Raw genomic sequence first — 138164 nt, 5'->3', positions numbered from 1 at the left:
ATGCCACCAGCCGGACGTGGCCCAGAAGCGCTAATGACAGCTCTGGGTACGAGCTAGCAAGGAGTGCCTCCCCCATTTCTCTGGTTTTAAATGTGAAGAATTTCTTAGCAACCGAAAGGCACTTTGACTGTTTCTATCTACATTTAACCATTTCAGCATATAGTTATGCTGTAAGCAGTTCAAGTTACTTGGTCTTTTACCGCAGCCCCATGAGATGCAGAGGGTCAGTGGCAAGTCTCGACAACATGGATAATTCCGCCCATACAGAAAAAAATTTATTACACCAATGTGCAGAGCAAAATTGCCAAAAGATCAAACGAAAATTCTGGTTTCATGCCTTCTCACTGAAATGTCTGTCCCTGCCGGGAGGGTGATTTCACGTGTACAATTTTTGCTGTAGAGGGGCCCTGCAACACTTTTCCAAGTAACCATTGAATGGCTTCATTAAAGGAGCTTATTGCCTCACGAATCAACCACCGCAAAAGTTTTCAGAATTCGTCAAGTACGAGCGGAGTTGCAGAGATTTGTTGCTCGGTGTAATTGCTTTCTCTCCTCTCGTCTCAACGAGCACACTGTAAGCTAAGCAGGGAGGGATGAAAGGGGGAAAGAAGTTGCATCACACGCACGCCATGACCTTGAGCACTTTTTTTTTTCTTTGAACGTGCGGCTTGCTTTCAGTGTGATCGCGAGCGTGCATGCGGGCATGTGGCAGCCTCTCTCGGTGGCCACGGTAACCATGCAGCTCACGGTGCTCAAATCAACCAATGGCCATGAATTTGGGTATATGGCACAGTCATTTGGGTATGTGGCATCATTTCTAGAAAGAAGAGGGAACGATTTCTGGCTGACTTTGAGAATTAATTGTAAATTCCCGGCCGTGTGCTGTGCTATAATGTTTGGCTCGCGTGTTCTCAGGAGCCTCGACTACAGATCGGCAGCAATTTCTGAAAATGTTGAAGTGTTGCAGAGTCCCTATAAAAACGCCATGCATTGAGCACACTGATGAAATTTTGTGGGAGATTGGCAGTGATAGAAGTGCTGCTCCAATTGCTCCATAAGGCAAATGCTGCTACATGCTGCTCCAAACTGCATGTTTTGGTGGTAACTGCTCTGAACCTGCTCCGAAACGGTACTGAGAAGGTGAAGACGAGGCGTTTTAACCTGAAACTGAAAGCAATCTGCATGTTATCATCCTAGTATGCTACGAGTATGCAGCTTTATCGCCTCTGATCTCATTTGTGCAACAAGAACTGACATATCAAGAATATAGCTCTTTTAGCTGTTTTTTTTTTTTCAATTTGACACGCAGATTATTTTGGTAAAATGTGTAAATGTCCGAGATTACCTTGATCTCACACCGACTGTCAACTGCTATTTTGGCAACAGTTACATGTAACTGGTTGATTCTGTAATGTGGTGCAGAGCTTTACCGGTTCAATCTCATTTCTTCCACAAGTACTGGTATTTTAAACATATAAATGTCTCATTTCACGGCGCATTCAATAACCAGCCATCTTTTTAATGGATTGTTTCTTGCAATTTACATTGACGGTTCTCTGTAAAATATATTTTGCAATATTAATATTTATGGGATGGTTTGGCAATGCTCTGAACTCTAAGACTTATAGAGAACATTGATATTAGCAAGGGACAAAGGCAGGGATGTCCTTTGTCCCAGATGTTATTCATGCTGTGCACGGTGAGGATGGAAAAAGCACTAGAAGGTTAGCGACAGGTTTTAATCTGTCGCACAAACAGGCCAGCGTGATGATAGGTTTATTTTATGCTGACGATATTGTCTTATTTGTGGACGTCCAAGATGATATACAGTGGCTGGCAGATATATGCAGAAGGGAAGGTGTAGCTCCAGAGCTAAGATTCAGTGCAACAAAATGTGTATTGATGATATTCAATGATCGCAACGATCAGGTGGTGTCAATACAGGGCCATGAAATATTGAGGGTAAATGAATACAAGTATCTTGGAGCATGGGTAAATGAGGGTGATAGATACATGGACATACAGGAAAAAGCCTCGGAAGTAAAGGGAAAGAGGAATGCTGCAATAATGAAGCACAGAGCATTATGGGGATACAATAGGTACGAGGTGCTTCGAGGTCTGTGGAAAGGTGTAGTGGTTTCAGGGCTTACATTTGGGAACTCAGTGGTGTGCATGTACGCAATATCGCAACAAAGAGCGTTAAGCAAAAACTCGGAGAGGCGAAGAGGATTTATTTGATAGCAGCGATGAAAAAAAAAAGCCTGCTCTGAGTAACTACCAAAAGTGCAAAGACGAAATAAGGAGGGAGGCATTTTATGATGATTCAAGGGGAAGCGCTTTACTGTTTGAAGTGAGGTCGGGTAGCCTTAGAACGCGTAGCTATAAAGCGAGATTCAGTAAAGAAGAAGAAAGATGTATGTACATGCTGTGGGGAAGCTAAGAAAATGACGGGGCATGTTCTATAATTGGATGTGGAGACATCCACCCGGGTGTATGTTTGGGCACTAGCCTTGGATTTTAGGGACAATAATGGAAAGCTGAACACACCCGTGATTGAAATAAGTAAGAGACGGTTAGAGTATTGGTGGTGGAAAAGCAGATAGAAAGCATGAAACAAATAGTGGACAAAATAAGGTCATTTTGTTGCAAGGGGCCGAGAGCTGGACTGTGAAATTACGTTGATTTTTTTCCTATGGTAAGACCGATTTAGTCGGTGTAGGCAAGGCATTAGGCCAACTTAAAAAAAAGGTGTTTTTTCTTTTTCGTTGAGCCTGGTGATGAACATGTCACCGCCCCGTTATAAAGGGGACACTCACGGCATCCATCCATGTGCATGCCATATGGCAAGAAGGGTAGGTAGGACCATTAAAAATGGCGATGCGTGAGCTGTGGCGAAAACAACCCTTGGCTCCAGTAAGAAAGAAGGATTCACAGAGCTGAGTTTGGCCATATAGGCTGATGGGAGAGGCTACAGCCGTGCTCAGAGCCAATTGGGCTCAGTATTGTGAACTTGACAGTGTTTCAAATACACACTAGAAAATTTTACACCCTTTGGGGGTGTGTCCAGTCCCCAAATAATAATTGTTGCCCATCTTGCTTGTTTCCATTCTCGAGCAAAAAAAGAAAAAAACTGCTCTGCGCTTTCCAATTAGGTTGCCCCGCCATGCTGATAATGCCTGAGCTGTTTAAGCCCTAGTGTGGGGAACACCATATTAGAGCATGCAAGGTGGTGGCAGTTGTAGTCTGGAACTAGATAAGCCTGGGCGGTTGCCTCAAGGAATGTAGCATATCGTGGCACAAGAAACTGTGAGCAATGAAATATCTAATGATGGACACCATGCTATTGATTTTGGTATTCTCTATTGTGAGCCAGTGTCCCTTTATTGTGCATAACTTGCCTTTGGGCTGCCCAGCTACGTCGCACTTCAGTTTAGTGGCAGACACAACCTCCTCTTCAATGTACTCAATTGCCATTGTGTCGAATAGTTGAGACCCAGAACAGTTAGTTATACAGCTTATTCTAAACTCTATGCAGTATAGGAGGCAGGACTACAGACCACATTTCTATTAGATATTCCAGTATACGTTGTTGCAATAATTGTCCTAGTCTGATGAATACATACTTAAAATCATGCTGTTGACTTCATAGTGATAATAATTGATGGGGTTTAATCTAGAGCTGTGCGAATAGCAAAATTTTGGGTGCGAAGCGAATTCGAATATTGAAGCGTGAGTGCGAATCGAATATTTTTCGAATACTTCGAAGGGAAATTGCAGTGGACTCCTAAGCATATTCTTATGAGATCGCAACATGAAAGTGTTTATTTTCGCTAGGTTGATGAAGCACTGGAGGGGTGGTGTTTCATAGTTTTCTTATCAAGAATGAGGCAACGTAGAGGCCGAATTCTATTTATGTACATGATTTGGTGCAACCAAAGTGTTGCCAACAACACTTTACACGTGATAGGCATAGATGCCATTTCCTCAGCCTCTCCTCCTCTTTCAACTTCTGTGGAAGCCCAACTGATGTGGCAGACAAGGTGTGCTCCCTTCAAGTCCGGAGTTCCAAATCTGCCTCGTAGACGTCGATATATAAGAACATCTGAAATTTTGGATGCTAAAAAGCTTCGGCTTCCGATTTTTCAGACTTCCTGCCCAAGTTTCAGGTCCAAAACAGCATTAATTGAGCCCCCACCTCTGCCACATCTTTCTTCTCCATGTTGGAACCAGCGTTTTCTTGAGTTAATACATTTGCGACCATAGCAGAGCGTGAAAGGCTGCTTTGCCGCAATGCCGGGGTGTGATGAGGTAAAGCATATTGAAAATCTAGGGACCACTTCTAATTGGACGTTGACTGTGTATTGGCAAAGTTCGACCGTAACGGAGCTTGAAAGACAGCTTTGCCGCAATACCGGGGTGTGATGAGGTGAAGCATATCAAAAACCTAGGGACCACTTTCAATCTGACGCTGACTGTGTATCGGCAAAGTTCGACCGTAACGGAGCCTGAAAGGCAGCTTTGCCGTAATACAATGTAATGAGGTGAAGCATCCTAAAAATCTGAAGGGGTCACTTTCAATCAGACGTTGACTGTATTTGTTTTTGGGAAGTTCGAATAGTAAAATTCCAGTGCGAATCGAATCGAATAGCAAACACTATTCGAAAAATATTCGAAATTTCGAATATTCGCACACCCCTAGTTTAATGTCCCAGAACCATGATATAATTATGAGGAGAAGACTGGTGTTGTAACTCACTAAGGTAGCTGACTGTGCTAGTTGGTTGTTCGTACTTACAAAAGCGCAAAAAAACACATCTCCAGTGTGTACGCTTTTCGTCACCGTGTTTTTCCGAATGTTATCATCAGTACGAGTGTTGTGCTTGGCTGCATGACACTTGACCTCCATTTCTTTCTTTCACCAAGGGATACTGCCACTGCTTATTTTAACGACGCGACACACATTCAAGCTAAATAGTTGACGGACAGATCCAATCACCAGGAGAGAGAGAACACAGAGAAACCAGAGAAACCAAACTAAAGGAGTAACTCATATACCATGCACTCCAATTTACTTCCAGAGCACCGAGATTCAGCGCACAAAAACGATAAAATTTCTAGGAGTTCTATTCCAAGAACAACTTTCTTGGTCTCCACACATTGACGCGATAAAAAAACATCTTTCCAGGAGAATCGGCATTTTAAATAGACTGAGATACTACGTCCCAACAAATGTCAAGCTACAAATTTACTACGCTCTAGTACATTCACGACTAACATACTGCTCCTTGGTGTGGCTCACAACGACTGCCACAAACCTTAATTCTCTGTTGATATTACAAAAGCGTGCTATACGTGCAATATCTAACACTCCCCTTTGCGAAAGCGCTCGACCATATTTTAAAATGTACAAAGTATTGCCTATAAAACTGTTATACAGACATAAGCTTTGTCTAGAGATATTACACCAGTATAGACTAAGTACATCACTATTCTTGGATACATATTATGTGAAACAAACACCATACGAGCTGAGAAAGAGCTTAATATACAAATATAGATCACGAACGAACTACGGTGACCAACGATTAGCTTCACAAATTCCAGACATATTAAACAAACACCCAACTATACTACATTTACTGGAAGATAGAACTTCAGCTAGAGCATTTAAAAAAATAACAAAAGAGTTTCTAGTTGAACAAAGTGATGCTTTTCTTGATTTTTAAAATTTGTTATTCATTGATGTTTTGTACTCGATACACCTTGTTCATTATTGTCCCTTTGCCTGTTTGTTCGTTATACTCTAATTTGTCTTGTAGAGCAACTCGAAATCCTAGTCAAGAAGTTTCTTGTTAATTTATTTGATAAAAAACATGCATTAGTTTGTATTTGCCACCACTCGAATAAGGACTCTGTTTATATTTCTATGCTTTTAGTCACACTTCTGGTAGTTCTGTTCCACTATGGTACCCGTGTAAGATAACACGTGATGTTGTAATTTTCTGCGTACTGTACATACTGTATGTTTCTGCTTTGCTGCCAGGGTGGCACGACCCAGTCAGGCATTTACTTAGCCTTTAGTCGTGTCCCCCAAGGCAATCTTGTTCATTTTTGCCTTGAATAAAGCAAACCAAATAGATGATCTTTCTTGGAATCTCCTCCTTCTACTCAGCAGCCACTGCTGCAGCTCAGTTGTAGCAGTGTGTGGCTGCCAACGCGGAAGACAGGGGTTCAATCCCGGCAGCAGCAGTCACAACTTACAGCGGTGGAGCGAGCCGAAGAAGTCGCCGTCACGTACTGTCTGGCTTGCCCGAGGTGCCCATGAACACTTTGACAAATAAAATTCTCTTTCTCTCTCACATTTTGATAGAGGTGAAATGCTAAGAGGCCTGTGTGCTGTACGACATCAGATGGTGCACGTTAACGAACCACGGGTGGTTGACACTATCTGGAGCCCTCCATTACGGCGTCTCTCATAGCCTGTCACAACTCTGCTTTTATCATTCTCTTCCACACTTATTTTTCACGAAAGGCCATAATCTGAATTGGAGATATTGCCCATAATATATCATAGTAGCGTGCTCCGATTGACTGGTTGAGGAAACATCAGCAAGGAGTTGCTTCATTCATTGGACATGCGAGATTCTATGTAATGCAAAGCGACACCATGGAGACACTGTCGCCAAAAATGACTCGGAATATGGCCCCAATACTCTTTAACGGCCCCTTTTTTTTAGTATAGCACAGATTTGCCCTTATTACATGATGCTTGGTGTGTACTATGCATGTGCTAGAAGGCCTGTGTTGCACATGAACAGAGCAACCGCAACACTCCCATCTTCTACTGCAGGCTGGACTGCTTTGGAGCCATGAACAGCTACATAGCCATGACCCAACTATAATTATTAGATATACAACAGATGCCAAAAACACTACAAGTGTCTCTGACTGGAAACCACTAATGCTTCCACAAGCTTCGAATCCCAGCACCTCCAAAACGGTGGATGCCTTGTACGGGTCTTGATGAACGAAGAAGCCCAACTGTTTGTAGACTTATCGTAGCAGAGGCATGCCTCATCCCATCACAAATATTTGTGCTGTTACGTCTTTCAGGCAGACAGCTGGAGCCCCGAATAGCAAAGCACTGCACCTTTTTATTACGAGAGAGTTTCCTTGTTTTTTTTTTTTTTTACGCATTTAAATTTTAAATCTCCCCAATGTTTCAATCGTTCACATCCAGCAATTTAAATTCAATCGTAACTTTTTCATTTTCACAATTTGTGTGGTCTCCCAAAAGCAGAACACGTTACAATGGGAAAGCTAATGGAATGACTGCACGTGCGCAGCTGTGCAGATGAACAGCGCTTCATCCGTATGCAAAACAAGACATCGCACATAATGCCATCAACAGACCAAGTGTGCAGTCAGCCAAAGCTCTGGTACAGGTGGTGCAAAGAAACATCACGTTTCACTTGAATGACTTGCACAACACAAATTGTAAATTATATGTTTATTTATGTACATCACCGAAACCAGCCAGAACTCCAGTACAACCAGAAACCAGATGCAGTACATCCGCCGCTGCCGTTTTTTGGGAAATTTCCGACAGCAACTTCATTTAGGCAACCCAATTAATGGTCACAAAGAAGCCTTTCGCTGGGTGGTGAAAGTAGCAAAAAATAATGGACACTTGACAGTCAGCAGAACAAAACTAGTCTCAACAGCAGGAATGCAAAAATTGTGCTTGCAATACAACCTAGCAGTATAATTCGCAGTGGCTCCCTCACAGTTAAACGAGGCCCAGATTTGAATTTTTTCTTTTCCTTTCAACTGAGGAAGGATTTATGCCACTACAAGCAAATGGTGATCATTACTGCAATACCAGCGAAAATTAATTTTTAGGATACTTCACGCAAATTAGTCCTAAAGCACAATCTGCGAAGTGCAGATTGCTAAAGCAGTGCATTTATTGTAGCCAATAACCAAGAAAATGGCTAAGTGCAAATCTCTACAAGCGTATAGTATGAAACCGAATTCGTCGCGACAGTTTATACGTACACCCGTGGCAAGCACGGTAACAAGCCTTACCTTCACTTAATGAGATTTTCACTTTAATTGTACTTCCTATTCAATGCATATCCACCTCCCAATGTTTTGACAGCGTGAGAAAAATGCACGTTGCACTGAGTGGCTGTATAGCAGGCACAATGTGAATGGATGGTCGATTGCGCGTGTTGAGCTGTGCGTTCTGTGGTCGCGTCTAGAGCTCGCCCTTGATTCCAAGGTCCTCTTCCTCCTCCTCTTCTTCTGGCTCCTTCTCTTTCCTGACGAAGCCACGCTCTGTCAGCAGCTGATTGCACTCATCGCGGCTCCGCTGCTCCAGGCTCAGACGCTAAAAAAATGAACAAAATTCAGACCCCGAGCAAGCTACCACTTTTGCTGCAATCCTGGAGTCATAACCGTCCCCTCTAACTAAACTTCAGCTAAATTGTTCCACTATTTGCAATGCAAAGTGATAATAATAATAATAATAATAATAATAATAATAATAATAATAATAATAATAATAATAATAATAATTGTTGCGGTTTTACGTCCCAAAACCACGATATGATTATGAGGGATGCCGCAGTGGAGGGCTCCGGAAATTTTGACCACCTGGTGTTCTTTAACGTGAACCTCAATCTAAGTACACGGGCCTCTAATATTTCACCTCCATCGAAATGAGGCCACCGTGGCCGGAATTCGATTCCGCGACCTTTAGGTCCGCAGTCGAGTAGCATAACCACTAGACCACCGTGGCGGGTCAAATCGCAAAGTGATGCCACAGGCTATCAGAGTACCCCTAGCTACAAAAGAGGAAAAACAAAAGAGCTTGGATTTTTTGCACCAAAAGCATATGATTGGTGAGGCATGCCATACACTTAAAAAAAAAAAAAAAAAAAAACCCGAGTGAAAAGGGTGTCTTTTTGTCCCACAATAATCGTCATCTATCATGAGTGCCTATCCTTGCGTTATCGTCGCGTGCCTGGCACTTTTAGGTCACAAATGGCGTGAGCGTTATCAGTGTCACATAGCCTTCTTGAAAGGTAAGTGGCGAGAGCAGAGCTTTCAAGAAAGGAAATGCAATCAAGCCAGATGGTGCTTATGTTTCTCGGACAAAAACGCCCTTTTTACTCTATCTTTTCTTAGAGTGTAGTGCAGAAATGCCAATTAATTTTGACCATCTCTGGTTCTTTAACATCCACCTAAATCAAAGTACACAGGTTTCCTTGCATTTTGCCCGAGTCGAAATGCAGCCACTGGGGCTGTGAATTGAACCCACATCCTCAAAATTAGCAGGGCAACGCATCAGCCACTAAGTTACCCTTAGCTAGTAAAATTTCATCCGTACAAAGAAAACGATCCTACTATGGGAAAGTTATAGCATTTTGCGTCAGGTATCGTAACTACTTCTCCTTTCTTAGCAGCAGAAGCCTCTACCCATAAAAGGCATTAATTTAAGCTGAACGGTTTCCTAAATCAGCACATGGAGAGGCTTTGTTCTTTAATCCTTTGAGATGCTGCGTACACAATTGTGTACACCACTTGTTATTGCTATTTGTATCGGCTAGAGGCTACGAAAGAGCATGATACATTGAGCTTTGGATGAATTAAACCACCTGCATAATAAATTTGTCTTCATTTAGCTTCATTTTGCATTGTACTGCTGCATACGATTACTTTGCTGAAGGCACTACCGCATTTGACGAGTCGCTCGACGTGCTGCTTTCCGCAACCCACGTCAAAAGCATAATTTCTTTTTATTCAACATGGACATAACCGAAAACGAATTTGTGCTATATTTCAAGCTCGAGATTGCATTCTATTTATGCAAAAACAGAGCATGAATGGTTTAAGAATAAATAGATATTTAATTACAACGTAATTAGGAAAGATTACTATAACTCACATAAATGAACGTATTACAAAATTATTTTTGTTGCAATATAATATCGAGTGCCTTGAAATAACATTGTATCAAATTGATGCATTTACAGATAATTCTTCATAGGTGGCGTCTGAAAGGATCAATAACAATAGTGGCCCTCAAAGCTAGCAAACATCTCTTGCACGTGCGGGTCATTTGATTCTTAATGAATGTGGCTTTCTGTAAAAGGTCAGAATGAATTTATGGCAATAACATGAACTTTGATGTAGACTGTACTTAAAGGGGCCCTGCAACACTTTTCGAGCATGCTCAAAAAGCGCTGCCGATCGGTAGTCGAGGCTCCCGAGAACACGCGAGCCAAATATTATAGCGATGCGCACGGCCTGGAATTTACAATAAATTCTCAAAGTCAGCTGAAAATCGCTCCCTCTTCTCTCGACAAATGATGTATTAGTCCGCAAAATATGACGCGATTGTCGGCAGTTCCACCATTGGCTGATGTTATAATCACGATAACACCCTCATTATTACTTTCGTTGTTAATTTTGAGTTCAATAAGTAGATAATATGTATGTTTATATTCTGTTATCGCGTTAAAAACACCGAACAAACATTAATATTAGCACTTCCGGTCTCACCGACAGCTCGTCTGCTCGTAGTTGCGTGGTTCCGTTTTCTTCGCCATGCGCAGTGCCGAAAACGTGAATATTTCTGTGCTTTTGACCATCGCCGGTTGCCGTTGAGAGTGGCAGCCGTTCGAGTGTTGCCTCGTCAGCTGGGAACTGCATCGTCGGCACGTTCTCACGACCGACCGAGGCAGCCGTGCAGCATGTCTCCGATAACAGTGCTGGCGTCCGGTAATGGCGGCGCTTCGGGGTCGTCTGCCAGTGCCGTCTTACGAGGCGGTGTATCGGAGTATGGGCCGAAACCGATCTCAGCTGTCATTCGTTCCAAACGAGCGCGCAGGTTTGCTTCCATGGTTGGCAGAGCGATGAAAACACTACGGCGTTCGAGGTGCACACCCAACATTACCAAACCGACGCGCAGTTTTCAAGCACGCGCGATACACATCGGCTCCGCTCGACGAGAACGACGCAAGCCGACCGGAAGTGGCGGCACAGACCACGTGGTTGCGCCCAGACGTCAGAGAGAAAAAAATGAAGAAAAAAACTCCGCCGGCGCTCTTGGGCGGAGCCTCGCTTCTCTGCGCTCCCTTCGTCGACTCGCTGCCTTGCTTTCCGCGCGCCCGCGGCGTTGAGTTGAGGGAGAAAGCTGCGGAACGTGATCTCTATAATTTGGTAACACCACTTAGACTTGACGGATTCGAAAAATTTTTGCGGCATATGACTCGTGAAGAGCCATACGTCAATAATGAGACTATTCCAATATAACTAAGAAAGGTGTTGCAGGGCCCCTTTAACCCCTTAAGTGCTTTATTTTTTTGAAAATTTCCCAACCAAAAGTGCCTATTTTTTTTATTGCTGATTTCGAATCTGATTGTACTAAAAAGTACCTAGTCGATGTTGAAATAATATTTGTACCACATACTTAGTCAAATCAAAACCCGGAATAATGCAAAGGGGCCTGCTCCAGCTCCTGCACCAAAAGAGAGTTTCCTTTCTCAACTTTTTCCCGTTTTCTCCTCGCTTCTGCGAGCAAATGAAGCGCTTTTGAAGAAACTGCTGAATGTATTCCATAAGGCCATCTTGCGATGACAACTTGAAAGTCTTGCCTGGAACGGACAAGAATAGAAAGCGAGGAGGCTTCACAGGAGGATTGTCCGCATCAAGCAGGATCCACTGGCGAGCACTCGCAATGTTCGCTTCCGAGCTGTTTTCATCATCACCGGAGAAGATGCTCAATTCACCGCCATCGCTGTCTTCACTTCCGGACACAAGATAAACATCTGTATCCGAACCATCATCACTCGAAGAAGATCACGAAAATGAAAAGCTTCTTTTTCGTGTTGACGAGCCAGCTATGCATGGGTGGCTGCCACCGCAAGCCATCTTTTCATGCAAAAACCACGCTCTTTCCGCAGGAAAAAAATAAATTGTCAAGTAAATGCTGCCATCTGGTGGATTACATGCAATCTAAGCTGTAGAAGAGCGCCTCTTGTCCTGAACGCTAGAGGGGAGTACCTATTCCGCTAGGACTAGCTCTGCTCGTCCAAAGAAGTTTGGGGACAGTTTGGGCAGGACGAGCTCTGCTCGTCCAAAGCAGTTAAGGGGTTAAGTGCATCAATTACAAACCGCTATCTTGAAAGGACTCAAAGCATTACCCTTACACTTTGTAAGCTGTTTACAGCCTTGGAGGCATACCAAACATTATTTCAGAGTTTTTACACAGGAAATCTGTTGCAGGTATAGTTGTGCCTAGCCCCAAGATTTGCATCAATTCTAACACATACCACCTTACCCAATGTTAATATCAGATGATGCACAGGTACCTTTGACATGATCGAGTTATCTAAAACCAAACAGATTTTAAAAATAAGTCTTAAGTACCAGCGTATGCTGCATTTAATCGCAAAATTTTATCGCCCTGTGGCTGGTGTATCATAGCCTTTAGTCTCCTGTGCGCCATTAAACCAAACTTAAATTTTTCCACTCTGCTTGACCTTTACCAGTGGCTTGTTATTGCCACGTCCCCACTATCGCTGTGATTGGTCGCTTGGCATGACGCACAACCGCAAACACAGAACCTAAAGAAAGGGATCACTCGGCAAATGTGGTGCTTATATTTCCAAGTGCCAAGCTATAAATATGTCTAGAATCCTGAATGTACTGAAACGAACAAATGCAGGCAACAGCTGCAAAACCTTGGCATTACGGCTTCTGGACCATTGTGCGATTGTTTTTCTGCTTACCTACAAGTGGGACACCATGTTCAGCGACAAATGCAAAACCACACCTGTTTCAGCCGTTCTCTTTTTCTTTGCTCATTTTTCGTGACGTGTTATACATGGAAAATGGATATTACCTAGATTAGTGTTTTCGCTAAGGTTTCAAACGCACGTTAACAGGGCGACAAATATAATGGAGGATAGGTTCAGCACCACGGGGGTGCTTCCTGGTCCATACACCAGTCTATTACGTAGGCGCGTTAATTACGATTTAACCAAATTATACGTACCTCAACTTCCTCGCCTGCGGCGTTCAAAAAGAGTATCTCGGGCTTGGCTCCATGGATCACTTTGAACTCCGCGTTGGGACTAAATGTGGCGTCAAGGTTTATCAACTCTTTTTCTTTTTAATATGTAGATGCGCTAGTTGGTGAGCCATGATATTTGATGAAGCAGCGCACAAGGGCACAATCACGCACACACAGAATTGTGTTCGTGATTGTGTCCTTGTGCGCTGCTTCATCAAATATCAACGTTTTTTTTTTTCACAAGCTTTATTTAAAGCAAGAACTTACATCTAAAATACCAAAGCAAAGGATACTACTCGGGAATGTCCTCGTAGACAAACCGTTTCACCTCAGGATAGGCATTCAGTCGTCATCCGCCACAGCTCTGTAACGGAAAAAAGAAAATGTGACACGTAGACACATTTTTTTTTGCTTCCCACCATTAGGAATACTACGCATTCCGAACGCACATGCGGTGCACAGAACTGTGGAAAGGAGAGAAAACAACAAATGCAACAAATGCGTTACCTCGACGCGGACATGGGTGATCACGGTGTCCGTGGGCTTTTTCTGTTCATCGCCTAGCACAAGGCTGGCGCATAGAAGCACGGCTAAGAAGCCGCGAACCATCGTGACTGACGCCGCGGCACTACCTCCTCCACGAATGGGCCACGAAGCTCTGTTTGCAAAATCGCCGCAACGCCGGCGATAAAAAAACAAATTCCGGCTGGAGCTCGGCTTCAAGCTGGCTCAACTCGGCTAGGAAAGGCTGCTGGTTGGCCAGATTTTGGCGCCAAGTCAGCCAAGTTGCCAGCTGCGCGTGCGGCCACCAATCGCTCGCTGCCACCGCTACAAAACTTCGATAAATAACGCCCACACTTGATTATCTCGGGATACATGGAATTCTGCACGCCCATCCCCTCCATCTGTGCCCAAGTGTAGGCGATGAACCGGATGCCGCGGTCGCAAGCGCGTCAACAGGTGCAGACAGGTGTGGATTTGGGCAAGACATTGGGATTTGGCAACAACGCAGCCCGCGCCAAATTCAAACTACGCTTTCAACATAGCGTACAGCAGTGAACCAAGTGGAAACAGTGGTTGTTGTAGCTGTAATATCTAGTTGAGGGTTGCAGATAGATATTGAGATAAAAAAAAAAAAAACATTCAAGCCGCCATCTAAGGTCCACATGGTGTATTTCTAATGTGGTTCAACGTTCCACGTGGTGTACGTGGCACACGTGAAACGTTCCACAAGGCTATCAATTTTATTAAATCTTTCTTTGTCAATGCTGTCTGCTGGATCGGCCAGTGTCTCGGTATATGTATTTGTGGATGAATATGCACACATACAAAGGTTAATATGTATGCGCCGAATGCTACCTAGGTGAACAAAATTCTAACTGGTTCTAGCTGGAACCAATTAAACTGGGTTATGGACATAGGCCTGCGCACGGGGGGGGGGGGGGGGGGGGGGCGCAAAATCTGCCTCGTACATTGAGTTAGTGGGGGTGGGGGGCTAGCTGCGATGAACTTTCGCCCCTCCTGCGCACGCCTATGCGCACCCTACGCACGCCTGTGGTTATGGAGCTATTCCCAGCTGGAATCGATTGCCAGCCTGTCCCAGTCGGAGCTTGTACCTTCTGGTGCCAACTCGGACTAAAGCCGGCAGAAAACGCATGGTTGGGCTTTAACTCGGACCAGCGCCAACAATTACCAATGACACAGGGTACACACTACATAAGCATGAGCCAAATATTTTCAAAGCATATATGAATGTGTTGGTTTGAGGACACATGCGATGCAGTTATGGAGGCATACAGTTTGGTCTGCATCTTGCAGTACAAAAGCACACCTCAGTTCTTGTAATAAACAGACAAAAACCTGTACAGATAATGTTGGCTGACGGGTATATATCTAAAGCACACCGATGTGTTAATGAATAGCTTTGATTCGCTTTTCATTGATTTTAACTATGTGCCGTGTCTGCCCAGTTTTGACTCTCTTACATGTTTGAGCATGTAAACACTAGGGCTTGACACCCTAGAGATATATATATCTCATGCACATGGAAGTAGTTGCTAGTAATTACACCAATTATGGACTTATGTTTGTTTGGTCTTAATATATCAGAAAGTGATCAGGCTGACATATCTTACATTAATTTTAATTACCAGAAGTGAAGAATCACTGCCTTAATCTCATTTTGCATACAAACATTTCTTCAGTGGGTGGCTCAGGTTTCTGCACCTAATTGAAGTCATGCAAACATGTGGAAATAACATAAGCATTTGGATAATAATAATCCTAACAATTAAAAAGTACAAAATTGGACTTCATGTTTCCCCTCAAACAAATGCATTTATTTCATCACTTGAGCATGTACCTTCAAACACGGAAATGAATTATTATTGCTTCTTTGTCTAATTTATCTATAGGAACAAAAATGGACCTTTCAAACTATTAACCATAGACATTTGACATCTTTGGCCAAGGAAATTTAAAATGTGACAGTTATACGTAATACACGCATTTTTGAATATTTAAAGCAACAGGCTTTCACAAAAGTTATTTGAAATTAACCATTCTAAAAAGACAGGGCGTAAAGCACGGACACAAGAAAGAAGTCAGGGCACCACAAATGCCGACTAACAACTGAAGAGACGCACAGTGGCAGAAAAGAAAGAAGGCAGGAAAACTTATCTGCGCATGCCCATGCAATAGGTGAACATATCAATCCGGCATGCGTGGGGGCATGCGCAGATAAGTTTTCGTGCCTTCTTTCGTTTTCCACCGTTGTGCATCTCTTCAGTTGTTAGTCGGCGTTTGTGGTGTCCTGACTTCTTTCTTGTGTCCGTGTTTGCAGGCCCTGTCTTTTTAGAATGAATACTTACCAACTAGCTCAGCTCTCTGTAATTGAAATTACCACTGCACTCCACAGAGACATGACATGGCTTGTGTAAAGAAAGTGAATTTTATTTTGCAACATGTACAGAACAATGATCAACCACCACCATTCATAAAAGGCATGGATGGAGATACCAAATATAAATAAAAGATTACCATAAAACAGGCACGCCTTGAATGAGATAAGTGACAAATTGAGGATTATGTAAATAAAGGCAGCAATGTCGACTCGCTTCTGTAAAACAATGACCACGACTAGACAGAGAGCGAACTGCTCACATACCGCATAAAAACACAAACAGTAAAAAATTTTGACAATTTTCTCTATGAATTCATTCTCTTGACTACACACAACCATTACAAAATAATAGAAAAGAGATTTTAACTACAAACATAAGAAATTAAAACACATAGGTTCAGGCAAGCATATTTTCAGCATCGTCTTTTTAAAGGAGTAGTGGCACAGCATTTTCGACTCGTAATTTTTCTAGCGTGCATTGAATTCCATGCTCTCCAAACTCTGGAAAAAATGTTGGGAAGGATAGCAGCGGCCTAGAAAATTTTATAAAATACTTTTTTCTATGAACCCACTTAGGTTTCAGAAACCAGCAAATTTAATAGCTCTTGCTCCACTTCAGCAATTAATGCAGCTGCAACACGCAACCAAAGCAAGAAGAAAAACACTGAGCACTTCTATTTTTTTCACGAGTGACATCAAAATGCCTAGCTTCATCGCTACATAACATGAAAAATTTTACTTCGTGTATGTTAAGTGCCAATAACACCAGGGGTCTGGCATTTTGAGACTAGCTTTATTATCAAATGAATGTGTCCCCCATTTCACAAACTTCGTACTTGCACAATTTTTTTTTTTGCCAGATGCACGGGATACTGTTTTCACAACTTCGAAAATTCGTGTCACTACTCCTTTGTAATACTGGCTGCACTGCCTTCACATATATCACACATAGAACGAAGAAAAAGCAATATTTAGGGAGAAAAGGTTTCTAAACAAAAAGTTTAGGAGAAGTTGCCAGGAGCTTGACAGTCTAAAATCATGATTGCCACCCCTCCACCCCCCTGGCAGGTCAGGTATCACAGGTTACTGTTTTTTTGCCTTGAAAGTCAACAGCATAAAAAAAATTGGTTCAACATTTTTAGGACGATTTCCTCACCAAAATCCTCTTTACAAAAGACTTGGCGGAGAAAATTTAGCTCTGTGGGTGTGTTTCAAATATTTGCAACGTGGAGTAACAGTATAAAAACAAAAACGTTAGTCACACAAACAAAAGTCGAATGCATAAATATTCTATCATGTAATGAGCAAAAAATTCACCGAGAACAGTTTTTTCTCACAGCCTCTCTTTGAGTGTCCAGTAGTGTATGAGACGCCTATAATATACCTCAGCAACCAAACTTCTTTTAAGAAGCCACAAAAAATAGATTGAGGTTAAAGAGAAAGTATTAATAACAAACGGCCTAAACTTTGCAAAAAGAAAAAAAAAAGAGTGACAGAAGATCACTCACAATAGACCTTCCACTGCAACAACCAGCTTGTAAGCAAGATAACTTGCCCAATATATCATTCTGAGCAATCAAGTAGAGTAGATGTTAGGAAAAAAACTTTCCTACTATACAAGCATCCTCTTTTTCCTGCCCCTATAATAGGTGGGTTGTAACTATTCCTGTCGAAAAATATCCACGAGCTCCCCATCCAACAACCCCACATGAACACACAAAAACCGGCATGTTTCCATATGTCATACGAGACTTGCCCTATGTTACATATGCATGGGAATGTATAGGATTTCATACGAGATTCCTACATTCCCATGCACGTGTGAATATGCATACGGGAATGTAGGAACCTCATACATTCAACTGGTATGAGATTCCTAAGTGCTAATAAATGGGGATCATATGGAACTTGCTCCACACAATGTACAGAAACATTTGGGTTTTCGTATGGGAACTCCACGTGGTCACATGGAATTATTGGATGTGGCACATACATACTGCTTTCTTTTTTTCGATAGGGACGCTGTGAAAATGAACACACACATACAGACCTTAACATTTCAGAACCGAACCTGACAAAAATAAAAAAAGTAAAGCTCACCGGGATGTGAAAAGCTGAAATTGGATTTAAATAGCATGTGTGCTTCACAACCACGTATACATATGTGCAAGGGGATCCTATAAGGTCAACTTACTACAGTGAACTACTTTCAAACATCACTCGTAAAACAATCTTTTAGCACTAGTGATGATCAACACTGTATAGAGATACAAACTTTCTTTGTGTAATGTCATTAATGCTAAAGCATTCGAAAATGTGTCACATGCTAGTGCTGACTCAGCTACCTGATGCACAGAGTTTCCTGTAAAAATTACTAGAGAGAACTCTGGTCTGTGGGAGTTGTTAGAAAGTGCATGACGGATAATAACACGAACTTGCCCAGGCTTCATCCTTTCGGCATCGATTTGCTCTGTATGTAGCCTTGAAAATAAATCATACCGAACAAAATGTTGTATCCCAAATGCAACCATTTGCAGTCATTAACGCGTATGCAACGAAACTTGTGTTCACACGCTTAAAATAACATATGACTGCCTAAAAACTTGGAAAGATAATGCATAATATAGATTTTGCACGCACCATAAGATGCCATTTTTATGGTATAGTAACAAAGTAACAGCACCATAGTTCTCTCAGGTAATTTTTGTCAGGAACTCTCCAATCTGACCTGCAGCTAGGTTCAGGTCCAGAGGACAATTATTCTCGTCCATACTCACGGCAGCAGCTACATCGTCTAGGTGCAGTGGAAAGGATTACACACCATTTATATTCACACGACACCCAAAAAGATTGCACAACATTGAGAAGAATGAATGACGTTTCTGCCCTAAAATGATTGGCTGCCTTTGGCACGCATGCTTTGGATGGTTATAGTGCATAAAAATCGGTGAAAGACTCAGCAGGCAAGTAACATCGTCTGCCAGCTCACGTTGCATTAAACGTAAAACTTTTAAATATTCAAGCTTTTGATTCATTACATTACAGTGATGACGTTCGAGCTAACACTGGGAGGGAACAACATGATAGTCTATGTTTTTTTTTTCTTGAAGGGGTTCAACAGGCAGGTTTGTTTGGACATGTACATCAGAGAACTTGTTAACATGTTCCCCCAGCTTGTATTATCTCATCACTTATATATGCTTGTAAAGGAGTTCATAAAGCTCATAAAGGAAAGTAGACGTTCCGTTTTCCTTCCCATGCTTGACAAGCAGGCTGACTCAAGTATGTGCAACACAGAACTTGTCGATGCACACATGAATCACACTGTCCCCCTGTTCATAGCAGGGAACAGCAAGAATACTGCGGCTGAATCGCTCCGTGCAACACACATTTTCTTTTTTTTGTCCTTTTTGAAGTGTCACAAATGAGCTTCTTCTTTGTTCTCAAAAGGTCATTCCAGCAATGTACTTTCACTTCTGGGCAAACACACCCAGCAACATGGAACAGTGCCTTGCGGAAATGAAGCGCAAAACTGGACAATACAATGCTTCGAGTGTCCAATACAGCCGACACACCCAACGACAATGAGATGTTAAAACACTGCCGGCAATAAACCAGGCCACCAAGAACGTTCTCACAGGCTGTCAGCATCTGCTGGCAAAACCATTCGGCGTGCACTCAAAATGAGCTTCCACTGCGGTGCCCTTAGCTCACTATGTTACACAGCAAGGAAAGAGGTGAAGACATTCAGATATCTCACGGTATTGCTGAAAACTTATATACAATAAGTGCAATTACTAAAAAACACAAAGTAAAATAAAATGAATAGGGAGTGAACAGTGCTTGATGAATGGTACGTGAGTAAAAAGGGCCACACTCACTTTATGCCTGCTATGACAGTGGTCTCGTGCTATAGTAATTGTTCACGCTTCGGCAACGCTACAAATGGTAGCGTGATGCGAAGGAATCAAAACAAATGTGAAATTATCGGGGACATGGTACGCAGTGAACCCGATAGCTGCCGTGCTACGAGCTTAGGAAACAGCCCCTGGCAGCTAGCGAGCGAACCTTGAGCTACCAGTTTGGTGCATACCTACTCGGCAGAGACAAGTTGCGTGACAATGATGATGTGAGTGAAAACAAATGGCCACAACTCCAAGAATATATCGAAGCTAAGTGCATCAGAGGCAAAAGGAATCATCAATTATCTATTAGCTGCAGCATCATTTCCCACCGAACACAGAGCCGAAACAATAAATGTTTGTACAGCATAAAAGTCACCGGGAATGCCTAGAACACAATGTCAGGCTTTGATAAATGAAGGCGTGGAGAAACAAAAAAACACTTCCCCGAACTCTGGTTTTCAAATTGCGAGATCCCCGTCTCACCGTGTCTGAAATCATTCGTGAGCACGTCAAGTAGACAAACATGCAGTGCCTCAAGCCATAAGCATGAAAGAACAGACAACCCGCGCAGTCTGAGATCACAGCACAGTGAACCGGATTATCACTCACTAACACATAAAAATCTTGGTTAATAAAAAGAATACACACAAACACATAAGGTATACGCATACATTACATTAATGCTGGTGTAATGTGCATCTTCTTCTTTGTATTGATGAGACGGACTGTTACCCACAAACTTGCCAAACAGTTCGTTTCAGGCTGCCATAGAAATTCGTGCAAAGAGACCAACTTGCGAGCTCTGCAAGAGCAGAGAAATAAAACTACAGGTCAAAGAGGCATTCACTTTTTCAAGCGCTCTCATCCTCCCAGTCGCCGTATTTGTAGGTAGAGAATGACAAATTACATCGCTGTGATTTGACAGGTTGACCATACTCAGTTAAAAGAAACTGCAAAAGTACTCTGCCTCAAAACTACCCAAGCAGCTGCACATGCAAGAGCTTAAAAGGCATGGGAAGTCTATATTGTGGCCCTCATCATTTAATAGTCATTCCATATAGTCATTAATACAAACGAGTAATTGCAAAAAAAGTGCCACACAACCAGCTCCCTCTATGGTAAATGAAAACGGTGTCACAAGAGATAACATGAGGAACATAGTGTGACATTTACTTGACAATAAAGAATGTCCTAAGAACTTGCCGCTGGATCAACTGGCATTTTCTGGTTGTACGGTGAGGCCAACTATTAGGGAGAACACAAAAATGTTTCACTCAGATATCGACGGCCTCTCTAGCCTTGGGTAGCTGGCAGAAATAGCCTTGATGCTACTGATTGACAGGTTTAACAAAACACAGCACCATCTGCCTGCCACAAGCCGTTAGCTGCAACAGCTTCCAGACTTGTCATAGAAGAAAATTTCTTCATGACTTATGCCTGTGCGTGTCGACTCTAACAGTTGTCCACACTGTTGTAAGGCATACTAGAAGGTCAATTGTGGCTGCCCGTCTGTGCCAATGTTCATTATGTAACCAGGACACACCACCAGGTCCAGTGAAAAGTTTCTGAAGACATAAGTGTGTTGTGTGCCTCCAGAGTGCACGTCGTAACATCACTCACAAATTCAAAACGTAGTTTGCATATGCCTACGCTACTTTGCAAACTAAGGCAAAGGTTCTTTAAGAACCTCCAGACCACGCTTGGTTATGAGAAGAAAAAAAAAAATAAACCTTACCATAACACAGCATGGCAAAAAAATAGGAGATGCACAAGGCCGAATGCATACGGAAGCATGCATCCCATTTACCCTTCGGTTTCCTTAATTAAGTGAACCAAAGTAACACTCAAAACATAGTCGACTTTCTTTCATCAAATTATTGCCCATTCTATAACCTTTGGCATCACAGCGATTCAAAACATGTATCGCTTCCTTTTACTTGCAAGATGAATCGTAGAAATATGCATTGGTTAAGTGGTAAATTAACTCATGGTGGCACATGAAGTAATTAATATGATACAAATGTTGTACGGGCCCCTTTGGTCACGACTGAGGTAAAATTTCCTCACCACGAATGGCTGCCTCCTGCATCTCAAGCAACTAAGCCAATCGTGATAAAGAAACTCAATTGCGATCAGGCTCAATCACGATCAACAGTGCTCCGTGCGACACCCGCATAAGAATTCTTACAACTGAGTTCTCACCGGTATGGAGTGCTAATGCCCATGACTAACTTTTTTTTTACTTCCTGTGTATCACTTTCACTCTGCTTCAGTTTCGAAGAGTTCAGTTTTGAAGAACACATCTCTCAACTTTCTAATCTGGACAGCTAATAAAGACATTTTGTGACGTTCATGCATCAGTAAATCACGTCGCGTAACTAAAAATTCATGATTAAACGGTCACGAATAATAAAAGAAGTGTAAGACAAGCTCCTGAGTGATCCTCACAGCCAGTTATGTATGTAAGGTATGCATGTATTAGTGGGTATAACATTGCACAAAGGGACACAACACAAGAAGAAATGATGAAACACACAAGGTGCAAACATTATGCCCACTAATGGCATACCAACAGGCCCAAAGAGCCATCTTATGTGTGTGTGAATGTATATACACACTGCTTCAGGCAACTAGCACTATTTAAAGAAAAAAAATGCTAAACTAAAAAAAAAGCGATGAATGCAAGCAGGTAAGTGAAAAAATATATGTTGTGTGCAAGCTGCCAACATGAATAATGTGACTTAAAATTGATGGTGAAACAGATGGCTGTAAATGTTCATGCAATTGATTCAACGAAGAGCTTTTGAATGTTTACAGAAAATATGTGCTTTGCCAACTTTAAAGAATATTTGCAAAACTCCAAACTGTGTCAAATTAAAATGTCTCACCAACGACACCACACGGTTTTTTGTGAAGTTACGTATAAAATGACAAACTTTTTTTTTTTTGCAACAAAGCAAGAACTGCGGCTGCTTTTCCATGTCTTGCCCATATTAAACTTCATCGAAAGCTCGCTGGACGTCAGCATAGACTACCGTAAGCTCAAGCGAGTGACCAATAAAAATCACAAAGCAATATATACTTTGCATCCACATGCAGCACTTGAGCATGAATGTGTCCGCACGCTCCAATGGCAAGGTACATCGGTCGCCGTATTGCTGACCACGTGTATCACTCGTCTGTTATGCTTTAACCATAATCTAACTAATGTGATCCATCTCAAGAGGTACATTTTAATGAACAGGAGCAAATTAAAAGCAAACAAATACTTTAACAGCATGCTGGATGACACAGCTGATATGCTGGATAATGAGATAGGAACAGTCAAGGGCGTGTTTGAGATGTTATTTCATATCAGTGACCATGATAAAAGAAAGGCCTAAAGGAACGTTGCAGAGGAATGTTGGGTTAAGGGGAAACGTGGGTCTTGAAAAAAAATTTTTTTATAAGTTGGGTTAACTGAATGAAATTTAATACACTTATTCAGTTTTTTCTGCAGATTCCAAATCTTCAAGTAGATTTTTATTATCTGCATTAGTACAAACGTTATGCAATTTCTGAGAGCATATTTCTTACGATACTTTTTGGCAACTTTGCTTTGTCAAAGACAAAACAAAATATGTGGCAAGACTGCCAGAGAGCGTGTCTAGCCGATGATGCTAATTTGATTGTTTTCATCGAACTTCAAATGCAAAATAAACGGATGCAAATATGAGTGAAAAATTTTTGCTTCATACACTTCATGATTATCGAGAAGTATCATTTTGGTAAACAGCGTTATAAGAAAATAAATAGCATCATTGGCTAGAACAGCTTTCTGGCAGTCTTGCCGCATACCTTGCTTTTGTATTTGATGAAAAGAAGTTGCCAAAAATCCCCGTAAGAATTGTGCTAGAAAACGTTATAGAACTAGCACATATTTTGTTCCAATGCAGCTATTAAAAATCTACTCAGAGATTTGGAATCTGCAGAAAAAACTGAATAAGTGTATTAAATTTCGTTCCGTTCACCCAACTATTAAAAATACACTTTTCAAGACCCACGTCTCCCCTTAAGCTGGGTCAGCTGAATATCAGGAATACTGATTGTGAACAAAATGTGAGTAATGTCATCAATATTGTGAGTTGAAAATTGATAAGCCGAAAGGATGCGAAGGAATAAAAGCGGTCATACCATCTTGGAGTTACCACACCATCTTCCTGTAATGTCGACGACTTTGACAGTGCATTCTCCAGAGTATATACATGTAGTAAGCTCTGTCATTAGAGGAAGGTTGTGTCGCATTCTAAGTGAACCAAAGATACAACTCACTAAGTTTTGAGAACTTTCTTTTTTTGCACGATAACTGTGCAATTATGTGAAGATGTCCTGAAATTCACGAAGCCGCAGTGATGTACCAGCTTTTTAGTGTGGTCATGAAACTCGACAGAAGCAAGTCTAGTCTTCCATTTTTTTTTCTACCAGTAATAAACTCCTTCCCACGAAACAAATTAAAACAATGCTCTATAATAATAATATACAGGTTTAAACTACATCATAGCTGCCCTTTAGAATCCCTTAAGTACAGGAATGGCTCAGAATTTATGCAATGTGCAACACATGTGACTCGGGTGCCGGCAAAATTTTAAAATGCGAGCAGCAAATAAATTACAACTTTGGCATGTTAGACAGTACTCCTGCTCTTATGATGGCATTGAACAACAAAGCCGGCCAAAAGGATGACTGGATAAAACATGGTGCAATTAATTAACACTTAATTAAAAAAAGAAAATGACACTTCAGCTAGTGCAATGACTATACTCTGAGCATGAATTAATAACCTTAAAAGGTTAGGAAACTGTAGCAGCGTGTAACTGAATCTGCTACAATGCATGTGGGATGAAATGGAAGTATTCTCATCCAGCCGTTTGCAGCACAAAGCTTCAAACGGGCCATGTCTAATATCGTTTGCAGCAACATATTTTCTGCAATCTCTTACGCCACCGCACAAGTAAATAGTAAGGCAACATATCTTTAAATGCTATACAAATCAAACTTAAGAGATACCTTTTAGTCCTATACACAAGTTAATGATAATTCTCAACCACCAATCTGCAATGCAAGAAACGTAGTCAGCGCAAGGAACGTAAGGAATCTGAGAACTATAACTTTGGTTCATAACGTGAACAGCCTTGCAATACAGGTCAGTTCGTGCACGATAACTTAAGCTGTAATATACACGTGATGTTAAAGTGTGCTTGGATGGAGAGCAGCAATCACCGGGAGGGATGAAATGGACAGTATAGTGAACAATTGGGATTGCACCGGGCACCGTCGCTGCATCCGTTTAGAGCTCAGCAGTGTGCCAGCTGACAACGGCGCTGCTGAGAACGTTGGTGGCCGATCGGAGGGCGTTCACGACATAGGAGAGGCACTCGCGCACGCGGTTCCAGCTTGGGGAGTGGTTGTCCTGACGGGCGTTGGAGATGGCCGCCGTCAGGTGCGGGAACAGCACGCTGCGGTAACCGCTGTCCACGTCCGGCCCATAGATGACATGCCTGCCATCCCCAAACCCAAACCAGGGTCAGACAACATCCTCATGACGTGATTTCTACAATGTGATTCTGCGCGCAGTGCGAACTCCTAGTGAACTTACAGGCACCAAAGGATGACGATGACACAAACGAAGGTTGAGCTAGCAGCTATGTGCAAGCAACAGGTGCATTTCTTAGTGATATACAGCGAACTTGAAATGTATCAGTTCTTTAAAGCAAGGGTCGGCAACCTTTTGAGGGTGAAAACCAATTTGCAATTTGCATGAAGCCAGCACAGCGGGGACCGGACATCAAATCGAAGGGGGGGGGAGAGGGGGGAGGCCTTGCAGGCAAAGAGAAAAAAATTTGACGAACTGACAATAATGTACACAGCTACCTAAGTTCTGGCAAAATTTTGGCTAAATTCCGGCTAAGTGTGAAGATGGGGCATAATGGCAAATGGAGGCGATCTTTCTTTGTTCCTGTCTAACCCCATTTGAGGTCAAAAATGCCATGACGGCCTTCAGATACGAAGTGACAAGGGGAGGGGGAAAATTCTGACGTTGTGCCGGAGGCCGCATAGTAATGTCTCGCGGGCCGCAAATTGCCGATCCCTGCTTTAAAGGAACCCTCACCAGGCCCCATAGCAAGTTTTGTTTAGACACCAGAACTTATAAGGTGCCATCTAGATAACATTTTACTAAAATAATCTTTCAAGTGCAGAGAAGAAACTGTACTGCCCTGCAGTGGCGTAGCCAGAAATTTTTTTAGGGGAATTTTTTAACCAACCTTTCAGTATGTTCGTGCATGTATTTGTATGTGTATGGTGTATGTATACATGCAAAATTTAAACATTTGGGGGGGGGGGGGAGGGTTTGAAACCCCAATCCCCTTCTCCCCAGGCTAAGCTGATGCTGCCCTGTTACCGTGTCACCCCAAGAAGAGGGCCATCGTCAACAGAGACTGAGAACCCCCCCCCCCTTCGCTTCAGCTAGTGTCTGCAAGTGGAGTACTTTCCCTGACTTCTCTCATTTGCCGGAGCAGGGGCAGTGTGTTATGTTCCTTCATGAACCCTGCCTCCTTCTTAATTTCTTTCTTTTTATTTTTCCATTTTTCTTAGAGGGGCGTCTTCAGAGGTGGCACTGTGTGCTCCACATTGGACTATGGTCAGTGACGTCACAAGGAGTGCCTGTTGCATCCGGGCATTCGTGCAGGCGACTTTCACACCCCTCTCAAAGTGCAGCTCCCTCAAAAGAAAGGCTGCAATAATTAAATGTATGTTTAATATTTGGACCGTTTTCACACCACACAACTGTTTCATACTTTGCAGACACGACTTCCACCAAACAATCTATGTGCTCTGCTGGTTTGTTTGAGAGATTCCTAAACCAAGGTGCCTTAAGCACATTTAAGATGAAGCACCAGAGGAGATTGTTCCGAGCGAATGCTCCAGCAAGACAACAGCCAATGACACATGCTGCCTCTTTCACTAGTGTTTGCAGCATGTATTCAAATACATACTAGCATGATGATCTGCATACTCACAAAACATTTGTTGACCCTGCACCATGACCAATGTTATCCCGTAAACTATCGTGAACAAAAGTGTCCCCACCATTAACAGGGGGGCAAACTGTGTTATGAAATGCATAACAGAGTACCTTCATAACGTAAATGTCTTTAACAATACTGTCCACTGAACTTTGGTGTGGCACAAACGGAGACAAGTACTGGCTCTGTGTTGCCATGTAGAACAGCACTAGTATGAAATTTCAGTGTCACCGATGCATTTTTAAAGGTGGAATTTCCCACATAGTGAAACGATGACCTACACTTTCAATAAGTTATTCCAGTCAGCTGAAAAATCATCTAATCAGTTTTTGCCTGACTTGGACAACAACTTAGAGTGTGTGTTCACCTGTAGTGCGGGTGATGTGGATACGCCGCGGGCAAAAGGAACGCCCTCTCCAGCTGCATCAGCCGATCATTGTACTCTTGAAGAGCCAGTAGCAAGCTGTACACAGAAACAAAGGCAGCATTACAACATAATGTCCCTGAGACAGGTCAACGGCTGTAAAAGTGCATTGTGCAATTTTACGTACAACACACTTTAGTTAAACACCGTGACAGACGAAATGTGTAGAGATGGTAAGAAAATATGCCCAACTTTACTACCCGATGCACCAAATGGCTGTGAATATACTCACTGTACATCTACAGCTATTCATCATTTAATTTATGAAATTTACACACATGCAGAGCACACAATGGCGAATCTCATCAAAAATGAAGTACAGGCAGCACTAACACTACTACATCCAATGCAATAAGCAACTATACAGGCGTAATTTCCTTGCGCTGCATACAGTCTCATACAGCTTAGTAAGCATGGAGGCTTTCAACTATTCTGGGAATTACGGATGCACTCTGAGTGCACAGTTATACAAAGTTGGACTACTCAAAAATATATTGATTAAAATGAGCACCAAAATGACAGTTCGTCCACTTTGCTTTCGATACCTTTTGAAACCGCTTAGTCGTTCAAAGCAGTAAATTAACGACTTCGGTTAACTAAGCCTTTCCTTGCTTCACTTTCAAGAGAAACACGGCCTTTTCAAGGAGGCAATAATAGTTGAAAATGTGGCCAGGTTTGATGTTACAGCTTCTGCATATATTTGCAGATTGGTTGGTTAGTTGAAAAATTTTATTGGTATATATTTGCAGGTGCCCATATACAACGATTAAACTGACACCAATTGCCGTAAATGAGACTGATTTGCATGTGAATTTGTTTCAGCATGACTGGGTCTGTGTGTATAACTCCATTCTTGTAACGAGGCACTTGTTTTATACGTTGAGGTTTGGCTGTAAGCCTACTTCTGTTATTTAATTTATTCAAATAGTTCGAATTTAAAGTTGTGATATAATTGGAATACAAGTCTAAATTAACTGCACCTGTAATATTAACGAATAATATTACATGCAATGGAGCACTGCTCACACCTATGCCCTACAGAAGCAAATTAGGAAGTGGTAGAACAACCTCATCTTACATTTCTTTACTATGTTTTAGTAAAGAATGGACCCAGAATGGACCAAGAAAGGGATTTCAATTTAACTATTCAGTAGTGCATAAAAAGTTCCTCACTTGTTCTTGTTCATCTCCTCGTAGTTGTCGTGGAAGTTCAGCGCTGCCTGCTCGAACTGGATCAAGGACTTGGAAAGTGGCTCTGAAGAAAATATTCATATTTGTGCGACGGATTGATTGTGTGCCCTTTACACTGAATATCTATTCTGAAACTAATGAACTACTACTAAGGCAAGAAAATGTACACTGTTATATAATGAAAGCTTTCAAACTGGTTTAAATAAACCAATGTTTCAACTGATAAGAATATAACAAGATCCAGTGACGGGGTTTCACTTCTCAAGCCAAAACAGAGGCTTTTTTCAGTAATTTTTTCACTGCAGAAAGTGTGTAATTTATTATAACGTTTTAAACGTGCACGTCGCTACAGATTGCAGCACACAGTGCATGTCGAGTTTTCAGCCGCACCCCCTTTTTTTTGGGAAATGGTATTGTTTTGAAACATCACTCGTGAGACTTGTGAGTTTGTACCACAAGAGAAAACGTGAGTGGCCAGATATCTGGTGGCACCTGGTGGCACCGAGATAAACTCAACAATAAGCACTTGTGTAGTGTGTTTCTTCCTTGCTGTCCGTGTCTGTAGTTTTGCGCTTCCTACGAAGAAAAATAACAGAGAGTGTGGTTTCCATCATCTATGGCATGGTGGTAGACATTAACAGAAAGTGTTGCTTGGGCGAGACCGCTCAACAATGAATATATGAGGACACAAAGCATGGCTTAGGAGGAGAGTCAACGTTATTGGCCCATAGACTTCCCGATACAAGGTTTTTTGCTTAAATCATGATGTGAATGATTTTGTTTAGTTGCAGGCTAATTGCTTATATAAGTGCAAAAAACCATATCAGGGATCTATAGGTCAAAGGGCTTGAACAGTTTTGCATTCTGTCCCCAATGAAAAGCGAGGCTGCTAATGCTGCAACCTAGCAGTCACATTTCACACAAGATCACTAAGCCCAGCTTAGTGGTCAACAAATGAGTTTTAACAAGCACGATCATTCTCGGTACATTTCACCAAGATAATGCTAACTGCCACAGTTTCGAAACAGTGTGAGAGCCCATGCTAGCATTTGTTGCCTTTCATTGAGTCCTCACATTTCAATGAACTGGGTGAGAACAGTTTCGTGTTTCTGGGATAGCAGCCAGCTCCACTACTGACCGAGGTCGATGTTGTGATCCTTGAGCAGTGAGCTGTAGGTCTTCTCAAAGACAACGTAGTCGAGGCGTATCTGCTCGGCGTAGTCAGCCGCGTGCATGGGCAGCTGAAGCGAGTCCACCAGTTTCAGCAGGAGCACGCCAACCACCCGCACCAGGCTGGCCAGAGAGCGCAGGCCCGGATCGGTCTGGTTCACGACCATTTCGTACGTGTCGTACGCCGTGTGGTAAGGTGGGTAGTCCGATGCCTGTTTGTCACCCCACAAGAGTTAGAACAGTCTACAGATAGTTTCCAATTACTGTAAAAAATTGTTCGACAAAATGACATTTTGCTCCTCATGCGGCTTTTTCTTTTAAGTAGTATTTGTCTCCTCTTGACACACTGTCTTTTATTCCCGTGAGAACTGGAATTTCAGGTAATTATTTTTATCATACTCAAACAGGCTTCGATGACTTCAAGGAGATCACTATGGATAGAGCGAAAGAAAAACATGAACTAATAGAGCTTTAAAATTCAAACTCTGCAAGGATTACTACAAGAACATGAAGTTCCAAGTATGCATCTAAATCTTTGGCCCAGTGAACCCACTGGACCACTTATGTTCCCTCCCTTCAACCGAGTGCAAGTCTATGAAGAACACAAAACAAGGCGAAAGGAAATAATGATGACTAACAATGACTATGGTGTGACACAGAAACTAAAGACTGTTATCCACGTTGTCTGTATAACTACATAGCCACCCCCTCAGCAGTTTCCACTTAAGTGCTTCTTCTGCTGTAACGGTGAGTACATATTACTCACCGGATCTTTTCCCACAAACTGCAGGTGTGCAGAAGCCACTCCGAGGCTCAGCAGGAAGGAAGCGAAATCCGAGCCTGATGCAGGGGGCATTATGCTGAGAGAGACAAGAAAGAGCATTCATTATAACAAAATATATGAGAAATAAACGCAAAAAATATTGTTAAACCTTTCAACCAGCATTACCCAGCCTAAAGAAGCATTTGCTCCGTACTTGTCCGCCATTGTCGACAGGCCTCCAAAGCTGAATTTCTGTTACAGCGTACAGAGATAGCTCACTGCTCTCTCGTAGGTATATATGAAACATATCTCATGAACATTCATGCTGTGACCCGTCATTGAAGTTTGCCGTAGCTAAGGACTGGTGCTTTAGGTTTTCCAGTAAACGTAGAAAACTACCTAATGGTTACAATTTTTAGGACTGCAACATTAAACAGCGTGACACAGAAAAGAAAAAGACGACAAACATGCATGTGAGACAAGAGGGCGCATCTTTATCCGCCTTTGTTGTGCTGAACTTCTCGCTTAGCTTGTGCGGTGTGGCTCAATTCTCAAGTTGTGCAGGGAACGATCTAGATCTTGGACAGGGTGGATGCCACACACACCATTTCACTGGTCACTTTGCCTTTTACGTTGGTGCTCTAGATTTTTCCTAACACATTAACAAACCCGTTTTTGTTGGTCTAAATCTGAGACGGCAGTAAAGAACAAATGACAGAGAAGACACTCTTTGAATAAAGGTACATTGTGCTCACAGAGGTGGTGCATGCGAGTTGTTGGGCACACGGGGCTTGCGCATCCGCCACATGTCGTATACGCTCATCTCGGTGTGTGCGCCTTCGTGGCAGGGCACCAGCTCTGCGGCTTCCTTCAGCGCTTGACGCAACAGAGGGCTGGCCAGTGCGTACAGAGAGCTGTTTCCTGCGCGTGTCGAGAAAAACAGGAACCAAAAAAACGTGCTGGGCCTGCACTTGGCTTAATTCTCATACTGTGTCAACAAAATGAAAGGCAAATGTTAACCCTTTGTGCGACAGCGGGACACACATGTCCCTCTTTTTCTGCTGCAGAAAAACTCTTACCCCACATCAGCTGTCACAAGTGGATGTCACAACGCTAAGTGGCTGCTATCTCACCTAACTCTATGTAAGCTCGAGAACAATTGTTTTACCGCAGTTTCAGAAGGTGGCAGTAGTGCCATAATGTCTGAAATTTGTTCCATTAGTTACAGAAGTTTTCTAGAGAAGCGATTTCAGCTCCCAGTCATCATGTGTTTATGTAGCTTTGTGCAGTAACTTGACTGATAAATGCATAGAAACACAGTCCTCTGCGAAATTTTCACGCTCTTCGCTAAGCCGAATTGGAGATAACAGTGCATGGGAATAATTATCTTGATATCATATACCTCTCGAAAAGTGGGCAGATATTCAGGGACACCATCAGTACTCGACCATTTTGACAGCGGAAGAAGGGACAACAAACTGCCAAAAAATGGTTGGTGTGTGTGGTGAAGCAAACTTTACAAGAACGGACCACAGCCCAATAAAGGCTTGTAAGGCGAATGTGCCAGTGCTGTTCCACTGCTGGAAATGAGGTGCGCACAATGCTTCTCTGCAACAGATCAGAAGTGCTCCTCTGCACCACATGTTACGGCCGTTTCATCCCAATTACTCGGCGATGTGTTTGCATGATTGTACCTTCATGAGTCAGTGGGACATATGTGTCCCATATTTTTCCAGCAAAGTACTGGCTTGTTTTTGATAAAATTTGTTTTATGCTATTTTTTTCAGTTTATATGTATATACCACAGCTGGTTTTTATAACATCGTGTCAAAAGTATAGGCGAACCTACAAAGGGATAAAAGGCCCCTAATCCCCTCTGAGTTCAAAGACGAAAGAGTGTTTTTTTTCTTGCCTTCACTAGCCTTCCTACAGGCACTATTTCCTCCTCGTCAGTGATTTATTCATAAAACACATGAACAATGTCAGCACCTAGCGTTGAGCCTATCAGGAATTACGCTTTTCGGCAACACGCTGTTATCTCCGCTTGTGCAGTTGTAAACGCACAGGACGAAGTGAAATCAGTTGATTGCGCACAACAGTCATATGAGGCACAGAATAGGCATGCGACTGCACGGCAAAGCCAGAAGGACACATTCACACCTGAAATCCCTGTATGTGCACAGACTGCTGGCGCCCCGAATTGTGCCGAAAAGACACACCAGGAGAGAATAACATGCTCGTTCTTTGTATTTCCAGAAGTTATTTAGGGGCGCTTTAAAGGGCACAAGACAATGCATCAGCTAAAAAGAACACACACTTTGGCTTGGTAAAATTATACGGTTATGAAGACAATGTATCAGCTAAAAAGAACAGACACCTTGGCTTGGTAGAATTATACGGTTATGGACAATTGTAATATACAAGCAAGTTCAGTGCAACTAAAACACATTATTTTGTTTTTGTTTTCACCAATACACTTAGTGTGGAGTTTGAAAAATCTTTGGAACCGCATAATTACCAATGCAAGATTGTGCTCTCAAGTTATTGTTTGAGGAAGCTGTTTCACTTCGTAACTTCTTGTTTGCATTTCATTTGTCCATGACTGTACTTCAGCAGCGCAAGCAACATGGCAAAAAACAAACCCCTACATATTCCAGGACAACATTTCAAGTCATGTCAGTGTCGCATTGATTTTAAAAGACACCATGGTTTCTCCAAATACTAGCTGCAACTGTCGTGTGATAGGAGGCTATTGTATGAGACTTTTAGGAGATGGGTGCACTACCAAGCTTCTCTGCTTGACAAAGCATTATTGTTGCTAGGTAAGGGGTTGTAAAGGGGTATTCATATGGGGGAGAAATTCTCAGGGGAGAAGCAGGGATTACAGATCATGTGACAACGTCGTCACGGATTAGCGAGTGGGCTGCGCCCCCTCGCTAATCCATGACGTTGTCGTCTTGTGATCCGCAATTTTTGTTTCTCCCCTGTGTTAATACCCCTTAAACAACAGATTAACCTTTTTTAGCTGCAAGTTTTCATCTTGTTTATTAGTTAACTTGTGTTGATATCACTATTTACTTATGGTACTGATATGACAAATCCGACAGGATTTTCCACACATAAAGCAGTTTGCCAGCTCACAGATCCGTGATATCTTTTTCTTTGTGCAGCGATGCTTCTTTCATTGATAAAGTGTAATCTAAATGTAGAAATTAAGTTTGGAAAAATCTCAACATGCAAGCTTACTCTCTAGGAAATCTGCACAAATGGCATCCTATGTGTGGATCCACATACCTGTACCCACATGAAACATGCCCTCAAAGGTGCAAGACTGAACTGACGCATCTATGAGACTGAAAGTCCTCACCAGAGACTGCTTGGTCGAGGTTGATGTACGCCACTGTACGATGATAGAGCTCCTGCTCGTGTGCCTGTGAGTAACGTGGTTTCAAAAAAAGAAATTCAGTTTTCTGCCCAGAATGTGCAGACACTCACGAAAATGGGCAATGAAGAGTGGTAATGCAGGGAATGACGAAATTACCTGCACCCACTCGTTGGAGCCCACCATGCCAAACTCTTCAGCATCCCAACTGGCAAACACAAGTGTTCGTCCAGGAGTCCAACCTGCAGCAAAAAAAGATCAACCGTATGCATCAACCAGTCTACCTTTTCGCAGCAATGCTGTGACGAATCATAGACAATGAGGAGTAACAGAGGACAACTGCGTGAGTACCAAATGGTAGCAGAGTGGTACACACTTTTGTGACCAACATTTCAACGACGATGTGTAAAATTCAAGCTTCCTCACTCTTGCTCTGCCATTGTTTCTTTGTTCTGATATTGCCTCATGAAAGTGTGACGATATCATGGGCTGAAATAGTCATTCTAAAAAGGCAGGGCATGCAAACACGAACACAAGAAAGAAGTCAGGACACCACAAACGCCGAAATAGCAACTGGCAAAGAAATTCAATGGCGCAAAACTGTTTACCTGGTGAACCATGAAATAAACTACACAAGGCACTCATAGCAACAATGCAGGCAGTAACCTGAGAGAAAGATGCTGCTCGAGTTCAACAACTGTTAACACACGAATCACTTATTTCCAGAGCAGTCAGTGGTGCTAGCATAGATCTGACAGTGCACTTCAGAATTTTAAATGCATGCACGACCCCGTTAGGTGAGATGAATCTTACTGCCAAAGTGGTACCTACTACATGCGCCTTGAGAGGGAGAGAGGTAATAATGACATTCGGGGTTTTACGCGCCAAACCCACGATACTGCTACGTGTATTCACACTACATGCATCATTCATGTAACAATATGATTATGAGGTATGCCATAGTGGATGGCTATGGAAATTTCGACCATTCGGTGTTCTTTAATGTGCACTGGCATTGCACACTACATGGGCCTCTAGCATTTCGCCTCCATCGAAATGGGACCGTCGTGGCCGGGATTGAACCCGCAACCTTCGGGTCAGCAGCTGAGCGCCATAAACACTGTATCACTGAGGCTGACAAAGAGAAATAAACAGTGATGAGTTGATGAAAGCAATGAATGTCAAGAAGTAAAACGATGCGTGCATGATGACATCATGACAGCTGTGCACAATTGTGAAGCCAGTTAAGAAAGTAGGCACTGACCGTTCTTTCTAAGGCTCCCAAACAGTCGCACAAGTTCCATGAGGGCGGCCATCCCTGTGCCAGGGTCACCCGCACCTTTGGTCCATGAATCGTGGTGGCAGCCCACAATAATGTATCTGCCTGCATGATAGCATTACATACGCATGCCAATGTTTTGATGGAATCAAGGTAGAGATAATGGCATTTCCTGGCCACTAGGGGCACTTTGTGTGAATCCATTAGATATTTCAAGTGGCCTAACGAAAGAAAAATGACATCAACTTGATGCCTGCTATTTGAGAAACTCAAGTTCAACGCTGACAAGTTGAAAAGAATGCCTCAATACATCCCATACTTTACCCACACGAGGTGCACACTCAAGAGAATTTCACTTTTTAACCTATATAGTACTCCTAAGAAATTATTGCCTTATGACTTTTCTACATGTATGCGCTTTCAAAATGTTACTACTGTTTCCTTAAACCTACCAATCTTACCCATGTGTCTGCAATATCATGCTTCACAACATTTTCACCTTTTATGTGCCTATATGTACATTCTTTGACCAATAAAATTCAGCTAGTAGCCAGTGCCTGTGTTGGTACTCCTTTTCGTTAATGAAACTACTTTCTTTCTGCATTTTTGTGCACTTCACTGAATTCATGTAACAAACAAACATAGCATTACGGGAGAAGAAAGACATATAGTAGTTTTAACACGCAGCCTTAGCAACATTTTCTCGAACAAGAGTAGCGTGCAAGCCACAAAAAGAAATACTAAAAGGACAAGGACAGTGGACAAATAAAGGTAAGCACAATCTACAAGACAACTGACCAAGAGTACATCGCGATCAAGGAGGTCAAACAAAAAATCTGGAGTGGAAGCTCTCGGAATGCCTTCCCAGCAAAGGTGAAGCCAGCGTTTGCTCACCCTTTATCTCAGAAACATGCTCTTTTCAGGCGGTGCCCACTTAAACATCAAGTGGTTTTACTCTGTCAGTGTAAATGCTAGGTTAATTATGAAATAAAAGATCATTGCTCCCGACAAAAGTAACACATCGAGATGAATATTGATGACCAGAGCTCCAATAAAATTTGCCAAAGCTCAAAACTTGTAGGGCATTGCAGGAAAATGCTCCCATTTTCTTTGGTCGAACACTAATGTTGTATTGTGCCTCTACTAAGATGGCGGCTGCCATCTTTTGGGGGGGTGGTGCTTCACTCTTCAGGCATAATTTCCATTTCAGCAAATCTTTCTAAACCTCCTTGATCGTGATGAAGAGGAGAAAAACAAACCTGGCTCGAAGTTTCCCATCATGACACCAATGACGTTTTGGATGTTGGAGCGCTGTAAGATGTTGTGCACCGCCAACTCCACTTCACTGCACGTTCAAGAAAAAAAAAAAGCAAAATGCTGGAAGACACTTGGATTCTCAAGAGTGCAAGACAATATCCCCTACAGCGATGACATGTACAATTGTAACTGTCAGCTATTAAGGTGCGTCAGGAATTGCGTGTTACTTCAACCGGCTTGAAATGCAATGTTCGCATACACTCAAACCTCGTTATAACGAACACGGATATAACGAATTATCGGTTATAACGAAGTAAATGAAGAATAGTCTTGTCATAGCTACAGTGTTATAAATAAACGTTTATAACGAATTTTAGGATATAACGAAGTTATTTTCGTGGCAGATGCAACTTTGTTATAATGAGGTTTGAGTGTATGTACATGCTTCCCAAGTGGACAACTAGCTAACTTAATTTCGTTGTGCTGTGTATTACTGCAGAGGATCACTTAGCCAAAGACACTACAATGTTTGAAAAGTCACTCAATGTGCTGTGTTCCGGGACCACGCGAAAACTACCATTTTTGTTTGCTTGGAATGAATACAGATGATAGAAAGTTGCAGATGTATATCAAACCTGAGATTCGATTACTTTTAGACCAAAATATAACATGACTGACTTCAGAATAAATAGATAACTAGTGACACTCTAACTACAATTTGTGAAAGATGCACAGATGAACACATTACTACCTTCTATTTCTTACACTAGAATACAGATTGCCTAGGAATAAATTTGTGTTGATTTGACAGGTAACAGACAGTTTATCCTAATTTGCACCGGAAGGGGTTATGGTGATCATAAGAGTGCACACGAAGGGGGGGGGGGGGAGAGGGTATTAATACACATTACTGTGTATCCCATTCTGGCATTCCCTTAGGATATGTTCTAAAATAGCTCGTGCCTCACAATCTTTGCACTGATCGATCATGTATATATCTGGATACATACAGCATGTAGCAGCGCTGGATTCTTATAGGGCCTGGTTTGTAATTGTCACCATTGGACAGACTGCAACAATAGGGTTTAGGGTGAGGTGGTGGGTAAACGCACCTCTGCAGTTTATGTTTAGTTTTTTCACTGAATGTAGTCATTCTATCCTCCCACTCCCACACATCGGGAGACTCTCATGATATTAAGAAACATAAACACAATGCTTTTGTGTTTTGCTGTGTGGAAGATGCGCTTATTCAGGCACAAATTGCTCAGGCAATGATTAGCTTTCCACTGCCATCAGCCAAACGAGACTCACACGTTATCTCCAGTGCTGTAGCCAGGGCCCAAGTTGTACGTGATGTTCAACCTTCCCTGCCATTCGACCGGAGCCATGCTGCCAGACATGTTGCTGCAAGGCAAGGGGCAAAGGTACGTAAGACAGCAGTGAAAAAACAAAAACCGAGAAGCATTTGGCTATACTCGATTACAACCTAACATGTCAGCTTTGCCCACAGCCATTGCTGTCCCTCCGACGGACAGAATTTGCATAATTGCACCATTCAATAGCACTTACTCATTTTCGTGATTTCGGGCACTTCTCAGATGGTTGACTTTCCCATACAGACACATGTTTGTGTTGCTGCATAGAGTTTCTTACAATAATACCTAGAAGGGAATCTGGCAATAGTGTCTGTGCGGGCTCCTTGAGCAGCGCTTCAACCACCATGGGAATGATGGGAAGTACAGGCTTCGGATTTGCTTCGGATGGATTAGGTTCTTGAGATTCGCGATGCTTATTTGCCGAGCGTAAAACAAAGCGATATGAAGTTATTTACAACTAAAACTTGCTTCATTCTTTTGTACGTAAAACTTATTGCAAAAAGTTTGCGTGACTGTGAGATGGAACTGAAACCTGGACAAATTCAATCACCAGGGTATACATTGCTCTGCAATTGTGTTCCAGATTTGGCATCACAATAAAATGAATTATTTTCTTTACAACACTTAAAACAAGCGCGCTTGTCTTTCCCTCGAAAGTACGCATTTCTTATTTATGGAAATAACAGTACTGCATTGAGTGAGAAACACTTAACGTATCGTCTGCTGCGATGCCACGTGCGTCTGTCCAAGTGGTCCGCCTCCAACGCATCTCTCGTTCTGTTGTGAAGTCAAGTCAGAGAAGCGCGACGGTGCGTCTACTTAGCTTCGCCGTCGTTTTGCAGCCGATTTGAACGAGTTTTGGCAAGACGCGCTTATCAAAAGACGTGAACTTTATTCAATTTCCTGCACTGGCATGGGACGCTACATCTGTGCGCAGCGGTGAGTGCACGACGCTTTACTAAAACTGCCATATACAACTTGTAAAGATGCATTGAAACAGCAAATCAAGAGATCTAGTGGTCTTCAGCATCTTTGAACAACAAAGGCACTGCTTAAGTGCTTTGTAACGCACCACACTACCCACGCCTCGTCAAGAACGAAACTGAAACTCTAAAAAAAGATACGTAGACAGTTCGCTAGCTAACACAATCCATTTCGAAGCCTGTACTTCCTATCATTCCCATGGTGGTTGAACAATTGCAGCGCCAGTTTCCTCTCTAGGTTATTGTATGAAACTCTACGTGTTGCTGGCTTTAGGTCAGAAACTTGAACGTCAAATTTCGTCAGGGATCCTGACATCGCTGATCAGCCGAACGTTATGTTTTATGTAGTAACGACGAACCTTTAACTCTTCATATGCACAGTATTTACATTAGCTGAGAAAAAGTGCTTACTATTCGAACAGAAACCAGCTGGCACGACTGTCTTTCACAGGGGAAGGGGAGGCACTCCACAGTTCTGTGGGGGGAGCTTACATTTTTTCTTAGGTTGTAACCTAGTATAGAGGACCGTGAAAGTTTCAATTACTTGAGCAACTGGCGGGCATCGTTGTAGCTGACCGGCTGCACAGGAATTGAGGGAAGGTCTAGAGACTTGCGGTCACTCCTTGGGGGCATGTAGACATCATCTGAACAATGGAACGAAGTGTGCAAGAAAGTAAGATGAAGGCTGGTTTACCGACGCATAGATGTATGAATGCCCAGGTACCCAAAGTTGACTAATAACTTACTTAGGATGGCTTAATAAGAAAGCTCGTTATAGCTAAAACACTGCAATGACAGAGACATCTGTGGTGCAGCTTGTAATTTACGTCCTTTAAATTTATACCTTCAGTTACTGTATAGACATCTGCATGCATATTTCCAGTGTAGATAAATAACTTGTTTTATTTCATGAAGCTTTCTTAACCTTACATTAACTTTTCATTAAGGGTGTGAGAATATTCGAAATTTCGAATATTTTTCGAATAGTACTTGCTATTCGATTCGATTCGCACTGGAATTTTATTATTCGAACTTCCCAAAAACAAATACAGTCAACGTCCAACTGAAAGTGCCCCCTTCAAATTTTCAATATGCTTCACCTCATTACACTCTCGTATTGCGGCAAAGCTGCCTTTAAAGCTCCGTTACGGTCGAACATAGCGAAGCTACAGTCAACGTCCGATTAGAAGTGGTCCCTAGATTTTCAATATGCTTCACCTCATCATACCTCCGTTCTGCGGCAAAGCTGCCTTTCAAGCTCCGCTACGGTCGAACTTTGCCAAGAGACAGTCAACGTCCGATTGAAAATGACCCCTTCAGATTTTCAATATGCTTCACTTCATTACACTCTCGTATTGCGGCAAAGCTGCCTTTCAAGCTCCGTTACGGTCGAACTTAGCCAAGAGACTAAGTCCGATTAAAAGTGATCCCTAGATTTTTAATGTGCTTCACCTCATCACACCCCCGTATTGCGGCAAAGCTGCCTTACAAGCTCCGTTACAGTCGAACTTTGCCAAGACAGTCAACGTCCGATTGAAAGTGGTCCCTAGATTTTCAATATGCTTCTCCTCATCACACCCCGGTATTGCGGCAAAGCTGCCTTTCAAGGTCCGCTACGGTCGCAAATGTATTAACTCGAGAAAACGCTGGTTCCAACATGGAGATGAAAGATCTGGCAGAGTTGGGGGCTCAGTTAATGCTGTTTTGGGCCCGAAATTTGGGCAGGAAGTCTGAAAAATCGGACGCCGAAGCTTTTTAGCATCCAAAATTTCAGATGTTCTTATATATCGACGTCTGCGAGGCAGATTTAGAACTCCGGACTTGAAGGGAGCACACCCTTGTCCGTCACATCAGTTGGGCTTCCACAGAAATTGAAAGAGGAGAGGCTGAGGAAATGGCATCTTTGCCTATCACGTATAAAGTGTTGTCGGCAACACATTAGTTGCACCAAATCATGTACATAAATAGAATTCGGCCTCTACATTGCCTCATTCTTGATAAGACAACTATGAAACATTACCCCGCCAGTGCTTCATCAACCTAGCGAAAAGAAACACTTTCATGTTGCTATCTCATAAGAGTATGCTTAGGAATCCTAACTTTTTTTCTGCAATTTCGCTTCGAAGTATTCGAAAAATATTCTAGAAATATTCGAGAAATGGGAACCATCGTTAAAGGCGCAACACCACACAACACAAGAGAAGACCAGACGAGCACAGGCGCAAACTAACAACTGATTTATTGAAGGCAGATCTCCAGGCATATATACCAACAGGCTGCGCAGGCGCAACGTCACAACAATCCTCGGAAAACATCAAAAATATCGCGAAAGAAAATCAATTTCAGCTTTGTAAAGCGCAATGGAAGTGTCGCTGACACACGCCTCACCTGCTTTCCTGATTAGAAACGCTTCTAACGTTTCACGAGCCGTTTTTTGTCTGCTTCTACCTACAATTTTTGCGCATCGGAAACGTGGTTCACAATTCGGGCATGTCATGCAATGGTCGACAAGATGGCTTCGCTCTTTGTTAATTAGATTTCTTGCGTGTTCCCTGAGCCGGTCATTGAGGCAGCGCCCCGTCTGGCCGATATATACTTTGCCGCAGGTCAGGGGAATCTCGTACTCAGGGAACACGCAAGAAATCTAATTAACAAAGAGCGAAGCCATCTTGTCGACCATTGCATGACATGCCCGAATTGTGAACCACGTTTCCGATGCGCAAAAATTGTAGGTAGAAGCAGACAAAAAACGGCTCGTGAAACGTTAGAAGCGTTTCTAATCAGGAAAGCAGGTGAGGCGTGTGTCAGCGACACTTCCATTGCGCTTTACAAAGCTGAAATTGATTTTCTTTCGCGATATTTTTGATGTTTTCCGAGGATTGTTGTGACGTTGCGCCTGCGCAGCCTGTTGGTATATATGCCTGGAGATCTGCCTTCAATAAATCAGTTGTTAGTTTGCGCCTGTGCTCGTCTGGTCTTCTCTTGTGTTGTGTGGTGTTGCGCCTTTAACGATGGTTCCCATGTCTGAACACCAACTAGCCCAACAGTCAACTCTCTTAAAGTATATTCGAGAAATATTTGAAAAATATTCGATTCGATTCGCACTCACACTTCAATATTTGAATTCGCATCGCACCCAAAATTTTGCTATTCGCACAGCTCTACTTTTCCTATATAGTGTCCCCATTCTTCAAACTTTTTTTATTCCACAATCTGGTAGTCGCCTCTAGAGATCAAATGATAGAGCCACTTGCCTCGGCGAGGCGTTGCTTTTGGGTTCAATACCTGGACCATGACGCATGTTTCTTCAACTGCAAAGCTTTTCTTTCTTTTTTGGTAAACACATACAGATTTCCTTCATTGCTTCCCACTACTGAACAATTTTTTTCTTCTTTTTTGTTGCAACACTAACCCGTGGCTGGAAGGTACGGGGTTCCGGGGTCGCCAGGGTAGCTCTTGAGGTTCCCACGCTCCACGCCGTCCCCTTGCAGTCGCATTCCTCCTGACGGGTTTGACCGGTCAGTGGGACTGTCAAAAGGGTCACTGTAGAGCAGGACACCTGCTACACCGTTCTCTTCGGCCAGTTTCACCTGGGTGAGTTGAATAACCAGAAATACAGGGTTACTTTCTTCATTAAGGCAAAAGCCTTAGATGCCTCATCAAACACAAAAATTGACCGTCGGTGTCAACATGAGTGATGCAATAAATTATTATCCCATGATGTCGTCACAGATCGCCGAAATTTCTGATGTCAATGTGACGTCATCATGACATCACTATGACGTCACATGATAATGTCATCACATGACATCGTCACTTTGTCAAAGCTGGGCCAATCATGGAGGCAGTGCAAAACCAGGCGAGGTGCAAAAAGCTTGCAATGCCACCAATCCTGGAGGCAGTGAAAAACCACACTGGGTGCAGAAAGCTTTCAACGTGGGGTGGGAGAAATGCATCGATCGAGAGAAAAAGAAGAAGAAGATGGCTTTCTCCTTCCAGTCGTCATAGGCGAATGCATAAGCGACCCTGTGAGTTTTTACATACATCGCCACAAGGTATTGTGTGTTTGTGGAGGGCAGGGACATGGATCACAACATATCACAAATAGCAATATGTTGTTGTACATCATACATTTGGTCATACAAAAAGCACAAAAACACGCAAATTATATGGAATTATACAGAATATGCAAATACTACCACAAATGTGCATTCGAACAACGGAGACAATTTGGGAGAATAATTTAATTCACGTTGACATTATTGGTGTTGTTATCATATGGAACAGAAAAAGAGTTCGTTATTAGTTATGTTAACGATGTTGTCTGGGAGCCAGTTCCATTTTTGCATTGTTTTTACGAAGAATGAGCTACTAAAAGTGTGTTTTGGATGCATATTCTAATATATTTCGTTAATTATCTCGTCGTTATGTTTATTTACTCAAAAATTGTTTTATCCATCAGTACCTCATAAATGTGTGGTAAGGCAATAGGAGGACAAATGTCCCCACTTTTGTTAAACGCAGCCGCGCTACACCGCGCGAGTCCGGGTACTTACCTTGTAACCGCGGTGTATCTTTCCATATCTTATGATCGCGATGGTGTTGTTGAGGACAATGTTCTTGCTTCTGAGAAGGGCAAAGTCGGCTTCGGTTCCATAGTGCGCGTACACGGGCTTGCCCTGAATACGAACAAAGCACAATGCATGCATCGGTCACGCCATCAACTCGTGACTGCTTTATCGTTCATTTCTTTCGCAGAAATCAGTATTCTGAAACCGCGTTTGTGAAATGTCACGGGGCTATTTCTATAAGCACCGGATGATGTGCGTAACAGAAACTGTTAAAAAAAATTTGGCCCTCCCAAAAGTGAGGAAAAAAACAGGAGATAGCCTTTAATCAGTAAGGTTCCTTGTGCAGGTTAGACAATGCATCCGCCTTCTTTTCAGAATCTTATCATTTGTATTCAATACAAGCAAGAATGGAGATCTGATGGGCTCAATCATGTTTTTTATAACATAATTGTATGAGAAAATAGACAATGAAGTGAGATAGAAAAATATTAACTGTTATTTTTAAATGAAATTTACAAATAATAACTTAAAAGGAAATGAAAGTGGGCAAAAGGATAGCAAACTCATTGCAGATTGGAGTTGTGTGGACTCTTGTGTTCAAGGAACAAAGTTCACAAAAACATTATGTTGAGGATTTAAGAAAAGAACAGAACTGCCTTAGCTAGTGCCACCAAAGTATAACAAGCTAAAAGGACACAGTATGCAGCAGGGCAAACACACAAAGGAACGTTTATAGCACCTTTTATACAGTAAACCAGCTAGCTAAATTACACTTAATGTAGCATGCCAAGAAAACATTGCAGAATCGAAACTAGCCACAACAGAATATTGAGCATGTAATGTTCCCTCTGCTTGAAACCCACATCTACCTCGTTTGCGGTTACCGAACTCTCATGAACAGAGGTAAAATTGAGGGAACAGGAAGAGTCCATTGGATGGCCTTGTGAAGCTCTCCTTTGAGCACACAACACCATCCCCGAGCAAAAGAAGAGGGTTAAAGTTCCTCTTGCGCCCAAGTAACCATGCCGTCAGGCGATGCCAGTGTAGGACCACTTGCACCATCTCTTGCGCTACTGCACAGCTGTGCTGACCTTGACATGCCATGCATCATTCAGAGATGCCGTATTACAAGAGACGCGAGAGCCGTTCTAGCAAAGAGAGTTCAAGAGACGTGAGACAGTTAGTGCCCACACAGAATCAAATCCACATATTTCACATTAAGCGCAGATGCAAGACACGTGGGTTTGGCACCTGCTTTCAGCAAACTGTCTTGTATTCAATTTCCCATTACCTTATTACTTATACATAGCAACTTAATAAACAACCGTTATTGTTCCCAATGCTTTCCTGCCATCGTTTTCTTTATATTGTTGTTTCCACTGCATGTTTCGTAATAGTATTATCGTGAATGAGGCTCCCATAGGGAAGTGGGAAGATCGTTAAATTTACTAAACGTCTTGATTGGTACTCACTCTCACGCTTTTGTGAAATAAATCATAGCAAAGTAAGCGTAGCTTACTCTGACAGTTCCCGAAGGTGAATAGGCTGAAAATGGCTTCACCGCCATGGCCGCCTCAGGCCCAGTCTCAGAGGTGTTGAACAGTATGTTGTTTCCGTTCATTATTCGCACCTCATTTGGGTGTTCCCTGAATGCAGAGATGAAAATAAAAAGATATCACACAACATGACAGGTCTGCATTATACATCATCAATACAAGCTACCCCCCGTGGTAGCTTAACAAGTAAGGTGTCGCACTACCAAGCCTGAGGATGCGGGTTCGGCTCCAGTCCATGGCAGCCACATTTCGATGAAGGTGAAGAGCAAAGAACACCCATGTACTTAAATTTAAATGTGCATTAAATGAACCCAGGTGGTCAAAACTAATGCAGAGTTTCCTATTACAGCGTGCTTCATAATCTTATTGTGGTTTTCACACATAAAACAATAGGATAGAAGTTGTTACCGCGTTTATGACTTTTGAGCTACATGTTGTCATTGTTTATAGTGTACATGCTATTCACAACACACAGAACGTTTTCAACTGGAAAATTCTAAGGCACTGCAATGTACTCACAGAAAATCAGAAAATAAATATGAGTGGCTCTGTATATACGCATTGTCTTGTACCATGCATACAGCCCTGGCTAATCTCACAGCCTCCTCTATTCACCCATTCAAAACTAGTAGTACAAGACCCTGTTGTCACAGCTGTGGCTCTGTGAAAACTATCAGACATTATAATAAGTGCAAGAGTGCTTTTGCATTTTGTCCCATTTAAATTGTGGCTGCCATGGCTGGAAATTGAACACACAACCTCCTACTCAGTTGCGCAACACCAAAGACGTCAAAAGCCACCACAGTGGATATGAAGTGCTTGTTCCTAAATTGATGTTAATAGTTGTTCTGAGAAAAGGAGGCACATAATCTTTAATTTTCTGCACACGCGTTGCTAAAGACAAAACACTGAAACTGAAGAAGTAGGTGATACTGCAATACTAGAACACTGTAGATGCATTAACACTCCTGTATTGCTTTCAAAAAGTGAAATTGACTTCATTCACAAGTGCACAACGGAGCATGTGAGGCATGTGTGCAAATGCAAAAATCGTAAGGGTTACCCACTTTTGTTTGACTGTTGTGTTTGCCCTATTTTTGTCCTGCTCTATTCTATGCTGCTTGGAAATACTAGTGTCAGAACAAATAGCCGGTTGCTGCACTTAAAAAGCCTTCAGTACTTCCACATCCTCTGCAGTCTGTTTACAAGACACACCCTCGAAACACGCGATCATGTTGACGCATGATTCAAAAGCCATAGGCAATGGCCATATCGGATCTGCTGTCATGCGATGTGTGTGTATAGTAATCAACCTAGGATAATAAACAGTGTCTCTTTTCGTCACACAAGAATGATGTGTCTGGACTACTTTTCGGAACCTGCTCACTCATGCGTGGTGTGTACACCAACCCATAGGACACTTGCAAGCTGACATCTACTGTAGACTATTCTACCGATGCTTAAGTGCCTGTTTAAGTGCACTTCCATTTCCTTGGGCTTAACGCTACTGGTTTTTATTGGCAACAACTAAACAAACAGTACTACAGTAGACTCAGAGTCATGTAAACGGCCATATCAGTGAATTTCGTGTTTCATGACCTTGTTAATTTGAAGTCACAGCATATGAATCCCAGAGATCATTGCTATAAAAAGCTATGATGGCAGAGCCCATGAATTGAAAATAAAGTTGTCTATAGAGCTATCTGTGGCCTATCTGTTGCCACGTTTCCTTGTCTTGGGAAGGCTCACTTGTCTGGGAAGGACAGCAGAGGCTTGAAGACCTCGGTGCGCGTGTTGTCCACGCCGTATCCCTTCCAGGCCTGTTCAATCCGCATGGCCAGCTGTTGTCCCCTCTCTGTTCCGGCCATGTGGTAGTGCACGCTCATTACCCTGAAGGAGCAAGCAGGCACACACATGAAGTGGGATGGAAGTAAGGGTGTGCAAATATTTGAATACTATTAAAAAGTCTCTGAACAGTGACTGTTTGTCAGTACAAATATTTGCCAAATATTTTACCAATAGCACTAGGTACTTAACATGTCAACTGCACCAGAATAAATGCAAAATTTGTGCAAAGGTATGATAAAATTAAAATATGCATTATCCTAAAGAACAGCCCTAATTTTACGTGTGGACAAAAAAAGACACAGAGAGAAAGCAGAATGGTCAATGGAAACGGTGAGTGCACTGGAGACAGTGAAGCACTGACCGTAGCCAGCTGTCGAGGTTTTTCTTGTCGACGCCAGTGAGTAGCTGCTCTGCAAAGCGTTCCTTGAAGGAATAGATGCCCCTGGGCATGGGGCAGGCCGACTGTGGTGGCTGACCCAAATCACGCATGCTCTTGCGTGCCACATAACCACACATGAGCCCCACCAGGAAGATGACTCCCACTATCAGCACCTGCAGTGACATTAGCCAGCTCTACTGATACTGTCACATGGTTGTGGCAGTGAAAAATAAGGCAACACAAAGCGTAAGTTACGGAACAAATGATTAAATTAAACCTGCCATATGACTACACCTCATTAATCTCTTTTAGATCTGATACTGTAAAAAGTCGCAGTTATACGTATAACACAGTTTAGCTAACTTACAACTAAATCCTCCTATGCGCCTGCACCGACACTCTGAACACTGGTATGTTCTACAACCACGTACTAACTATCGTTTTGAAGCATTAAGTAATTGCTTTCCAAATGCACTAAATAATTTCAATACTACTTATGATAATGTGTGCACGCTCTCTAATACTTCTATTTTGAATATGTCCATAGTAATATTTCTCTCTTTGTATAACTTTTTGTTTTCAACGTATAGCATGTGTATTGCTCGTTTACATTGTCTTGAGATGTACTTCGCTTTTTCCGTCTTGTTGCCACAGTGAACCCGGGGATGTGGGGCTCAAACAAACTGGGCAAACATGTCCAAAGCAGAATAAAGAACGCTCACAGTACAATGAGAGCGGCAAGCACAGTCACTGGTTATCGAAACATGATCTCTGTCTCTGTACATGATCTCTGTCGCTGTCAACAAATTATAAACCAACGTGTTAAATGCAAAGTCACGAGAAATCTTGCAATAGTGATTGCATTCCCAAAAGTGATTTAGCAAGAATACTGCCCCAGAGCAGAATACTGCCAGCTTTGCGCATGATTGCTGAATACTCACACGAAGAACCCTCCCCTTGGTTCCCGAGAACCACCCGGGGCTGGTGGCCACTTGGACGTGTGGTGCCTCGGGTGACAGGTCCATGTCCACGTTGTCGGTGTCTGCGTCCCACTTGGTGTACGTCTTCTTGCCCCTGATGTAGTCGGCCATCGTGGTGACTCCCCCGTCCGCCTCGTCACCACTGCTCCCAACTGAATCCCTGCAGACAAACAGCACAAAGACGCCCGTGCAAGAGAGACCACAGTTTAGTTAACAAAAGTGCGCAATTGAAGGGACGCTAAAGAAAAAATATGACAACGCAACCAAATGCATGTTGCTTACGATTGTGTGGAGTAAGTCACACTATTTTTTCTGTCCTGGTTAACTGCTTAATTCGGAAAGCTTAATTAACTAACTTCTAAAGCAACGAAGCTGGGCAGAAAATTCCAATGAGAAAGTTGTAGACCAGTTTGTAAAATGTTCGATTAGACAGTTTCTAACTTTCTATCTATGAAGTATTAATGTTTTTCTACTTCCTGCAGATGCCCACAAAATACCAAAAAAAGTATACTACATGAAATGCCTGTTTGTGTGCTGTATAACTACAGAGCTCCCTAACGTTTCACGTACAAATGATATGCTTGCTTTGTGGCAGTTTACGACAGAGATAAGCAGAAGCAGCAGTTATTGCTTGTGAACAGGATGGATAGGTGGGCTAGTTGGTATTACACATTCATAGAAAATTTAGAAAACAAATAGAAGGACGCTGAACAGAGAAAGGCATACACACACCACATGTGTTCTACAGTGTGGACCAAGAAAGTGCTCAGTTCCGAGAGGAAATTCCATCTTTAGAGTTCACATATGCCCAGCGCAGTCCACGTCGCCCGCCCCTGTGTGAGGAGTTGTGACGTTGCATGCATCTTCACGCCCTCTGCTGCCCAACAGCCAGCACTCTGGTTTCTTGCATAAAGCACGAAAGCAAGGCCAGAAACTGCGTCGGGCATCACGTGGATGTGGCATTTTCTGTTACTTGTAGTTAAAGCGAATTTCAAGAGCGAGCAAAGCCTGCACAACAACAAAACTACTGAAGTGTGACTGCACGGGTGGCAAAAGCAGGGCAAAAGTCAAGCTATTTGACCACTGTCACCATAGTCAAAGGTATTGTTGAGTTAAGTTTTTCTAAAAATAAAATAGAAATGCACAGACGTTATTTTATCCTCTCCTTGCTCTGTTCTGCAATGATCTTTTTATGACAATGATTGTGTACTAAAATGACAGAATTATACCAAGGGTTCGTCATTGGGTTAGTAATAGAATGTCCTACAGGTATTGCAACTCTTGTCCTACATTCATACTAAGTTCTCTATCATGAAAGGACTGTTGTCAATAATGTTATGTTTTAAATCTCTAAGCATTTTTCTTTCACTATATCCTAAATTATTTTCCTTTAGCATCCTTTTGAAAGCAGCAGCATAAGGACATAAGTAGGACCTCTTGCACAGCATATTTGTTAATAATATCAGGTGCCCTGACAACCTCTTAAACGATCACATACCACAACAAAGGGAGGATCTGAGGAAACAAAATCTGTATAGCGATGATGGTATGAAAACTAAGAAAAATAAACAGTTATACAACCATAAACACAGACACATAATTTGGCATTGGCTTAAACTCTGAAAATTAAGGAAGAGCAACGATGTCAACCTGAATGAAACACAAGCAATTATTGGTAAGGCATTTTTAACACCATATAATCGTACACACCTCGTAGATAACTAGAGTTCTGTGTAAAGAGAACATAACATTTTATTGCTGGCATATATGCAATTATAACTGTTTTCAGCTGAAAGATATGACAGGTTTTAGAGCCTTTTTGTTTTTATAAAGATGGTTCTATTTTTAGGCACATAAATGACGCACCCCTATATGAGAAGCTTTTTCGTATGAATGTAGACTTCAGAATATGGCAGTTTGAACATAACAAACAGATGCATTACTTTCCACGCTTTTCAAGCTATGGAAGGTTTATGCTTTCTGACATGGTAACATTAAAGTTCTTCACCAAAACAAACAAACAAAAAGAAGTTCAGTATTGTACACTGCCCCGCACCCATGCTAAACAGTGAAATGTGTATGAAATGCTCAACCAGGCCATGACAACACCACATTCATGTTAGAAAGACCCCTAGAGTGTCTTGGTAATGGCATGCAGGTTACTTGCCAGATGACCATTACCCCACCAGTAGTTACGACAATACTATTGCCATACAATTACCGCCATTACTGCAATTACAATCAATACAGTTATTAGCTATTAGCTATGCTACTGCTTCGGCTGACTTGTGGTCGTCGATTCATTACCGTACTGACATAACCTACAAACATGGCTGTCTTTATTAAATGGTCCTTCACTGTTCCATGATAGCATTATGTAGTTATAGCTGCTTCTATGTGTCGTAGGCATTGCCACGTACTTTACTTGTGTACAGCATAAAAAAAAAAGCTACTGATAAAAAAAATCGTGCTACAACACTTCCTGTTAAGGACCTCAATGCTTCAATAGGGAACATAGGATAATGCTTGTTCTAACACATATTCTAAAATGTATTATAATTTATAGTATAACAAATACAAAGGAAACAAAAAAGTAACTTAAACAGAGTGACTTACATGCGGTACCTCAGTGCTTCGTTCCTACTCATTTTTGTGGAGGTGGGGTGGTTCAGTGCAATGTGGTGGGTGTGGAGATTCTACCTGTTGTAGTAGTTACCTCGTCTGTGTTACTTTTCTTTCAGCAGGGGTGAACGGCCTGTTTCGCAGCCTGCCTAGCGCACCTACAACAACAACAAGGAACCGAAGAGGTGATTCGAATCGATAACGCTTAACAGCAAAAGAAAACCCGGACATGCGGCGGCCGCACTAAATCGAAACGCAAAACCACGTACGGACGTGTGAGCACGTCGTAAAGCTGGCTTTCCTGCTCAGCTTCGGAGCCCGCAGGGCGGGCTTCCCTTTCAGGTGTACTTGGCGGGGCCGAGACGGGTTGAGTGCGTTCGTGCCCAAAACTCACGCTGTGCGATAAATCTAACGTCGGCCATGGTAAAAACATACGTGGCGACGATTTGTAAAGACGTAAGCGTAAAATAACGCTTGCAGAACATACAAATTAGTAATTAGCCAAATGAGAGTAATTAGCGAGTCTTACATATGCGTGAACGCGGCAACGCCTCGCATTTCCCTGTGGAACATTTCCCTGAACAAAAAGAAAGAAAGCTAGGCGATGCGCGAAAAGCGAATAAAAGCATGCATAAGCATTGTATGCGCTAGACACAAGCATTAATTAACAAAAAAAGAGAGGGCCGGATAAACATACGTGCACACATGCATGTATACATGCGAGCAAGCAAGAAAAGAAGATACAGCTATGATCATAACATGACGCAAGGAAAGTGAAAGTCTACACTAGTGGGGTGTCAGGGTTTTACAAATTGCTCATGAATCACAAGAATAAAAGGAAGATAGCGGTTTCGGCACGGAGTACACGCAGTGATAGTGCGAAATCCGCTGCAGCGAAGACAGTTCCATCAGAACAGCGCCGCTGACATTTATCCTCGTCGACTTCATAATCGTCCGCGCAAAAAAACTCGTCCCATTAACCCAGTCGACAAGTTGGCGGGTAATTACGTCGAGGCGCGGTCTCGCGTACGTATATTCCTATATCAACGTATGCATGTTCCCCGAGGCGAAACCAGTAACCGGCGTTTAAGGTTTCAGTGGCTTCCTGCGCGTCATGATACTCGCTCAAGGGTATGGAGTTCTCTTCCTTTAGCTCTGAGAGCTCTATTTTTATCGCCGAGTGCGTTTGTAAGTTACAAAATACGAATGAATCGATCGGAAATTCACAAACAAAATGTAAACACGCGCCCCAGCAACGAGCGCAAAGCGAGCGCATAACCCCGGCCGATGTGCCGTGCATTTTGCATAATTGAATACGAGGCCTTATGTGTCTTCGAATTGTTTAACGGTGTGCTTAGACTGAGACGGTCGTCGCGTTAGAAAACGACAGTTCGATTCGTGCGATCGGCAAACATGAAACGTGAGAACAGTGCATTCAAACGCGCACTGCCGGAAGACGTAATGCGATCGCGTACGCCGCTGGTTGGAGCGAAGAGTAGCCTAGCGAGTCACTGATTAGCACTGGTTGTGCGTAGGAGGAGGGCAACGGTACCTTTATCAAGCTGTCTTGATAAGCGACAGCCAGAGAGGGGGGGCTTATCGCTCCGACCGCAGATTTCGGACGAAGCTACGAAGCTGCTGCAACTGCTGACCGACCGCCTCTAACCTTCCGTCATTCACGCGTAGAAAGTCACTGGCCCAACGATGCAACGAGCCTAACGTCACGTGACGTCAATTTGTGCAGATTAAACAGAATTCCCAGAAAACAAGAGGGTTTCTTTTGAAAGCTCAGTCTTCATTTTATAAAGCGAAATCTTATGGCTTAGCCCACAACTGAATAACAGTACGCAAATACACGGCTTTCGTATTTGGTCGCGCACGGCGAATTACGGCTAGGAGGTTAGCAACAACGCCCAGCAAAGATGGCGGCCTGCAGATGGCTTTTATTTTTCGGTTTCGCAGTTTTGTTGACGTATCCACCGTTGCCGTAGAACGAGTGAGCGTACTACGAGCGACGCCGGTAGCGCTGCTCAGTCGCGATCGATTTTACGATGCTATCTCGCGAGTGCGATAAAGCTCACGATAACAGTTGGCTGCCGGGCAAGCACTGTACGTAGCCGTGAAATCGTGAAGCGATTCTCGCATGCACGGGGGTGTGTGGTATACGTCATCGGCATAAATATGTGTATTGCCTTGAAGCGGCCCCGACGTTGATCCAGTAGCGCTCTTTCTATTTTAGTTTGTTCTTTGCGTATACCACTCTGTACGCTTAACAAGGGGCGCAGGTGTCAACTCGCATGGAACAAAGGCGTTTATGAAACATATACGTTGTATATTCCACGTGCGTAAACGTGGATCAGGGTCTGTAGAAGTTCACTAGTAATCGACGCCTGACGAAACTCGCGGGCACTGCGTGGCATATTTTTCTACGTAGAATGAATGGAGCTGCAACATGTCATCAGGGTACGCTATGTGATTTTGGTCGATACTTTCGTTGTATGTCAGACCGGGGAAGTTTCGGGAAATTTATGTATGTATATAGCCAAGATTAAGTTTGTGTAGGCATGTTTTAACGTATTAACGACACGGATTAACGTGCCTGTATCATTTTTACTTGCTGTAGCTTATTTTCCCCGAGCAAATGTAAATCGTTTGTACTGTACCTATTCCGATTGTGGTCTAACTCGTGATTGCACGCCGAGTCATTTGTGCTCTTTCAGTAATTGTGGAATCTTCAGCGGTTAGCGCAAGATCCGTAAGCCACGATTCAATAATTGTCTAAGATAATGTGTGGAAAACGAATAGGAAAATAATATATTAACTCATTCTGAACGCATGGAAGTCCTTGCAGCAACCTGATGCTACGACAAAAAGCACACTCTAACAAGTCAATCTACGAGAAGATTAGTATATATTATAAAGTTTTACGTTGAATAATTAACCATTTCGCTCATTAGCAGGAAGGAGCACTGACAGTCTGCATTTAGCAACAAAATTTAATGTACCTATGCTGAGGCATACAAATTGCTTTCAGGATCTCTCTGGCCTTAATTAGAATGAGAGTGTCACAAGCTTATATTCTTTAAATTTGTTTCTGAATATTCTGCACTAAGCAAAAATTATATGAAAACGATACCGAAATGCAATGCTTGTTGAGATAGGGAAGTTTTTTGTTCATCTTCTTCAAACCAAGAAAAATGATGTAATGAAAGAACGCCTTAATTTTGTGTTTCTATTTTAGTGTCGCTTTAACTACAGCATTAACACAGATTAACTTTAACACAGATGGGAGCGAGGAGATGAGACATCACTGCACAAGTGTCCACTCTCCGATCTGCAAGTGTGCACTACGGTGGAAGATGCAGTCATATACATGAATTAAACTTAATTAATGTTTTTATGTGCTAACATCACTGTATGATTATAAGGTGTGCCATAGTGGGGGATTCTGTAATAATTCTGATCACTTGTGGCCTTTAATTGTCCCCTAAATCCAAGTGCACGGGCACTTTCGCATTTTTCCTGAATTGGAATGCAGAATCCACAGCTGGAAAATTGAACCTGTGGCCACATGCTTAGCACCAGAACAGTATGACCTTTAAGCCACCATGGCAAGTTGTGCGCAGTCATTGAGCATAAAAAAAAATAATTTATGTGTAGAACAATGCAATGTTGAGCCATCGGGTAAAGATTCGTCGTTGAAGAAAGTAAGGCGTGCAGATGTGGATACAAGAGAAGAGAAACAGACAATGCAAACACCCACTACCGATGCGATAAGTTCTTTGTGCCTTCTGCCAGATCAATCAGACACGTGCACCCAAGACACGTTCTCCGGGTCCCACTTAAAATATTTAAAAGTTTCTTCAAATTATAGACCATTTCATAGATGGCTTCCTGGGCACCGCTATAATTCTCTCTGGGCTGTGCTAAAGAGGCATGACTCCCCAAAAATGCAGAGGCTGTGACGTCAGCCTTTGTACTTCTGTGCCACAGCCCAGCATGGCGGTGTTTTTCCTCTCCTGTGAAAAGGTCTATATGGCTGTGAGCCATGGAATATCTTAGGTAATTCACTGTGTAATCTGCCATAAAAATCTCTTTAATTAATTTAATTAAAAATTAATTTTTCAGCCGTGCTACAATTTAAATTTTGTTTCTCTCATTGTGTCCTGTGCTGCATTTTAGCTGTTCTGTAACCACTTTTTTCTATGCCTTGTGCAAAGACAGCACTATCTGTTAGTAATAATTGAAATCACACAGTCCCTTATGTGTTTGCCCAAGACGACTGGAAAGTGAATGCCGTCTTCTTCTTCTCGGTTCATTGTATTGATCCCACCCGAAAGCTTTCCACACCCAACATAGTTTTGCACTGCCTCCGGAATCAGAGGCATAGGAAGCTTTCCGCACTTCACATGGTCTTGCAGTGCCTTCTTGATAGGTCCACCTCTGACCAAGCGACAATGTCATGTGATGACGTTGTAGTGATGTCACATTAATGTCACAAATTATGGCGACCTGTGATGTCATTGTTATGTCATAGGGTGACATCATCTCATGGTGATGAATTTTTGCGTCACTCGTGTTGACGCTGCTGATGCCGACGGTCACTTTTCACATTTGATGAGGCATCTAAGGCTTTCAAACTTCTTTCCCAACACGCAGAACCAGACGACATGGTTGGCGAGCAGGCCAGTCGAACAGACGGTGGTGACTGTGTGGTGAAGGGCTCCGTGTATGGTGAACAGCTGAGCAGGCACCACCGTGGCAGCTTCGGTTGCAAGGAAGATGCCATGAGCGGCAGGCTGCCCTTTCACGGACCTTCGTCGCGGGAGGTGGAGCTGGCCAGCGTGCCAGTCCTCGAGCGACGCGGAGGACTCTACAGCGGTGGAGCGCTGGTCGTGCTCGTCGTCTGGTACTTCTTCAGCTTCACCACGCTGGTGCTGAATAAGTGCATCCTCTCGTACCAGTCTGGGGACCCTGTAGTGCTGGGTATGTAAGGCTGAATCTCATGCGTCAAGCTGATTCACGAACAATGTCAATTTTACAAGTACAGACATACAATATCTTTAATACACAGAGAGCTTCAAAGTTAGGAACTGCAGGGGGACACGTGTACCACGAACAAGTCAAAAGCAACTATGCTGCATTGTTACGCTTCCAGCATAGCTTTTTTTTTGTAACAGTGGCTTTATTTTAGTTCCATATGTGCATTAGTGGCTACGCAGCGCTTAAAATAAAAACAGGCTAAGAAACATTTGCTTATAGCACTCCCTTGTGATTACAGTGAATAAGTGTTACATTTAATCCTTTTCTTTCCTCTTCATGTTTCACTTTAGCTGATGGTATGAGTAAACGGCACAGCTGACTAGCCATACCTGCAACAGTGTCTTTTGTTAATGTATGTACAGTGCCACTAAGATGGAGCATTTTTTTTTAAAAGAACACACCAGACAGACGTATCTTGTTTTTCAAACAATAGCTTGCTCTCTCTTAATTTGTTGAGTGCCGTGCTCCCACCCCTCCATGCTGACGTCTGATGATAAAAGCGTAGCTCTCAGCAAAAGCGTAGCTCTCAGCGAATCGCAACAGAGCAAGTGAATGCTGGGGAAGTGAGACTCTGTGTGATCTTGCTTCTGTCTTGTCGATGTTCAAATGCGCACCATAACATTGTCTTGTGGGTGCGCACTTGTCACTCTTCCAGGTGCAGTGCAGATGCTTTGCTGCTTCATCTGTGGCTACGCCCAGATGCAGATGACCACTAGACGGAAGCTGTCCCCCGAGAACTCTCCCAAGATGCATAATGTCATCCTCGTCGGGTCATTACGGTGAGCCCTGTTTTTGCCCAGGTTGAGTTGTGGTCATAAGATGGTTCCTCTTAACACCACTTGTCACATTGCAGCCTTGTCAAAAATCTAATCCATACTTGAAGACCCGTTGTTTCTCTTCAGATATCAGAAGATAGCTGCAAATTTTATTTTTGGCGATTCTGACACTTCTCTTTATTTTAAAGCTTCAAAGTTGGAATTGGAGCAGCGTTTGAAACTTCAAAGATTAGACTAGTCTGTTCAGATAGTGCAACAGTGTTTCTTGTGCTAATCACTTAGTAAATTAGTCACTTGAGCAATCAGCCAGTCAGTGGAACAGTAATATCCCGTCAGTCAATCAATCAATCAATCAATCAATCAATCAATCAATCAATCAATCAATCAATCAATCAATCAATCAATCAATCAATCAATCAATCAATCAACCAACCAACCAATCAATCAATCAATCAATCAATCCACTCACAGCATCATATTCAGTGGCAGAATGCTCTAAATGCGACCATCCTGCTACCATTGTGTCTTGTTTTTCCCCACCCAAGAAAAGAGAATGCAAAATTTGGTCCATTTACCATGGGTTCTGCTTGTATGCTTTTCAGATTTAGCACGGTGTTCCTGGGCCTTGTGGCTCTGTGGTATGTGCCAGTGTCGTTCGCCGAAACAGTGAAGAGCTCGGCGCCCGTGTTCACGGTGGTCATCTCGCGGCTAGTGCTGGGCGAAATGACCACCTGGCTGGTGAACATGAGCCTCTTCCCGGTCATGGGAGGCCTGGCCCTGTGCAGCGCGAATGAACTGAGCTTCAACCTGCCGGGTTTCATCGCTTCCCTCTCCACTAATCTCTCGGAGTGGTGAGCACATGACTTGCCTACATTTCGTAGTAATTTTCCATTAAGCTTCTACGAATTTTGGCTTGTTTTTAAGGTTTTATGACTATCACATCACATTTTGCAAAATGTAGATTTGATTCACAAAAAACTTTCAGTTGTCAGTCTCCAAACCTGTTAGAAGTCTTTCGGCAGTTAATGGATACAAATGAGGTACTTGGTTTGTTAGCTTTCGGTAGCATAGCCAGAAATTTTTTTTTGGGAGTGGGTAGGTTCAACCATACTTTATGTATGTTTGTGCATGAATTTGTATGTGTGCATGTATATATATACACATGCAAAATTTAAAATGGGGGCGGGGGGTCTTAAAATCCTCGAACCCCTCCCCCCACTCCCCCCCCCCCCCCTCCCGACTATGCCAGTGTTTACTTCTAAAGCAAGTTTGCACAAACAAGCTGTTGAAGCAGATGAAATCAGCAGCACCAAAGTCTCTGAAAGATTGCTGTAGCATAAAAGCAATATGTTACTTAGCATTTGCTGTGCCAAGTTTGTCGCTACTTATATATGCTGTTTCTAAACATAAATAATCTGTATTAAAGCGCATATGTACTTTGCAAAAGGACATCATTAGGACTTGCTTTAAAAAAATATTCATGTGATTCTTTTCCTCTGCGTGATGTCTGTGGGATTTCATGAATTTTAAATTCACAGGTCGGCAGGCATGCAAGCACAGCTGAAGTTATGACTGTCGACTAGAATAAACGATTCACTGGACTTCGGTACAAACTTAACCAAATAAACAAACTTAAACAAGTAAATAATATGGATTAGTTTGATGCCATTTGGGAATTATCTTTTGGGATAAATTTAGTCTGTCCTATCCTTCCAGAGATAACTAATTCAGTACTTTTGCTATAATTTTTGTACTTCACCTACTCCATTAAGAGCAGATATCTGAGCACCTCTGGATGTTCACCAGCATCTCCGTTGCGAGTTTAGAAAATCTTCAGACACCTTGTCATCCTGGTTCATGCCTGACGGTATCAATTTAGTGACTGTTTTATTGCAAGCTTTTGGCACTTTTCACAAGTGCCTTTGTCCTACAGTGAGCTTGAAGTTGGCTGCTTTTGCTGCTGATAATGATGACAACAAAATGCGGTTTCTTGCATTCTAGATAGGGCGGTAGGGAATGCGGTCTATACTTGGTGAAAACTTAAGAAAAAAATGTTAGCTCCGCCCACAGAACCGCAGCGCACCTGCCCTTCACATGTGAAAGACAGTCGTGCTAGCTGGTTTCCGCTCAAACCGTAAGTACTTTTTCTCGGCTAATGCAAATACTACTCATATTAATAGTTAAAGGTTCGTCATTACTACTTAAAACATTATGTTTGGCTGAGCAGCGATGCCCCAGTCCCTGACGAAATTTACCAGTAGGTTCAAGTGTGTGACCTGAAACCAGTGACGCAAACGTGTGTTTGTATAGACAACTCAACTATCTGAAACACTCGGGTAGAGCTTGCCGTCACAAAAATAAGTAATTTTATTGGATCGATCATATATGCAAAGTCTCTGTGGGAGAGACAGCAATGGCTGTGGGCGGAGCTGACATTTTTTTCTTATATTGTAACCGAGTATAGTGAGTTTGTTAGTTGATTCCCAATAATAAGGGTTGTTGTATGAAGAGTCTGGGGCATGACATCGCCATCGTGTCACACTCGTCCATGTCTGTCTGTGTTCGCTAGGCTTGTTGGGCCACACTAAAGAATATTGTCAGCCAATATTTTTTTCCTGTTGACTGTATAGCAAATGTTCTTGTTGTTTTATAACTTACATTTAGATGCTTTTCAAAATTTGAAAACATGGCGTGCGCCGAGTATTATGTCCGTCTGGCTAACGGCATCTTTTGGGTCAGTTTTCAGAACGTCTTCTCCAAGCGGCTCCTCACCGACGAGAAGGTCAAGCTTCTGTGAGTAATTCTGCCAATATTCCGTCACTTTCTTTGTCTCTGCCATTGAGTCATTGCAGTGTGAAGTGTTCTGTGGGATGTTTTAAAGTATTAAAGGTTTAAAAGTAGTTTCCGAGTCAGTATTTAAAAAGAAAATTGTTTCCAAGGTAAAATTCAAAAAGGAAACCTCTAACAGTGTAAACTAGAATGTGTCTTCATTTGCAGTAGCACTGTCTTCGCTCACAGCAAAAAAGTAGGGCTTTAAATGTTTAAGAAAGAAGGTACTAAGACACCGTCATGGCGGGTCAGTGGCTGTGATGTTTTGGTGCTGAGCATGAGGTCTCTGGTTCAATTCTTCGTCTCCTTGTATATAGGTAGTACATGTCAACGTCAGTAGATCAAAATTAATATGTAACCCCCCTCCCCATTATTGCACACCTCATAGGCCATAAGAGATGAGAAAAGAGGCTTTGATATGTCAAACCATGTAATTTTATGATTAGGTCATTATTTGCTTCAGTGTAACCTTAGCTTGGTATTTTAAGTTACAAAGAAGCCATGGCACAGAAAGCCTTAAATATCCAAACTAGTTCTCCACAGGCTGCAAATATTGATAGATTTGGGTTGTGGTTGGATTTGCTAGCAGGATATATGCTAGTTTTTGTCATAAGCCAGAATTCTTTTTCTGTTTCCCAGACTTGTCCGGCTTCGCCGTTGCTTCATTGAGAGGCTTTGAGATGTCGACCTCAATCAATCAGTTGGTTGGACAATCAGATGCCACCCAATAAAGCGATCATGTTTCCTGCACTATTCGATCAGTCAGTCAAGTGGCCAGTTTGAAAATGAGCCAGTCAATGAAGCAATCATGTTTCTTTGCTTATCAATCAATCGCTCAATAATTCAACCAATCAATCAGTTACACATTCAGATGCCAACAAAAAGAGATATCACGTTTCTTGTGCTCGAACAATCAATCAATTGGTCCGTTGACAAATCAGTCAATAACTCAATCACTCATTTGGTTGAACAATCAGATGCCAACTGAATGAGTAATCATTTTTCTTGTGCTAATCAATCAGTCAATGAATTGGTCAGTTGACTAATGAGCGAGTCAGTGGACAAGTAATATTATCTTGTCAATCAGTCAATGGTCAGCAAAGCTTCAACTTGGGCTAGTTGGTACGACATTCTAATGTAGTCGTGATGAGTGAGCGGTATGAAGAACTAAGGACAAAGGGACGCTACTTGTCCTGTTCTCTTTTGTCCTTACTAGTAATTTGTGCCTTTTGCTCAGTGCAACCACATTAGAAGGACAGTCAATTAACTAAACTTACTGCGCTGAGCACACTCCTTGCCTCTTTTTTTTGGGTTTGCCCCCCTCCCAGGCCCGTGGAGCTTCAGTGCTACACTAGCCTGAGCTCGGTGTTCATCCTGGTACCCACCATGTTGGCCCTGGTGGACTTTGGCAAAGTGTGGGAGACCTGGTCGTGGACTATGCTAGGCATGCTGCTGCTTGGAGGACTGTCGTTCCATTGCCAAAGCTTCACTGAGTACATCCTGCTCGGTTACATCTCGCCCGTCACCCACAGGTTGGTCACTGTTTAGTTTATGTAGACCAGGGGTCTCGAACACGTGGCCTGCTGGCCGCATATGGCCCGTGCACCTTTAGCTTGCAACCTGGACCACACATGACCATCTCCATCCAAAATTTTTCTTTAAGTTTTCTTAGTAAGTATGTTAATGAGCTACACAGACGTGACTGTTCTCAAGCATTTCCAAGAAGCATCCCATGTGGTCACTACGTGTTGAAGCATAACGGTGGAACAGAAACTCTATATTTCAGAATCGGCATCCAGATTTTATTCATTTAAAAGATCAGTATCGATATGTTTCTTGAATTGTGGCGCTAAATCCCCTTCAGAAATGTCCCATATAAGAGACACGAGAAAGGCATTCTTTCAAATGGCATTTTGTTCAAACCCCCCCGTCCATCCGTCCCATCCAACCTTCTTCACAGTCCCGGCCTTTGTGGGACTAAATTTCGTGACTGCAGCACGCTAGCTTAGGTGAGTTGGAGACCCTTGACGTAGACACCAAAATGAAATATGCACGATGGGACCAATAGTTAATTCAGTTTGCAGACAATCGCGGCACAACTCAGTGTTGCTGTGTCATGCTGCATGTGAGTGCACCACAGAAATGCTGCTTGCGGCACAATTTTTGTTGCTCAACCATTTCTCTCAGCATTCAACTAAAATTTTGTCACATCATGGTTTCAAAGTCAAGATAAGCTAAATAAATTATAAGACGTAAAAGAAGTATACACGGCTTGCACTGACGTCACTGAAACAGCCACGTTGGAGCACCAACATGGTGGGATGCGAACTTTGTGATGTCACGTTAGTGTTATCAGCACATCACATGCTGGTTCCTTCGATATTCATGCACAGAGGCCTGATAATGTTCCAGCGACCTCGTTATCACACTGAAGCAGGTTAATCGCCGAGTGATTATTCTGCCTTGACGTCATCTGAGCCGCCATGTTGGAGCCATGTTGTGTGTCCATGACGTCACGTGCAAGCTATCAGTACGGACAAGACAGCAACATATACTCTAACAACCGATACATTTCAGAAAGCAGTGAAAGATTTCATAGTGCGTGGATGTGCAAATAATTTTTAGTTTTATGACTAATTTTTTTTTTACTATAATATACAGTAATCACAAATTGAAATGTGAAAATTTAGGGCTAAGTAATGCATGTGATTTCATTTCCAGCATCTACAGTTTGTGTTGTATCGGTGTAGTTTTGATCCGAACACAAACCTTGGAGCCAACATTACCTTTAGCTGTCAGATTTGCAGCTAAATGATGCGGTTATCACAAGCAGTAGCTCATAGCAGTCATTATATTGAAAAAAAAAAAAAGTCCCGTATCAATTTGCGAGTACTGTACAAGTAAAATTGCCTTTTGCAATACATATTGGTTATGCAGAAAAACAGCTTGCAAGATCATTCTGCATTGCATAATCTTGTCGCAATACCCTGTCGCCTTTTTCATTGATACACTCTCCTTCATTTCTTACTCCAATTTTCAGCGTGGCAAACACAGTCAAGCGGGCGCTCATGATCTGGCTGTCCATCCTGGTCTTCGGCAACCAAGTCACATTCCTCAGCGGTCTAGGGACACTCATTGTCATAGCTGGCGTGTTCCTATACAACCACGCACGTAACGTTGCCGCAACTCTGTACCAATACGATGTAACGCTCAGTACTGTCAAGGTTACCGACCACGATGTCTGATGGGTTCAGGCTTTTAGGAACGAGACTGATTTTTCAGTCTTGGAAACACGCTAGAGGCAGGCCTTTGCGCAGTCATTGGCTGCTGTTAGTGGAAACATTGTGACAACATATTTATTGTACAGTATGTTGCGAAGAAGATATAGAATGAAAGTGACAACTTTATTTCGAGACCGTTGACATAAGGCGTTGCGCAATCTTGCGTGTGAAATTTGTAGGATAGTGCCTTTCTTGGTACACCTCTCTATGTGAAAGAGCCAAAGTTTATTGTCGTTTCATTAAAAGGTAGAGATATGGAGAATAGCTATGTCAAGAGTGGGCAACTTGAGCATGGCACCTGAAGCTTGTTCCTACCTGTAGCCAAGTTTTGAGCTTTGTGAACATGAACTCGTGATTGTATACATACTGCTATCACTAGAAGAATTTTGGAACATCTGCTTCCTTGAGAAATGGCACAAGCATGCATTAAGCCAAAACGGAGCAACACTGCATTTGGTAGGTTCCCCTCTGAATTTAAGATGTATTCCGGTGTAGGCTGTGGTATTTTTCTGCGTGATTTTTAAGAAATTTGTGGCAGTGTTTATATTTGTACGTATTTCTCATATGCATAAGCAATCTTCGTCGTTGATGCAAATACTATAAATCTCGGTGTGTACAGTCATTCCCTATTTAAAAATGTCAAAGTAGCTTTTGCTGTGCTGTGAAATGTTGTATGTCTGTAGCATGAAGTGGTGGCCATAGTAGCTTGCCCGTATCGCCAATACAATGAACTGAAATTAAACTGGATTCCTTAGTTGCCTAGCTCTTGTGATGTTTAAGAAATTTTCTTGAAATCGGGATGTGCTTGACGAGCGAATACACGTACGCGTGGCGTTTCTCTTTGCACATCTGTAAACTTTTCGGGATCCTTTACTACGAAGTTCAATCGATTTGTTCATGTACTAGTAGTAGTAATGGCTGTAGTAAATCACGAATCCTGGAAAGATTTCATGTCATGAAACAGGAAGTCTATACCCAAAGGTGTTATTGACCAGCTCTGTGGCCGGCATTGAATCATGCTGGCAGTCCAAGCCTCAGCTCCAGGAAACTTGCCCGGTACCATAACGCAGTGACTCCAGATGCGTGTTGTGCAATCTCAAGTGTGTACTGTGCTTTCGTAACGCACATTTACATTTTTGTCGTAGCTGTAGTTAACGTACACACTTTAGGTTTGAGTCTCACGTACTGTCGTTTTTATTGCTTTGATTAATGGCAAATGGCATTAAAGCCACTATGATGGGCAGCAAGTACTTCTGCAACTGTGTGTGGCTTGCTTGTAAGCGCACAGAGTATAGACTGCAATACGAGAGCAGTGATTCCAGCTCTAGTCATCAACTGTCGCAACCAGTAGCGTACCCAGAAATTTTTTTCCGGAGGGAGGTGGGGGGGGGGGGGGTCGACCCACCCTAACCCCTGGCCCTCATACTAATGGCTTCTTGTTCTTTTCTGCAATCACCTTTTCAGACAGAGACATAATTTTGTTATCTTGCTAAGAAGTTGTGATTTCATGTAGCTTCGATACTGCATGCAGAAAGAAAAAGGGGGCTCTGAAAGGGACCTAGTTTGATGAAGAAAGACTTAAGTCCAGCATTGTCTAAAACCAAGAGCCCATTTTTCATAGCTAGTAGTCATTCAAGTATTCCTTCACTATGATAGGCCGCCTGGGGCTGTATGCCCATTTGAACTTTCAGTGACACGTTAATTGGACAGTCTAGTGGATATGGATACGGCAGGAAAATTTTAAAAATAGAGCGTTCCCATTGGCATTCCTCTGAAGCATTGTGTGAAACATTACATAATGAATAAGTGACAAATTGCAAACTTGGATTATATTCTGTTCAACAGAAGCTTGGTGTTTTGTTTGCAAAACAAACTTTTTGTTAAGCTTTAGCTTTGCACTGATAACTGTGCCAGACTGATTTCATGAATATTTGCATGAAGTTATCTCTACACATTACTCTAGCCATTATGATGGGGTTATGATGGGAACATGGTTAGACGTTTGTTCACATAGTTCCAAGTGATCACGCATCAGGAATACAGTTGCTTTCATGGGCTTTAGACTAAAAGTACAGGAAGCGCAAACGTCTATGGATGACAGCCTTCCTAGCACTATGTGAGGAATGCATGCACATGGCACTATGCAAGGGCGGTGCCAGAGGGGGGGGGGGGGGGGGAGGGAGGGGGCACGGGGTGCCCCCCCAGAGCAAACATAGTCAAAACCCAATGCATTAGTTCCCCACATCTCTGCCCCCACCCGCCCCCAACAACTCGCTTGTCATGCGTGCCCCCTCAGTGAAGAAGTCCTGGTGCTGCCCCTGGCACTGTACCATGAATGTTGATACTTCTAGATGCTGAAATCTTTTGAAAGCAATCATATGTATACCCAATCGTGCTACACTGAGAATACCACCCCGTGATGCAAGACATGAAACAATTGTCATAACAGAAATACATACTTTATCAGATTATGTAAACAGGTGGTGAAAGAAACCATTTATTTAAAATTTTCAATGATGTTAACTGTAATGTTCCTTGTTCAGCTGTACATGTCAGCAACGTAAGCTCCATGAGCTGGCTTGAACATCTGTGATAATACCAGAAAGCGTAACAAAGCAAGGCATTCAACCCGCAGCTCTTTTTTTTCCAGTCTCTGTAATTAGCCTCCTCCCTGTTCATGGCATTTCTTTTCGTATGTTCATCACGTGTGCTTACCAGTTGCATTATCATTCCTATTTCGGGTTAGGTCCTCGTGTTCGAATTGCACAAATGGTCATCTGTAAAAAATTGTGTACATAAAAGTGGGCTGTCATTGTAATGGTCATAAATGGGCAGACATGCCCAATCACAAGAAGCGTGAAACCTGATTGTTCTTTGCTGTCGTGGTTTCTGTGTGTGAGCGGGTGCAATTATGTTCACGGGTAAGCAAAATCATTTTAATCGCAATCTCTGGCAGAAAGAAAAGAAAATGAAGACAGGCATTACATATTTATTCTAGGTAGTACAGTTGTGGACAATTGAAAAACGATCAAGACAGGGTTAACCAAAATATATGCTCTTTTTAGATTTCACAGGTGCACTTGATATCAACACAACTAATGCGTACACCTAGTACGAAGCTGAACCAATCTTTTGCAACTGCATAATTACAGATCGCTTGCATATAAGGTGTTACAATTTGCAATTTGCTGTTCGTGTTTCATTTGTCCATGACTGCATAAGTGTCGTTGCAACTGTTCCTCCAGTAGAACGGTGAATGTACAAATAATAAAAAATTTTGTGACATTAAAAGGTTTGTTATATCCGTTGCTGCACACCCTACTATAAAGATGTGCTCTGGAATTGCTTCAACCATGCACGTGGCCCACCATCAATGGCAAAAAATTTTAATGCTCAAGCCACAAGAAGCCTCATGAGCTCAAAGCATGCACGAGCTCATACATGACAGCAACGCCTCCCAACGCAAAAATGTAAAAACAAAGTCTAAGAAAGATTCTACAGGAATCGAACTCGCAACCTGTAGCGCACAGAAGCCCAACACTGTAACCAATATGCCCAAAAAGCAGTTGTCAATGTGTTTAATGGAACACACTTAAAAATTTCCCGAGTGCTAGCTCTGCATTTGCTTCACACGTTTTCAATTCACCATGGACACACCATCAGCTCAGCATTGTGCGTGTTTTGTACTCAATCATTTGCCAATGGGGGGCACGGGTCAGCAGCCTCCCCCCCCCACCGAAATTTTCACTGTACCTTTACCCTTTATCCCCCAAAACAAACACAGTCAAAACCGAATGGATAAGTCCCCGGGATCCCCATAAAGAAATCCTGGAAATTATGAAGCCCTAATTTTTGTTCATGTGGATACGGCAGGAAAATTTTTAAAATAACTGATGAACCTGATCAAGTATAAGTTTACATTTGTACATTCAGGCAAGCTAAAGTTGCGATAAGCTAACATTGAACCATGAATGACAGAGACTGTGCATTCACAGAGCACTGAAACTTGGGCCATTAAGGTAGAGTGAGATGTTTATTCCGAATTCTTTGTTGCATGGTCATGATGTGCGACCCTCTGAGAAAAATGTGAGTGTCAAATGAGCAATCCGGTGAGAGAAATGTGGTCTCAGGCCTTCTTGAATTTCTTTAAAAGGTTGCTCTGCTCGATGGCAGCCCTCCGCTTGCGCTGGAAAACAGGGATACGAAAACGCAAGTCAAATTTCTGCAAAACCTCTACACCGAAGGCATGTACACTAATTTATGTGCATTATGGACACTCACTGTAACACACTATTGCCACCGTGGCAGTGTATATAATGGTGGTGCATAGTTTCAGTTTTATGAATCTTAATGCAGATCAATGAGTGACAATGTGGGCTTGTTGAAATTTGATCTTGTCTTGAAATGACTAAGTTGAAGTGTGAATGATGCAAGCACATGAAGTGCTATGAGCAACACTCCAAGATGTCGCACACCAGGCAACAAGATTCATGCTACCATTCATGCAAGCACCCTTTTCAGATTGCGGGTAAAGACTCGTCACTTGGCAGGTGTACAGCTTTCTACACTCACACTTTTTTAGGGCGTCTTTCTGTCACGTGATAGTTGCCTAGCTTGCGTGCCTTATCTTGCTATAACGGTGCAATCCCTGTACTTAAGAGGTCACGAACAGCGTGCACGCTGTCAGTCTGACATAGCATTCTTGACAGGTAAGTAGTGAGCCCGCAGTTTTCGAGAATGGAAATGTGAGCAAGCCAGATGACATTACTGTTGTATCATAGAAAGATATTCACAAGCGTTTTAAGTGAAACTTTCATGACTTACAGGTTTCATCATCGTACGCAAAAAAGCCCGGCGCCCTTGAGTGCAAAGAAATGTGGCCCTCGAAGGAGTGCCGGTCACATGTGTATTTATACGAGCTGTTTTCCAATAACCGGTGTTTTCTCAATTGTAGGCCTGTTGGCGATCAACCGTTTCTGATATGAAAATCTGATCTTTTATCGAGGTGGCTTGCCATTTCACGATGCCATACTTCATTGTTGCCTGAATATGAATGCATAACCGTCATTGTTGCCTGTAGCAACTGAAGTGTTGTGCTGCTAAGCACGTCGATGAAGGTCCAATTGAAGGCATGGAGGAAGTAAACACTTAGAAGGTAGCATTGCACAATGTGACAGAAAGAAGAAAAGTATAGTAGATCAGGCATGCATGGGTCAAGCTTCGCTTTTCCAGAAAACTCATGCGGCTCCTAGCATAGCATAAGAAAAATCTTGGTTTGGAGCGGGAATTGAACCCAGGCCGCCTGCGTGGCAGGCAGGTGTTCTACCGCAGAGCCACAGCAGTGCTTGACACTGCTTCGGAAAAAAGCCCCCATACATCTGTCATGCAGAACGAGGTGGGAAAGGGAAGTGAGGGTGCAGAGGAAGGAAAGGAGGAGGTGAAAGGGACAGGAACGGGCAAGTGTCAAGCAGCTCATATCAAAGCGTAGTCATGCATAGTTTAGTATAGCAAGAGGGTAGAAAGGGAAGTGAGGATGAGGAGAGATGTAAGGGTGAGGAGGAATAAAGGAGGAGGGGGCCACAGAAAGAAAAAGACGAAAAAAGAAGTCAATCTGCATTCGACAGGTGGCAGCACTTGTTTGCCAATCCAAGTTAAGCCTACACTTTCTAAGGAAGGCCGCCCAGCTCAGCTGTTCCTTCAGGCTTTGCACTGCTAGTGCGAAGTTGCCCTAATTTTTTTTAAAATGCATATTGTTGCTTGGAACTCACATTAGGTGTTCCGGGCGTGGCGCCGACGTCAAGGATCTCCGAAATGCCACCCCGCATTGGTGTTTCAGTGGTGGAGCCTCCTCCAGGCTCGGTCACGCTGGCGCCGATGGTGCTGCCAATGCTGGCTCCGATGCCGCTCGATGAGCTGGTCAGCGCCGCAACGCCCGTGGCCGCCGCGGTGGCGGCGGCTCGCTCGGGCGCCAGCACCTCGAACTGGTGCCGCAGGGTCTGCAGCTCGTACTCGCACGTAGCCAGAGCGAGTTTGAGCTCGTACAAGAGCACCATGTCGCTGCGCAGCTCATTGAAGTGCTGGCACACCTCTTCAGATGGCGTTGGATTCAGCTCTGCAAAAATAGAGACGGCGACAATTGTCGGTAGAATTTGGCATCGGCAAGTGCCACACGACAGCAAGGCAAGCTGTAAAAATCATTACTTGTAAGCTTCATACGCTTGAGCATAACAACAAGCCCCTTAAAGGGCCAATAAAGAGAAAAATGATTTTTCTTGTAAATTACTCTTTCATGATATCAAAAACATCACGTTTGCTGCGAGAAGATGCTTGGTGAGAAAACGCGCAAAAAGAAAATGCGGGTGGTGACGCCAAGTTCCCACACCAGTAACAGTGACATCATAGATTTTGACAGATTTTACTAGGGCCTGCATAGTTCCTAATCGGTAAAAATGAAGTACATTGTCCTCCGAGGGGGCCAGAGACTCAACATACCAAGTTTCAGAAAATTCGTTGAGCCAATGTGTCCAAAGCACGAAAAAACGCATTGAAATATGTGAAATCACCTTCGCAGATTTCGGCGGGAAATTTGAAAGTGAAACCTTTGAGATTGATTTTCTCAAATATTAATAAACTCATGGTGATGAAATTAATGACACTAGAGTTTTCAGAGCATAATTTATCAGCCTAACTGATTGATTGTTTCACTTTGAGTCCCTTTAACAGATACAGCCAAACCTCTTAATTACGTACCCACTTAAAACGTACTAATGGTTAAAATGTAGTTGCAACAGATCCACGACTGAGTCTCATAGAGCCTAATGGATTCGCTGATCGCTTAAACCATAGTGGTTCGTCCTATGCCTACCAGTTAGTGCATACCCTATGATAACTTTTTGTGCCGCTGAAACTTCCGGCGCCACAATGTGCCGTAAAAGGTCTTCCTTTTTTCGAGAAGTGTAGAGATTGGTCGATCATGATTCTGACTTCCGTGCGATTGCGGCGAAGCCTTTGAGAATAAGCGTTGGGAAAGAACGAAGGCGAGGTGGTGGCCATCGACGAACACGCCAGTATGGCTTATCGCCGACAACCTTATCACAATAGGTATCTTCAGCTATCTGCTTGGGCACACGTGTGGCGTAACGCTACTTCAAGCCTACTGCACGCTTTTAATAGGTGGCAACCAGAATGCCCAGGGCAGTCGTTCAGTGCTGCCTCATTGTGCGACACCGTGTTCAAGCGCGCACCACTTTGTAGAAACGAAAGCAGCTCGCTCTTGCAAAGTTGAATGTTGCGGGTCGCAGGCACTGAGAAACCACGCTGCATTCATGCTGTCACGCTAAAAGCACGTAACTTACTGCATGCTTTTGTTAGGCAACAACCCAAACGCACATTGTTTGGAAGCTCGCTGATGCCACGTTAACCCAACAAGCTACTCGCCGCATCTGTGAACGGTCTGAAGCGAAGTGTGTACAAAGAACACTACCACGGCAAATGCGCGCATGTGTACAGTGAGTGGCCCGGCAGAGACGGCATGAGTTGAGTGGGCGATGCGCTGCACGCAACTAGCCAGGAGATGATCGTCTCCATGTAGCCGTACCGCATTTCAATGAAACTTCGTCAGTTTTCATAGCAGAACGTGGTACAGATGTGTAGACATGTATCGCAGAAAGCGGATACTGCCTATTCTGTCGCTACGTCAGTCGCTGCGTATCCCAGACCCTGTAATAGTTTCGAAATGCTCCTTGGCGTCGCCACCGCGCTATTCGACGGCCGTGCACAAGTGCTAGAATCTTTTCTGCACTTTGGCAAAAATAAAGAAAAAGCTTTGTGGCGGGTACTTCAGGCAATATTTGCTATGGCACTGTATTTATTTCTTTGTTGGTGGCGATGGCGCACGTCAGGAGATGCAAATTTGTACCGAGTGGTTAAAGCGTACTACTGTTTAGTGCGCAGTTATGCCGCATTCCCGGCAGGTACGTATTAACGAGGTTTCATTGCACAGGCCCCTCGATCCATTCTATTTAGCAAGTCGGAATGTCACTCACCAACACCCAGTTCCTGGAGCAGCTGTTCAATGGCCTTTGTCTTCTTCTGGCCCACTGAAGCTGGCAGCTTCATCTGAGGGTTAAAATGAGCCACGAAAATAATAAGCCAGAAGCCTAATATTCAAAATTCAAGTTGGCCTTCCAGCCGTTAGCAAGCCCGAATTTTCATGCATGTTGCTCTTCAAGATGCAAATTTAATGTCGATACTGCGCAGGGTAAAAGAAAACGACACCCTTGAAGTTCAGCTCAACACTTGCAAGGTGTCCTATGAAGAAAGGAACACCTAATGATTACCATCATGCGGCGCCGCCAAATAAGATGAGAACACAGAAGACACATGAACACAAGAACCATGTCTTATGTGTTGTCGTCCTATTCTGTGTTCCATAATAATGAATCCGTACCAACCTGCCCAATGGTCAATGCTACTTTACATCTAATCAATCTTTGATAGACAATTATGACTAACGTATTAGAAGGAACTTGCTGATGCATGTAAGTAGAGTAGACTCTCAGTGAACGGAATTGTTACTTAAGTGGAACAACTGCCTCTAACAATTGGTTTCATACTTGACTTCTGCACCCCTGTTCATCTCGGTATATTTTCTTGATCCTTTCAGGTTCCGTTTAATGAAAGTCTACGGTAGTTCTCCTGTAAAAACAGAGTCCCATAAATTTTACAAATTCCATTTCATTTCAAAGAACAGCCTGGAACATGAATCAAGCATTCCTCAGCGTAATTCAGGACCTTAAAAAGGTGTGCAGTAACATGAAACACACAGCAAGTGTCACGATGTTAGTTTGAACACATGCACCACGAAGTGAAGAGTGCATTACTCCCTTACCCTGTGGCTTCGTAGGGACACACCACAGGCCTTGAAGTCCGGAAACCGAATGCCTGCCGACTCCACCGCCTGCGAGAATGCAGAAGTTGAAACTGCGACACTTGAAATTCATGAACTGGAAATACACACACTAGACATTAGTCTTACTATCCAATGGTGATAAAGAAACCTTACAGGAAAGCAAGAATATGACATAATGAACAGCACAACATGAGAGCACAGGAAAGTACTGTCACTTCACAGACCCTCAAACGTCAACAGCAATGAAAACTTATACCACACAAAAACAAGCCAAACTTTCGACAGTGCACACACAAAGTGGTTCCTCTATGTTACCCTCAACATCTCAAACAAGTGGGGTTGTGTCACAGAAAGCTCATAAAATTCGGCATTCTTGGTAATGAAACACAAATAAGTGCCTTGCAAAAGATTTGGAACCTACAATGCTAACAATTTCCCCTGGGTGGCCAGGTGTGAAAGGAAGATCTGCACGCGTGAGAAGTCGTGGGGTGCGTGTTACATTTCCTTTAACACTGAATGTCCATGTTTTCTGCTGAAGCGCCAATTAGTGGCCTTTTAAAGTATTACCTGATGACCAGCACTAAGAGTTTTGTCAGAGTTATATTAACTGAGCGTACTGCTGATTTCTCACTAATGCATTCGAACCTGGGTGTATCTAATCTGAAAATTGGCAATTCGATAAGGCCCCAGGTACATAGCAGATTTCACTGCAGAACTGTAAGCCCTGCACACAGTTAGTAGTATGCCTCACTGCAGTGCATGGCTGAATTGCAGTGAAGCTTACTAACGTGAACCTGTTATTACAAAGTGCGGATGAAACCATCGCTGCATAAGCCATCCATATTTTGAGAAAAGCAAGTCACTCCTTTTTTCTCCACGGCATGTAATTCCCCTCAGATTCAGTGGCTCATTTGACAGGAGCTCCCAAAGCGGTGCCATTTAGTTGACATAAATATGTCCAATGATGCAAGAAGTGATCACTTCACCTGTGAAAGACAGTTGTGTTAGCTCGTTTCTGCTCGAAACGTAAGCACTTTTCCTCGACTAACGTAAATACTACACATATCAAGAGCTAAAAGCTCGTCGTTACTACACAAAACATTACGTTTGGCTGAGCAGTGATGTCAGAATTCCTGACGAAATTTACCAGGACATTCAAGTTCCTGACCTAAAACCGACAACACAAACGTGTGTCTGTATGGGAAGGACAACTATCTGAAACACTCGGGAAATGCTACTGGATGGAGCACTTAAGCAAACTCTCTGTGGAAGGGAGAGCGAGGGCTGTGGGCGGAGCCGACATTTTTTCTTAGGTTGTAACTGAGTATGGCGGTTACAACCTAAGTGCGGCTTAGCATTCAATTTTATCAAAAGTGGCTATAAACATCTTTGGTATAAATACAGAACAGTGCGTAAAACTTCCAAATGCATGGCGTCCTAAGATCGTTCTGTATATCTGGGTTCAATAGTAAATTAAATTTCACCATAGTCAGGATTTAAATAACTAGCTGAGAAATCGAGTTGCCATGCAGACTCTTTGAAACAAGAGCTCACCCCCGGCTCGGTGCGACTGCTCTTCTGGATGTTGAGCTTTTTCTTGGGGCCCTTGCGCTCGACACGTCGTGCTTCTGCACTGTTGTCGGCTGCCGTGATGAGCTTCTGCAGGTCTTGCGTCTTCTTTTCGCGCTCCTTCTTGCGTAGCTCAATCTTGCGCAACTCTCCCAACAGCGTCTGCTCCTCCTCAACCTGCGGAAGTCATAGATGAGTGCAGAGAATGCTTCAAAATGACAGCACTTGTTCAAGCACTCTCGATGAACAGACTTGAAGAAAACAGCATTGTCATTATCATGCACGTGCATTGAGGAATGCAATACACGAGCATTTTCGCGTTCTGCCTCCGATCAAAATGTGATGATGATAATGTATGTATGATGATGACGACACGCTAGGTTAACAATGAGCACTACTAGATGTATTGGTGTTTTGTGGCGCAAGGATAAAATCTGGCCAAACAGTGTCATGTCAATTTGTGTTGGAATGTTGATTACATGTTTACGATATCGTGCCTGCAAAAAGGCCTATAACGGATATATACAAGTGACGATACAATACATGTAATGTGGTGTGCTATGGGCTACATCAGGTAGGAATGAAAGATTAACTATTTGAAAGTGTGTCACAAGAAAGTCACAATGAGGCTGCTTCCAATGAAAATGTGGCCGATATCAATTGAATCAGGCCAAATTGCAGTGCTAGCAAAAAGGAATTCCTTCGTGCAGGGCAACCCACCTGCTCCGTAGTGCGATCATACAGCTTCAGCAACTGTTCCTTGCGGCGGCGTTCGTGGTCGGCATCGAAGGCGCGCCCTTTGGGTTCTTGTCCCGGGGGAGCCCTGACGCGGGCCAGGGTCTTCGTGTGAACAGGCAAGAGAAAGGGCAAGAAACCTTCAAAATAAGCCTCATGTCTATTTTTTTTTACATCTCGACCTGAGGCTACAGATGAAGACAATGAATGGTTAACGGGCAGGGAGAAAATGACTGAATTTGTTTTCAATCAATCATTACCTACGGCTTGCACAAAGCAAATGTATTTACTCAATTGTAACGCGACCACAATTGTAACGCGCATTTATTTTTCAAAGATTTTCAAAACGTGGTATTTCACACCAACCCATGTGACGTGCTGAACTTCATTTACGGGATGCCCATTGCCCATCTGCCAAGCGACATCACTCACTTTCAACTGTATCAGTTCAACACTGATCGCCATAAGGCGACTGCACTGTTTCATGACGAAATCAGCAACACACTGCTCCAATTCAAAGTGGCGGCCGTGACGAGGCCCCAGAAACCTTTTTGGCCATAGTCGCACCTGAAAAGGAGCTGCTGCTCGAGCCGACACTAGCAGATGGTCGCCTCACTCATGTCGAGGCCTCGGGCAGCAGCAGATTTTTTCAGCCGTCAAAATAGCGCACCTCTTGAAACGGGTGTCGTACTGAGCATGACACGCTCCCATCGCAAGGGGAGCCAAAGGGGAGTCAAAACACTTGAAGGCAACCAAAGCCACCAAGACCACTACACACGATGACACAAGAACAAGTGCGAAGTGCACGCCGTCACAAAACGAAAACGGAGAGAATGGTTATTGGTTTGCAGTGGATCCAAATGGCATTCGGCTGGGACGTGTTGCCAACGTAAATTGCAAAATGACCAAAAACTTAATCGTCTAGAATTGCGTCCATCATTGTACTTTTTAGACAGCTTGAATTTCGGTATTCGATTGTAACGCGAGAGTCGACTTCAGGTAGCAAAAATCTGCAAAAAAAAAAACTCGTGTTACATTGGTGTAAATACGGTATATATGCGTAGGAAACTTTGTTTCGTAGACTGTATCATGCAGGTGTTGCAGGGCCCCTTTATAAAAAACACTACTTCACAACAACACAAATTTCACCCGCAAGTGCGACTTCACAGCATAGCAACTCTCATGGCTGTGAAGTTGTGCTTGTACACAAAATTTGCACCACCAACGGCTCGTTACATACTTAATTAAATTGAATCAATTTAGCAGTCTAAAACCATTGGATCTATATAGGTCCAGACAGGCCTGTGGTGCCCAATGGGGCCAACTTACCTGGCAAATGCCGTAGTACCGCTCCTTGAGGTCTTCCACAGAGCGTCCCGTTGGGAAGCGTCCTGTGTCCCAACGGTCCTTAACGATCAGGAAACGCTGATCGAAGCGTCGGCACAGCTCCAGCAGGTGGTCCGTCTCGGCCCGACTCCACTGCGCACTTGCCAGATGCTGCTGGTACTCGGCTTCCGTGTAGGTCGGCACTGGTACCTGCTGCTCAATGAATGAACAAACGAACGAATGAATCAATCATCATGTTTTAAATACTAGTAGGGGTGTGCGAATATTTGAAAGTTTCGAATAATGAATCGAATAGGCATATCCCATATATCGAATATTTTGCAAACACTTTTCGAATAATCAGCACCAACGGGAAAACCCCAAGAGAACAACCTGTTGGGAGAGCAAATAATCGTTTTTCTTGTTTTAATTAGTGAATTGCCAAGATGCATGCGGTTCAAGCTTATATGGGACTATCGAAGTTTGTGACATTACCGGATGAAGGAGCTTTTGCTTTAAACTCCAGTGCCGCTGAAGCGAATGTGTCCTCAATCCACTCTCATTATCGTGAGATTCATGATGTTCATTCATGAAACGTTATTTAACTTCTAGGTCTTGGTATTATTTAAAACCAGGTGACAAAGTGCCACCTCAAATACCGAACTAATAGCTGTATTCATCCTACAGTTAAAAATCCCTCTCAGGTTCTATAGTTGCTGCTTTATACGAGCTTACCTCAGTTTACACAACTGTGGTATCTTTTGTCGGTTAATTGTAGCGGTAACGTTACTGTGTTAACGTTAGTGAATGTTTGTTTGAAATAAAAAGTTATAGGGGTTCTACTTTTTGCAACACAAAAGCATGAACACAACAAGCCGCGCGTGCAAACCTGTCCCGTCTTTTGGATCACACCGCGCACTAGAGGAGTGTAGTTACTCGCTACTAGTGCTACGCAGCAGCCCTAACAGTCAGAGCTGTGACCCCCTATCCCGCGGTTCGCGTGAGTTGCGACCGCGGCGGGTTTCAGGCCAGTGGGGACAGAGACAAGTCTTTCAACTGAAGGTGTTTATTCACCTCAGATGCCAATTGCAACAATAAGTAGCAAGCACATCAAGTTAACACCTCAGAGGCGGAGCGTTCCGCACTACTGGGGGAAACAACAACAAAATAGCAAGCACATGTCGAGGGAATGATAAAGGCTCATCTCACCTCGCGTGGCTGCTTTTGCATTCCGGTCCGGGGCGGTGGTTCGCACTCCATGGCCGGAGCGCTGCAGGGGTTGATGGCGGCGGTGGTGCTCACGGTTTGGGTCCGATGTGGTCAGTTACATCTCCCAAGACCGAAGACACGGGGGGCCCCCAAGAAGCGGCGCGCTTTCCCGGGGTCTGGAGAGGAGTCTCTCCAGAAAAGGGCAAGGAGGGAAAACGGGGCATCTGGACTTCGGCCAGGGAGCAGGGCGCGAAAGGCTGCGGGAGTGGCACAATGCCTTCTCCCACGCAACCCCTCTCGCCACTGCGCGTACAAACGTAGCGCGAAGCCGAGGTGCCGCCGCATTGAAGGCAATGGGTTGCGTGTGCAACCCCACATCCCCCCCTCCTTAATTGAACCCTTTAGCCACAAAAGAGGACCGCCATCACCAGGGGCTTTCTAAGAGGGGGGCTAGCGACTCCACCAGAAACACGGCGACGTCCGTGTCGATGAGAGAGCCGCCCGGAGACACAGATCACAGCACCGTTATCGCTGAGTGATGGCACTGGGGAGACATGACAGCTGATGGGGGCGCGACAGGAAACCAGGCAGCTCGGACCGTGCACGCTTTTGCTTGCCTCTGGCGTCGATCGCTGGCTCGGACTTCGCGGGCCCGTGCTTTTGAAAAGGGGGGGGCACCCGGCTTTGGGCTCGATTCTGGTGGCCGTCCCGATGTTAGATGTTCGCTTGTGGTGGAATGGTTCTTTCTTTTTCTTTTTGAAGATTTCTCCGTGTCGCGCGCCTCCGCTGCTATGGGACTATCGGCACGCCAAGCAGCAAAGAATGCGCCGACCCATCCTCAACGGCTCGCCACTTGTTGCTCAACCGGGGTCCGCTCTGCTCCTGCGGTCTCGTGCTCTCTCTACCTCTTTTCTTCTAAGGCGTTTGGAGTCGAAAGTCCCCCGACGCTTGCGGCTGGCCGGCTGCGACCCCCGTTCTGCGTAGCGGGATACCATGCTCGTACCGCAGGTGCACTCCGTAGTTCGGTCTCTGGGTCTGCAACTCTTCGCCGGGCTGTGCACTGGTTCCGCGAATTCTTCTCCACCGAGGCCATTCGGGACCGGACGCTGTTTTGCTGTTTTTCTTTCGCCTTGACTCTGGCTGCTGCTGCGGGCTTTTGGTGTCGCCGCTCTCTGCTGTAAGACGCTTGTGTTGACGGCTTGATGAAGTGCCAGGCTATGGGGCATCTGCTGGCGAAAACAGTCGTTTCGGCTTAGCTGTTGTTGAAATGCTGCCGATGGGTGATCTGCGACTCGAACAATAAGTTAGCCCCTCTCCTACTCTCCGAAAAAGCAAGCGCGTGCTCGCTCTCGAAGGCTGCATGCTAGATATCAGAGGAGCATCCCATCCGATACCGCGCACAATAAAGCCCCTACGAACCGGACAGAGTTAGTTCTGCCGAGATCGTAAGTTGTAGCGTCGCACTGAGCTCGTACGTCGAGCCGTGCCTTCGGATAACACTGCCTGCAGGCGCGGGGAAGCGTTTCCCTCGGGCCACTCGTTCCCTCTGTCATAGTAGGGTTTGAGATCGCAGACATGCACCGGTCAGCCGATCGGTCTTAGCGTTAAGTCCGTCAGCTTGTACACGAGAGAAGAGACAGTCTCTCCTACCCAGTATACGGTCCTATCCACTGCGGTGCCAGAGAAGCTGAGAATTTCTTACTGGCATCGCTTAGGACATGTTGGCGCATCAACACCAGGTCGCCCACTTTTTACTGACGTCCTGATGAGAGCGGTCATACTGCGCTTTCTGCTCCACACGAGCAGTGCTCAGGTTCCGTCGCGCTTTGCACAAAGCCTTCGTCACCTTCGCTCGCAGCCCAGCTGCATAATCAGCGCGTGCCGACGAAGCAACCAGTGCCATGCTGCATTCCTGTAGAGTATGTTCTACGGCATTTGGCAGCTCCCTTCAAAGATTGAGGGTGGCGGGGTAAAGCCAGTCAAGCGTGTTCACAGTAGCCCTGAGAGCAATTGTGTGTCCCCGCAATTTCAACGAGCATGTGCTTGATGTTGCGGTTCCTACGTTCAATGAGATTTGCCTGGGCACATTACGTGGTCGTTCTCCTGCGCTTAATGCCGAAGGCTACGCAGGAGTGCACGAAGATTTCGACAGAAAATCAGGACGAATTGTCCGTTATAAACTGCTTTGGATATTCGAATCACGTGAACACCTCAATGAGCTTATGCATGAGTGTGCGTGCCAACGTGCGGGAAATCACCGCTTTGAAGGACTCATGTGTATCCTTCTCCGCGAGGATTTATCTTAACAAGGAGTGGTCAGTTCTCAGCGGGCAGGAATCGAAAGTAGGAGGAAACACGCTCGCAGCGTTACTAGCTGCTTCAGAGCGCCGTGCACTAACAGCAATACCAGCTGCGTCAACATGCGCCGCGGCCGCGCCGCCGGGCTCCCGGAGCCCATCAAAGACTTACAAAAGTATTTACAATAGAGATCCTGCCGCTGTGCCTCTGACAACTCCCTTCGGCTAAGCAAGCTTTCCACTAAACTGACGCAGTCCTAGTGGTTAGCGTTCTCGTCCTGCGAAGGTGGGTCGTCCGCCCTTCGTTTCGGACCGTCGCCGTCGAGCATTGTAGCAGTTACTATATGCTCTAAGGCTGAGTTTCAAATTATCAGAATGAGTAGTAATGTTACCCCTCCTGACAACATTGAGCGTCGCAGCAGTTACGTCGCTCTCAGGCTTGGCGTCGAGCAAGGTGAGTTGAGTAGTAATGTTACTCTTCTCATAGACAACGAGCGTACGCGTAAGTGCGTCCGCTACACGCTGTTCGTTCTCCCTCTGCAGCGAGCAGTGAGCCGTATCGCTGCAGGAGGGGTACCCATCGCGCCAGCCAGCCGCTCATACCCCTGCTCTGTGCTACTTCTACTTCCTTTGGCTAAAGTTCACCGCAGGAATCGAATGTGCAGTAGCCGTTACCGCACCTTTGAACTGTTGCTTATTGGCAGCATCCGTGACAGCAATTGCAAAGGCTGGAAGTCAGCCCTGTCTGCTGCCATGGTTGTTCGTGTAGTGGCAGTCACTCACACAAACTGACTCGCTCTGTCGTACCACCGGCCCCACGTTGGGCGCCAAATATAGGGGTTCTACTTTTTGCAACACAAAAGCATGAACACAACAAGCCGCGTGTGCGAACCTGTCCAGTCTTTTGGATCACACCGCGCACTAGAGGAGTGTAGTTACTCGCTACTAGTGCTACGCAGCAGCCCTAACAGTCAGAGCTGTGAGCCCCTATCCCACGGTTCGCGTGAGTTGCGACCGCGGCGGGTTTCAGGCCAGTGGGGACAGAGACAAGTCTTTCAACTGAAGGTGTTTATTCACCTCAGATGCCAATTGCAACAATAAGTAGCAAGCACATCAAGTTAACACCTCAGAGGTGGAGTGTTCCGCACTACTGGGGGAAACAACAACAAAATAGCAAGCACACGTCGAGGGAATGATAAAGGCTCATCTCACCTCGCGTGGCTGCTTTTGCACTCCGGTCCGGGGCGGTGGTTCGCACTCCATGGCCGGAGCGCTGCAGGGGTTGATGGCGGCGGTGGTGCTCACGGCTTGGGTCCGATGTGTGGGGATTGAGGCTTGCCCGTCGCCATTGCGCGGGTTTTTCGCCTATTTCTGCCATCCTCATGTCCGATCATGTCGCTCCCCTCCTCCGCCGTCCTACGGCGCTGGGCGAGCGGGGGTGACGTTAACCCTCCTCACCCCGGCGCCGGATCGCGACGGTGGCGCCACGTTCGAGTCTCGCGTGCTCGCGTCTCGCGAGACGTTGCGCGCGGCGGGGGAGTCAGACACTCTCTGGACCTCGTAGGGTAAGCACGTATTTTCTTTCCTGTCCGTCGGCTCCTTTGTTTGGGCTCGCTCGGACGGAGTTCGCCAACGGTGCCTTGCGCCAGCGGCGAGCGCTTACCTTACGTTGTCCTTTCCGAACGCTAGGCTGAAGAGCGGTGCGGTGCATTCGCGCGTGGTCTTACTACGCCGAAACCGTATCTATCGAAGCCAACGCGAGCGGAGTTTGCCCTTGCTGGAGCGATCGAGCCCTGTTTTGGTCGCTGATCGTGAGAGCACGCAGCATAGTCGCGAGGGAACGTTTCTCTCAGCGTCGTGTCGCCGTGAGCCCTTTTTCCCGCGGAGACGTGCTAGCGGCACCCTTTGTGTTGTACTTTCGCCCGTGGCGTGGTTAAGCCTGTTTTGCTTCTCCCGCCGCCTTTGGGAGCGGGCGTTGTACTGCGTTTTGTGGAGTTGCCGCAGGCAATAAAGTGTTGTGGATTTCGAGAGCAGTACTGTGTACTTGCCGCGTTACACTCGGCGCCTTGTTTGCGCTCGAACGTGCGTGTGCAGCGGTGCGCTAGTTCACGTGAGGCGACGGCAGACGCGGCCCGGTGGCTCGCTAAGTCCGAACCCACGCTAGTGGCCGTACTCCTGTGAGGTACGTGCACACTACACTGGCGCCCAACGCGGTATCAAAAGCTCATTAAGCTTTTGACTGCTCTTAGCGAGTCAGTACGCCTGTGCGTCTCGGGCTCGCCGCAACATGTCTGCTTCGCGGGATTTTTGTCCGTTGACTTTTCTGGCAGACGCCGCGTTGCACGAGAACGAGGCCAGTGCCTCGGTCAAGGGGCACCTTTGTGCACCCATACGTGTCGCAACCCCCTGTGGGGACGACACAAAGCGCCTGCCAGCTCCCTTTGGAGCAGGGGCGTAGCCACGTTAGGGCACACCGGGCCCGTGCCCCCCCCCGAAATTTTTTTTTGCCATAGCATACAGAGCAGAAAATGACACTCAACCACATCTGCCTGCTCGTCCCCACTACAGATCAAGGAGGTGCCCCCCCCGAAAAAAATTTCTGCCTACGCCCCTGCTTTGGAGGTGGTGCGTCGTTGCGGACTGGGCCCTTTGCCCTACCCGAACGGTGCGCTCAGGCGCCTTCGACTGCTGCAGTACCCTTCGAAATGCGTGGCAGTTCGACGGCACAGCGCTTTCAGTCGGTTCCCTGTGGAATTGACGGGGCGCAGGCTTTGGCCCTTGCCGACTTTTGCCCGCCGTCAGCCGTGCAACCGACAGTTCGACCGCACGCTGATCAGGCGCCTGTATTGTCGACGGTAGCCGCCCCAAGTGGCAATTATGTTCGACAGCAGGCAAATCCCTCTAGGAGCCTCTTTTGCTCTGGGAATGGCGCGCAGGGTGGCGGTCCTTTTGAAACCGCACCACTGATCGAGCTAGGAGACTGTTCACCTTCGCTCGACCGCGCCGCTAACGCACCAACGGCTTCCTGTGAAGCAGGTGCGACGCAGACGCTGCTGCAAAACGCCGTCGAGATGATCCAAGCGCTCTCGGGAGCTGTCCAAACGCTTTCGGCCGTTCCGAAATGCGCCCACCCCGCTGTTATGTTGCCTGTGCCAACATACAGCGGATACGGGGATTTGCTCAGCGCCCGAGACTACCTTGACTCTCTGTCACGTTATCAGAGAGCAATGGGTTTGGACGATCAAGGTGCTCGGGCGCGTTGTCCCGGCTGCACTGACTGATATGGCGGCGAGGTGGTATCGGCTTTCCGGTTACCGAGCAGCAACCCTCGAGGAGTTCCGCGCGGCCTTTCTGCGCGAATTCCTACCCGCTGACTACGAAAGTAGGATGCGGCGAGAGCTCGAGCTCCGTACACAAGCTCCTGATGAGTCGCTTCAGGAGTACGTACGCGCGATGGACGACCTTTTTTCTATCGCTGAGCCCAGGGCCTCGAACGAGGAACGCGTCGAACGGGTGATTCGGCAGGCACATCCGACCTTTTCGGCGTACCTGCGCGGCGGTCGCTTCCGCGATTTGGAGGAGCTGGCCGCCGAGGCAAAGCGCATTCAAGGCGACCTTCTCGCCGCGCGTGCCTATCGCCCGCCGCCGCCAGCCAGCGAGGCCCTTGAGCCGCGCTGCGCATGGCGAGGGGCCGTGCCCCAACAGCAGCCCCACGGCGCTGCCTTTGTGGCTGCCAGTGGCTGCGCGTGGGAGTTGAGCGCTCGCGCTCTTGATCCCTACACGCACGAAAGGCGGGCAGCCTGTGCTGCACCACCTGAAACTCACACGAAGGGACGCCATTCGACCCAACGCAGTGTGGGTGACGCTCGTCGTAACGTATCCTGTGATAACATGGCGAGCCGATCACAGCAGCTCGAGGCTGCTCCGTCTCGTGAACGAGACCGAGATGGAGTGCTCTGTTTTCGCTGCCGTGAAAGAGGGCACATAGCAAGGGAGTGCACCGTATCTAGGCCTCCTGTGAGGCAGGGAAACGGATTTGCGGGTCGTTCGTGAAGGCACGGGCGACCCAACCTTTGCTTATCCCCTCTGCGTACAGGGCAAGCTGTCTTGCTGGTACGCACGCGCCGTTCATTCCGGTCATTATTGCCGGCCGTGAATTTTCGGCGTTGCTGGACACGGGTGCTAGCGCTTCGTTGTTTGGCGAACAGGTATTGTCCCACTTGCAGAAGCATTCGGTGCGCTTGCGGGACTGCCGAACGACATTCACTCTTGCGACAGGCGTGGCCCATTCGGCTGGCGCCGCAAGGTTGACTGTCAGATGGGGAGATCGAATGAGACGCGCGCGTTTTGTTCATCTCCCAGGGCTCAATGTTCCTGTGATTCTCGGTCGGGACTTTCTTTTGAAGACCGGGATCGTTGTGGACATTGCGAATGGCGGCTATCGTGATGGGCCTTTTTCCCAACTCAAGCCGTTCATCAGCCCTCCGGCGCTTATTGTTGCCTTTGCCGCAGAAACGTCGGAACCGTGCCACGCGGAGAGTTCGGGGTCATACCCCTGCTCAACGCATTCCTCCTCTCACAGTCCCCTTTGGGAACGAGAGGCACGGCACGAACCGTGTCGCGCACATACTTAGGGGTCATACTCCGGCAGTACGCGCTCGTCGGCTCGAAACCCCCTTTTGGATCGACCGACACGACACGAAGAGGCACCACATCCTTTGATCGCCTGTGCGACTCATTTGGATGATGCACAGAAGGCTCGTCTGTCGGCACTTTTACGCCAGTACGATGAGCTCTTCACCGATCAACCGGGCTGTACCGATTTTGTTAGCCACGTGATCGAAACTGGCGACGCGCTTCCTTTGAAGTGTAACCCCAGGCCCGTCAGTCTCGCCAAAAGGCAGATTATCGACGGCTTGCTAGACGACATGCTATCGGCAGGCATTATTCGCCGTTCGTCTAGCTCCTGGGCGTCTCCAATTGTGTTGGTGCCTAAGAAAGACGGCAGTCATCGCCTGTGCGTCGACTATCGCCGTCTGAACGGAGTGACTCGTAAGGATGCCTATCCGCTCCCTACGATAAGCTCCATCGTAGGAAACCTGGGCGATGCACGGTACTTTACCACGCTTGACGCCTCGAAAGGTTACCTACAGGTCCGGATGGGTGAGCGTGACCAGCGCAAAACTGCTTTCACGTCCCACAGAGGGTTGTTCGAGTTCACTCGTATGCCCTTTGGTCTTTGCAATGCTCCTGCGACGTTTCAAAGACTCATGGACCGCGTCCTCGGGGAAGCAAAGTGGTCATACTGCTTGTGCTACCTCGACGACATCGTGATTTATTCACGAACCTTCGAAGAGCACTTGGCCCATGTTGCCGATGTGCTCGAGAGGGTGCGGGCTGCCGGGATGACGTTAAATCCTGCGAAAGCCCAATTAGCGCAGACCCGTATTCAGTTACTCGGGTTTACGCTGGGCGAAGGCTCCATTGAGCCGGATCGGGAGAAACTTCGAGCAATCCTCGATTTCCCCGTGCCCGAGGATGTACGTGGCCTTCGCCGCTTTTTGGGAATGGTTAACTTTTACCGTTCTTTCATTCCGTCCTGTGCCCGACTGCAGGCGCCCTTGACCAAGCTCCTGGGTAAGTCTGCAGTTTGGCAATGGGGACCTGAGCAGCAAGAGGCGTTTTGCCGACTGTCTAGCGCCATTGCGGAGACAGCGCAGCTCAGACTCCCCGACCTGACCAGACCGTTCGTTGTTCAGACTGATGCGAGCGATCTGGGATTAGGAGCCGTTCTCCTACAGGAATACGATGGCGTGTTGCAGCCGTTGGCCTTTGCCAGCCGCTCCTTAGTACCCGCGGAGAAAAATTATTCTGTTACCGAAAAGGAGTGCCTCGCCATCGTGTTTGCACTGCGGAAATTTGACGTCTACCTTGATGGGACGAAATTCGTGGTGCAAACGGATCACAGTGCGCTCAGCTGGCTGATGCGGCTCCGTGAGCCTGCGGGCAGGCTGGCGCGCTGGACTCTCCTGATACAGCACTATAATTTTGCAGTGCAGTATCGAAAGGGGAGCACCAACGTGGTAGCTGACGCGCTATCTCGTGCCCCATTGTCTGCCGAGAACCTTGATTCCGGTGCGACAGCTGCTAGCGGTGCCTTTGCACAAGCAAGCGGTGGGGGTGAAACAGCGGCTTCGCCGCCGTTCGGCGAAAGGGGCGAGTCCGCATTCGGACGAACCCTGGCTGCATTCCAGGCGAACAGCGCACCGCGAAGCCGGCCAGCGGGTGAGCTCTCCGAAGGCCACGATGCCGAGAGCGAATCCCATGATGCCGACGCAAGCGGCGGTTGCTGCGGTCCTGAGTGGGCGCGATACCAGGTTCCCCTTTGGGAGAATGGGAATCGCTTTCAGCAGACAAGAGCTACTGAAGGCTCAGCAAAGTGATCCGTTTTGTCGTGAAATTTGCGACGGTCTCAGGGAGACGGAGCGCCGTTACGCTGCTTGCCCTGCAGCGGGCGCGGATGGGGGGCTGGAACCAGCGTGTGTCGCTGAGTCCCCGGCGGATTCATATTTGCTGGACCATGACGGGCTCCTGCTGAAATATATAGCCACCGATGACGAGTCTATCGATCCGTTTAAGGTGGTTATGCCCAAAAGTCTGAGAGTCGCCCTGTTGCGATTCTCTCACGACGAACCCATGGCCGGTCACCTGAGTGGCTCCAAAGTTTTCGCAAAACTGAGCAAGACGGTGACCTGGCCCGGCATGAAGCGTGACGTTTATCGCTATTGCCGTTCCTGCCACGTCTGTCAAACGGAGAAGTCTAGGGGTGGCAAGCCACCTGGTCTGATGAAACCGATTGTCAGTGAGCGTCCGTGGCAAGTGGCCACCTGCGATCTAATGGGACCTTTTCCCAGGAGTAAGCAGGGGTTCATTCACCTCATGGTAGTCGTGGATCACTTTTCGAAGTGGGTGGAATTGTTCCCGCATCGGAAAGTGACAGCGAGGGCGGTGCTCGAGAAGCTGCAGGAAGTGTTTTGCCGGTTCGGCTTTCCGGAAAGGCTCATCACTGACAACGCTTCGTATTTCACCGCTCGGGTGTTTGGTGTCATGTGCCGTTCCCTTGGAATTGATCACTGCACCACTTCACCCTACCATCCCCAGTCCAATTTGACGGAGCGCGTCAATCGTACGCTCAAACCAATGTTGGCGGCCTTTGCCGAAAGTCAAAGGGACTGGGCAGACCATTTGAGCGAGCTCGCGTTCGCCATTCGACCATCCGAGAGTCGCTCGACTGGTTTCTCGCCTGCCTTCTTAAATTTTGGAAGGGAGTTGGCAAATCCGGTGACCAGTGTCATTCAATGCCAGCTCGGGGACGAGGAGACGCAGCCAGACTGTTCGGCGTACTCGTCAAAACTTCGGGACCGGCTTTGTCGAGCTTTCTGTAAAGCAAGGCAAAGTTTGGCGTCGTCTAGGGCTCAGCAGAAGGCCCAATATGACCGCAAGCATCGCAACCTAGCATTTGAGGTGGGCGATCTTGTCCTGAAGCGCAACCACGCCCTTAGCGACGCGAGTAAGGGGTTCTCAGCCTCGCTCGCTCCTAAGTGGCTTGGTCCGTACCGAGTGGAGAAAGCTTGGACTCCACTCGCGTAATTGCCGAAAGATCCCATTTCGGGAAAACTCAGCCGTTCCCATATCGCAGACCTGAAAGCCTTTGCATCACGGTCTGACGAGCTTGCGCCAGCGCCCTGTGGTACTTCGCGCAAGCGACGGGGTACACCCGGTGCGGCGGACCGCATTCGGACCGCGCATCGGTATAATCTGAGGAAGCGGTCACCTTTGCGATTTCGCACCGGACGGCGGACTCTGTTTTCCGCAACCGAAGGCCCTCAGTTACTATCTAGCCTCAGTATGCTAGCTTCTTTGCGGCCAGTGCTCGCAAAGAAGTCGGCCCGCCCAGTTTGCTGCTAGTGTTTTCTTCTGTTTTATTTGAATAATCATGTGTATTTAATACGGTTTTTTTCGGTTGTGTTTGCCGCATATTGACTGTCATTTTGCTCTCTTTACTTTCTTTCCGTGTTTTATATTATTGTGCCTGCGGAAGGATTCGTGAATAGCGGTGCTTTGCGGGGGGAGAAGAACGAAGGACGCTTTGCGCCTTCCCACGCGAGCGCGCGCGGTTGGCGACATGACACCGTGAAAAGTGAGGCGCAGTGGCCTTGGACGGCGAACTCAGGCCGCGCTTGGTGAAAGCGCTGCTATGTGCGGTGATGTGTGTGTGTGCGTGCGTACGTGCGTGGTGCATTGGTGCGGGCCTGGAAAGAGTGCACGTGGTGAATTCATCTCATCTACGTGGACACTCGGCTCAATGACCCGCTGACACCGGACAGACCAGCGGTGCCCTGCTCTCGGCCGTCGTTGAGAAGCCTGGCTGCCCTCTTCGTCATGGCTCCTGCGCTAGGCCAGCTGACATAGCAGGTATGCCTGCTCTCTGCCGACTTCAGGACGCCTCGCAGCCAGTTCGGGTCGGCCTTATTGATTCCAAAACAAGGGGCGGCTGTCCCAGCGAGGTCTTCCGGTCTCCAGCCGAAAATTCGGGACCTTCGCACCACCACCGAAGCGGCGTTCGTCGGACTCTCGCGCCAATCGTCGTCAAGAGCGACGCGCCATCGGTGAGCCAGTTCCCGGTGTGAGGACTTCAAAGAAGCCTCCTGCCACCGCCTCCTCTCCGCGCTGTGGACGCTCTTTCGCGCAACCATCACGGACACTTGCCTTAATTTTCTTTACCTTCCTTCCGCAGCGCCATTTTATTGTATTATGTGTTTCAAGCGTATTGTCTTTTGTTATTGATTTTTCTCGCAGTATAATGTATTCATTTTTAGCAGCAGCTTCAGGGCTGGACTGAGGCTAGTGGTTGCTCATAGCAGTGTTATTTTAACTGCATGGGTGACCGCCGGCTGCCTTTGCAGACCGGTAAAGGGCAAATTTAGGAGAGGGGGATGTGGGGATTGAGGCTTGCCTGTCGCCATTGCGCGGGTTTTTCGCCTATTTCTGCCATCCTCATGTCCGATCATGTCGCTCCCCTCCTCCGCCGTCCTACGGCGCTGGGCGAGCGGGGGTGACGTTAACCCTCCTCACCCCGGCGCCACGTTCGAGTCTCGCGAGACGTTGCGCGCGGCGGGGGAGTCAGACACTCTCTGGACCTCGTAGGGTAAGCACGTATTTTCTTTCCTGTCCGTCGGCTCCTTTGTTTGGGCTCGCTCGGACGGAGTTCGCCAACGGTGCCTTGCGCCAGCGGCGAGCGCTTACCTTACGTTGTCCTTTCCGAACGCTAGGCTGAAGAGCGGTGCGGTGCATTCGCGCGTGGTCTTACTACGCCGAAACCGTATCTATCGAAGCCAACGCGAGCGGAGTTTGCCCTTGCTCGAGCGATCGGGCCCTGTTTTGGTCGCTGATCGTGAGAGCACGCAGCATAGTCGCGAGGGAACGTTTCTCTCAGCGGCGTGTCGCCGTGAGCCCTTTTTCCCGCGGAGACGTGCTAGCGGCACCCTTTGTGTTGTACTTTCGCCCGTGGCGTGGTTAAGCCTGTTTTGCTTCTCCCGCCGCCTTTGGGAGCGGGCGTTGTACTGCGTTTTGTGGAGTTGCCGCAGGCAATAAAGTGTTGCGGATTTCGAGAGCAGTACTGTGTACTTGCCGCGTTACGCTCGGCGCCTTGTTTGCGCTCAAACGTGCGTGTGCAGCGGTGCGCTAGTTCACGCGAGGCGACGGCAGACGCGGCCCGGTGGCTCGCTAAGTCCGAACCCACGCTAGTGGCCGTACTCCTGTGAGTTACGTGGTCACTACAGATGTGGTCAGTCACATCTCCCAAGACCGAAGACACGGGGGGCCCCCAAGAAGCGGCGCGCTTTCCCGGGGTCTGGAGAGGAGTCTCTCCAGAAAAGGGCAAGGAGGGAAAACGGGGCATCTCGACTTCGGCCAGGGAGCAGGGCGCGAAAGGCTGCGGGAGCGGCACAATGCCCTCTCCCACGCAACCCCTCTCGCCACTGCGCGTACAAACGTAGCGTGAAGCCGAGGTGCCGCCGCGTTGAAGGCAATGGGTTGCGTGTGCAACCCCACAAAGTTTAGGATTCTAGGCCTGTCTTGAAAATGGTTGCCTTACTATTCGAAAACTAGTATTTGATTCGGTTCTAAATTCCCCTATTTGCACGCCCCTACTATATACAAAAAAGTAAGTGCGCCAGATCCCTAATCATAGATCAGTTTATTAAAGCAAATAATAATAATAATAATAATAATAATAATAATAATAATAATAGGGTGTTTTAGCGGTGCCAGTAATACTTTAACATTTACGCTAGGGCATTAATGTTCCGTTTTTGCATAGCGCAGTCCTAAAAACATTTTAGTGGCATGAGTTGCTTGATGTGTACGGTAATGTGATGATAATAGTTAAGTTAACACAGGTCTTGCAGACTCCAGTAGCTGCGCGGTAATCCCAAAATAATTGTTTCGCTGAGTGCCCATAACGCTAAAGCATTGTAAAGCCAACATATTTGGAATTGCGCTGCTGCCGAAAATTTACACTGGCAATGAAGCAGGATACATTTATTAGAGATGCAAGTTGGACTAGTAGGTGCGAATTGACTTCAGACGTAACTAATTACTAGCGCAAAAAAAAAAAGGACAATGGACAAGGTGAAGACAACAGACAGGACATGGTGCTAAACTTCAATTGAGGATTTACTCGCAGAAAAAACATGAAATTCACAAGATGCACAGGAAGCTGCACAACACGGACAAAAGAATCACTCTAAAAATGACCCCTCCCCCCATCCCTCCTTCCCCCAAACTCCACTAATCTTTTTAACTCAACATGTCTTTCTTGCAAGTAAATCCTCAGTTGAAGTTTAACGCCGTGTCCTGTCTGTTGTCTTCACTTTGTCCATTGTCCTTTTTTTGCACTAATTAGTTATATTCGAAGTCAGAACACATTTGTCTACGTTATGTACTTAATGTAAAAATTATACAGGGTGAAAATAAAATAAAATTACTGTACCAAAAAAAGGTACATTAACACAATGTGAAGAAAAACAAGAATTACGAATGGAACATACTGAATAAGAGATGTATTTTTATATAACATCAGTTTTACATAGGGGTCAGATTCCAAGTTATTCTTACCAGTGCAGTGAAGATCCCATCAATCGAACACACACACAAGGTTGTATCTTTGTATGCAACGATTCTGTGTAAACATGCGAAAACATCTCCTGTGAGTGTCTAAACAAATGACATAACTGAAAAGGTTTGAGTTGCAGGGAGTGCTGTGCTATAATGCTACTTGCCTTGTTGAACTTGGCAAAGGGGTACTCCTTGCCTTCATCAGCCAGCCTTCGCCAGTGGCTCAGCATCACACCATCCTGCGCAGACATAAAACATCCTGTCACAAACCAAACCAACAGTATCAGTGCGACACAATGTGCAACAACGGGACAAGGGCGACACAGCGCTATCGAGCGACGCACAAAACGTTTGCTAAGTTTAGCCCCCTAAATGTGGTCCTTCTCATTTCCCATCTCTCTGGAAGTGTCAGAACATGCAACGTTGGCGGAACATGCTTTATTATGGTGTTTACTTTAGGGGGTAAAGAAACAATCAGTTTTTCTTATGGAGATACATGTTTAAGTGGTCAAGCACGTTCACAAACAGGCCAACTTAACGCTGTGTGGCCTTGCATAGAGAACATGTATGCGAACTGTCTTTCCACCTTCAACCGGGGTGATAAGAAGATTACGGCCAGCCAGCACTCGGAAAAAAGAAGCATAGGATGAAGGTCAGAACTTCAACCGGTCTTTGCACTACAGCCAAATACCATCATACTGAAGAGGTTGTGATCTTCCAGAAAAAGTTTGTTAATCAGGCGACTTCACTGTAAACACTATGCACCTTAACGCTCACTATATAGCTGAGACGTAACGGATTCTTCATTATATATAGGTCATTTTGTTGAAGAGGCACTTGACCGTATGTAGCAGTACAATATAGTACACTAATGCACAAGTGCAAAATGCATTATGCAGCAGAAAAAAAAAACAGCGTAGGCTTTCAGATGCCACTAAGCGGCAAGATGTTGCTCGTAAGCATTTTGCACATTCCTAATAACTTCATTATCATAAATGAAGTTATCAGTGACTGTTAAAATATGGAACACATTCAGCAATTCCTTTGACATCCAAACGTCAAAAACATACTAGTCGGGCTTGCGATAAGTTTCCCTGATGCTTTTTCATAATTCTACCTTCTCTAGCCTTCCCGATTAGGAGAGGACAATGGTATTGTGTAATGACACTAAGACAAATTATTCTACACAGATCAAATTAATCCATAGCTTTCCACCACAGCACTCCTAATAGCCCACTATACAGCTTCAGGATCAATCAACCAAACCTCTTCCTTTCTTTTTGTGTCCATTTAATTGCTCAATGTTGAGTGAATAACAAGAAAATAATGCGTGAAGCTGATTTCTCAAGCCTTTCTCCAATGCAGACCGTCTTCCAAGCAAACACATAAAAGGTGACTGAGATAAATGTCGCACTGTAATGATCCTCATCACATGTGCTATGAGAAGTACAACGAATCACATGGAAATAGGGACACACCTTGCGAGCCGGGTTGTTAAATGGCATCCAGCGCCATGGACGGACACGTCGTATTCCCAGCTTGGCTTTGTTGCGCTTGTAGCCCTGACTGCTGTCAGTTGGCAGCAGGGGTGGGTTGTCTCTGTGCACAAAAGACACAACCAAGATTTCTCACAGCTGCGCACGTACAACCAGTGGTTAATCATTTTATAGACTGGTCTAGGGCACCACAGGGCTTTCCATTCAAAACACGGCCTCCTGTTTGGCAGAAGAGAAGTAGAGTCACTCCTGTAGAGTTGTTTCTTCACATGATTTCCACACTTCATCTGCTGAGAACATTGTGAAGTCAACTTATGTATTTCATAAAGTGAAAACGCCACCTACACTTATTATGCTGATGTAGCTGCAAATGTAAGTGCTTTAGCAGAAACAATACGAGGAAAGAAGCGAGACGTGTAATGAGAGGACGAGCGCAGTCTTCCTTCTGTCCCTCTCTTTGTTTGTGCTAAAACACTTCCATTCACAATGAACCAAATAGCCTGTTTCAACAATGTAAGTATAGCTTGAGGACAAGGCATGGTGCATATTGAATACATGTTAGTGGAAAGCCCTGCCAAGAGAACGCTGGCATTTGCTACTCCTGTAATCAGGCAGTTATAATCAAACTCAACTTACGACATCATCTTGAAAGTTGTGTCCCTAAAGTGTGTGTGATGCTCTAGTCAAGCCCAACTTGTGATGTTATCTGGCAAGTTATTTGTGTACAGTAGGTGACACTTATGACATAACGTACTGCTGCCACCATAAATTGTGTCATGAGTAGATGGATTAAACAGTACAGTGTTGTGCCCTGTTTCGTACCGAGCGTCGGAGAAAAGCAGGGCGTATAGCTCCCGGTGCATCCCTTCGGGTCGCTTGAAGGTGGCCTCGATGAGCTTCCGCTTCTGCATAAGCTTGTTCTGTGCCATACAAGGAAGTGTCACAATGTCACAATTAAGGAGGCAATTAATAACATAGAGTGAAACGAAAGAGGTGAAACAAAAAGCTTTGCAGATGCAAGGTCAAAAATTCACGTGTTGTACTTACCTTCCGAGCATCTGTGCCTAGGATGCTCTCCTTGCTGACTTCTGGAGTGTTAGGACGCTCCACGTCCAGAATGTCCAGGACGTCACTCATCTTGAGGCCTGCAGTCGCGTGCCATGTGAGCGTTTGTGAGCATCATGACTGCAAAACAGTGCGAAAAACGAAGACGCAGGAAAAATAGACAGGACTAAGAGCCGATTATGAACAATCGTTGGTAGTCAGAACTCGATCTTGTCTGTTATTCCCGTGTCTTCCGTTTTTCGCGCTGTTTTGCAGTCATGAACCCATACCAGCCTTTTAAAGCTTTTGTAAGCAGTGTATTCGCACACACACAGCCGTTACGTGAAATACGGATAAAACTGCGTTGCTCAAGGCTTACGTTGCGCTAGGCGACCAAAGTTATAAAGCGAAACCAACTAGCCCAATGGACAGTCCTTCTGAAATACAAATAAAATGACAAGGCCCCAAAGGAAAAAAAACAACAACAACAAAAGAACTGTACGCGGATATGTAATAGTTAGAAGTTTGCTAACTTCACAAATCTGGTTAGTCTTTCGATTATTAAGGACTAGCGACTGCCCTCTACGCGCTGCATTTGGTTTCGCTGGTTGTACACGAAAAGATCGAGCTCAGGAAACTAGCAGTCCCTCTAGGTGTTCTCTCTGAACCAGGATTTGCTTGTTTAGACCTCTCTGGTAACACAATAACTTCAAGAGCGCTTACACGAACGAATTTTCATGCAGAAACACCCGAGCGTACGTTCTACAGTACTCGACTTTCTAACGAATGAATGTAATCGCGCGGCAGCGCAGCGTAGCACTATCGCCTTTAAATAAAGGTTCCAATAACCGGATTCGACGCACGTGCTAGACATGAACGTTGTAATGATTATAGTCTATTGATAGTTAAGAGGGAGGGTGCGTTTCCGCCAATGGAACAAGCATGATTATGACGCATTTACCTGTAGTCAGCCAGTCAGCTACAGAACGTTGTTTATATAGTTGATATGACACTAGTGCGGATTCTGCACAACAGAGTTGATTTATAATACATATGTGCTCCCGAAATACACGTTGTTCGTTTACGGCTGAGCATCTTTCGTGCAGCGTTCTGTGTATGCCGTGTTGCAGTCATCGGTTCGCGCACCCGGCACTTCGAATGGCGGCAAGCTGTAGAAGAAAGCGTTACCTCTCGGTGACTGACAGACCCGTTAAAAGAAAAGCGCAGGGGCGTCCACTTCAAGTTGGCTCTGCGGACACAGAGTCGGCAAACAGGCACATACACATCTCGTTTCCTAAAGCTAGAAGACGAAGAAAACGACGGGACGACGGAAATCGTCAAATCCGAGCTAGCTATTCCCACGTCAAGTGCGCCAGACCCTATTTCGACGGGCACCGCCGCAACAGCTCGAAATAACGATAACTTTAATAGCAACGTGCTCGCAATAAAAATGATTAAATTCAATTGTAACATAGCCTACTGTAAAAACATAGTAAAAGCTAAAGCATCGCAGTAAACTACTTTCCTTAATCTCTTTTGAATTTAGTTTACAACAGAATGGCCTGAGGCGCGTTTTTTAAATGCTCAGGTTGACACGTTACGAGCTAAACTAGAGTGTAGCTAAACTTACCTCTACTACAGTTATGTTTTTGATTGTCCACCAACTTTGTATAGACTTATGTACCCTCCAAGCACTATGCCTCTGTCGAGGCCTGTAAGGTATATGCAAACAAAAAATAGATCAAAAATAAACCAAGGGACACTATAGATGTAAATCCTTAGATCTATTGACTTTTACCCACTCTGGGGAATTGGCCAAGAATGGCCATGATAAAAACATTTACCGCTGGATTTAATAGTAGATACAATCTTTATGAGAGAGTGAAACTTTGCAATAGTTCTGTGTACCCCTGTCAGAAAATGGAGTTGCTAAACTGCATTCAGCAGTGTACCGAACATATCCAGATAGAAACAGAGAGCTCTGTAATAAAATTAAATTGAGCACCTGGCCTACATGAAGCTAAATACCTAGCAGCAGGAGAGGGGGGCAAGAGAAAAAAAAGTAGGCAAGCAAATATATAATCATGATATACTGTATTACAAGTGAGACAAAAACGATGATTTCGACGCAAATACCTACGCTGAATCTTGTAAATTAAGCCGCTGTCACGATGGAATCAAAAAAGAAAAAGTTTGCTGTTGCTTTGAAATAGGTGGCATAGGACCTAGTTTGAAGCTTCTTAAACCTGTACTTCGTTTCACACATTTTGCGAGATGCCATATAGCTAGCTTGCACCAGTTCAGTGTTTTTATCAGTAGGTGAATGAAATTGTTTTTTTTTTTATTTAGGGTGGTAATAAATTCAGGATTTGTATCTTAAAAGTAGACAAGCTATGCTACACAGCTTTTAATGCGTTCCTTAAGATGATTTGGCATTTCAACTGTTTCCCTTTTTGGGCTTATTATCGGCAGCCTGTCGTGGCTGTAGATGCAAAGGTATTTGGGACTGCATATTCTGGCCTGTGCAAGCCTTACACGTGCAAGCCTTACGTGCAGGCCTGCGTATGGCTGGCGCTGGCATTTGCAACTCCGAAAGCTGCAAATGTCATATTAGGTTAGGTTAGGCTAGCTCTGAAGCTGAACACAAAATGCTCATTGAACTTGCTGCATAGCTTAGACAATGCTGCACTATGCTGACAATGCTGTATTATATGGAGTACAGTCGTTTACAGGAAGCAGAGCCCATCCTACTACAATAAGATGAAGTCCTTTCGTATCCATAACCTGGACATTTCAACTAATTGGGTTTGACAGTTTCTTACCCATCACGGGTATCACAATCCGAGATAATCAGCAGAAATTTAGATTTCGCATCATTCTTGTTCGTGTACAAAGGTACAAACACCCACGCATCTCTTTGCTTTAATGCTGAGTTTATTTGGACTCTCCAAAAAAATAAAAAAACACAGTGAGAGCAATGAGCCAGGAAAGCCCAGCACGCCAATCACGTGCTTATAACTCCTGGAAAAGTACACACCCAAGCGATCGAAACGTGCGCGCACTCATGCGGCCTCGGTGCACATCTTGAAACATGAATGAAACAGTGCAGAGCTATGCTTCAGCTTTCTATTCCTTTGTCGGTTCACTGTACAAGACAAAGCTGGACACACTCAACACGGACACCATGTCAATGACGAAAAAAAAAAATATATTAACACAAGCCATCACTGTCTGTCATGAAACTTGACTCCCAAGAAGCTTTATCTCAGGAGTCACTACGTCGCTTTAGTCACAGTAGTGTCATTTTGTGTCACATACAAGCGTCCCTTCCGACTAGATAAGTGCACGTGATGCTCAGCACCAAAAAACATTCACTTATTGTGTCATTCAAGTGGGCCAAGCAATTGGCTGTGGCGAGAAAGCACAATGAAAAATTCTATTCATACACTGCTATGTGTATGTGTACAATTTATATTAGTACAAAAGGAGGCATCTGTCCTGACAGTTTTTGCAGTAATGTACAAATCACCTAGTAGGTATCAACGAGCGATTTTCCCAACTCGTACTGCTGCTGCAGTTGTCAATTAGGAGCTCGTTTTCATTACAGCACCGCTTGTGCTCACAATGATTTAACTGCAATGAACAGAGCCAGCACCAGAAGATAGAAAAAAGAGAAAGAAAACTGGGCAGATTCATAACATGCACCATTTAAAGTTTCACAATGACTTTAAAGTGTCGCAAAACCACAAAAAGCATTACATCACAGCAGCAATCAATTATACTGTTAAACTTTGTCAGTTGGCTAATGCAGCGTCAGACTGCTGTCAATACTGTGCTGCCGTTGCACGTGCTTTTTGGAATTATTGTTCATACTGTTACCGTTAGATTTACGAAATTTGTGTTGTAAGTTGCAACAACTGCCACGTGTGGAGCTATTGTGACAGTTTTTTTCAAGCTACAAGTGGTGGCATTCAGCAATGCGAATTATACCTTGAATAACTAAATTACAGCAGCACTAAATGCGCACCAAGCATGAAAGTAGCTGTGGTACGAAAGACATGAATGATGGACAGTGGCCGGCATCTTTCATTGTTTCTCATTTCATGCCTCTTCTGGTGTCCAAGCAGATGTGAAGGTATGTTCATTTTTTGGTAAAAAACGGTGATTTCACACAAACAACTCGCAAAGCGAGCTAAAGACTAAACTTTCAATTACACCAAAGACAAACTTAAGCACCCTTTTTACTGACAAGTTTGCAAACCGTGCACAGCTGTTAGCCATTTACAATATGAAGAAACTTTGTCAGTATTATAAATTGCTGCTCAAGGTGCTAGAGTATCCAACCGATTTCCGTTTACACACATTTAAGAAAAAATGAACGCCCCAGTCCATTTCCTTTAACTAGCTCGAAGGCAATTTACGAGCACACTTTGCACTTCATGATATGGTTTAAACAAGCTTTTCTTATCTTTACTGAAAGAAGAGCTGTAGCAAGGAGCAGAAAAAATGTTTTCTAACTACAATTAGACACAGACAGGCTTCATAGTTCCCATTTTGCCTCAAATTCGCAACGTGAAGTTAAATATACACACTATACAGAGTGAAACATGAAAGAAAAAAAATACAAAAAGACAAAAACAACTCCGATTCGATTCTGACAGAGATACATAGACACTTAGATCGCTGCTTTTTTTTTTCTTATTCTAAGAGATGTATGTACACAGTATGATACATGAAGCAAAAGGACAATTTATGCTGGATAGAACTAGCAAAGCTTCATTCACATATCCCGCTCTGCCGCATTAGACATGCACGTCTTTCGACATCACCAACGGGCGCTTATGGGAAAGAGTAGTGACCGAAATGGAATCTTACAAAAATATGGGGAACCGGAATGACACGTTTGTCTGTCATGGACACATTTAAGCGTGAGCGATGACGCTACCGATTGGCGTCACGTACATGCCACAAAATGTCTCTTGTGCTCTGGGAGAAATACATCATCATCATCATCATCACAAGTTCATCAAAGTGGTACGCAGCAAGATCCGCTTAGTTTGTTTGGCTCGGTGTTCATTTTAACACGCAGCGAGACCACGCAAGAATACTGCACGTCGCGTTGATAAGAAAGCCACTGTAAAGTGACGCTTCCGGCTAAACCGTTCCCTCGTTTGCTAGTGAAATTTGAATAGCCGGCCGGTGTTTGCTTGTGTACTTTTGCCCAGTAATTGCTTGTAGGCAGTACTTGTCTGCTTTGTTCACAGTTAAACTAGATGTACGTAATGTGTGTGGCGATGATAGACAATGAAAGAAGTGCATTTTCTTACTAAACAATGTTAACGCCACCTGTAGTGGGAGAAGAAAACACCTGCCAAGGTGATTAGAAAGTGGCATGGTATCAATTTCTGAACAGGCAGCGCAATGCAAATCCCTTTATAGAAAGCAGTTTCCTTTTGGGAATCATCAAAGAGAGAGGCAAAACAGGCTAGTACTGCATACAAAAACAACACGCGTCGTGAAACGCGCTACAGAAATAACACAAACGACGATGACTTTTGATGTTTGATGGAGCAAGGGCCAGGCCTGGTCAGAGAAGGTGAATGAGCCAGCACTTAAAGACGAAGCAGCCGCATACAGTAGGCCTCATTACCAACGCGACATTTCATACGAGCTATAATGCCCATCGGCGAGGCTTGCCAATTGTATCAGTTAAGTACATGTTCCACATACAAGTTCAGTTAGAAACATCCACAACCTGCGATTGTGCTACGACAGCGTCACACACTACAAACGAAGTCGGAGTTTTGAAAAGGTATATGGAAATACTTTAAAAGCTTTTCAAGACCACTGTAGTAGGGTGTGCATATAAAAATAGTCACATGGATATAAAGACAATCATTAATGTGCACTGCAGTCAATGAGACTTTATCAGTGTTTAAAATGAATAGGGAAGGCCAGCATCATTGTGTTCGTCTAGCTCAGCGAATAACTTCAAGGTGGCAGCCAAAGCTTTAGCATTTCAGTGACTATGACTCACGCTACGAAATAGAAAACTTCTTCAATTGAGAGGCATACACTGAATTGTGCACCAGCACAACACATTAATCCTGCGTATACTGTATTGACAGCTTTGCAATACATCCTTAGCAAGTGTTGTATTCTTTGGTGTAAAAACGCTGGCGTAAGCTTCATTTGCACCCGTCGCATGCCAAGTACCAAGAGAGTTACGGTCTGAAGTTTTCTAAGCCAGAACTTTACGGACAAATGGACACTGATGCCAAAAAAAAGGCAGCTTTTTGATTAATCCTATCCTTCACACGTCTCTTCTAAGGCCCCAATGAAAAGGACGCTTCTTAGGAGCAAGTCGCCAACGTGCCTAAAAGATATCCACAGGGCAAACATGTAAAACCCATCGTTAAATTATTCACAGACTGGACACACACTTCGAAGCCATTTGTATGACAAACAACAGACCAAGACCATCGTACGTTAGCCCCTTCACAGGGACAAATGAAGCAGGATGAAAATTACGTGAAACATACTTTTGACATACTTTCAGTGCAACGTCACCCAGCGTATGCACGTTAATATTACAAATCGTCATAATCACACAAAACATCGTTAACTACAAGTTGCGTGCTTCTGACGGAAATATGTCCCATGGGGTCACTTGCTTAAGAAAGCTGGAACTGATTATGAATGTCAAGACGGTTATCTAGACAGCATGCTGCTTGCAGCACTAAACAAACAGCAAGAGATCACAAGCTGAGAAAAGGAACACTTTTTTTTTACAGCTGGACAGGAGAGTGCAGTTGCACAATCAAAAACATATACACAGAAAAAAAAAGAAAAACAGTTTGAAGGTCTACTGCAACAATCCTGACGACAGTGAATGGTATACAGTGACGAGACACGAAGCGCTAACGGGACCTGGACCTGACGCATTACGACGTTGAGAATTAATAACATTCCGCGGAGGCCCTTCTCATATTAACTGTAATTCATAGTTGACAGCTGCATTAAACCGCCCCGAAGCTGTGCACAAAACATGTGCATGCCCAGCTGCATCTAGCCAGCTCGTTAACTGCATCACCTGCAGCAACGTATCACATTTTCGGAAACAATTCCTTCTACATCTCACTAAAGGTGACGCGCTTTGTACAGTACATCACAACTTCTGCCACGGACGTGAGCAAACGGCCATACTTGCAAGCAAAATTGGTTTCACACAAACTAGACAAGGATGCTGAAGACTCGTCCGTGTCTTCTACGTCCTTGTCTAGTTTGTGCGCAACCAATTTTCCTTGCAAGTATGAACCAACTCGCCCAGCAGAAAGTTTTATCAAACGGCCATCTTGCAACGTCAAGATGCTGGACCATCGAAAGCATTAGACGCTCCTGGCCTTTCTGGACAGCTTTCTTTGGTTAGCAGATACACGGAACGCCAGGCAACCAGTGGAAGCAGGCAAGTTTGTTAAAGGTTTCACAACTCCGTGGTAACCACAGGGGAGACGAGAGACCTCAACAAGATGGCACCTAAAATTTCAGGGTCTATACCAGACGCTCAGAGCAGACATTCACGTTGAACAAACGGTATTTAATCGCTTCTCGAAGACTCAAGCTACGGGACTCTTTCATCTTAAGATGAAGTTGGCGACACAAAAAACAGTGCGAGACTCACGTTTGACTGTGAATATGATGCGGTATTTCTAAGAACACAGTCGTAACAACCCATATTAACGACTGCTTAGTGTTGACAGCCGGCTTGCCTGCATCAATCGCTGCAAGTATATACAATACCCCGATGGGACTCTTACGCTGAGCCGCGACATTACCATAACTGAGCGAGGCAATGGTAACAACAGAGAATGCGATGCAAATACAATGCTGACAACAGAAAGAAAGGGCTAAGAATGGAAGATTGACAGAGTACTCTTCAGCATTTAAATACAGATTTGTTCATCTTATAAACAATTCGTTAGCAGCTTTCTATGTGTTCTCCAACAGTAGCTCAAACGTTGAAATTTTCGTTCATGATTCAAACGCAAATGCCACATTGCGTGACAAACGAAAGTTTACGACTCCATTCGCTTATTTCCTTTATCATAAAAAAATCGTTGCAGGCTTATCTTCCCTAGGCACATCATTGTGAGGATGGTTCCACAGCAGCAAAAACAGCACTCTTTTTCCCACTTGTCTGCCAATGTAAACTGCAATCTATGCTTAAGGACGATTGTTTAATAGCAAAATGGTAATGAAAAAATTAACAGAAGAGGCTAACAGGCTAGATGATACTGCGAGTCTCAAGGATCAGCATAAAAAAAGACGCAGGATGACAGAACTGCGCTACATGCTCACTTCCTTTGTCATCGTGAATATTTTTTTCACGTGAGACCTTGAGAAAAATTAACATTAATACCAACTACACGTTAGCAGAATTGACACTAACGTGTTCGACACGCTGGACATGGCTAATACACGTGACCACCCAATCGAGAGGATTCCTTTTGAGGCTGGCAGCATTTGCAATGAGAGCCCACTTCATGAATATTTTTCTTCAAATGTCAGGGCTAATGACTTGAAATGACAATCTGCTTTTCTCCACCCATATGACAATGGAGTTCTGACTTCTTAAGAACACATTTGGCAACGACGAATGTGATGAAAGGCCCAATCCTTCTGGCGAGGCGCCGCATAGTGCTAAGAATGTGCGCAGTGGTCATACTAGTACAATGACAGCAGCGCGAGACCGAGCTGTCTATCACAATGGGCAAAAAATACGCAAGACAAGCACACGGAGCACACTGAATCTTATGCTGTACTTGCAGCGCGGCCACGAAAAGCGAGACAAATGATGCTAAAGAAGCAAGACCTGTAACAATGAACGCCAATCATTACACGACCAGCAAAAGAGATTTGCCCTGACAGTAAGCCTAGCAACTCCATGCTTATATACATGAACGTTATTACAAAATCAAGAAAAACGCACAGGGTCCACGTCGTGAAATGCAGTTTGTGCATAGCACGTACGAGACACAAATGCAAAGGTTGCGGACATGTATAGTACATATCATCCCAGCAATAATCAGCGATTGGCGATGGCTGGCGATGGCCAGCCATTGCCAGTCACGTTTTAACCCGCTCCTGCAAGAGATATGCGCTACACGCGGATACACAAGTACATGCGCACCGTGCGCATTCGTTTTTACACCAGCACTTGTGTCTCGTTCGCATTATATTAGAAGGCATCTACGACGATGCACCAGCAATCCCGTGCTGCAACGTAGGGCGGAGGCTCGAAACGCAGTCGACGACGATGACGACGGCACAGGGATAAGAATGAGTCAACGAGAATTGCACAACAGCCCGACATGATCAGCAGTGTAAATGAATGCAGGTGGGGATGGCATAATCGACACTCGGGTCGCCACATAAATGGGAAAAAGAAGTAAAAAAAAAAAACCAATGAAAACAAGCAAGAGTTCCTAGATTCGGGGTCTATCAGGAGGGCGGGAATTCCAGCCGGACAAGGAGTGCGTGGAGGATTGTGGCACCCCTCTCTTTGGTTCTCCACTCGAGTTCCGAAGCGCCCAGAAACGTCTCGGTCGGGTCCCTTGACGCGGTGCTGCTCGTGGGGCTGGTGGTGCCCACACGTGCTGGGTGCGTCGTGTAGGAGCCCGGCTGTACTAAAACCTGGAAGGCGGTCCTCGCCCACATCTGACACCTCGTCTTCGGGTCAACGAATCTGTTGAGATAACGTTGAATTGGCTCGAGTCAATGTACGCGAAACTGCACTTTGTTCTCGCGCTGATAATTCAACGACTGACTACTGCAACGTGCATCCAGAAACTATACTAGTGCTGCAAAGCAACACAGCACTACTTTTTTCAAAATGTAAATGCAGCATTAAAATCCTAGACTTTGGATTGGACTGAAATCCAAACACTACAGATGTCCTTGCATTCAGTTGTCATGGCTGGGATGTTCACAACTTCATAAACTGCAGGGATAATGCACAACCTAGTGATAAGTGGTTAATCTTAGCTGTTTGATGATACTGTAGCAAGAAAAACAACTTCAGAAGTAGTACAGATGGATACTGTACAAATGGAGCCTCCAGATGTTTTTGGTCTTGGATAAAAATTTTTAAGGACTTCTTTTGCATGTTATGATGCTGATAGCTATTAGATACATGTAATATTGTTTTGAATGTAAGACTTCTGGTATAGTATCTCCATGAGAGGCACGCAGTGACTGGAGGCAACCAGTGACATCACTGAAATACAAAAGAGAACATCTTTTCTTTCTCTTCGACTGCTCCGGTTTTGAACTTTGAAGACTTATAACTAGAGCTGTGCGAATAGCATAATTTTGGGTGCGAAGCGAATTCGAATAATGAAGATTGAGTGCGAATCGAATCGAATAATTTTGAATAATTTTCGAATATTTCTCAAACATTTTTCGAATAATTCGAAGTGAAATTACAGAAAAAGTTGCAGAGAATCCCTAAGTATGTTCTTGTGAGATCGCAACATGAAAGTGTTTCTTTTCGCTAGGTTCATGAAGCACTGGCGGGGTGGTGATTCATAGTTGTCTTATCAAGAATGAGGCAATGTAGAGGCCGAATTCTATTTATGTACATGATTTGGTGCAACCAAAGTGTTGCCGACAACACTTTACACGTGATAGGCAGAGATGCCATTTCCTCAGCCTCTCCTCCTCTTTCAACTTCTGTGGAAGCCCAACTGATGTGGCGGACAAGGGTGTGCTCCCTTCAAGTCCGGAGTTTCACATCTGCCTCGTAGACGTTGACATAAGAACACGTGAAATTTTGGATGCTAAAAAGCTTCGGCTTCTGATTTTTCGGACTTCCTGCCCAAATTTCAGGTCCAAAACAGCATTAATTGAGCCCCCACCTCTGCCACACCTTTCATCTCCATGTTGGAACCCGCGTTTTCTCGAGTTAGCACACTTGCGACCGTAGCAGAGCTTGAAAGGCAGCTTTGCCGCAGTACCCGGGTGTGATGCGGTGAAGCATATTCAAAATCTAGGGACCACTTCCAAACGGACGTTGACTGTCTCTTGGCTAACGGACCTTGAAAGGCAGCTTTGCCGCAATACCATGGTGTGATGAGGTGAAGCATATTGAAAATCTAGGGACCATTTCCAACCGGACTTTGTCTCTTGGCTAAGTTCGACCGTAACGGAGCTTGAAAGGCAGCTTTGCCGCAATACGAGAGTGTAATGAGGTGAAGCATATTGAAAATCTGAAGGGGTCACTTTCAACCGGACGTTGACTGCATTTGTCTTTGGGAAGTTCGAATAGTTCGAATAGTAAAATTTCAGTGCGAATCGAATCGAATAGCAAACACTATTCGAAAAATATTCGAAATTTCGAATATTCGCACACCCATACTTATAACTTCTGCGTTCGTGCACCAATCTTGACAATTCTTTTTGCGCTGACCACAGTATTCAATACTCCAGTGCTACAGAATGCAGTTGAAAAAACTTTGCAGGGCCCTTTTAACAGAACAGACTGACGGATGAAACATGAAAAGCACACAGAGTACCAGGACATCCCTCTAGTGGTCCAAGTATCAAAACTTTACACCAGCAGTGACCGATGCAATAAGGCAAGACAGAAGGTAAGGTACATACTCGTGCTTTGGACATAAGGCGCTACAGCCGGCATATCGCAGCGTCGGGGAGAGGCAGACGGAGTGACTTTCAAAGTTCTCCGACTTGCTCCTTGACCCCGGCTTGGGAGGTTGACAGAGTGACACCTTATCTGTTGAGAAACAAGATGGAGGCCGACGATAAATCCTCTGTTCTAGTAAGCACTACAACACATCACTGCAAGGCAGAGACTTTTATCTATTATGACTCCTAAGAGCGTTCAAGGTAACTAGGTTATCGTAACAGAACACTTCAGGTGTACTGTTCACGGTGATACTGTTTCATTTAAGAAGAGTGGGGGTCTAACTTTTAATGTGTACAGTTATATGAAAACCCCTTTTGACTCAACATCCAGAAGTTACCATACATCATTATCACACACTCCCACACACAGCCATCATATAGTAGTACTGCGCACATCTTTGACAGTTCCCGTTCAGGGAGGTTCTGCTTAATTCTGTCTTTCTTTAAAATCTTTCTTGTTCTTTCTTTCTTACTCGTCTTTCGTCCTAGCACATACACATGGATTTAACCTCATCCAACAAGTCTGGTGAAAAGTATTTCGGAGTAAGTTTGACCCAGAAAGAAATGTACAAGACAATCCGCCTCTTTCATTTTCCTGTGGTGCCCTCTGCCGTTTTGGTAGGGGTTTGGTAGGGGCCGGGACAACCCATATTGCCAGAAGCAAAGCCTCCGAGATGAAGAGACGTTTCGTGACTTTTCCGCTAGGGGAGAGCGCATGCACAGGGGCGTCGTGAAAAAGGCAGATTCTTACCTGGTGAAAGCAGCTGTCCGTGGTCCAGGGTCTTCCTCACGGCAGCGACCGGCACTCCGTGATATGCCATGTGCCACTTCTGCTGCACCGAATTGTGATCGGGCCTCGATGGCAACCTGTCCGTTAAAATTATGAGTAAGGCGAAAAAACACTCCCAGGACGCAAGATATCTTTTGTGTGTGCCATGTAGCATGACCAACTAGTACTGTCGCTTAGAATAGTAGTGGTTTGGGGTATTTTATTTTCCATTTTTGTTAAGGTGGTGCAACATGAAGCAGGACGTCGTCTCCGAGTCCTTCTTCGGCCTACTTCGCATTACGCTGCCTCAACTAAAAGTGTTGTCACAGGTGCTTCAAGGTACATCTTGACATACAGTACTGCATGGTGGGTGAAGTTACAGCTGCCCTAACGACACACCATCGCTGCAGTTCGCATGACAACCAAGCAACCTCACGTCTCACACCATCCATAATGACTTTATTGATACCACCAAGCCTTACAAATAGCACCACCCTCCATCCATACATTTTTTTTTTCTTGCATAGAATTTAGATGTTCCAATCCCAATTTTATCTGTGTGGTCCTACAAAATACTTTCCAACTTCCTATGCTGTACAAGGTTTGCAACATGGCAAAGTGGAAGAAGTTATACCCTGCGTTCGACATACAAACAACACAGTGACGCTGACACTACACCATCCAAAACTATACGTTCACCTCTGTACATTTCAAAATTGTTTGTTAGTTTTACATGTTTGTTTCCTTCGCAGAATGTTGTATTTCCTCCTGATGGGTGCTAAGTCTTGCACCGATCAAAGCACTACAACTGCTGAATCACTGAAATCACTCTTTGCTTGGTTTGTGGCGCATGTTAGAAACCTCCATGACTAGCTAGCTGAATGCAAGGCAAGAGGTTTGCCAGGCCTGCCATCCTTGTCATGACGACAGAGCCACCTAAATGGTTTCTTTGTCTACACTGGCAATGCTCTGCCTTCGGGGGCAGCACAACTTCTATGCGTTCGATTAAAGTTTATTCCCTCTCTCAGCAGGTTTTTGGTTCTCTACAATTGCTCGAGTTCCTCATATTTCCAGAAAACGAAAAAATATTGACTGGATACCACAAAACTGGCTCACTGCATCCTAGTACTACAGTAGATTAATTCGGCTCACCTGAGTGGGAATCGGCACCAACCGAAGGGCACCGCATAGTCCCTGGGTGGTTCACCGACTTTGAGGTAGGGCTCGTCGCCACGGATCTTGTGGCAGGTCTCGCAGTAGCACAGATTCATATCAAGAACAAAGTAGTTGTCTGTGAAAAAAAGCATACGGGCACACATGCTAAATTGACATGGTCACTTAACAATGAAACGAAGTTCTGCACGCAAAGGATGGCAGCACCCACCCTCTTAAGCCAATCAACAAAATGTTTGCCAAGAGCAATTTCACCCTCCACTTTCGCTATGACAAGTAGACAAGCTCTTAAAAAAAAAAGGAACATGCTCTTGCAAATATATGCAATAACGCCTGTTTGCGCATAGTCCTACACTCCCAATAAGCACACTATGAGGAAGAAAGCCTGTACAAATAAACTCTCACCAAGATCAAGATCGTTCAGATCCCCATAGCGGAAAAATACCCATGACACATTTGATGGCTTAACAAATAAACACACAAGCACGAGCTTGCATTGCATGTGCAGTCATCCCCGCTTTCAGTAGTGCTCTTTATTGATGAGTGGTGCGACACTGCAGTAATGTGGGGCATATTTTAAGCATAAGTTTATATTTCAGGTTGAGAATGAAGAGAACATTGGCATGCAAGTCTATGCGTACTTCGTTAATGCAAAGAACATGGTGAGCTAAACGACTGCTCTCTCAATTATTTTTCGTTCAAAAACATAAGATATAATGGATAGCAATAGACTAGTTTGTCTGCTCCTTTAACATAGAAACTATGGTTGTTGCTTGAGATGCTTTCCCCCATATCCCCTTCAATACCTCGTCTACGAATGACACACAGAAGGTTGTAGACAAGCTCCAACACGACCACTGATTTGCCCAAGTCAAGACACTTTACTGATGCTTTGGGCTTCTCAGATAAAAATGTAGCTAAAAAAAAGGGTTTCAGTGGGTACGGACTAAGGTGTGCCTAAAATACTGTAACTGTCATCGATGAGCTTCCAGTTTTCCCTTTACTTGCTCATCAAAAGAGGCCAGTTCAAAATCGTAACGACCTTTAATTTGCCATTTTGCCAAAGGGCACAAGATAGGAGGTAACTAGCACTCGTGAATCACCCACCGGGAATCCCAAGCATGGCCTTGAACCTCAGGCACAGGTTTTGGTACTCGCAGTTCTTGATGGCATGGATGTCGTTGTGGAGGTTCTTCACCCTCTTTTCTTTTACGCCTGAAAGTCCAGAATTCTGGTGATTAAAGCGGACCATACCGGACGTAAAAGCACAACAAAGAAATTGAAACTTATGCACTGCACCCATAATCAGTTGACGAAAACCACTACCACGTACCATTATCTATGTCCGCCTTTTCTCTCGAATCGGCCTCGGGTTCGCTGTCCTGATCGTGAGACTCTGTGATGGTTACCTGTTTATAGAGATTAAAAAAAAAAGGCAGCCCCTAAAGACTACGAACAATGGCTCGTGGACAACACATTTCATGAGTTGCTTTTGCAGTACCTGCATTTAGAGCACCTAGATGCCAATGTATTTCATTTCATTGTGATGTTGCACCAAGTGGCAACCCAAGCAAGAGGGAAAAGAAAGAAATGTTGTACCTACATGGTTCACCAAAGCCCAAAACAGAAGAGAAAGGTAAAAAAAAATTCTTGATGTCATGTTGTTTGTACTACCTTTAGCGCCATTTATTTTTAAGGCGAAAGACTTAGATGCCTCATCGAACGTAAAAAGTGACGGTCAGCATGGCATCAACACGAGTGATGCAAAAAATCGTCATTAAGTGATGACGTCACCCTGTGATGTCATCATGACGTCAACATGACATCACTATGACATAATAATGTGACGTCACGTGATGACATCATTACTTCACATCGTTGCTTGGTCAAAAGTGGGCCAATCCCGGACGCACTGCAAAACCGCATTGGGTGCAGAAAGCCTTCGGTGACTACAATCGACTGAGAAGAAAAAGAAGAAAATGGCTTTCCCCTTCCAGTTGTCTTAGGCAAATGCATAAGGGACTGCGTGACTTTTGTGTGTGTCACTTTCTGTCGTCCTTACCTGTTCACACTGACCATACAGGTCCACAAGGGCATAACAGACGGGTGGCAGGTCCCTGGCAGCCACGCCTTGGTCCATACCGTTGACGTACAGGTGAAGTCCGCCTTCCAGGTCGACCAGCACGCCAACCGTGTGGCCTTGCTGCAGGTGATCGAGGTTGGGTCCATAGCCCAGCTTCACCTGCGTACACAGCAGCATTGCAGAGGAGTCAACTAAAATACAAGTCACACTCTAAAAAAAAAAATATCGCAATCTGGAGCTTCTTTTGTCCGTAAACAACATTGTCACCTATCACGCATGCCTCTCTTTTTCTTTTTTCATGCTGCACACCCAATAATTCCAGATCACAAGCGTGACATAGTGTGACATAGCATTCTTGACAGGATTGTAGCAAGTGCAGAGTTTCCAAGAAAGAAAAGCCATGCAAGACAGATGACACTTATTTCGGGGACAAGTTTTACCTAAAAAAAAGCAAACTTTTTTTTAAAGTGTATCACTGCCGTTAAGACAGAAATTTCCTGTCCTCTTCAAACCCATGAGACCTACCTCTAACCACACTTCGCAAATGCTGTCTAGTGAATGTCTGAAATTTTTTCTCAATTCCGCAAGTTCACCACGACGTTCTTCACTGGACTGTATTACGTTCTCAGCACCTTCAGGAACTAGAGAGCGCCATAATCTCAACATTAGGATGAATAGCTCTCGTACAAATGGGTTTATGTGTACTATTTTTCTGCATGCCATTCAGTGCTGCAATGCTTTGTCTGTAAATGCTCGTGAATATCCAGAGAATGAATTTTCAATGGCCACTTAGCTCTTGTAATGGTGCATACAACTTACTGTTATTTTTATCCTCCATTATAAGCAAACAATAAGTAAATAAATACAATAATACTAAATAATGGTAGATGGAAGGTATGGTATCAGTTAGACAACCTGCAATTCATTCGACAAACAACTGCACAAGCTCACAAGCAAAGTGCCCGACTTTGGGAAAGTTGTAAGAGGCTGCGAAAGGAAGAAAATCCTCTGTTCAATTTGCTTGCCTTGATTCCGTTGTGATAGACGGAGTCACCGGAAATCACCCACGCCAGTTTTCGCAAATTCAGGGCGCTCAGAGGAAAGTGAAGCTTCTCGGGGTTCTCCCCGACGACGCCCACTTGCAGGGAGGAACTCCACTTGCTGTTCAGTCGATCGATCCGAACCTGAGAACAGGCGCAGGAGGACACGTGCCAATTAAGTCAAGCCAAGCACGCATTACACATCACTACTCCAGCAGGAACGCTTGAATGTTTTCCAGCGTAAAATCTACCCTAAGAAGCTAGACAGAGCCTCTGAAAAATCCTGAAAACCTCAGCGCCGCTTGGCACCAGCACCAGTCTCCTCCACCACCAACTGAGCACCGCGCAAAGCACACATTACCATGGAGGCAGCACACGGCGAAGCGAGGGGGAGGCGAGGCGAACACTAGCCCTACAATTATGCACTACGTACCCACCAAACAATTTCCTATGTTCCCTTAGGGTGAATTAATGTGTTCATCATTTGCACAGTTTCGACGTGTGCCCATCACCATTAAATTAATTTCCATTAATTACCAATTGGGACTTCACAACTGCACTTAACTCTGCATTTTGCAACAACTAGAAGCTAGCTAGAAGCTACTGCACTAAAAAAGGAGACAGGACAGATCATTGTGTCCTGTCTTTTCTTTTGTGCTTGCATAGCATGTCAGTTGCTTGATACTAAGCAACCAGTCTGCAAAGTTGTATTGCACCTGGAAGAGCTGGCACCGAGGCAGAGGCTTGGTGGAGAGGAGGAGGCCGTGGCCGTAGCCGGTTGTGCGGGACGCACCCATGCTGCCAGCACGCAGCCGCACGTTGCGGCCATGCTGCTCGTGGAACTCCTGGCCCACCCTCTCCTTGCTTGGCGTGCCTTGGCTTGGCTGCAATGTCGGTAAAGAAGCGATGCTGAGGTGAAGCACTGACATTATTCAGATCTTTCACACGAACTATTTTTAGCCGTTACTTCCGGGACGTTTGACCCCATTTGGACCACAATCACACAGGAGACAGCCCTCTACACCTAACTAAAGCCTTGTTGCAGGCATACCTATCCTGTCTTGATGGATCGCAGCCAGTGAGTGATAGCGACGGAGAAGACAGCCTTAATTTATTCATTCTAATGGTTCACATCAACAGTCTGCATTATCACATGACCAGCACGAAATTACTTGTGTGCTGCATGTACACACTGACAGGTGGGAAACGATGCTGAAGCGTCTACGTCCAGTGATTACAACAATGGCTACCAATCAAGACTATAATTTGTAAATGAGTGTGACAGCTATCAGCCTTGGAGATTACAAGGAACCTTCCTCAATATAAAACTGTGCACAGGTAAGAATCATTACTACCTACAGTAAAACCTCGGTGATACGAATCTCGCGGGGTTACTAAAAATATTTGTATCATCCGAAATTCGTATCACCAGAAAACATGGAAAATTAGTATGCGTCGACAAAAGAAAGTTGGCATACGTTTTGATTTAGTGTTTCTCAGGGACGCAGCGCCGTCATGAACAGCTCTGAATGATTGCCAGTAACGTTTTTAGACGTCAACGATCATACTTGTACTCGTAAATATACGGTGCATGCGCACGTGTGTAATTAATGAACCAGATGCGTTGTGTCGCGTGACCGCCAGTAGCCCCTCCTAATCTTACACTTTTCTGCATGACACTAGAGTACTGCAGCGAAAGTGACCTAGGAAGCGCTTTGCACAAGAAGCGCTCCTTCACCAAGACCGCCCGCTTCGTCTCTTGGGGTCTTTGTCCACCTTTAATGGGACTTCATGACGGACCCGCAGCCCAAGTTTCAGTCTTGTTTCATAGAACGTCTGATTGCGGGAACATGGCTTGCATCGATGTGGCAGGCACGTGTTAACACAGTACAAAGACGCTGCTGCCTCGAGCACAGGAGCACGCTTCAACGCGTCGGAAAAAAAAAAGTGCGACGTCAACGTCATAGGCCTCCAAGATTCGCACGCACTATCTCAGAGGCAACGACGCACCGTTGATGGTCACGCAGCGCGCATGCCCACACCCTCGCGCAACTGCCGCGTCTTCCGCGACAGCGCGGGCAGCACCTGTTCCTACCTGTGCGCTAGCGTACATTCGTATCAAACGTCACAGGGTGCAAATCGGTTCGCAACAACCGTACTCTAATACATTGCAGGCTAATGGGCCTTGGCCGGGACCACAGAAAAATTCGTATCACCCCGAAATTCGTACGAGCCGTGATCCTATCACCGAGGTTTTACTGTATATACACACACAGATACATATCAGAGAACTTATTCCGAGAGCCTTCAGCCACACACTTAACATGTCTGACGATTACATATTTCTTCATGTAATAGCCAAAAATCTTGACATGGTGTGCATTTCGCACATGTCAAGCTTACTGGCAGCCTGTTCACTGTGCAGCAACTGCTACATAGAACATGTAAGCATTGATGGTCCATTACAGAATCTTCTACTCAATGTTATGTGTGACTTTTGCTGTCGCACGCATTGGTGTGGTTGCCATCTGGACATGGAGCCTCCACAACAACCGAGTCCCAGCATGGACAGCTTCCTGTGCGACTGTCCCACTTCAAGCGTTTTTGTCTCTCTGAAAGCCTTTCACGAGTGATAGACAAGCCCAACATACCAACACATTGTATTTCTCCTGAAGATACAGAGACCGCAGACACTGGCATTTCTCGGCCAGTAACAACGGCTAGGTTTCAACTACAGTGAGAAACAAGGAACAAAAAGAAAATGAGGCATTAAACGGGCAAGAAATATATCGAAGTGCTAAATGTGACAAAGGAAGGCTAATATATCAGACCCACAAGGACTGCTTATAAGTATACATAATTGCACATGAGAGTGACAAGTGAGAAGTGAAGTAGGAGTGCACAATAGTCCGCAATACTTTCAGGGAGGTTTTCCGTCCTACCTCAGCGCAGTCGAAATAATTGGTGGCCGCCGAGTGTGTGGCAGGGACTATGCTGCTGCTGCACAAGGACACCGATTCCAGCATTCCGTACAAGTCCAGGACCGCGTACAGAACCTGCACACACAAGAAAGCATTCATTCACACTGCCTAAGACAGTGTTCAGGCTAAGTGACTAGCACTGGGAGCTACGTGAGGTGTACTAGTGCAGACTAATTTGTATCCCTACAATATATTGTAATTGTGACGAGGTATTTAATAAATGCAGCAACATAACAGTGGGGTAATGGGCACAAGGGCCAAACAGACCTTTGGCAAGTTGGAGGCCGCTGGTCCCAAGTCCTCTCCGTTGAGGTGGACACGGAGCGTCCCGTCAAAGCAGTGCTGGACGCCAATTCGTTCACCAGCCTGGACAAGAAAGAGGGAAAATACTTTAGCTGGTACATTGTCAAAAACTATGTTTACAGGATTTCTCATAAGAGTATATGGCACAAACACATTTTCTGCCCATCAGTCGTGCGTGATATTGTGAGGTGCTATGCATCAATGTGCTGGCGTCTCACCCCTCGCTATGCCCCTAGCAACTTTATAAAGATGCCACTGGTTCATTACGATCGACAATACCTGATAGAGGCATGATGTTTCTGGTCTTGATATGAAAGGCAGTGACTGCGTGAACATGTTCTAACGATTTTGCTTACTGCAGAGGTACAGGCCCTGGCTTTACGCCAATGCCCTCCTTTTGCTTGTGTTAATACTAACTTGTAGCCCTAGAAAGACGAGTTGTTGGCTTGAATATTCCGTACACAAAACATCTCCAGCTGGCTCAAAAGTACTTAACTTGACTCATCATATAATAATAATAAGAATAACTGTTGGAGTCTGACGTCCCAAACCCTCGATATCATTATGAGAGACGTCGTAGTGGAGGGCTCCGGAAATTTCGATCATCTGGGATTCTTTAACGTGCACCTAAATCTATGCACATAAGCCTCTAGCACTTCACCTCCATCGAAATGCGGCTGCCACAGCCGTGATTTGATCCCACAACCTTCGGGTCAGCAGTCGAGCACCATAACCACTAGACCACTGCAGAGGGTAACTTGACTCATCTATGACTAAACCAGACGGACAGGTAACCACAAATTCTCCAGCTATCACTGCGTAAAATGTGTAGAATCTTAGGCAACAATATACCATCGTCAACTGACATCTGCCGACACACACTGCAGGAGCAGTTTGCAAGGGAAGTTCTCACTAAGCAGGAACTAACCGATAGCCGATGTAAAGACGGCCCGTAGTTGTCTCTCAGAAGGGTGCCATTGTGGAAGACACGGGAGCCAACCAGGAGCCACGACTGGTGGCCCGGGAGACGGAGGGCCGTGGGGGGAAGCGGGACGCCCGGCTCGGGTGCAAATGTCGTCAGGCCCAGCACCAGTGCACCGGCCCAGACGGTGCTCACCTGTTCCACTTGCACCTGGCAAAGTTAGGAAAAAACAAGAGAAGTGCAGTACAGACTTTTTCTGAGAGTCTTAACGCACACTAAAATGTGCACGTACTTCACATTTTAAAGCTTGTGAAAAAGCACGCTCATGAACATAGATAAATATGCCCTCTTTCACGAAAGCGACTGACCAGTTCTTCAATAGTGCAGTGTGAATAAAAGAGGATAAAGAAGGAACACACAACGACACAACAAGTGCTGTAGTGTCATTGTGTATTCCTGTTTCATTTTCGCTATGCTTTTGAAGAACTACGAAGCTACTCGCCCAAATCAAAGTCTTATTTATTGACCAGGCACACTTGTTATATTGGTATCCAAATGGCTGAAGAGAAGAAAAATGGCAGCGAAAAGTGTCGTACATACCACAGCCAAAGCTATTCTGTCAACACGCACCGACCTTTCTTATTAACATGTAAGGTCTGCAATGAATGAACTGTTCAGTATGCCTTCATAATTGCACATTTAAGTTATCCAGTACGAGAAAGAATGTTAAAAATATAAAGAAATCAGTTGACTTTAGTGACCCCTTGGGCTTTGAACACTTCTACTGTGACAGACACTCCACAACTTCCTTGCAATACGCATGTCCTTATCCAGTACAGCGGTGGCTTCCGAAACAAAAATGCCACAACTCTCTGCAAGTCTGCGTGACTTACTATAAAAGGTCGACAAACTGCGAAGTGCAAATGATGCAATGGTTAGTATGCCCAGCTCCCAAGAAGGGGCAGTAGTGAACAGACTTTCCTTTTTCTTTGCGATAGTATGTCAAGGAAGGAGCTGATGACAAGGCGGTATGGCAATGATACAACCATAATAATGATGATGATGGTGTAACAGAAAGGATAAAGTAAACCTGATTTCCAGCTTCTGCCAAAGCAAAAGGCCTGGAAAGTTTGTTACCTTGTTGCAGAGAAAAAAAAAAACTAAAACCAGACCACCACCTCAGCTCCCAACTATCAGTACAACTGACCAACTACAGCATCAGCCAGGACGATGTTCCAGTTTCTGCAAAGATGCTACACACACCTCGAAGAGTTCCTCGAGTTCCAGCGGCGCAGCACTGAACACAAGAGCATGGTTGAAGCCAGCAGAGCGGCATGCCACCTTGTTGTTATTCCGAAGGACCACATTCTTTCCACAGCAGGTGTTGAACTGGTGATTGACGGCTGCGCCACGGTGAAAGACACGAGCGCTAATGAACACATCAGCAAGACTGGTCTCAAAAAAGAACAAGTTTTGGCTGTTATACTGCGCAAGCTCCCGGCAGGTGCAGATAAGGAACAAGCACGAGCCGAAAGCTAACTGCTAAAAACATGCAAGAACTTCTAAAAGTAATCTTTAGCTCATGCTATATTCTTCACACAGGCTGCTCGAGCATGCAGAAACTTGTACAGGGACCGTTACTAACTTTGGGAGGGCTTTATGCCAGCTTCAAATTGCTAGATTTCAGTGCACTATGGATGAACACGACGAAACAGGCACATAAGCAGTGCTCATTTGCTAATACTTTACAACAGCTTATTCTGTGGTGACACCTAGAAATTTAATGTCATGCACAGACCAGCCTAGGAGCATAACTTGAAACCACGTGCTCAGTGACAGAACTGTATTACAGTATCTGTACCTGATGTGTCATACGTCAGCGAATCTATATCACCATGAGGTATAGCATCACCGAATATCGGTGGTACTAGTATACCTCATGGTGATATAGATTCAATGATACACCACAATGCAGGTACAGATTTGGTGATATACCCCACGGTGGTGTAGATTTGGGGATGCACCACATGGCAGGCACACCCGCGTGATGTACCTGCCACATGGCAAAGACAGCTGTTTGTTGCAAAAGGCTTGAGCCCTCGTACGTACACACGCTGTGTGCAGGCGTGATGCTCGCTCTAGTGACCTCCGGACTAGCCACCTTGGCAGGCGGGGCCGACGGTGGCGATAACCGCTGCTGTGGCACGATGGACACCTGTGCGCACTGGCCGTACAGGTCTATCACAGCCCATACAGCTGAAATTGGGGAAGGGGAGGGGGGGCACACACGTTAACCAAGTTCACCAAGCACACATTGGCATCTGCACATTGACTGTGTTAGGTGGAGGCTTGTTCTTGTTCCCCTATTAGCTGTGGCTCACAGCCACTGTGGGGGATTAGCCAAGAATTGAGTGGTTTTATAAATTTATATAAAACTTAAGAATAGGGTAATTTCAATTTGAATTGAGGAGGACTCTTCTTTACTCTGACATGCTGGTCAAATCCAGAAATAGCTCTGCTTAGCCAAATTTTGCTGGATTTGCTGCACCTGATGAAGGCTGCATTCTACTGAGTGCTGAGGCAGATTTGCATTAAACTGAAACCTCATTATAACAAAGTCATGTTTGACACGAAATTAACTTCGCTATATCCAAAAATTCGTTATAAGCGTACAGTCGAACCACTGTAGCTATTACCAAGGGTATTCTTCATTAACTTCATTATAACCGATAATCCGTTTTATCCATGTTCGTTATAACGAGGTTTATGTGTATAAGCACTCAAACTTCAAAGAAATAAGAAAATCTCAAGACATTTCAGGAACTATGTTTGCAGCTCTTGAAAGGCCCCAACTATTAATCATGTCTCTTAGGTGAAATTCGCGCCATCAAAGCTTGTAAAAAAGAATTCGACAGCAGCAGTCAACGTGATGACAGTGCAGCATCATCCGTGTGACGTCATGCTCTAAGGATTGTCTACAATCATATTTTTATTGGCAGCTTGCAAGGTCACAATAATCAGGTTGTAATATGCAGGCCTACGTACTCATATTGCGACTCTACCGGAAGTTGCAGTCCTAGGTAGGATGAAGCGCAGCTACAGTAAGCGTGAAGCGTTTCTTAAATACAATGAGCCTCTGACAATGAGAGGCATGGAGGCGAGAATCAAATGTTTCTAAAATAACAGTCGGGTTGAGAACACACAATCCCGTCATCGACGTGCCCCTAAATTTAAGTTCACAGCGGCATTCCCCTGAGCAGAAGTGGAGTGGGCAAGAGGTGAATACTGGTGAATTTTAAAAGAAGAATTAAATTCAGGGGTTTTACATGCCGCAACCACGATACGATGAGGCATGCCACAGTGTGGTAAACCGCATTAATTTTTGACCATCAGAGATTCTTTGATGTGCACCTAAATCGAAGTACACAGGTGTCTCATTGCATTTTGCCAACATCGAAATGTGGCTGCCATGGCAGGGAGTCGAACCCACATCCTCAAGCTTGGACTAGGCATAGGCGAACACTTGAGCACTTCAAAGCCGCTTCGACACGAATTTAATGTTGCCAAAATTTCGAAGTATTCAAAATGAACGAATGTACATACATTTTACCGCAAGTAAACCCTCTGAAAGATGGTTTAAGTGCTATGAAACCGCCTTTGCTGAAAAAACCCGCACTGCCGCGAAGCCACACTTCAAGGTTAAATGTACATATTATCTGCACCCGGTATTTTTTTTTTGAAGTTTAAAAGCTTGCTATACAGGCTTTTATATGCTAAGTATAGCAAATTTTAACACATAACGTACTTTACCGCTAATAACGTGCACCCTACTACGATTCAAATCATCATACTATTTAATGTTGCTTCCACTTCGCTTCAAACCAAAAAAGTGACATTCGCACAAGCCTAGTTCTAATTCTTAAAAATATTGAGCAAGTTACTTGGGTCATGACAAAGGTGCTAATTTTTCTTTATGATATGTAAGGTTTCCTGTTTGAACGGCTCGATTCGAAATCATTCAACCAAATCGCCATTGACTTCAAACCTCTCAAGTTTACTGTTCGCCCATCCCTACCTTAGACGCTAAGCAACCACAGCAGGCAAGACAGGCAAATGCGATGCCCAGAAAGGCCGCATGGCATTTGATCACAATGTGGAGAAATTCGCGCGCCGTTTTTCAGGGTGTGCCAAGAACGAAAGTTACTGAGAAGGCTACGATTCTCGGTGACAGCTTTACCGAGGGTTATTAATTCCCTTTCCACGATTCACTTGGCATTCAACCCGCGAAGGCAAAATAAAGTCCTTGGAAATGCAGCTCACGTGACCGGATGTTTCTGCAAGCGACTCCTTGGTCTTCTCCGTTGACGAAGTAGTGGAGGCAACCATCGGAGTCGCGCATCATCCCCACGCGGCTCCCGACACCCAGCTGGTCCAGGTCACACTTGTAGCCGTTTCGCACGGTGTTGCCATTGCGCATAATGGCCGAGCCACTGCGCGGGATAAAACAGATATTCAGGTCAAATTTTGACCTTTAACGAGACTGCTAGCAGTGAAGACCAGCACGTCTTAAAACTTGAAAAATATACGTGCATTAAGCGAGTGCACGAAGTTGGAGTAAGAGAAAGCAAAAGCTATGTGCAAAGCTTTACTATTTAAGATGTTGACTGTTTTCCGAAACAAGAGAAATAGTAAATTTTATTTCAGGGTCGCTACGATTAGACTATGATTACGGTCATTGCAAATCTAATCCGTACCACTGACAAATAGGAATGTTCACGAAGACTTTTGTGGAAAAGTTACCTTGTGACGGCCGAAATTTCTACTGCCGTTACAGTCACGAACCCACTTATAACGATCCCAGATATAACGATCTATCAGTTATCACGACCATATTTCGGAGCACTTACGATTTTCCTGTGCTACCCATTGAAATTGCATCCACATATAGCGAACATTTTTCAAAGCCTCCTACTTTTACAACGAACACTTCAGACACGATTGCGGTAGAAATATGGCGTATACGAAGCGAAAAAAAGTTAAAGTAGGCCTTCTAAAGCATGAGAGGCACGCGCTCGCGTGTGCCCCGGTCCAGTTTACTCGTGACGAAGATACCCGAGATCGGCGAGCACCGCACGCGCTGCTTTCGGACGCTACGAGCGAGGTCGCTCGCTTTCCGGTCGTTTTTTCAGTGGCAGAATGGCAGTGTGGAATAAAAAAAAAGAAAGAAAGAAAGAAAGAAAGAAATAGTAGGCAGCATGAAGCCTTGCAATCAGCTTTCGCACGGCAACCTTTCCTGGCGCCGTTCTCTGCAGCTACGACCGCCTACGATGAACCTATGCCTTGGAATGCAAGAATCCATAAAATGCAATAAGCGATGACCGCGATAACTTTTCGGTGCTTATATGTTCACTGCATCGACGTTACAATGTGCTGCAAAATGTCTTTCATCTTTTCGGTAATGGCAGAGACCGGCCGATCAATGATTACGACTTCCGCGCGATTGTGGCGATTCCTTCACGGATAAGCATCAGAAGAGAGCGAAGGCGATGTGGCGGCCGGCGATGAATGTGCCATTATGATTTATCGCCGACAACCCTATCACAGTCATCTGAAGCTATCGGCTCGGCTGCACGTGTGGTGTAAACTGTTCGGGGTGACGGCGGTACAAGCAGTACAAGTGCGCGATGCCATTGCCGTTCGAAAGTTCGCTTCCACTGCGCCGTGCGTGATAAAGTGCGCGTCGCTTCGTGTAAACGAAAGTAGCTCGCTGGTGTTGAGCGACACGGGCACCGAGAAACGTTGATGTACTTACAGCGAGCGTATACAGCGTGTTTTATTAGGCGGCAACTAAGTGCGCCGCGCCTGTCGTGCAGGGCCGTCAGAGCATCGCGGAGACGTATAGCGCGTGTTGCTTGCAAAATGCTTGTCTTCGCCACGTTGAACGAACAGACCGCTCGCCGCACCTGCACACGCTCCGAAGTGAAGCGGGCAAAAAGAGCACACAAATGCGCGTACAGATGCAAGTGGCCCGGCAGTGATGACATAAGCAGAGTAGGCGACGCGCTGCATGCAACTAGCCAGGGATGATTGGCTCCACGTAGCGGTACCGTGGTTCAATGAAACGTTGTCGCTTCACTGCAAAGGCGGTTGAACCGCGGTACCGCTACCGGTTTAATTCACTCGTGCACGCAGCGGGCCTTGTTTCACAACGCGAAAAGGCCTAACTTCTCACCGGAGGAGTTGTTAGCAGTTTTCAATAAAAATGCGCAGAAAAAAAAAGCGGCTTGGTCGCTAAATGCATGTTTTTGAGGGCAAGTCCATTTACAACGAACTACTGATATAACGACCAGTTTTCGCGGCACTTTCGAGTTCATTATAAACGAGTTCGACTGTATATGTTTGCTCTTTAGTAAAATGGCATAACTGCCAACAGATTGAAACAATCGAACAGTTTCGACATACTTGTTGGAAAAATAAGTGGCCGGTGTACTTGTGTACTTTTGAAATAGGTTTTGTGAGTTTCGTGACTTCTTCCCCGAATTGGATGCAAAAAAAATTGTGGGTGTAAACATTTAAGCAAATCTGGCACTACGTGTCCCTATTTCTAGGCTTGTGCAAATATTCGAGCACTTCGAATATTTGAACAAATAATACAGTATTCGAATTCGCTTCGATTCGAATTTAAATTCTCTGAAATTTCGAAGTATTCGAAATGAACGAATAGGTGTATATTAGTCCGCTTATAGCATACCTTTATTTGCTGAAGTATTTTGTAATGGTCGTCTGCGTTTTCACGCAGATTCCGGCTTACATTACAATTTTTCTTAACTTTTCCAAATGGCCAACAGCACGCAAACTGTCGGAAGTGCTCAGGCACACGCCCTCTAATATCAAAAGCGCCTCCGAGACTTCGCGTGAGGTGCGATGAGGTCGCGACATCATTAATAATTTCTTGATCGGGCAGGAGACCAGTCGTGGTGACACAATCATCAATCGCGATGTGGTCCTGAAGGGTCATATCTGTGGGAAGGACAGCATCGAAGGTCGGGCAGTCACCGTCGGTGAACTCGGCTGAAACGTCGTCGATGCCACCGTCGGCTACTGCCGCATGCTCGGGCCTCACATGTAAACACGGTCACAACGGGAAAAAACAAGAACTCCGCAAGAAGAGACGGTGCTGACACAACACAAGGGAAAATGGCGTAGGAGGCGCAGTGGAGAAGACGCCGACGTTCGGTGACGCTGCGATCGCCCCCACTAGTTGATGACGATGGCGATGTCACTCAAGTTTCGGTTTCGCCCCAGTGGTGCCAGCGCTGCTTTACCACACATTTGTGTAGCGGCAGCCGTCAGAATTTGTCCGAATTAAGTGGTGCAGAGCCCAATTCTGACGAATTAACGAAGGTTTGGTCCCATAGATTAACATGCACTTTGGCCGGGACCAATAGAGCCGTCCGAATTATCCGAATTTCCGAATTAACGGGTGTCGAATTAACGAGCTTTTACTGTATTCGCACAAGCCTACAGGCTATTTTCTAAAAGAATGGTGTGGTGACTAAATGCCAAATGATATTGAGCAAAGATGCCACAAACTTTGTGAATGCACCAAGTGAAAAAAAAAGATACATGGGCTGCTTACCTCAGCATCCACGTATCGTGAGTGATGTCAGTCATCGTGCTGGGAAACTCGAGGTCTTCGGGTCTGATGGCCGTCACCCCTGAAATGTTGAGATAATCACAATGTTGAGATAAAACTGCACACACAGCACCAATTCATAAACTTTACTGCACATTTGCGAGCTTTAGCTTTAGTCAATATGAGAGCTCTACCTTCCTCTAAGTTCCATGCACTTGGAATATGGAAATTACTGCTTGCCTATCGCGTGGCAAGGTCTCGTCTTTTACGAGCCTTTCTTTCATATTTTTGACGACTAGGTATCTGACATTCACAGACGACACCACCTCTGCCGTTTATACCCGTGTCACACGGGCGTTGGAAGACCTTCCAACGGACAGTCTATTGACTCAATGGTCAATTACGATCTGCTTTATGGCGGGTTTCGAAGGCCATCGAGTGAATAATCTATCGAGTCAATGGAGCACCCCACAACTCTATCGAAACATCGATGGCCATTGAGCGACGGAAGCAGAAACAGCGTGAACATGCCCTCTTGTTCACAGTGTGCTCGTACTCATGATTAGAAAAAGAAAAATTTAACCGGTATGCTTTAAAAAGCAGTATATGTGAGCATTGTGAATCATTTAATAAGGTATTTTTGCCACTTGAAATTGCGAACTGCGCATACTTTCGACAAAAGCAACGTGCTTGTCTTCACTGCGCCGTCTTTCCATGTCTCATTCACTGCAGTTTCGGTGCTCAACAACTAAATAAAAAACTAAATATGCATTCATAACTACGAATAAGCAATTTATTGAAATGTTTAAACAATAACAACAGACATATTTGTGCTTTTAGATGGATTTATCCTATTTAACTTTCGGTGACGTGAATACAAAAATAAAGATGCACAGGGCCACACAAATTTTGCAAGAAACGCCTGAACCACTCAACGGCCGTTCAAAACTGCCCCGTAGCAGCGCGACAACTCCGACGAGTTGGTAGAGTTGTGGCGTTTTGATGGCCATCGACTGGATGACCTTTCAAAAGTGCCCGTGTGACACAGGTATTACTTTTCGTTCTCCCAAGCTGGAGACTTACCGGCCTCGATGGATCCCGACCACCGGTCGACCATCTGATCGATGACCACTTCGAAGAGCTGGTTGTCGGTGAGGGGCCGGTCGCTGACGACGATGGCAAAGTTGAATTCGCCGTGGGCATTTGGGCGCACCGCAGTCAGCCCGTTGTTGAGGATCCGTGCGTTGCGTCCGTGCCTCTTGCTGAAGCGCAGCTCTGCGACCAGTGGCTCGCCAGCCGTCAAAGCCAGAGATGGCGACGGCACCAGCAACTGGAGCTCTGGCACGGGTGCTGCCTCGGGACCTTTGGAAAATTGGGCGAGATGCACACCATCACTTGCAGAAAGCAACTCAGTGTCTCATATAGAGTACTTCCGTGTACCCACCACATCAAGATTCTTAAAAAAAGTTAACTAGTTGAGGCCCAAGCTACCATACATATGATACGGCTATCATACACACTCGCCATCATGGCTATGAGCAGCGCTGGCTAACACTGCCAGGTTTGCATGCACCGAAATACCCGATAAAGTGGATGGGAGGACGACCGCCACCGTAGCTCAATTGGTAGAGTATTGGGCGCGTTATCCGAAGGTTGCAGGTTCGGTCCCTGCTGGCAGCAACTTGCCTTTTCATCCACTTTAATTTCTTTACGTGTCCTAATTACAACAATACAGTTCAATACAATACTTGCCTTGGCTTCATTGTCTGTTGGTTTGGATTAAGCTATCATACATGAAACATAGAGTTCGATTACTCAAAACTTTAATGCACAGCACGTAGGGAGTAATGTTTTTGGTAGAGCTGTGCGAATAGCAAAATTTTGGGTGCGAAGCAAATTCGAATAATAAAGATTGAGTGCGAATCGAATCGAATAATTTTCGAATAATTTTCGAATATTTCTCAAACATTTTTCGAATACTTCGAAGTGAAATTACAGAAAAAAGTTGCAGAGAATCCCTAAGTATGTTCTCATGAGATAGCAACATGAAAATGTTTCTTTTTGCTAGGTTGATGAAGCGCTGGCGGGGTGGTGTTTCAAGTTGTCTTATCAAGAATGAGGCAATGTAGAGGCCGAATCGTATTTATGTACATGATTTGGTGCAACCAAAGTGTTGCCGACAACACTTTACACGTGATAGGCAAAGATGCCATTTTCTCAGCCTCTCCTCCTCTTTCAACTTCTGTGGAAGCCCAACTGATATGGCGGACTAGAGTGTGCTCCCTTCAAGTTTGGAGTTCCAAATCTGCCAAGTAGACGTCGATATATAAGAGCATCTGAAATTTTGGATGCTAAAAAGCTTCGGAGTCCGATTTTTCGGACTTCCTGCCCAAGTTTCAGGTCCAAAACAGCATTAATTGAGCCCCCACCTCTGCCATATCTTTCATCTCCATGTTGGAACCAGCGTTGCCTTGAGTTAATACATTTGCGACCGTAGCGGAGCTTGAAAGGCAGCTTTGCCGCAATACGGGGGTGTGATGAGGTGAAGCATATTAAAAATTAGGGACCACTTCCAATCTGACGTTTTTTGGCCAAGTTCGACCGTAACGGAGCTTGAAAGGTAGCTTTGCCGCACTACGGGGGTGTAATGAGGTGAAGCATATTGAAAATCTAGGGACCACTTCCAATCGGACGTTGTGTCTTGGCCAAGTTCGACCGTAACGAAGCTTGAAAGGCAGCTTTGCCGCAATACGAAAGTGTAATAGGTGAAGCATATTAAAAATCTGAAGGGGTCACTTTTAATTGGACGTTGACTGTATTTGTTTTTGGGAAGTTCGAATAGTTCGAATAGTAAAATTCCAGTGCGAATCGAATCGAATAGCAAACACTATTCCAAAAATATTCGAAATTTCGAATATTCGCACACCCCTAGTTTTTGGTATATTACCGCAGTTACTTTTCAGTAGTGGATATACTAGTTCAGCAAACTGCTAATTACGTTAATGAATGATACAGTAACATTGTTGTAAAAGATTATAGAAACATTTCACTGACAAATACCAATAACAAGCTCGATCTACAGGACGTTCCCAGGGTTCACTATACGAACACAGGAATACAATGTGACAGCTTACCAGAGTGGTCCACCACCGATGCCTGGGCAGCTTGCCCGTAAAGGTCAATGACTCCGTACACTCGGGCGGGCACATTGCGAGCAGCTACGCCTTGGTCCACTCCATTGATGTAGAAGTGCAGGTTTCCCTCCGATGTCCGTTTCACGCCAACTTTGTCCCCAACCTGTGTACGCAATTAATTCAAAGTGCGACATTGGCAGGTTACAATGCAGTTACTTTACCACCACAACTACAAAGTTTCATGTGCAGCACTCAAGCTGGCAATGTCAAGAAACAACCATGCTCAAATGCAGCAGTAGGTGCTGCTTCGTTCAACTGTGGTCGTTAGCCAGCAAACACACCCATACCTGCCAGTCTGGTGAACTCAAAATTCGGGACATGCATAAAGCAGGGTGGGGGGGAGACAATAATTCGCATTTTTCACTGGCAATCATTCATCATAAACGAATGATTGCCAGTAAAGTTCGTAGAGTCAGCAATCACAGTGGTACTCGTAATTATACAGCGCATGCACGCGTGTGTAATTAAGGGACAAAATCTGCTGTGTCTCGTGTCAGATAGTAGCCCTTTGCCAATCTTAATGCCCTTTTCCGCATGACACCAGTGTACTGCGGCGAAAGTGACCCAAGCATCCCGCACGCGATCAGAAAATTTTAGAACGAATCTCCTCAGTTAGTATTATTTTCTTTTCACGGTGGTGTTAGCGCTGTTTTTCGGCAAATTTATGGCCGTGCCCAAACAATCAGGAGGATTGTTAAAAAAATGGGGAGTCTCCAAGGCCAATCGGGAGAGTTGGCAGGTATGCAGCCTCAATGTCTCTGACGTATCAATTCTCAAACTGACATACATCCAAAGGATCTTTCATTTTGTCAAGAGGTTTGGTCGTCAGTGCCGTACCTGCAGGGTGTCCAGGTTCTGGCAGTAGTCCTTGATGACCTCGGTGCCATTGTGCATGACACCGCAGCCGGTCATCACCCAGGTGCCCGAACGCACGTTGGTCATGGTGGTGGGGAACTCGAGCAGGTGCGGCGGGAACATGGTCACTCCAATGTCGATGGAGCCCGTCCACTTAGACACCTGCTGCTCCAGGACCACCTCAAACAGCTCGTCCGGACGTAACGCACGGTTTGTCAAGACGACGGCGTTGTTGAAGCCATCCAGGGCGCTGAACAGAGCATGACAAGACTGTTTACTTGCGACTACAATGACAACGGCATGCTGTGATGATCGATGAACAAAAGCCAAACAAAAGCTAAACAAAAAACTAAAACAGAAAGTCCATAAAGAAAAACGGTCCTCTAACACAGTCAGCACCAGAGTTGCAAGGTGCAGCTGGCAAAATTTTGAAGTCTGTTACTTGTTTACGCGACAAAGGAACCCACCTGGGTCTCCGCGCAGTGCGACCGTCGTTGACGACCACAGCGCGTCCACCGCAGCGTGGGTGGAACAGCAACCTTTCGGTCTCCCGGTCATTCGTGTCATCTGCGAAAAGACACCGGTTTGCAGATGCAAAGCATCAAAACACCGGAAAGTCTAGCTTCAGAGCGAAATTTGAAGAACCTCAAAGAAAAGAATGTTTCGAGGTACTCAAATGACATTTACTTCCTAGATGCTATGTACAACTTGTCCATATGTGTACCAAAGCAACAAGTTTTTTCGAATAGGCAGGCATATTTTAAGAGAAACATAGTTTCTTATTTGGAATAATTTAGGTGTGCAGGCTGACTTCCTTCAAGTTAGAAATCCTAGTGATGTAACACTAGTTAAACAACATAAAGAAGTTATTTTGCACTCAGCACTCGTCCGCATCAGGCAACTGCTGAAAACTAGCATAGATATCCCAACATTGAACTCAATTTTGCAAAATATGTTGCACACTATTGTTACTCACATCTAGCGGAGGTGAATGACACCTGTTGCCTTATAATTAGAGCTGTGCGAATAGCAAAATTTTGGGTGCGAAGCGAATTCGAATAATAAAGATTGAGTGCAAATCGAATTGAATAATTTCGAATAATTTTTGAATATTTCTCAAACATTTTTCGAATAATTCGAAGTGAAATTACAGAAAAAGTTGCAGAGAATCCCTAAGTACGTTCTTGTGAGATCGCAACATGAAAGTGTTTCTTTTCGCTAGGTTGATGAAGCACTGGCGAGGTGGTGTTTCATAGTTGTCTTATCAAGAATGAGGCAATGTAGAGGCCGAATTGTATTTATGTACATGATTTGGTGCAACCAAAGTGTTGCCGACAACACTTTACACGTGATAGGCAGAGATGCCATTTCCTCAGCCTCTCCTCTTTCAACTTCTGTGGAAGGCCAACTGATGTGGCGGACAAGGGTGTGCTCCCTTCAAGTCCGGAGTTCCAAATCTGCCTCGTAGACGTCGATATATAAGAACATCTGAAATTTTGGATGCTAAAAAGCTTCGGCGTCCGATTTTTCGGAATTCCGGCCCATATTTCAGGTCCAAAACAGCATTAACTGAGCCCCCAACTCTGCCACATCTTTCATCATACATATTGGAACCAGCGTTTTCTTGAGTTAAGACATTTGCGACCGTAGCGGAGCTTGAAAGGCAGCTTTGCCGCAATACGGGGGTGTGATGAGGTGAAGCATATTGAAAATCTAGGGACCACTTCCAAACGGACGTTGACTCTCTTGGCTAAGTTCGACCGTAACGGACCTTGAAAGGCAGCTTTGCCGCAATACGGGGATGTGAGTAGGTGAAGCATATTGAAAATCTAGGGACCACTTCCAATCAGACGTTGACTGTCTCTTGCCTAAGTTCGACCGTAACGGAGCTTGAAAGGCAGCTTTGCCGCAATACGGGGTGTGATGAGGTGAAGCATACTGAAAATCTAGGGACCACTTCCAACCGGACTTTGTCTCTTGGCTAAGTTCGACCGTAACGGAGCTTGAAAGGCAGTTTTGCCGCAATACGAGAGTGTAATGAGGTGAAGCATATTAAAAATCTGAAGGGGTCACTTTCAACCGGACGTTGACTGCATTTGTCTTTGGGAAGTTCGAATAGTTCGAATAGTAAAATTTCAGTGCGAATCGAATCGAATAGCAAACACTATTCGAAAAATATTCGAAATTTCGAATATTCGCACACCCCTACTTATAATTGTAATCTGAAACATTGAGCTCAGCCAACACAGAGGCTAAACGCTGCTGTAAAGGGCTTCCATGCGATTGCTTTTCATGTTACTTGCTTCTTTGTCTTTCGCCAAGCGTTAGCTAAGCTCGTCTACTCTGCTAGTCAAACATACCTATTCCAGTACCTGGCAGACTACAAAAGAAGTTCTCTGGTCCAACTACACTTAAACCTCATTAAAGCGAACTCGCATATGACATGAAAATGGCTCTGTTACATCTGAAAACTTGCTCTAAATATTCGCAACACTGTGTAAATGGCAACACAATTCTTCATTTATTTCATTATAACAGATTTGTTTTATGTACATTTGTTTTATTGAGGTTCAAGTGTTGCGAGACCTGCAGCAACTGCAAACCAGCATGTTAAGCACGCCAACAACAAAGGCAAAAAAGACTGTGTTCAGTTGCCGAATTAAGTGTGGAGTACTATATGGCAAAGCCAAAACGAGTGCAACAGTGCACCGCTGGCTTCAGAACTACATAGCACGAGTGCTCTATCTCTGACCTTTAATGGCCTTGCTTTCGTCGCTGGGAGATGCCACGTGCCGGCGAGAGCTCTCGTTGTGGTCAAGCAGAGTGACCTTGACAGTCATGCCGTACAGGTCGACCACTCCATACACTACCTTGGGGACGTTCCCCGAGGCCACACCCTGGTCCATGCCGTTGATGTAGTAGTGGAGGTTGCCGTTGGACTTGCGCACCACCCCGATCCTGTCACCCTCCTGCATCATGAGCGTGGGGCAAGTCAGGCTCTCTGTAGACACGCGAGTGGTGTAACGGGAGTGTGCTACAGGCATGATGAGCAAAAAAAGGATTGAAGTGAGGCACACTTGTAGGAAATAAAACTAAGGAAGAAAACATGGCTGGTGCTCCCATAATTGAGAGTAGATGTAAGCATGAAATGTCTACCGGCAAAGCAGATTGGTTGGAGATTATACCAGCCGTAATCTTGTGTCTGTTTGTAAGAGCGAACAGTGTAATTTTGCCCGGCTCCGAATTTCTTTACTGTGGTGGCACTTCTTCCGGATTCTCCACAACCCCACAGACTTCATGAGAAACTGATGCAATCCTGCGTACACTCTCACAACTGGGCACGACAATGACATGACAAGAGCAGCACTACCACGACAGGGCAACACTGATGACATGTCAATGTGGTCACTATGGCTACAATGCCAACTGTGGCCTCTAAACTGTCCTCTTCAAATCGTTGTCCAGAACAACGAACACCTGACCATCCGGGAGGAACGCTAAGAACGGTGGCAATGTGCCTGTTGTTGCCTCTAAAGTGGTAGTACACGCAACCACCACTGCATCATGAATGCCCAACAAACTTTGCAACATTTGCCAAATGTTGTGCCACAACTCATTGATTAGCACATCTCCCAACTGTGCATCGACTTGGTAAAACCATCAAGTTCAATTCATGGTGCACCTTTCACGTCTTGCGCTCTCAGGTGCTATCGCAGTTTAAAAAGAAGGAAAGTCGTGCGATTATTTAAATGGCTCTAGCAGATTACTACCTACAAGGGATAATTGCCTAATCACCACTTACATGAAGTTCGTCCAGGTTGTAGTTGCCGTATTCCCTCCGGCTGCCTTTGCCGTTAGTGAGGATCCCAGAGCCACTCATCATTATGGTACCTGGCAGAAGAATCAAGAGTGAATCTGCAGCCAGTAAACAAGGGGGGAGGGCAGCCTGTGCACTAAAACAGGTACCTGATATTCACTCAAAACATGTACTATACTTAAAAGAATTCGTTGCTGGCCAAGTTGGTCCATAATTGTGAACTTCAGAGTGCAATTAGCATACGGGACAGAAAAGAACATACACAGCACAGGACAAGCGCCAATCCAGTGCTGTGTGTGTTCTTATCTGTCCAGTACATTATTTGTGCTATGCCGTTCACAATCATGTCCTATATGCTACCAAAAGCTTTTTAAAAAGAACTGAACAATCATCCTGCAACCCCTCGGTGAATAAGAACTCTGCTCTGTTTATAGAAGCAAACTTATACTAAGCACATGGCTAGTTGGAGCTTGTTTCGTTAAATCTTTCCATTTGCATCTAATGCAAACAGCCAAACTGACCTGAGCGCATGTTTGTCATGGTGGCCGGGAACTCCAGGGTCTCGGGACTGTGAGTGGTCACTCCTAGCTCGATGGAGCCAGACCATTTGTTGACCAGTTCATCGATTCGAAGCTGCACACCGACAAGCAGGTTCCCAAGAATGCACAGTGCTTTAGCACAACAACACGGCAGGAGGAAGTCCCGCCACGTAAATGAGAGGACAGAAAATTGCTACAAATGGCGACAGAAAGACCAGGTGCATTTAGTGCGGAGTGAAAAGCTGAAAGTACAAATATGAATCGAATAGCCCTCGCTATTCCATTTGAGAACGCAAAGGATTATAATGACGCTTAAGGGAGTCTTTAGAGGAAGAGAGATCGATACAAGGACTGTTCCAAATGGTTATGCTCCGGGAGTGATAATAACAGAAAGCAGTTGTATCTCTACTACAAGATTCTCAGTTGACCGAACGTCTTGTCGTAGATGGCATCGTGTGCATACACATCAAATTAAGCAAACATATGCCACCTTTTGAAGAAGCAGCCTTTACACAATTTTTGTATTTCGTTCTTGTTTTGTTTAGAAACAAAAAAATTCACTCCAATTTGATTATACTGTCCTTTTTCTAAAAACTTTGTGTTCAATTCAATTCAGAAACTTTGCTGTTCAAAGATCTTTAATAGGTCATCCGTTATAGCTCTAATGTATGAAGATGTTATAACTGTAATGAAGAAGATCAGCGCCGTTCCGAAAGGCAGAGGGTACCACTCTCAGGCAGAGAGAAGACGACGTTCGGGTTGGTGCATCGGGACACTCACGTCTGCTCGGCTGTTGCTACTAGGCCTGCCGTGACGGTTCCTACTATTTATTAAAGAAGTGCTGCGCCGAAACGCCCTGTTTTATAACGTACAATAAATTGTAAATCAAAGGCTAGTGCACTGTGAAATGCGTGGGGTGATACATTTTTTAACCCCACTAGGACCTGCGTGGATTTCACAGAGTATAGCTGTTTCTGATATTCAGTTATCTGCAATAGCAGACTGGCATGCAAACTGAACCAAGAAGATGCATGCAAACAAGCAGGCGTTCGAAAGACAACTCTGAGGCGTAAACATCAGCTGGGTCACAGCTTTTTTGTTCATAAAATAATTGCAAAAGCAACCATTTTGTAGAGAGCAAACCGAACGGTGTGATAAAAATGCCAGGCACGAATATCAATAAGCTCAACGGCACTCACCTCAAACCACTCGTCGTCCCTCAGCGACCTGTGCGTCATAACGACGCCGTTGTTGAATTCGTCCGAGGGCCGCCGCCTCTCTGCCGTACGGTTATCGTTGGAGAGTTGGACCAACGAACCACACCGGGTGTGAAATCGCAGGGGATCGTCCGACGGAGGTGCGCACGCGGCTGCTCCCAGAGTGACAATATTCTCGCAGCTTATGTTGTCGCCTGCAGACAGTGCTGCAACAACAAACAGAAACACATGTGAGTCAAGGTACCTTTTAAGGGGGGAAGAGGCACTTTGACATGAAGCATCTTTTTATTTAAGTTAGGATAATGAAAACTTCGGTGATCATGTATTTACATGTGTAAATATCAAATATGAACTCAGTTTTTATGTAGCCCTTACGACAATTTTTTTAATTAATCATTCATTAACATTTCGTTTAATCACTTTTTTAATAAATTGGCTACTCGGATCCTGCTGAATTAAATGTCATTGCATTCTACAGTTATCAAAGAGTGCAAAAGCAAATTTCATGGTTCTAGCTTTCCTACAACAAAAGTTATGAAGCTTCAAAATCCGCCATTCGATTACCGAGAAAATGTATTTTTGTTATTTTCTCTCTTGTAAAAACTTACGCTTTTCTATAGTAACATATGACACTTTGTTGCACTCACTAAACATCCAGCTTTTCAGTAATACAAAAATGATCAAAAATCGAGTGTACCAAAGCAGAGAAACGCTCGCTAAAAGAATGAAAGGTGGCCAAAAAATTGAAACTGAGAAAAAAGCAAAAAAACAAAACTCTGTATCTTCAAGGAGCGCTACACAAGTAAAAATGCTTTACTTTGCAAATAAATGCCTTAGAAGACACCAGGAGAGTAGCCCATCACATTTTCCAATCGAAACGGCCCCAGTGCATGTCATTTCAAGCAGTTTGTTGATTGCGGAGAAGTCGACGATGCCGTAGTTAGCCGCCGACGGGTCAGAGCCCTCGCACGCTGTTGCGAGCGTGCGCAGCTTGCGCTCGCTAGCGGAAGTTGCCGATAAGCCGGAGATCTTATCTTCAGTCTTTTTCTGCTGTTGCGCACGATCGGTGCTAGTCAAGAACGTCGTGTCGATCCTTCTACCACGCTTCGGCCGCCGACACAGGTGAAGTCGGCATTTCGACCGATGAATCGCGTTCCGCCACCACGCCGTCCTCCGCTGGATGCGCTTCTGATGCACCCGAGCCGTGATCTCGCTTCTTTCTTTTTTTCGAATTTATGAGCGCTGCGCAACTTTCGATACGGCTTCGCCACGATCAAAGTTCCAAAACGCGGCCGAGAGCGTAGGCCTAATTCACTCCCGGCGGCTGCGGCGCACTTCGTCTAGCTCACTTGGCGCCGTGCCAGTAAGCCGCCGCAATGTGCAGTCTGTTGAGGATGATAAAAACGCCTGCTCCAGTTTTCTTGCAGCTTGCGCGGGTTGGAACTTTACGGACGTAAATCGACGAGAACAACACAGTTATACGACGGCGACATCAACTTGCCGCTTTGCGTGCACTGTAGCAGACAGCGCGGGAGGCCCGACGAATCGGAAGGCGTTATTTAGTCACGTGGGCTCACTGTGCCAATAGGCTCACGCGGAGGGACCTTTTTTTGGCGCGGATTTTCTACGTGAATTCTGAGTGGACGGAAACAAGGGCGGCGGGATATTCAAGAAAAAGCGCGGCTCTTTCGAATGCGACCAAGATGGCTGCCGTAGGTAACGTAGAACGGCAACAGCGCGGCGCTGAATAAGCCCGTTTTTTACGCGTTCATCGCTAAAAATTTAGCTCGCTGACGGCACATAAAATGCTCTCAGGGCTAAAATACTGATCTAAGACGCATGAAACTTGGCGAGGTTATGCATCAGTAGCGGCAGAATCCAAATAAAACATTTTCAAAAATTCGATTTTTTTTCTGATTTTCGGTCTCAAAGACCCGCTTCCCCCCTTAATGAAACCAAGAAACAATGAAGCTAAGGAAGGTACAGGAAATATAATTTGTATGTTTTAACTCTAGTACAGTAATTATGACATAAATGGAAAGGAACTGAAGAGGATGAGAAATCAACTTGTCCCAGGTAGGGATCGAGCCTACAACCTTTGGGTATATAGAGCATTGGACGCATTATCCAAAGGTTGTAGGTTCGGTCCCTACATATGGCAAGTGAATTCTTTATCCACTTTAATTCCTTTCCATATATGTCATAATTACTCTACTAGAGTTGAAATGTACAAGTCATGTCCCCTATACCTTCCTTAGCTTCACTGGCTGTTGGTTTCATTAAGTTGTGGCTAACAAAAGAAACGAGCCCTCGATCAATCCCCCTCTTTCGTTCAAGGTCTTTTTAGCATTTACGTTCTTCATTTGTTATCCTCAAACATGCTACTAGTGCACAGGACCTGCACGAGAGCTTTCAAACCTCCTAAGCGTGTGAACAGCATTTTACGAGTAACAACAAATCACTCTAGGACATCTACTGTGTCTCTCTTTGTGTCTGCACTCCTCAAATTCCAGGGAAAAAAATAAATAAATGGTCCTTATAAATCTGAAATGTCATGCAACAAGTTCCAAGTTTTGTGAACTGACTTAAGTTAATCTAACCTGGCAATGACCATTGCTATAGCAGTGCATTTCACAAATATAAATGGTGCAAAACTCAGTCTGCACTACCCAGTGCAAAGCAATAGGCAGGAGAACTTTTCAATGTGTTGTAATAATCAGTGTGTCGGGACACATAAGACTTGTTCATAAATTGTTGTGCCTATTCCTTTCTTGCTAGGCTGTGCAAAAAGCCATGCAGCGCTTTCTTGGATTTCAATATTCACTGGTACAGAACAGGGCTCAAAATGATGACGAAGAATAGAAGGAATGTGGTTATCGACTCACATGGATCCCCATCCTCAACGATGGATATCTGAGCGCACTTCCCATACAGGTCAACCACAGCGTACACCTGCGGTGGAATGTGACTCGCGGCCACGCCTTGGCTACGACCGTTGACGAAGAACTTCAGCTCGCCACTTGAGGTTCGCATGACACCTACACGGTCGCCCTCGCCCAGCTGGTCGAGGTCGGTGCCGTACTCCTCGACCAGAGTCTTGCCGTCCTGCAGCACGCCCGTGCCGGACATGACCCAAGAGCCTTCGCGCAGGTTGGTGGCGCTCGATGGAAACGTGAGCGTGCCGGGGTCCAGGGCTGTCACGCCGATCTCTATAGAGCCACTCCATGTTGACACCTGCATGATGGGGTTGGCTGATTGGTTATCGATCGCGCTGGCTTCTGGAAGCAACATATGGCCTAAATTGGATGCAGTAGCATTTAAGTTACGCCAACTAAGGTTTGGGTAAACAACCACCCAAAGCTCATGTCCAGGCATTTTTCACGGTGCGCCTGTGTCAGAACATGGCTGGGACAAGCTGCATCAGTGGACAGAGAGGCGCCAAAATAGGAATGCCTACTCTCTCAATGGCATACCTGCCCCTCATGCTCAGTGCATTCTCTATGACTCAATGCTCACCCTGTAAAGTAAAAATACATAGCTGTATTGCTTCACATAGAGTTACCAGGCTATGCTTTATCAAACATAAAACATAGCACTTGCTCTCAGCATTTGGAGCTCATGAATGCCAGAGGCAGGGGCGTAGCCAGAAATTTTTTTTTTTTTTTTTTTTGGGGGGGGGGGGTTCAACCATACTTTGTGTATGTTCGTGCGTGCATTTGTATGTGTGCGTGTATATATATACGCAAGCAAAACTGAAAAATTTCAGGGGGATTTGAAACCCCCCCGGCTACGGCCCTGGCCGGAGGTGATGTGGCACTCTTCAAAAATTCAGTGTTTTCTGTGTGCTTTCAATGGTATGGATTACTAAGTACCACACAAACTAATAAAACAGGGGGGTAGGGTGACACCAGCATCGCCACATCAAGTTTTTTAGACGTCAAGAAACCATTTCATCAAGAAAAAGTCAATTTAAAGCAAAGCATGAATAAAGGAGATTGCCTCGAAAATTAAAATGAAGTGACAATTTACCCTATCTCATTCACCAGGCCGTAACTTTCTGCAGTTGCTACATGCAAAAAATTCAAGAGTGTACATAGAAACCCTTGGATCAAAGGCACCATACAAACACATGCACACACTGATTGTCTTCATGATCTGCGGTGGGCACTACACACTACATGGAACTAATAGCTATGATGTCCTACACGAGACTGCTGAGCTGACACTCATCAATTCTTGGCTTCGAACTTTAGCCAATGGGAAGTTCACTGTTTACCGTGAGCCCAGAATTCACTACTGTTACCTATACGGATGCTACACAATGCACTTTTGTTTAAGACAAAGTTTTTTTTATTGTGATTGGCTTATCTTTACAAGAAGCGAAAGGGAGCCTATCTCGGTCCAGAATTCTGACCACTATAGGGATTTGTTCGCAATCTAAAGTGCACATGTGAATGCCCCGTATTATATTGGCATGTGTATCTCGTAATCCTCTATTCCCTACAATGCATGCCACTCCTACGGCCAACACTTGCAGCCCTCCACATTGCTAAACTTTTATACCAAGCAACCCCTCAGCATTGCTGCCTACATGTACCACATTTCCTGTGTTATACAGTATTCAAGTACAGATTCCCTACAGCCAGGTAGACTGAATTTTCAGAAAATAATCACTTAAGGTGTTTTCACATTCTCCAGCACTGCGAATATGGGGCCATTTTCATGCAATACCAAGAATGTGACCAATGTTTTCCTACTGCCGCGTGAATGCATACATGCTTTTTCGGCTTTCAACATTACCACAGTTTTTAAGATGCTTCTGAACCCCCTACTACACATAAATATAGGTTCATAAAACAAGTGCCAAAACATACTGTTAAACAAACGTGACTAAAATTTTAGGAGGCGGCTATTTACCTTGTGTATTCTTTTTCGCTCTTCACTCACTGCATTATTCAAAGGTAGCCCAAAAGTTACTTTTCACAGGTTGTTACATTCGATTAGACACTTGAACTACAATGGCCTACCATGCAACACACTCCATGGAGGATGGAAAATGCAGTTTCCTTCCTCCATGTAACACCCACATCCAGAGGCATTATATACTGCGCAATAGTAATGCAATTTGAAGACAACAGACACACGTTCTCACATGAAACGGCATATTTTTTTATAGGCTGCAAGTTCGCAACTGCAACACAATATCAGTCATGAATCCACCAATGCATTGCCATCTTCGCTTGAGTATCGTCACTGCGTTTCATATTTTCTCAAGATGAGCTAGTTAACAACAACCGCCCAATGACACTACATATGTTAATTAGAAGGACTCATTTGGTAAGAAATGAGTTGGGGGAAAATTTTATTACATGAAAAGACGCCACAGAAGATGGATGTTAACATGGAGTAAAGGTAAAAGACCATGTATTAGCCATTCAACAATGTCAAGAACCATATCAGAGACGGAAATACCGGACCATGAGAATGCAATTACTACAGTGGTTGATACAGGCACGGGAGCGCCTGAGATTCAAATAAAATATGCAGGCTCATCACCAGACAGTCTGCTATCTTGGCTAATTTCAAGGAGCGAAGAAAAAGTAAACGATCGAGGAAAACAACACAGCAGCTGATGGCAGGAAAACAGGCTCTTTTACAGCCGCAACAACTTTCCAACGCCGCCTTCACAAGTTATTCGTAGAAGGAAATACAAGACGTGTCGCGCGCAGGGCATTTCGTCACGTCGCTCCACGCATGTCAACAAGAGCTCATTTAAACGCAAATTATGCGCAGTTCATTCGAAAACACTCTCTTTTTCCTCTTCTCACCCGGTGCGCTGTCATCAGCGCTTTCTAGTTTCGAAAAGCTCTGGTAGGCCTTCAGCGCTGTGAACGGGAAAATGCGCGCAGTGTGAGCGCCGTCGCAGGATCAAGTCCTACAGACTAGTGAAATCAAAGCATGCCATTATAATAAAACGAGTTACAAGTGTGACTACAGAACGATGGAGGTGTGAAACCGATCGACCCGGGATTTCTTTTTACTTTTTTTTTTTTTTCCACCACGGCTGTCTGGAGTCGCCGCAAACACCGTTCCAAGCGCCGGTTGTCCAGCTCGCCGACGCGTCGGTGGTAAACTTCCACCGGGGAATGAGTACGTGTGCGCTTCGGGAATCGAGATATGGTTCGGCTGAAAGCTGACCCCTCCAAGAAATCTCTGATCAAGTGCGGTGCAGTAGTAACTCTACTCGAGGGTGGTGATGGGGGCGCTCACCTTCTTGTCGATCCTGACTTCGAACAGCTGATTATCCCAGAGAGGCTGGGCGCTCATAACAATGCCATTGTTGAACTCTTGGTGCGGATGGATCCGCTGTGCGGTGCGGTTTTCGTTGCTGGTCACCACTAGCGAGCCTTTTTTCTGGTGAAACGAGCTGCTGGGTGCCATAGCGTAGCTGCCATCGGCGTCCCTCTTTTCCTCCCAAGATGGCGCACGCCTCCGTAACGCCGGTGCTGCCATCACAACATTGGCGACGCGCACCCAAACTACGGGAAAGCGCGGCAAAGACAAACAGTACACACGATGTCGTTCTTCAGTCACGCTGATTCATAGGCTCCTTTGTATGTTCCGGAATTAACTCCACCCCGTTCTTTTCCCCAACCTTCGGCTACTGTTACGCTCATACAAGACAGATCTAATAACAACGTACGTACACGCATAAACCAGGGGCGGCGCCCGCATTTTTTTTTTTCTGAGGGGCATAGATCGGCAAAAAAAAGTGGAGCTGACTCAGGCAAGACATAATTTGCTCCGAGGGCTCACTCGGACACAGACTCACCAAAATTTTCCTCAACCGGACTCACTCGGGCTCAAGCTCACGAACACATTCCTCATCCGGACTCACTCAGACTCAAACTCACAGCTTGACCTGAGTCTGAGTTAGCCTGAGTGAGTGGACTCATGAGGAGGTTCTGAACCCCGCACTCCGAAATTTTTTCGTGCTTTAACTTTTCGGGTGATACTAAAATATTTACACGGCTTTACAGCGACCCACCATGCAGTTGCCAAAGTTAGCCGTTCCACACAAACACCCCCCGAAAAAAAATTCCTGGGTACGGCCCTGGTAGTGACTGTTTTCATAGCCAGATGTCATTGGCGCGAGTTCGTACTGAACGAACAACGAAGTATATAGAGCAAGACGAGGAAGCCTTTAACTTTCTTTCGCGTTGCGCCGTCACCAACGTGATGTTCCCGTATCCACACAATAGGCAGTTTTAGAATAGCGTACGCTAAGTTAGCGTTAGCGTCCGCCGCGGTGGTGTAGCGGTTACGGTGCTCGGCTGCTGACCCGAAAGTCGCGGGTTCGATCCCGGCCGCGGCGGTCGCATTTCGATGGAGGCGAAATGGTAGAGGCCCGTGTACTTAGATTTAGGTGCACGTAAAAGAACACCAGATGGTCGAAATTTCCGGAGCCCTCCACTACGGCGTCTCATATCGTGGTTTTGGGA

At 44.9% G+C, this 138164-nt stretch overlaps 5 protein-coding genes across 8 annotated transcripts; 1 reads left to right on the top strand and 4 right to left on the bottom strand.

Moving 5' to 3' along the window:
- Nucleotides 1–7495: 7495 nt before the first annotated feature.
- Nucleotides 7496–13814, bottom strand: LOC119389586 (selenoprotein M-like). The gene is made up of 4 exons (XM_037656927.2): nucleotides 13592–13814; nucleotides 13378–13448; nucleotides 13067–13145; nucleotides 7496–8392 (listed from the first exon to the last, which is right to left on the bottom strand). Exons 1-4 carry the CDS (start codon nucleotides 13691–13693, stop codon nucleotides 8261–8263), a joined length of 384 nt encoding a protein of 127 aa, XP_037512855.1. The 5' UTR covers nucleotides 13694–13814; the 3' UTR covers nucleotides 7496–8260.
- A 2201-nt stretch (nucleotides 13815–16015) lies between these two features.
- On the bottom strand, nucleotides 16016–52478 carry LOC119389585 (aminopeptidase NAALADL1). 3 transcript variants are annotated; one of them, XM_037656924.2, is made up of 20 exons: nucleotides 52289–52453; nucleotides 50731–50894; nucleotides 48076–48274; nucleotides 47117–47307; nucleotides 46657–46797; nucleotides 44871–44997; nucleotides 43337–43459; nucleotides 42193–42370; nucleotides 39325–39424; nucleotides 37733–37825; nucleotides 36424–36509; nucleotides 35150–35269; nucleotides 34045–34127; nucleotides 33871–33934; nucleotides 31259–31424; nucleotides 30507–30600; nucleotides 29709–29952; nucleotides 28553–28634; nucleotides 27323–27418; nucleotides 16016–25428 (listed from the first exon to the last, which is right to left on the bottom strand). In XM_037656924.2, the coding sequence occupies exons 2-20, from the start codon at nucleotides 50760–50762 to the stop codon at nucleotides 25218–25220; spliced, it is 2430 nt and encodes an 809-aa protein (XP_037512852.1). In that variant the 5' UTR covers nucleotides 50763–50894; nucleotides 52289–52453; the 3' UTR covers nucleotides 16016–25217. The 3 variants fall into 3 exon arrangements, with proteins under 3 accessions (XP_037512852.1, XP_049270443.1, XP_037512853.1); XM_049414486.1 differs by having other exon boundaries at nucleotides 50831–50894; XM_037656925.2 differs by lacking the exon at nucleotides 50731–50894 and having other exon boundaries at nucleotides 52289–52478.
- A 181-nt stretch (nucleotides 52479–52659) lies between these two features.
- Nucleotides 52660–63427, top strand: LOC119389583 (solute carrier family 35 member E2A). 2 transcript variants are annotated; one of them, XM_037656923.2, is made up of 7 exons: nucleotides 52660–52845; nucleotides 55396–55722; nucleotides 56435–56558; nucleotides 57158–57406; nucleotides 59295–59348; nucleotides 60713–60916; nucleotides 62425–63427. In XM_037656923.2, the coding sequence occupies exons 2-7, from the start codon at nucleotides 55407–55409 to the stop codon at nucleotides 62627–62629; spliced, it is 1152 nt and encodes a 383-aa protein (XP_037512851.1). In that variant the 5' UTR covers nucleotides 52660–52845; nucleotides 55396–55406; the 3' UTR covers nucleotides 62630–63427. The 2 variants fall into 2 exon arrangements, with proteins under 2 accessions (XP_037512851.1, XP_037512850.1); XM_037656922.2 differs by having other exon boundaries at nucleotides 52660–53199.
- A 3252-nt stretch (nucleotides 63428–66679) lies between these two features.
- On the bottom strand, nucleotides 66680–93799 carry LOC119389582 (DNA methyltransferase 1-associated protein 1). Its single transcript, XM_037656921.2, has 12 exons — nucleotides 93619–93799; nucleotides 92434–92531; nucleotides 92209–92306; nucleotides 91369–91489; nucleotides 90055–90129; nucleotides 75210–75419; nucleotides 73866–73985; nucleotides 73131–73322; nucleotides 71556–71624; nucleotides 70711–70783; nucleotides 68434–68777; nucleotides 66680–66851 (listed from the first exon to the last, which is right to left on the bottom strand). The coding sequence occupies exons 2-12, from the start codon at nucleotides 92521–92523 to the stop codon at nucleotides 66792–66794; spliced, it is 1452 nt and encodes a 483-aa protein (XP_037512849.1). The 5' UTR covers nucleotides 92524–92531; nucleotides 93619–93799; the 3' UTR covers nucleotides 66680–66791.
- A 3079-nt stretch (nucleotides 93800–96878) lies between these two features.
- Nucleotides 96879–137207, bottom strand: LOC119389581 (neuralized-like protein 4). The gene is made up of 26 exons (XM_037656919.2): nucleotides 136933–137207; nucleotides 133548–133896; nucleotides 130645–130868; nucleotides 129428–129539; nucleotides 128892–128980; nucleotides 127842–128058; nucleotides 125557–125656; nucleotides 125072–125339; nucleotides 124175–124337; nucleotides 122124–122402; nucleotides 121044–121122; nucleotides 117725–117894; nucleotides 115514–115660; nucleotides 114668–114807; nucleotides 113411–113614; nucleotides 112447–112545; nucleotides 112141–112254; nucleotides 109915–110082; nucleotides 109184–109342; nucleotides 108138–108317; nucleotides 107409–107484; nucleotides 107183–107290; nucleotides 106055–106193; nucleotides 104885–105000; nucleotides 104092–104221; nucleotides 96879–102175 (listed from the first exon to the last, which is right to left on the bottom strand). Exons 1-26 carry the CDS (start codon nucleotides 137173–137175, stop codon nucleotides 101932–101934), a joined length of 4317 nt encoding a protein of 1438 aa, XP_037512847.1. The 5' UTR covers nucleotides 137176–137207; the 3' UTR covers nucleotides 96879–101931.
- Between the last annotated feature and the right edge of the window lie 957 nt (nucleotides 137208–138164).

This window comes from Rhipicephalus sanguineus, chromosome 4, assembly GCF_013339695.2.
Source record: "Rhipicephalus sanguineus isolate Rsan-2018 chromosome 4, BIME_Rsan_1.4, whole genome shotgun sequence".
Taxonomy (NCBI): Eukaryota; Metazoa; Arthropoda; class Arachnida; order Ixodida; family Ixodidae; genus Rhipicephalus; species Rhipicephalus sanguineus.
This window is presented reverse-complemented; position numbering and strand designations above follow the sequence as displayed.

Bases quoted from the DNA above. Each gene is read 5' to 3' on its own strand.
- LOC119389583 (XM_037656922.2), top strand. From the start codon at position 53,172: ATGAATGGAGCTGCAACATGTCATCAGG. The intron at 53,200-55,395 runs GTACGCTATGTG...CCCAACACGCAG, and splicing joins AGCTGCAACATGTCATCAGG to AACCAGACGACATGGTTGGC. The intron at 55,723-56,434 runs GTATGTAAGGCT...TCACTCTTCCAG, and splicing joins TGGGGACCCTGTAGTGCTGG to GTGCAGTGCAGATGCTTTGC.
- LOC119389585 (XM_037656924.2), bottom strand. From the start codon at position 50,762: ATGAGTAGGAACGAAGCACTGAGGTACCGCAT. The intron at 46,798-47,116 runs GTCAGTGCTTCA...TTGCTCCTTCAG, and splicing joins AACCTCGACAGCTGGCTACG to GGTAATGAGCGTGCACTACC. The intron at 27,419-28,552 runs GTGAGGAACTTT...TTCTGTGTACAG, and splicing joins GAGGAGATGAACAAGAACAA to CTTGCTACTGGCTCTTCAAG.
- LOC119389582 (XM_037656921.2), bottom strand. From the start codon at position 92,523: ATGAGTGACGTCCTGGACATTCTGGACGTGGAGCGTCCTAACACTCCA. The intron at 91,490-92,208 runs GTACGAAACAGG...TTTTGTGCACAG, and splicing joins CTGCTTTTCTCCGACGCTCG to AGACAACCCACCCCTGCTGC. The intron at 90,130-91,368 runs GTGTGTCCCTAT...ATGTCTGCGCAG, and splicing joins TTAACAACCCGGCTCGCAAG to GATGGTGTGATGCTGAGCCA.
- LOC119389581 (XM_037656919.2), bottom strand. From the start codon at position 137,175: ATGGCAGCACCGGCGTTACGGAGGCGTGCGCCATCTTGGGAGGAAAAG. The intron at 112,546-113,410 runs GTTAGTTCCTGC...TTTCTTGTCCAG, and splicing joins CGTCTTTACATCGGCTATCG to GCTGGTGAACGAATTGGCGT. The intron at 108,318-109,183 runs GCAAGCAAATTG...CTGTGTACGCAG, and splicing joins TCTATCACAACGGAATCAAG to GTGAAGCTGGGCTATGGACC.